Genomic DNA, 142,302 nt, shown 5'->3' on the forward strand with positions numbered 1-142,302 from the left:
CACTGGCGGAGGAAGAGGAGTGCGGAGGGAGCGCACCACCCCCGGCAGCACGATCCCAGTGGGGTGCCATCATAGCTGCCCCCACCTGCATTGGATGCCATCCCCCTATGGGTGCCACGCCACGGCACACCCCCAGGATGCACACCACTGGGACACACGCCAGCCCTGCCCCCACCTGCTCTCCGCCCCTCCGCCACTGAGTCTGGGAGCATGCTGGGAGGAGGGGGAGGGCAGGGAAGGCTTGGCTCTGAAGGACCCAACCCTTTTCCAGTTTCAAACAGGCACTAAAGTGGGGGGAGGTGGATAACACCAACCCAAACAGGGAGCAGGCAGAGTAAATTGGGAGGGGTTCTTTTGTTTTGTTTTGTTTTGTTTTGTTTGGAACGTGATGGAGGAGTTTAAGAGCACTGCTCATCTCTGGATGGGTGATTCAACAACACTGGTTCTCCCTCACAACCTAACTTCAGGATTCTTGTTTAAGCCTCAAGAAAGCAGAAGCGATGTATTCTTAGGACCTGAGCGTTGAGCTGAATAACCACCCATTTTAGTTGCCTCTGCATTTATTTATTTTTTAAGGGGGTGGGCTTTTTCCATCGTCATTGGTTGTTGTTTTTTTACAGAGATCTTAGAATCCAGTTTCATGTAAGCCACTTCGTTTGAGGAAGCATCTTACAAATGCATTTTTTTTTAGAAGAGCAGAGGGCATCATGCCAACATTTCAGCTGGCTAGCACAATTTTTAATTAGTCCAACGCAGTTCTCAGTTCCTGGACGTGCAAAGCCCCTGTTATCTGGCTGCCCACGCATCCAGTAACTGAAAAGAAGAGGAAGCATGAATCAATTTAGATGTCCGCTGGCTTCTATGGCATGGAGATGGTGTGGGCTGCAGAAAAAGGTTTTTCTTTGAGCTGGAGGAGTTGAGCAAAGCCACATCCTCTGGCCGGCATGGTCTGGCAACTGTGGCAATGGCTTGCCAGGCACCGCCTTTTCTTCTCCTGAAATGGCCTTTAAGCTGGATTGCACATTGTGCCCTGAGAACATATACATGTTCCAAGACAACACAGTCCTAGCCTTTTACAAACTTCCCTTTCAAATTTGAAATGAATATCTAGGTTTTCTGGAAACCAAACCCAGTGGTGGAACTTGGCATATATCCACCACTGGGTTTGGTTTCCCAAAAAATCATACACACACATATATATATTTTACACACACACACACACACACACACACACACAATGTTGTATAACCCAGACCTTAGAAGAAATTTGTTTAGACTTACGCTTCACGAAACCGATGGTTTGCATCAATCCATGACCAGGCATGACCCCTTTTATACATTCCAATCCAGAAATCATAAGTTGAGCCTTTGAGTTGTGATTCCAAATATAACTGCAGAAGAAAATAATAAAATATTTACTGAAAACAGACAAACAAAAAAGCTATATATATTTTTCTTAAATGTTTTTTGGACAACATCCCTTGCCCAATAAGAAAATAGTTCCTTACAGATATTTAGTGGGGATATAATGTGTGTGTGGGGGGGGGGACACCACAATAGCAGGATTTGCCCTTGCCTTGTGCATATTTCCTTGAAATGTCTGAAAAGAGGCCCCAATGCATACAAAATTCATGGAAGGCTTAGAGGACAGATCAGTCACACCAGAGGACCCCATTTTGCCACCTCCCTCAAGGTCTCAGTAGGTCACATTGCTCTCCTCTGGTTCTGAAGACTCCATCCAGGAGGTTCCAGTGGAAGCATGATCTTTCTCCTGCTGGAGGAGAAAGTACACTAATCAATTACTGATAGATGGGGCCATCTAGGCCAGGATCCTGTTCTCACAATGGCCAGCCATATGCCTGTGAGAAGCCTACAAGAGGACTGAGAGTGCAACAACATTCTCCTCACCTGGGATTCCCAGGAACTGGTACTGGGTGGAATAATACCTCCAACAGTGGAAGCATAATATATTCTTTGTGTCTATTAGCCATTGATATACCTTTCTCCCACAAATTTGTCTAAACTTCTTTTTAGACCATCCAAGTTAGTAGCCATCACGACTTCCAGTGGGAGCAAATTCATTATGTGTTGTGTGAAGTTCTTTTGTCTGGCCTGAATCTTCCAAAGTTTGGCTTTATTGGATGTCCCTAAGTTCTGGCATTATGAGACAAGGAGAAAGACTTTTCTCTACGCTCTTTCTCTACCAGTGTGTGGTGTAGTGGTTAAGAGCGGTGGACTCGTAATCTGGGGAACCGGGTTCGCATCTCCGCTCCTCCACATGCAGCTGCTGGGTGACCTTGGGCCAGTCACACTTCTCTGAAGTCTCTCAGCCCCACTCACCTCACAGAGTGCTTGTTGTGGGGGAGGAAGGGAAAGGAGAATGTTAGCCGCTTTGAGACTCCTTTGTTGTTGTTTAGTTGTTTAGTCGTGTCTGACTCTTCGTGACCCCCTGGACCAGAGAATGCCAGGCACTCCTGTCTTCCACTGCCTCCCGCAGTTTGGTCAGACTCATGCTGGTAGCTTCGCGAACACTATTCAACCACCTCATCCTCTGTCGTCCCCGTCTCCTTGTGCCCTCCATCTTTCCCAACATCAGGGTCTTCTCCAGGGAGTCTTCTCTTCTCATGAGGTGGCCAAAGCATTGGAGCCTCAGCTTCACGATCTGTCTGTCCAGTGAGCACACAGGGCTGATTTCCTTCAGAATGGAGAGGTTTGATCTTCTTGCAGTCCATGGGAGTCTCCTGCAGCACCATAATTCAAAAGCATCAATTCTTCGGCAATCAGCCTTCTTTATGGTCCAGCTCTCACTTCCATACATCACTACTGGGAAAACCATGACTATCTATACGGTCCTTTAGGGTAGTGATAAAGTGGGATATCAAATCCAAACTCTTATTCCTCTTCTACATGAAGCAAAATTGCATACACCTCTTTCATGTGATCCTTCCTCACAGAGTCATTGCTCCACCTGCTTGATTGTTTTGCATGCCCAGCAATATGCTTTTTGAGGTGAGGCAACCAGAACTGTGTGCCAGTATTCCAGCTGCTGTCGCACCATTTCGCCAGTTTCAAGGCGCTCATTTGCAGACATCTGGAGCACCGCTTAGCCATTGCTTTGCTTTTAAGTAAGAAAAATAATTAGATCCTCCTCAGGCCACCACATTGAAAATCAGCCCCACCACACCTCTTCACCTCAACTTTGGGGAGCTGCTTCCCCCCAAAAAAGGTACCTGTGGCGTTTGCCCTCCTAGGTGGGTCATAAGGAAAGGGTTAAATGAGTGTGATGTGATTGGCCAGTGGGAACCCAAGGGGAGGAGTTAGAGTTGGAGTTGTTGGAAAGTCAGTTGGGAGTTGGAGAGGGAAGAGGGAGGATAAGTCTGTGGGTTGGTCGGGTTGTGTGGTGAGGGAGTGAGAGGAACTGTTAGGTGGAGTCAGATAGATAGTTGGGATAATAAGTTTGAAGTTGTTAGGAATGTATAGGTCAGTAAAGAAACCACAATTAAGAAATTGACAAGAAAAATTAACTGAAACCTTAAACTTGTTCATGCTTATAAAAAAAACTTGATTATTTGTTAATGTTAACAACTGCCTGGACTCCGTGTGTACCCGAGAGAAACGGGTTGGTGGCAGCGAAAAGGCAATCACAGTGGTGGCACAGGGATCAATAGACCGTCAAACGACCGGGGACCCTGTGTGATCGCCACAGTACCCCCATCTAGTTTGAACTTTAATTTGTGACTGTCCAAATAAAGTGATATAATCTTCTGTTTTAATGCTGTCAGTCAATGTGTAGCCAGTGGGTGGAGGGTAGAGTTAGCACACTATTGCTTACTGGGGAATGAGTAACTGCTTTGTGACTAGCTCTAGCTCTCCTCCTCCTTAATGGATATTACAGAAAACAACACAAACCCATGGAGTTTCCTCTGGTCAATGTGACTTCTTACTGCTCATGGAGGAGAGGAGCAAGAAGCAGCTGTTATAGGACTTGAAGGCTATGTAGTCATCATACTGTGATGGGTTGTCCCTGCTTTGTGTGTATTCCAGCATCCAACCAACCTCCTCATCTCTACTTTCAACATTAATCATTCCGGAGAAAGGTTTTCCCGCACAATAATCTGCACAGTCTTGCCAAGTTCTGGGTGGTTTAAAGATATCAAACAAGTATAACCTCTTGTTATACACCGTCCAATGTTGCTCAAGCCTTCCCAAAATGTCATCTTTCCATCAAGCCACAAATATGTGAGGAATAAAGAGAGAGAGAGAGAGAGAGAGAGAGAGGATATTCATCAGAAGATAGCTTGAATGTCTCTGCAGAGCTTAAAGCATTATTTATAATGTGAAACAGGTGATATACCAAGACCTTGTTATACAGTGGTACCTCGGGTTACATATGCTTCAGGTTACATACACGTCCGGTTACAGACTCCGCTAACCAAAAATATTACCTCGGGTTAAAAACTTTGCTTCAGGATGAGAACAGAAATCGTGCAGCAGCGGTGCGGCAGCAGCGGGAGGCCCCATTAGCTAAAGTGGTGCTTCAGGTTAAGAACAGTTTCAGGTTAAGAACGGACCTCCGGAATGAATTATGTACTTAACCCGAGGCACCACTGTACTACAAAGTCTCAGTATATTTTATTATATATTATATTAATGAGTTACATTAATGTTTGCAGCAGGAAAGTTTGCAACAGGATTCGATTGTTTATTCTAACCACATTAGCCTATTTTCACCGAGATATATAATTCATTTTCTTCTAAGTTACAGATAGGTAGCCGTGTTGGTCTGCCATAGTCAAAACAAAAAAAAATTCCTTCCAGGTCTTTAAGGTGCTACTGGAAGGAATTTTTTTTTCATTTTCTTCTGTTTCTCTTTTTACATGCGTTGAAAATTTGTTAGCCAGTTTTCTAACAAATCTACACAGACAGGCAAAAGTACCAGACACAGGTTGAGAGGTATGTGTGAGCTCTGCCAGGTCTGCTGTAAAATTAGACCTGTATGTGGCTCATTCATTTTAAAAGCTTTCAGAACGGTTTTTGAGTGTGATATATAAAGAACAGCATTTGAACAGCAGTGGTTGCAGAAGAGATTTCCACTGCTTGGCATCTTGCAGACAGGTTTTTGGAACCAGTTTAAGTTGAGTGGCAGATACAGAGGTTGGCAGCGCCCCTCTAAAGTCAATAACAGGTTTTTGTTTTGTAATGGGCTCTCCCTGCATTATTCAGCATCACAGTCTCAGAGTAACTTACCAATTGCAACTTGCAGTTCCTGATTTTTTTTGTTCTCTTCAGTCAGCCGCAATGATAAATTCGTAGCTACCTTAATTCTGTCAACATCTTAAAAGATTGACAAAATTCAAGTCAGGGAAATCTCAAGCAACTAGCTACAGTCTTATCCTTATTTTGTGTGTGTGTGTTCCAATCCCCACTCAGCTTTGAGGTAGTGGAAGTCAATTACCACCACCCCCTATCACATAAACTCAAACAGCTATGCACATAAAGCTCAAACAGCTCTGTTGATAACAGCATTGGAACAAAATGTATCCAGGCAAAGGCCACAAAGGCACAATAGACGTTAGTAGTAAACAAAGTTAGATAGGGCTGTGTCAGCAAGACTACAGGCGAGTACAGTGGAACCTCATGTTACGTACCACCATCCTCCTTGCGAACGTTGCACCTTCCGCAATATCAACCATCATGGACCCTATGATCATCAAGCAAGGCCTTTGTGGTGGTGCAACCGCCAAGGGCTGCCAGGTTGATGTTATCTTATGCTAGGACCTTTCCACTGGTGGCCCCCTGTTTGTGAGACTGTCTCTGTAATTGTTTTTTGGGAGGAATTTGGAAACATTCCTGTTTACCCAAACATTTAATGGCTGAAGGACATTGTTCCGGGCACCCCTAAGGTCACTGGTAGAGAGAATTTTTTTATTGCTTTAAATGTACTTTTTAAAAGATGTCCTAACTGTAACTGCTTTTAGAGCACTCACCCCACCCAAACATTAAAAAAAGAGTTTCTATGGGTGAATTTGCTGCCCTGGGCTCCATTTGGGATGAGGGACGAGACAGACAGACAGTGTCAGGGACTGGACTGAGGAGGAATGGTGGAGACCTCATCCTCAAACTTTCAGAGAAGAGGAAGACAGTATAGATTTACAATAGTGGTTTGCAGAAGGTCACAGCTCAGAGATAGAGGAGGGGCAAAGCTGGGAAAGAATGGGAGAAGGGGATAGGAAGCAGTGCTGGGGCAGCTGGCTGACATGTTATCACTAGAAAGCATTCCAGACTCCCCTTCTCCCAGAACCCGGAAAGCAGTGAAAGTAGGAGAGCAGAGAGCTAAGAGACAAATGGCCTTAAGCAGCCACTGTAAGGGGGGTGGGGCTGTTGACAAGCGAGAAGGGAAGAGGGGAGGAGATTGAGCAACGCCATTACTCCTAGAGGCTGCCTTTCTAAGCCTCTCTCTGTGAATATTGAATAAAAGACATTGGTAAGAGCTTTTGCTGTGGTTAAACCACAGCAAAAGCTCTTGCCGATCAGAAAGTCGGTGGTTCGAATCGCCGCGATGGGGTGAGCGCCCGTTGCTCGGTCCCTGCTCCTGCCAACCTAGCAGTTTGAAAGAACATCAAAGTGCAAGTAGATAAACAGGTACCGCTCCTGCGGAAAGGTAAACGGCATTTTCGTGCGCTGCTCTGGTTCGCCAGAAGCGGCTTAGTCATGCTGGCCACATGACCTGGAAACTGTACGCCAGCTCCCTCGGCCATTAAAGCGAGATGAGCGCCGCAACCCCAGAGTCGGTCACAACTGGACCTAATGGTCTGGGGTCCCTTTACCTTTACCTTTAAGAGCTTTTGCTGTCTATTTTTCCCTGGATGCCTGTTGTGTGTGTGTGTGTGTCGGGGGGGGGGGTTCGGATTCCCAGATACCTGGCAGAAGACAGTTAAAATAAAAACTTATTCTACCCACCAATATACCACTGCAACCCACCCATCATCCTGTGGTTTCTGTCCCAACAGAGACATACCAGTGGGAATATGCTCTGCTGGGAGAAAATATGATTGGAGGGGCTGAGTGGGGAGGCTCAGCATCCCAGCTGCAACTCGTTGCTTACCTTCCAAACTCTGGAGATCTGGATACTTCCTGCCCATGTAATCTGAAATCTCATTCACTCCTTTGAGAAAGATGGTTCTTTTTCTCATTTCACGGTTAACTAATGGAAAGGTGAGAGGGGGAAATTTATACAAATGTTCTGATACTAGTCATGCCAAGTGGAAGTACAGCTTTGCTTTCACACGCAGAGCATGGGCTATTGTAGATTTCTCCAGCCACACAAGCTGAGACAGGAAGAAGCCTTCACAGCTCGCTTAAGACAGAGCCGTAACTACAAGGGGGGAGGGGGCTAGCCAGGTTTTTCGCATGGGATGAGGCCTCCAGAGGAACGCCATTGAGGCTCCGAGCCTGACTGTGTGCACACAAATGTGCATTGGGTGTGTTTGCCAAATGGAGGTGTTCACCTGGGTGAAATAAATCCTAGTATCGCCCCTGCTTAAACAACAAGCTAAAGATAACAACAAGTTTAAAAAAGGCAATGGGTTTTGCTATGTACTGAGTTGAATAGGATCCAAAATGTGGCAGCCTGATTGGTCCTAGAACAATAGGATTCAGAATGCAGCAGTCTGGTTGGTCCTAGAACAATAGGATCCATGATTAATTTAAAAACACACACACACACACACACAATAGGATCCAGAATGCAGCAGTCCGATTGGTCCGCAGGAGCCACCCAATCCAACTCTAGGTGGAAGTGAATCCGCAACCTGATTGGCCTACAGGAGAATCCTAGAATTAGCCAATCACGTGGAGCCCCTTGTGTAAATAATATATATAAAGCAGACATTTCGGGGGAACTTCAATTCCTCACTACTATGAGCTGAATAAAGAGCATGAAATCAACACTCGAGTATATTTCAGTTTTGTTCACATCGGAGTAACTGTATTGTCCACACCAAGTATTTACGCGGTTATTGAGGGGCAGCAGTGGAGAAAAATTGATTTCAATGGGAAAGTTTTAGCCAGGCCTTTACCTCACCTACTGAAACCAATGAGAGGAAGTGGGCCTCGGCAGAGTTTGGACTGCACCTTCTCTTTTCGAAAGGTTGACAGTGAAGCAGAGAATCAGAGTAAACCTGAAGATTTCCACCGTGCTCCCTGCAAGTGTTACTTACACAAGACGATCATAATAGTTGAGACAACGATGCAGCCCACAAGAACCATCATGGCAGCATATAGAGCGTACGGAGAATAGAGGATTGCTTTTGCCCCAATGAGCCTTTCTTGAAGGACAAGAGAAAAGAAAATGATGCTTCAATCATCCATAGCCAATATCCCACTGCAATCCCAACAAACAAGATTTTCACAGTAACCTGTTCAGCTCGATAAGCAAATCTCCATTTTGAAGGAAGTTGCCTTTGAGTCCAAACTCCATGGAGTGAATATGCAAATAAAGCTCTCCTGAAGGGAGAGTAAGCCGCCTAAGGCCGATGGAGGCTGGCATGAAGGCTGTGGGAGAGACAGACCTCTGCTTCTAGGTCTGTTTGGATCATTTCATATTTTCTAAGGTGCTGAGCCTGTGCTGAACAGCACAAGACATTGTATGAATATCTTTGGATGTATCATTTGGATCTGTTTTATTTTGAAGAGTTCTGCTAGTAAAATTTGAACAATATTTTCATGGGCCTGTGCAATGCTTCATTTCCAAAAGGGGTCATTTTTTCAGACACCCAGTCGCTTCAGACTGCACAATATTAATATCTGCAACATGGATTTCACACAGTGTGTGTCATAGCCAGCAAGAGAGTGGACTCAAACACCAGATTTTTGCTCCTAAGAACATCAGAAGAGCCTGACTGCTGGATGAGACCCAAGGCCCATCTAGTCAAGCATCCTGTTCTCACAGAAGCCAGTCAGATGCACCACAAGCAGGTTGTGAGTACAGTACAGGAGCACTCTCCCCATCTGCCAGGAATGCATTGTGGCTAGTAGGCACCAATAGCCTAATCTGGCATGAATTTGCCTAAGCCCCTCTTAAAGTGTTCTGTGATGGCCTGGGAATCAGATTCAGAGGCTGAACCTGAGGAATCCCAGCCTGCACAGGAGTCCCCGCCTTCAGGACCAGCTGAGCCAGGGCTGGGGCTTGAACCTGAAGGGCCCTCACCTGTGCCGGATCCTCAGGAGCAGACACCAGCTGAATCTGCTCTGGCTCCGAAGGTGATCGAGGACCCATTGCCTGCAGGTGCTCCACTCTCAGCCCCATCAGGGGAAGGTGAGGTTGCCTCTGGGGCAAGTAACCCTCCAGCCTCTCCTGAGCTGCAGAGGCTCAGAGCAGAGAGGCGGAGGGAACTAAGTTCCTGTAGGAGGAGTGCTCGCCTCCAGACCAGGAGTGGCAAGTCACCTGTGGACCAGGGCTGCCCTATGCCTCAGAGGAGATAAAGGCCAGTCAGCCCAGTCCCAGGTTGCGAGAGCAACATTGTTGGTAACCAGTTACTGCCGGCACCCTGTCCTGCTCTTCTGCCAGAGTTCCTGACCTCACCCGGCTCCTTGCCTTGGACCCCACTTCAGCCTTGACAGACAGCCCCCATACCACACCCTCGACCTTGGACTGGACTCTAATCCCCCGGGACCGGCACATTTTCCAAGTTGGTGGCCATCACTCCATCAAAGAATCATAGAATTGTAGAGTTGGGGTTGTCAAGTCCAACCCCTTATAATGCAGGAATGTGCAGTTGTCCCACACGGGGATCAAAACCTGCGACTTTGGCATTATCAGCACCATGCTCTAATCAACTGAGCTATGTGGCAGCAAATTCCACATGTGCTGGGTCCTTCAACCTCTGGGCCCAAACAGCTGGTCAGGCTTTGCTACTCATGCCACCCGTCGCCATCATGAATGGTTCCAGATCCTTCCCATCCACCAACCTCCCTTTCTTCTGCTTTCCTGTCATCCTGTGAACAACAAGCTACTACAGACCCTTAAATGTTGGCTTTTTCCCTGGGGGTGCCTTTGGTCCACTTTTATTCCGTTGGAATAACTTCTTGACTCCACTGAATCTTCTTGGCTGCTTTGCTGTTGCTGCTGGTTTCACATTTCCTGTTGTTTTCGCAGTTGCTGTGTGGGGTGGGGTGGGAAGCAGCAGCAGAAGAATCACACGCACATTTCCATCAATGTACAGCAATGTTCAGTAGATGAATTTTTATTTTTAATTAATTTTAGAGATTTCTCTCGCCCTTTCTGCTAAAGGAGCCCAGAGCAGCACTGTGCTTACTTTGCACTCAAGTGAGTGGGGTGGAATAATTTTAAGTTATGTCAATTATGTAAGTTCCACATTTTCACCGCAACAGACAGGAAGGTGAGTACCGGTAATTTACTTTTTAGCAGATGAGGAATAATAGCATTGGAATGGAAGCAGTGCTGCACGCAACAAGCACTGGCAGAAGAAGAGGAGTGCAGGGGGAGCGCACCGCCCCCGGCAAAGTGACCCTGGTAGGGTGACATCACCTCTGAGCCCCCCACCCACGCTGGGCGCCACGCCTCTGCAGGTGTCATGCCCCACCCCGGGACACATGCCAGCCCCTTCCCCACCTCCTCTCCACCCCCCCGGTGCCGAAGCATGAAGCTCCGCCACTGGCAACAAGTACAGGGAGGAATGGGAAATGGTGCCCTGCTTACTTACTTGGAAGAGCCGTATGGAGGCCCACCACCACCACCACCACCACCACCATGAATGAACTGTGGCCAGAGACAATGAATTCTCCTGAAGAGAAAACAAAAGTCTGAGGCTACCTACCTGCCTCCGCCATTTCATGTGTGTTGATTGTGCTGGTGCCTCATGTCATCTGATCTGCTGAGGGTCTGGTGTTTAAAGAGGAGTCACAGAGCAGTGGCTTCTTCAGCCGCAGCGCTAACATCCCAGACCTGCCTTATTTAAATACATGGCAGGTTGATTGTAGTATTGAGAAGAACATCATCCCCTCCCACCCCACCCACACTTTGCAGGGCCACTTGTGGGGGCAGCTGGTAGGGCAGCTCCCACAAATGGGCAGGTAAATTTATTTATTTTTGTATTAGTGGGACACGGGGTATTAACTATGTATGTATGAATGGACTAGTTATAGTCTCACATTTCTTCTTGTAGATATATCCCTGCTTTAAGCCGTTTACATACTGTGTTCTCTTGTATATCATTTACTACAAAGGTATGCTTTAATGATGCATTCTCAGTTTTTTTTTTAATTTTATTTTTTCTTATTCTACGTGTTAATTCAGTGCAGTTCTGTTACAATAGATCTTGACAGCTTGATGATTAAGAGATTTAGCGACGGCACTTCGGATTGCCTGAGCACTGACCCACTGGTATATCACAAGTGGAGACAATATTTACTGTGTTTGCTAGTTCAAGATGAAACAGATTTGGGAAAGAAACTACTTTTGCCATTTTTATTGACATTTATTGTTTCTTTACAGGTAGTTGCCTTGGTGATATTATCTTGTGTCGATTGCAGTAGCCATTGTATCACCACCCTGTTCGTTTTTTTATTATTTAAAAACATGGCAGCTTGATTGTAGCATTGAAAAGAGCATCATCCATTCCCACCCACACTTTGCAGGGCCACTTGTGGGGGCATCTGGCAGCTCCCCCAAATGGTGGAGCCTTAAAAGTAGGAGAGCAAAGAGCTCAAAGACAGAGGGCACATAGCAGCACTTGTAGAGGTGGTGGTGATGATGATGTTGACGAAGATGAATGAAGAATGAGGAAGTGGGAGAGATGGGGGAGGTTGAGATTCACTCGGGACAATTTCATTATCCAAGAGGCTGGGTTCTATAGCCTCTCTCTGTAAATTTTAAATTAAAAAAGGACAGTAAGAAACCTTCCCTTCCTGGGCAACCAGTCGGGAGCTGCTGACAGCATCCTGACACCCACCCACTCAAGCCTTAGACGTGAGTGTGGAGGCGTGCAGAAGGGAGGACCAAAGGTGGTTGTAGCACCTTGTCCAATGCCCTGCCCCATAGGCTCACATCCAGACCCTTTATTATTTTATTTTACTTTATTTTACAATTTTAATTTTATATTTTAGCCCTTTTCCTTCCTGTTAGAAACAATGGTAGGGAAATAAATGGGATTGATTTATACCAACACTTGGGCAGGCATGCATGAGTTCCTGCTTTGGGAATATGTTGTGTGAATAATAATAATAATTTATTATTTATACCCTACCCATCTGGCTGGGTTTCCCCAGCCACTCTGGATGGCTCCCAACATAAAATTAAAAGCACAATAAAACGCCAAACAAAACTTCCCTAAACAAGAAGGCATTGGATCCTTTGGATCCAAGTCATCTCATGGCCCTCCTCTGACATTAGACCAAACTTTCACCAAACAATGTTCCATTTTTTAGCATTTAGTCATTGGCTCCCAGCCTCTAACATTGCTGGGCTAGGGCTGCAGAGGTTTCCATGGCAGTAGGGGGTGCGGATCTGACATCAGATATCCCTCTCTGTGGTTGGGGCTGTGTCCTTGATTCTGGAGAGAGAGATCTGATGAAGATTATGGCCCCTGTGACGTTCACCATAAGGACCAGGGGACGATAGCCCTAGTTGCCTTTTTCTGAAATTAAAATACCACAATATCATAGCCTTTCCTTGTAGAGACAGTATTGCTTCCAAGTTTCTCTCTGCCTCGGTTTCTTCATGAGTTTCTTTCATCCCCCCAATACCTAGAACCGCTTTCCTTGTGATGTAGAGCCTTCTACATTCTAGGAACACCTCCCACTCAACTTATGCTCTTTCCTGATTGGCTATCTGCCATGCCTAATAGGAATTGCACAGAAAGGATAAACCCAGGGAAAATGTTCATTTCATATCTACTATATTGCTTCCCCCCCAAAAAGAATTGTTACTACAGTTTGCAAAGATGCTGCAAGGAAAGAGCTTTGGCACAAGACAGGAAGAGGAGTGTAAGGGGATCTGTCCTCCACCCCGATGTCAGAGTTCTTCCAATCGGCAGTCTGGAAACTGAGCAGATCTGGCTATCAAAGTTGGGAGTCTCTGAAGCAATTGATCTATGTCTACTATTCAAATAAACATGTTCATGTATTTGCCTCCTCAGAGGTTGGGCTCATTGCAGGATTGCAGCTTTGATATGATGTACTGGGGTGTACTGTAATTCAGCGAGCAATACATTTTGACCTGATAGGCTCTTGCTTTTTAATCTGCATGAACGCATAAGTTGGCTTCTACTGAATATCCTCCTTTCTTTTCTCTTTCTGCTATTCCTGCATCGCTGCCTTGGCCCCAAGACTAGATTGCTGAATTGCTGAAGGACCCACAATGGAAGATGCATAATAGGGCCTTGTACTACTTTTCCAACGAGAAACAATCGTGGGAAGAGTCCAGAAAGCATTGTATTAAGAAAAAAACTTCATTAATTTCTGTCAGCAATGGTGAAGAACAGGTTAGCAGAACACTGGGATGCATAAAAGGCAAAGAAAAAGTCTCACAGGTGGGTTTTTTTTGGGGGGGGGTTGCGCATGAACATTTTATTGCTTCCAACTCTCCTGTGATCAGAAGGTGGAGGAGCACCTTCACAAGGTCTGTGCTCCAATGAAGGGAGCATACTAGAGGTGTACAGAAATAAAAGCAACAACAGACAATTTAGACAAAATATTACACAGATACACATTAAAATGTTACATAAATACAACATTACTAATGAGCTCTTCGTACAGGATGGCAAATATGGTCTAATAGGCATTACTGAAACCTGGTGGGATGAGACTCATGACTGGAATGTAGAAATTGAGGTGAGGGTTATAACATGTTCAGAAGGAACAGAGCAAACAGGGAGAGAGGAGGAGCAACATTATATGTAAAGGATATGTACACTTGTGGCGAGATCCATGACCTGGAGCATAGAAAGCAGGATGAGCGTATATGGGTAAAAAATGTAGGTGAGGGAAAGAACAGTGGCCCTACTATGAGGGGAGAGACTTCATCAGACAAGGCCTCTTTCCACCTGCCTTGCCCCACCCTCCAGTCTCTGCTTCTCATTTTGTATTGTATTATGTTGTGCACTGTGGTTTGCTGTTGTTTTATTGATTGGAGTTTAGAAATTATTTATTGTAACTGTTGTGTGGATTTCTGTTTAATTTTGAAATGCTGATATTTAATATTATTCTATATTGTTTTAATGAATGCTGAATGTTATTTTATTTGCATATTGTATTATGCATATTGTCTTATTAATATAATGTTAGCCACTCTGAGCCTGGCTTTGGCTGGGGAGAGTGGGATACAAATAAAATTTATTTACTTATTTATTTACTGGGGGTGTCTGCTATAGCCCTCCAAGCCAGACAGAGGACTTTGATAATGCCTTCCTAGAGCAGATTACCAAACATTCAAAAAGGAGAGAGATAGTAGTCATGGGAGACTTCAACTACCCTGATATCTGTTGGAATTCAAACTCTTTCAAGAATGGAAGGTCCAACAAATTCCTCCGTTGCCTCACTGACAATTTCATTTCTCAGAAGGTGGAATATGCAACAAGGGAATCATCTCTCTCAGACCTGGTCATCTCCAAAAGGGAGGAACTGATGGACAAAGTGGAAGTACTGAAGTGTGGGTCAAAGAGTGGAAAGTAGACCCACTTGCACCTTGTTGGAGAGGACCATGCACAGTTCTGCTGACATCACAAAGAACTGTTAAGGTTGCGGGAGTGCTGCTATGAATTCACCATACACGTGTTAAGAGGTCTGAAGGCCTTTTCAAGTCCATCAACGTATATAATGTCTTGTTTGGTTATTTACTCCATAGGCAACTGAAGTGTCATGGGGCCTTGGAAGACAAGTCCACCTTGTTCATTCAGAGATCTATAGTGTGTTATGGAAAGAGTTCTGAAAGAAAGTGTGGCTATGATTTTCATAGAATAATGCTCTTTCTTTCTTTCTTTCTTTCTTTCTTTCTTTCTTTCTTTCTTTCTTTCTCCCTCCCTCCCTCCCTCCCTCCCTCCCTCCCTCCCTCCCTCCCTCCCTCTCTCTGGAAATGAATGTTAAAAGAGAAAGGAACAGGGGAATGCGAGATAGTAGTAATTTGCTTTGATTCAGCGATAAAACAGTTTTAATTTATTAGCAAACAAATGATCCCAGAATCAATCCTAGACGTACTTTAGGCTGGAAATTACTTTTGTCACAAAGCCTGTAATGGTCTTACTCAGCATTTTAAAAATAAAATCTCAATCTATATATATATATTGCAGACTTTTCTGGGGGGGGGATGTGTTGTATATTAATGCTTATATAACAGATGGCTCCCTGTGGAGCTCAGAAATCACTGCTTAAGACCTCAGGGTCTACCAGAGTCACCTGCAACTCAATGATCAAAGCAGCACCAGATGTCTGCATCTATGTGCCATATTAATTCCCTACAGTTCCTGAGAGTGATGGTATATTGTGAGCATTGTGTGACACTAAGCAGGCATCTAGACTGGTGCTAATGCTTCCCACAACCAAATAACCCTGACCGAGTAAGAGGCTCATCAGAGGCTACTTTGCTCCAGGTCCCTCTAAGCTGCACCTGGCTGTGTTCACCATACCTGCGCCTCCCCTGGGCTTTGCATGCTTCTTCTGACATGCACACATGGGCATTTGGTCCTTGAATCCTCAAAATAGGAGATGACCAAGGCTGGGTTGAAAACTGTGCCAGGGGCCCCGTCAAAGTAGTACCCCTTCACCTTACACTGGTGAGGAGCACAAGGTCATATCCACACCAATAGCGGTTTAGTCTTGCTGGCCACATGACCCAGAAAGCTGGCTGTGGACAAACGCTAGTTCCCTCAGCCTGAAAAGCAAGATGAGTGCCACACCCCATAGTCACCTTTGACTGGCCTTAACTGTCCAGAGGTCCTTTACCTTTACCTTCTACCTAAACTACAGTTCCTCAGATCCTTTGGGGAAAAGGAATGTGCTTTGAATGCATGGTATGGATGTGACCAAAATGTCGTCTCCTAGTAACTTGAGAGGCACCCTAAATATGCCTAAGGGAGTTTCTCCAAATTCCTGCTTCACTTAATCAGAAACCGAGAGAGATTTCTTCTCACCAGTGGTTCCAGACCCACCAGCTGCCTGCTTTCTAATAATTAAAAGGTATTGCTGTTCTGAAGTGGTCAGCAAAGAACAGCCATCAATCTCTCATTGGGAAGCCCTGTTCTGTGACATCACTATTGCCCTTTTTGTGTAACTTGTACTGTACAGTGGTACCTCAGGTTAAGCACTTAATTCGTTCTGGAGGTCCGTTCTTAACCTGAAACTATTCTTAACCTGAAGCACCACTTTAGCTAATGGGGCCTCCTGCTGCTGCCGCGCCCCCGGAGCACGATTTCTGTTCTCACCCTGAAGCAAAGTTCTTAACCCGAGGTACTATTTCTGGGTTAGCGGAGTCTGTAACCTGAAGCGTATGTAACCTGAGGTGTGTGTAACCCGAGGTACCACTGTATAGATAGTGAATGTCAAAATAATAGATACAAAGTAAGGACACAAGTGGTGTTTCATATGTAATACTTTACTTGATTGATTTAAAGGAACTGGGTGCTTTTGAAGCACCCAGATGGGTTTAAGCTCATTTTGAACAGACATCACAGAGCACATTTTTATTCCTTTAAAGGCTTCTACCTCTCCCATTTCTGATCTGGAGCCTTCTTGCAGATAAATGACATTTTGTGCCAACAGGCAGCATCGTGCCAACAATATCTATGTCTGCATTTCTGTGTGATATAAACACAGTTGTCATCTGGCGAGGCGCTGGGCTGCTTCCTCTCAGTATCCCAGAATCTGAAAAAAAGATGGCAGCACAAATCAATTCAAACTAAATGTTTGCTTTATTTTCTTCATTGGAGCAATAAATATACGTATGCAGGAACATTGCGGAGATAGGTTTCTCACCAAGGGCTCCTGAGAAAACGAAGCAATCAATGATAACAGTTTCAAATGGCTACTAAATGTCTTGCAGCTATTAAATACCCCCCCCCTTGCACCTCCTTTGCAATTTTTTAAACTAAAAACCCAATGTTTTAGAATGCTCCTCTTGTTAGCAGAGGAAACAAGCCAGAAAGAAACCCGTGTCTGGCTTTTTATAACGTGTGAACCCAAACGCATGTTTTGTTTCTCTCCAAACAAACCACTATCCGTTAACTTCCCTCACCCCTAAAGAAAACCCATTGGCTTCCACTTGCCATCTACTTGAATAGAAACAAGTCATGGGTGGTATTCACTGCTAATTCTAATCAGACCTATTGAAGTTAATGGATTAAGCTAGGTCCATGCATAATGAAGAGCAGATCCCTGTGCCTGAACTAACACAGGAAAGTTTCAAAATCTGAGTGCAAACAAAAGTGACAAGAGCTAAGTTTCTAGACCCTATTGACAAATTAAAAGTTGACAAACGAAAATGGATTTCTGGGAGTCTGTCTGCAATAAAGGCATTAAGAATGTTTATTTACAAACTCACACTTCAAGAACTGCTGAACCATCAAGCCATTCCAATCCATTCAGTTTTTGGTTATTCTTCCTTAGTCCTATCCAGAAGTGTTTCTTAAACTTAGCTCCTTCGTTGTTTATAAAGTCCTGCAAAAAAGCACAACCAGAAAGAAGAAATGAGTCTCTAGATTCCCCTTTCAAAGGTTTCCGGAGAGTGGCTCATCCCCAGGGAGACACTAAAACATTACAGACCTGTAAAATAATACTAATCTTGTGATAACTTAAAGACGATCCCTTTTTATTATGGCTTAAGCTTTAGGGAACTAAAGTCCACTTTGTCAGATGCATCTGATGAAGCAGGCTCGAGTTCTTTAAAGCTTATCCTATAAAAAGAGAAGCTAGAGTGTGTATTCCTGGCATTGGGCAGTTGAGACAGATGTGGGATTTTGCTGATTTCCCACCTGCTTCTTTGGCAGAGGTCAAGGTGTGAGGGCTAAGTCTCACCCAGCTGTGCCCACCTGGGAACTCAGTGCAGCATCAGGGCAGACTGGAGGGTCAGGGAGGAGGAGTTGCTGTGGTCTACAGAAATTCTCTCTCTCCAGGCTCTCTGTCCAATTAATGAGGGGAGCTAGATTGCGTGTTCCTGGCATTGGGCAGCTGGGACAGAAATGGGATTCTGCTGATTTACCACCTGCCTCTCTGCCCAGCAGCCTCCCTGCCTGAGCTGATAGAGGACACTCAGACTGCTGGTTTTTAGGAACTTAAACATCCATGCTGAGGTGACCGGCTCTGGGATGTCTCAGAATTTACTTCTACTCAACATTATTCCAGAGTAGATTCCAAGGTATAGTTCGCAGAGTAAAAATTTAAACAAATTGCAGGATTCCCCCCAAAATAGACCAGAGGCAATTGTATTTCATCCAGCAGAGCTTTACTGAAGGCAAATTAGCATAATGGTGGTCACAAATCCAATATATTCAGGATTGGCACTGTCCATAAGAAGTCCAGTTGCAGCAGACCTAACTTAAACTTACAATCATTTATAATCAGTCTAAACCTTAACACTAAGCATACTATGTGCAGAACAGCACACCAGACGGAAAAGAGACAGAAAGAGAGAGTGAAAGCCAGGCTCCTTCTGGCTCTACTTTTATAGCCAGCATGATCTTGACTGAAAGAGATAAGTGAACCAGTTTAAGCCGGCTGTAGTCAGCTTCTCTGAAGGCATAACCCAAACATCATGAACTTTCTGCTTCTTTCTTTCACACAGAGAAGGTTCCAGAACCTTCTTGAATTAGAATAGGAAAGATCTCTACACATCTGATCAATACTTTTTGTACTAAGAAATGCAAACAGAGAGTTACTGGCCCAAGGCGTGTGGCAGGCCACATTCTGGACCTATTTCTCAAGTAGGCAGGAACAAGGTGATCTGAAAGTGGGGGATATTCATATCAGTCCCTTGTCATGGTCAGAATGCTTCCTGTTGAGATCTTCTCTCCTCTGCAGAGGCAGAAGACCTATTTGGATTGTCTACCTTTGGAGGCTAATGGATACACTGACTTTTCAGACAGCTCTGCTGGTTTTTCTGGATGATATGACTGGTGCTCCTGTTGAAGCCCTGGATTACCTCTGGAATATCTGACTGGCTCAGACTATTGATATCATCCAGCCCACATTTTACCAGCTTCCTTGCAAGAATATCATGGGGGACTTTGTCAAAAGCCTTACTGAAATCAAGGTACACTATTCCCTCGATACTCCAAGCCTGTAATTCCATTGAAAAAAGAAATGAGATTCATCACACCAACTGTTTTTGAGAAAGCCACGCTGGATCTTAATAATGACAGCATCCTTTCCTAAGAGCTGGTAGATCAACTATAAGATCCTTATGCAGCCACACGGTTTCTTTAGGTGCCTCCCACTTTTCCTCCTTGTTGCAATTGTCTTCATTTGTGCCTTCTAGACTTCACCTTTAAGAAAATCCAAGCCATCTTGGACCTGCCCCCCTTCTCTTTGAATATTTCTGACCATGGGATTCACACAGCAATTCCTTAAGCTTTTTGAAATCAGCCTTCTTAAAGTCCAGAGTGCATGTCCAACTACACTCAGTTTTTCTTTGCCTCTCTCTTAGGAAACCCAGGAGAACATTATCACTTCCTCCCAAGATGGCCAGTACTTCCACTTTGTCCATCAGTTCCTCCCTTTTGGAGATGACCAGGTCTGAGAGAGATGATCCCCTTGTTGCATATTCCACCTTCTGAGAAATGAAATTGTCAGTGAGGCAATGGAGGAATTTGTTGGACCTTCCATTCTTGGAAGAGTTTGAATTCTAACAAATATCAGGGTAGCTGAAGTCTCCCATGACTACTATCTCTCTCCCTTTTGAATGTTTGGTCATCTGCTCTAGGAAGTCCTTATCAAACTCCTCTGTCTGAAGGGCTATAGCAGACACTCTCAGTAAGACCACTGTTCTTTCCCTCACCTACAATTTTTACCCATATACACTCATCCTGCTTTCTATGCTCCAGGTCATGGATCTCGCCACAAGTGTACATATCCTTTACATATAATGTTGCTCCTCCTCTCTCCCTGTTTGCTCTGTTCCTTCTGAACATGTTATAACCCTCAATTTCTACATTCCAGTCATGGGTCTCATCCCACCAGGTTTCAGTAATGCCTATTAGACCATATTTGCCATCCTGTATTAAGAGCTCATTAGTAACGTTGCATTAATGTAACATTTCAATGTGTATCTGTGTAATATTTTGTCTAAATTGTCTGTTGTTGCTTCTATTTCTGCACACCTCTAGTATGCTCCCTTCATTGGAGCACAGACCTTGTAAATGTGCTCCTCCACCTTTCTTCTGATCACAGGAGAGTTGGAAGCAATAAAATGTTCATGTGCAACCCCCCCCCCAAAAAAAAAACCACCTGTGAGACTTTTTCTTTGCCTTTTATGCATCCCAGTGTTCTGCTAACCTGTTCTTCACCATTGCTGACAGAAATTAATGAAGTTTTTTTCTTAATACAATGCTTTCTGGACTCTTCCCACGATTGTTTCTCGTTGGAAAAGTAGTACAAGGCCCTATTATGCATCTTCCATTGTGGGTCCTTCAGCAATTCAGCAATCTTGTCTTGGGGCCAAGGCAGCGATGCAGGAATAGCAGAAAGAGAAAAGAAAGGAGGATATTCAGTAGAAGCCAGCTTATGCGTTCATGCAGATTAAAAAGCAAGAGCCTATCAGGTCAAAATGTATTGCTCGCTGAATTACAGTACACCCCAGTACATCATATCAAAGCTGCAATCCTGCAATGAGCCTAACCTCTGAGGAGGCAAATACATGAACATGTTTTTTTGACCAGTAGACATAGATCCATCTTTACTGTGATATCATTACTTTCCTTCCCCTTTTGGGGTGTGTGTCCATCAATGTATTTCTATACCAGTAGGGCTGAGCAAGACCCTCCCCTCTTGCTCCAGTGCCCAATTCAGAACCTTGGATCCCGGGAAGGTTGCTCACCTTGGATCCAAAATCCGAAGCAATATTTGGAAAATGTAAGTTTCAACCCTCCCTTTGACTTGCATTGGGAAAGCACGATAACCATAACTTTGTGTTTTCTGTTTCACAAGGTGCCTGAAAACTGCAAACTTAGTAGCCCCCAACACAGAGATTCAGTCCTTCCCAGTTTCAGGCAGATTCAGAGCCCCTAAATGGGTATCTTTATACATCTTTATACATCTTCAAGGTCAGGAGCTCCTAGTTATGAGCTCTCAGAAGCTGCAATCAGCTACATAGAACTGCTGCAGGCTGCTAACCCAACTCACTTCCTCATCCAGCCTGGCTTCTCCTAGGTGCTCTTCTGCTGCATAAAACCCAGGTTGCACTTTGGGTTCTACTCTTCATTTGCCTTATGACCAATGTGCCCATAAGCCAAATACAGAAATGTGATTTCAGCTGATATATTTCCATTGGCAATTTTACTCTTCCAACGGAAACAGCTTCCTTTCCCACTCCCAAAGCTGGTAAGTTCAATTAACTTTCTGGAGCGGAGATTGAGGAAAAAATGCACTAAATATTGTGTTTTCAACCAAACATACATCTCAGAACCAGCTTCAACTACAACTAAGGTGCTGTGTGCATTGGATGGTAGGACATCTGCATCTTCAGGAACTCTGTAAAAGAGGATTTCTTTTTAATCAGGTGCTGAGCCTCAGGGCGAGTTCCCCCCGTGCTCCAGTTTTTCAGCACCAGAGTCGAAAAGTAACTCACCGATATCAGATTTAATTTCATCATTTAGGAGAGTCGAGTTGAGCAGTTCGTCTGCTAAGCCTTGAGCTACAGCGAGTATTTCCAGGTCTAAAAGGTTTGAAACAATTCAAATCAGGGGAATTATACTATTAAGAAACCATTTCCCAAGAGTTTGCCACACCCTGGCATGAAACAAGAAGCAGAACTTTGGACAGCAGCACCAGTCCAGTAACAAAAGCCCTCTGGGAACACATAGTTGAAGAGATTAATGTCAGTACAAGGCATAGATCTGCTTTGCACCATTAGTTATGTCTGTCATCTATGATGGATGGAGAAAATGCTGGCACTATTTGTAAACTTTTATTTATTTATCCAACAATAGCAGCAACAGGCATTATTTAACACAATTTCATTGTGAAAGAAACCTGCTCCAGAGTTTCAGTGTTTTTAGCCAATGAGCAAAGTCAAAGTTGTGGTAAACAGGAAAACCCTGTTAATGTCCCTACATATAAAAGGTAAAGAGAAATGTAAATGATCCCTGGACAGTTAAGTCCAGTCAAAGGCAACTATGGGGTGCAGCGCTCATACAGTCATACCTCGGGTTACAGACGCTCCTGGTTTTTTTCAGGTTATGGACGCGCCAAAACCTGGAAGTACCGGAATGGGTTACTTCTGGGTTTCGGCGGTCACACATGCTCAGAATCGCAACCCGTGTGTGTGCAGATGTGGTGCTGCAGGTTGTGAACATGCCTCCCGCATGGATCACGTTCGCAACCCAAGCGTCCACTGTATTGCTTTTTAGGCTGAAGGAGCTGGCGTTTGCCCACAGACAGCTTTCCAGATCCTGTGACCAGCATGACTTAATCACTTCTGGTGCAACAGAACACTGTGATGGAAGCCAGAGCACATGGAAACGCTGTTTACCTTCCTGCCGTAGCAATAGCTATTTATCTACTTGATCTGGTATGCTTTCAAACTGCCAGGTTGGCAGGAGCTGGGACAGAACAACGGAGCTCATTCCATCACGTGGAACCGCTGACCTTAATATCTGCAAGCCCAAGAGGCTTGGTGATTTAGACCACAGCGCCACCCCTGCAAATAGCCTTTGTATGCATACTTGAATAAGCAAGGTCTGTAATCTTGCTGGGCAAGAGTTGGCCCAGCAACTGCAACAGCAATCCCTCTCTCTGTTCAATGTCATCTGTGGAAATGGTAGCAGTGCACATTATGTACACGCATGCTTCTGATTTTGTGCAAATATGAGAGATCCAGCAGAGCATATTGTAAATAACTGTGCGAACTGCAGGAGATGAGATGAAACTTCGGAGGGCACAGTGGGCATAGAAAGTGGAGCAGCAGAAAGTGACTATTGCTCCCCCAAACCAGAAATACAGTAACAGAACAAAGCATTCGCAACTCCAAGTAGAGCAGTTTGGAGCTTGATTCCCCCTACCTCAACCTTTTGAGTCCATGGCTCCCTTGACCAACTACATTATTTCTGTGGTACTCCTGTGGGGCTTAGGAGCCCAGTTATGTCACCCCTTGCCTGCAGAGCTGGCAGCCTCTCACCCTTTTTTGATCACCCTCCCTTGTGGAGTGTTCCCTCAGCCTCCTCTCCTCTCCTTGAGAGTCTTCCAGGCAGTCATTGCTGCCACCCCTGGTCTCTGAACTGCCCCCCACCCCCACCCCAAAGAGAGATGCTTCCTCACACTGCCTCACAGGGGCCTGGGACCTGTCTGTCCATTCCCAACAGCAAGGGCAGGTGAACTGACTGTCTGGGCTCCCTCACCCACTTGCTTGCTTACTCCAAGCCCGCTTCAGCTCCTGGCAACCAGCACCCCCTGGCCAGCCCCAGAGGCACCATTTGCTTGGGGAGCTTGTAGCCAGGGCTGCTGCAACAAACAGCTGTGCAAGCCTTTGGGAGGCAGAGATGTGAGAGGGCATCAGAAGAGGGAGGGAAAGAGGGATAGAGGGCAGTGTTGCCCATGGCACCCCTAACCATCATTCAAGGCACCCCAGGGTGCCACGGCACAGTGGTTGAAAACCACTGCCCTAACACTGGATTATTCCTATATTGGATAAACCCAACTTTACAGGGGGGAAAGCATCACAATTGCTGTTGCTTGAGGGTAACTTCATGTGGACCATGCAACTTAAATGCAAACACACAGAAAACTCCAGTGTGGACAAGTGCTAGAACTGTCCATGTAATGCATCTGATTTTGAATCCCTTTTATGTTCCTTTCCTGCTGGGATGCCTTGGGCCAACACAGGGTCTCTCCAGGAGACATGGGTTCTTGGGTTGGTGTTTTTTGGATATTGTGAATGTAGGTGTTTGTGTAGGGAAAGGGGAGCCAGGCAAACTTCCCACTCCCATTGAGTTTCGATTTTAGGTTGGCAGATTTTTCTTCTTCTGCCAGGTCTTTCGGCGATTGCCTTCTAACAAGTTTTTGTTACCAAGTAATACATGTGGGGTGTCATGTAGATTGTTCTGTGCTGTGATCTGCCCGGCAAATTATGGGTGAAGGATGAGATCTAAATGCTGAAAATAAATCAATATCGCACCTCAAAAGACCCATCGTTTGCTCATCACTTTACACTGCATTAAACTTTTGCCAAAGCAGTTTTTCTTCCAGCTGAGATGCATCCCTGAAATCACTTCTGCTGGGAGAAAACACCCCAGGGTTGGGCAGAAGGAAAAAGAAGGAGATTTCCTTCACATTCCTACTGCTTTACATTGCTTACCATCCACGCCTACAGAAGATGGATCATATTCTTCAACAAAATTCCGAATCTGTTTTACTCCGGAAAAGAATGACCGCCGTTCTGCCCATAATGTACAATCTAAAAAAGAGAAGAAGTTGGGAGAAAATAAACGGTGCTCCAACAACCAACAGTCATTTGCCAGAGAATGGCATGGCTCTTGTGGGATAACCAGCCTCCTATAACCAACGTAAGTCTAATAATAAATGAAGGTATTATATCACTCACACTCACCCTGGGGAGGAAAAAAAAGTCAAGCCTATTGTTCCCTCATCTATCTTGTGAACTCCTGCATTTAAATATGTCTGAGCTAGTTGCTCCAAGTTCAGAATGCATGATTTTCTACAAGCCATCCTTGTGTTCCTATAACAATAGCTTAGGAGCTTTCATCACTTTGGAACTAATCTACGGTAAGTTTTGCTGCCTGTGTTTTCTTACTGCTGTATGGGAAAGAACATGAATTTGACCTTTGAAGAGTTTGTGAGTAAACCAATTTTAACTTACCAAATGTGTGGTCTTTTTCTATGCTGGATGAAGTGGGAAACTTTGGGAGGAACTGAAGAAGGGCATATTTTAAAGGTCCAACAGCCTATATTTCCACGCTTTACCAGGCTGCATATTTTGTGATATTAAATCTCTGCTGGGGTTCTGGAAGCAAAAAGTAGTTGCCCCAAACCTGGATCTTGGCCTCCAGGGAATTCTCTTTTTATACCTATTTTTTCCTTGCCAACCAACAGCTCCATCCTCACTCCTAAGCCACAAATGCTAGCCCTGATTCTTAGTCAAGGCTTCACATGTCCTAGAAATAATTTCCCCATAGGCTGATTCCATGTCATGGCTCAGCCCAAGGGGAGATGGAACATCATTGTTGATGACACTTGACATCCAGATCTTCAACCCCAAAAGATAGCCAGAGCACCAGCTCACAGAATATACAGAGTAATACTAAACAATGAACATGACAACAAAACATTGAGAACATAAATCCAGGCCTGACCTTGGCAAATGATGCCTTCACAAGACTTTCATATAATAGTAATCACACTTCTTGAATAAATCAACTACTGGAGGAATGATCTTCCCACTTTGTAAAGCTCTATGTTTATATCTATAGTACTGTATTCAGCTACTGAACAGTACAATGACACCCTCCATGGAGAGCCACTCTGAATTTCACAAAATTGAAAAAGCACCTCAGAGCAGGGCTCAGAAGAACAAAAAGTTGGCTGTTACGAAACTGAACAGCTGGTTTTAAGGTGGGTGAAATGCTTGAGAAATAGTCCTTTTCAACTCAGCCCAGCCCTAATTCACTCCATGAAGTTCTATTAGCCTGCAAAGCACAGAAAGTGTGTTGACAAATTATTTGAGAACAGAAAAATGTGCCATTGATATCAGCAGTAGAGATTTTGATCATATGCTTAGCTCACACACTGAAATCAATGGATAAACAACCTTAGCAGAGACTGGATTATTCCTTCTCTTTCCACTGAAGTAAAGGCCACCACAGTCATTCCGAAGTGCTTTATGTATTTGAAAAAGTTGAACTTACACAGACCGGCCATCATAACAGAGGCGAGAAACAGGAGGAGGAGAAAAAATACGACCACAGCTTCACCACGAGGTGTTTTAAAGAAACTCTTGTCTTCAGCTGGTGTTGCTTAAGAGGCAAGAGGGCAGAAAATTCTGATTTAACAACCAGTGATTCATCCCACTCTCATCACAGCAAACAAGCTTTTCATACTCTGTGGCATCACATCTAGATCAACAAGCGACAGCCAGCTTCCTAAGTCCATGGGGCAGCCAACTGCTCAGGGGCTGTATCCTTGCAAGGTCCAGCTCTGAGGGCCTTCTGGCAGTTCCCTCGCTGCGAGAAGCCAAGTTACAGGGAACCAGGCAGAGGGCCTTCTCAGTAGTGGCACCTGCCCTGTGGAACGCCCTCCCATCAGATGTCAAAGAGAAAAATAACTACCAAACTTTTAGAAGACATCTGAAGGCAGCCCTGTTTAGGGAAGCTTTTAATGTTTAATAGGTTATTGTATTTTAGTGTTTTGTTGGAAGCTGCCCAGAGTGGCTGGGGAAACCCAGCCAGATGGGTGGGGTATAAATAATAAATTATTATTATTATTATTATTATTATTATTATTATTATTATTATTTATTGCAAGGCTAAGTGGATGGAGGAAGCTAATGTGAAAACATGGTTTCTTCTGGACATGTATCTCTCTGTCTTCCCTGGATGGCCTCAATAGACCAGAGAGATGCTATCTTACAGAGCAGCAGGGGAGCAATATCAGGTCCCCAAGGGGAGCACTGGGTTGTTTCATTGGCAGGCCTTCACAGCACCCTTTCACAACTGTGACCATCTGAGCTTCATTGAAGCCTGTGGCTTAGATCATTTGCGTTCCTATGAAGGGGAAATAGTAATGGAAGGAACTTACCTGGTGGATTTTTAGGAGCCATTTGAATTGGTGTCTCATTTTCTTCTCTATATGTGGGACCATAAAGTAGATTGCTAAGTCAATATTTAAATTAAAAGGGGAGTCACAATGGGTTATTGCATAGGCAGTGATGGCATTGGTGACACCCCCCCCCCCAAAAAAAATTAATATTGTTGTAACCTGTAAATCACACTGTTAAGAAATTTGTGGGCACTTTTCATTTTCCTCTGACCCTACTTTTTAAAACTCCTCGCCCAAATCATTTCTATAAACAACTCATGCTAACACAGCATTTGTCTGTTAAAGTGGCATGTAGCCCACAACAGCACAATGCTACATTTGTTCATAATTAAGGTGCCAAATTAATATTTCTTGTTTTTGTCACACAAGACTAACATGGCTACTCTGAAAACATTATCATAATGCCAATTCCTTCGCATTTAACTGATTATTTAGAGCAGTTCCGTTTCTTTGGGGGTTCACTGTTCTTTCTGTTATCAAAAAAAGAAATGCACACATGATAAAAATTATATTGAAGACCTAGTGTTCAAATTCCATCTCCTGACGCAAAACATAAATGTGACATTTATTTGTTTAAAACATGTATGTAACACTAATGTACAGTATAAAACACTTTTGAAAGGCTTGAGGATACAATTTAGAATCTATGTAGTAATATTTCCCTACCTTACATTGCTCCTTTTTGGATGTTGTAGCACCCTGTTGCACTTGTCTTCTCTCCACCTGGGGTCCTTCTGTCAACAGCCTCATCCATCTTCATCTGTGACGCAGAACGTTCCAGAACTTCCCTGATTCACTTTCTTCCAGTCCCTGATTGGCCAAGTGCTCTGCCAGTTCAACAATGGAGCCATTCCACTTGGCCCCTCATGCACCCTTGGAAAAGAGGAAGAAAGACTAAGCAGGTGTGCATCAGGGAAGTGAAGAGGTGCCCCAGGAGACAGCCAGGTGGGTGAGCAGCACCTGGTGGAAAGAGGAAAGAGAGCTAGGATTGAGATATGCTTAGATAAGATCTGGGACACCGATTTTTTAAGAACTGACACCCATGTTAAGTTTTATGGTAACATCTTTGTGCTGCATCTTTGAATGAAGAATTCTATTGATTTGCCTTCATTAAATTTCCCTAAAGGGTTCTTAATGCAACCAGGCATTAGATTCTATTGTATTTCTTACCTTCTTCTTCTTTGTACTTCTTCATCGTCTACATCAGGGTCTCTCAAACTTGGGCCTCCAGCTGTTGTTTGACTACAACTCCCAACATCCCTAGCTAGCAGGACCAGTGGTCAGGAGACATTTCAGAGTGCTGCCCACTGTCCAGCTCTCCTTCATCTCATTTTATTACGAGTTTGCTCATTTCCTCCTCCTTCCCATCTTCGCTCCATTCTTGAGGATTCAGTTGAATGCAGCCCATAGAATTGAAGGAGGAGGATCCTGAAAGTTCTTTAGGCCAACTCCCTAGCTAATTTACAGCAGTTAAAAGATTGCAAGGTGCAGGTTTTCCCTTCAAATATATCTTTCAGACTCTACCAGCTGCTTGAAGTATGCACAAAGGGTAGGGGAAACATAATAGCACATCTTGGAGGCTGCATTTTAAATCGCATTTTAACCTGTATTTTAAATTGCCACCCCCATTATGTTTTTACTGTAATTTTACTGTAATTTTATTGTTGTTAGCTGCCCTGAGCCCGGATCTGGCTGGGGAGGGTGGGGCATAAATTATTATTATTATTATTATTATTATTATTATTATTATTATTAATGCCAACTTTGCGACATATGGAGAACTCATGTGACGGGTTTTCAAATGCTGCATTTGTCCTAAGATATTCTTTCTCCACTCCATACCCTGCCCACATTATGTGACTGTAGGGAAAGAATAGAGAACAACAATCCACACTCAGAGACAGCAATCAAAATGACAACCTAAAATGGCAAAGGCGGGTAAGTTGTTTCTGCTCTTTTCCATCTTCCTTCTCACAGGCATGCAGGTCATTTTGTCTCTGGCTGCAGGTCCTCCCTGAGGAGGAGGTGGTGGTGGCTCCCTTCTGCCCCATTGCCTCTCAAGGGAGGGATGTGCTAGTAGAATGCTAAGCTGGAGCTTCTCTGCTCCCATTTGGGCCCCCCAGGAAGCTGATTCTTTAAGGCAAACGGGCCACTTCCCCACCAACCAGCCTTCAACCAGCCCCACCTACCTGCCTCCCTTCCTGTTACTCTTGCTAGAAAAATGCAACCTGTGCCATTAATAAAGATAGTGCAACTCGTACAGCACGTTGGCGACAAATATTCACAGTTGTTCAAAAATAATTTTACACTCATTTTTTCGTTTTTTTCTAAGTCCAAAGAGATTCAAGAAAAGGGTCAGTTCACCATTGTTCCCGGTATCTGTGAGGTGCTGATGAAGCAGCGTATGAAGTAATAAAGATGACAGGGTGTCAGTGTTCTATCCCCGTTTCGCCCTAGCAGTCCATGCAGTTGAGGGGCTGCTGTTTTGCCCCCGGTGGGGCCGATTTGTTAGGGTTGGCGGATAGCACACTTCCTGAGCACAGTTTTATGGGCTTCTTCAGTTGTCTCGTGCCATTGATGCGTCTACTAGTGCTAATATCTTTGAAGAGACAATTTCTTGGCTTAAACATTGTTGTTGTTTAGTCGTGTCCAACTCTTCGTGACCCCATGGACCAGAGCACGCCAGGCCCTCCTGTCTTCCACTGCCTCCCACAGTTTGGTCAAACTCATGCTGGTAGCTTCGAGAACACTGTCCAACCATCTCGTCCACTGTCGTCCCCTTCTCCTTGTGCCCTCCATCTTTCCCAACATCAGGGTCTTTTCCAAGGAGTCTTCTCTTCTCATGAGGTGGCCAAAGTCTTGGAGCCTCAGCTTCATGATCTGTCCTTCCAGTGAGCACTCAGGGCTGATTTCCTTCAGAATGGAGAGGTTTGATCTTCTTGTAGTCTATGGGACTCTCAAAAGTCTCCTCCAGCTCCAGAATTCAAAAGCATCAATTCTTCAGCGATCAGCCTTCTTTATGATCCAGCTCTCACTTCAATATTTCACTACTGGGAAAACCATAGCTTTAATTATACAGACCTTTGTCGGCAAGGTGATGTCTCTGCTTTTTAATATGCTGTCTAGGATTGTCATTGCTTTTCTTCCAAGAAGCAGGCGTCTTTTAATTTCGTGACTGCTGTCACCATCTGCAGTGATCATGGAGCCCAAGAAAGTAAAATCTCTCACTGCCTCCATTTCTTCCCCTTCTATTTTACAGGAGATGATGGGCCCAGTGGCCATGATCTTAGTTTTTTTGATGTTGAGCTTCAGGCCATCTTGATGCGTCTACTAGTGCTAAATATCTTTGAAGAGACAATTTCTTGGCTTAAGCATACAAGACTGAATATCTGAGTCAAGAATTTGTAAGAACCTAGTAAAATCTGATATTGGTTTTTTTTATAAATATTTATTAAAGTTTTTAGAATAAAGAATACAATAGCAATAAACATTCATACTTTGTTTTGACAAAATTTCATAATATCCTTGAACTTCCTCACATCTCCTGCTCCCATTTACATCTTTAATAAATTTTTGTCAAGCAAATTATCATCTTATTTCCAAATTTATAATCACTTGCTAAAATACCGTAAATTAATTCTCCTACTAATTGTTTCTCTTAATCTCTCTTATCATCAAATCTTAATCTATTTTAATGATGGCCAATTATTTATAACCAAGCATCCTTCTTAACATTCCACTAAGTCACAATATTTCTGCAGGTAAATCTTAAATTTCTTCCAATCTTCTTCAATCCTTTCTTCTCCCAGGTCTCGGATTCTGCCAGTCATCTAGTAAAATCTGATATTGAAAGTTCACTTTATTTTAGGTAGTTTGTAAGTTTTGTGGCACTTTGTAAGCAATTGTCTCTTTCTCACATATTTGATAAATGGTGTAAAATTATTTTTGAACAACTGTGTGAATATTTGTTGCCAACATGCTGTACAAGTTGCACACCCTTCCTTTTGCAGCCAGTCCACTGGAGTCCCAGTGTCGCCCTGGTAGAAGTCCCCAGGGAGGGGGAATGTCATGGATGCAGAGGGGTGGCGGGAGGTACCAACTAATGAACTGCCAAGGGAACAAGACTCAGAGCCAGGAGGTTGGTGGTGGGATGACGATGAGTGGTCAGAGGGAGAAGAGGGAGCAGACAGGGAGAAGGAGGTCTTGAAAGCTGAAGAGGCAACAAGGTTTAGTGAGCAGGAAGAGGCTGTGGCAGAGAGCAGTCCAGAATCAGGGGCAGAATCAGAGGCAACTGGAGGTGGCCTGGGGAAACCCTATAGTGCTGAAGGTGGTTGGGAAGGGAAAGGGGGGCTGGAGAAGATCAGGCAGTGGTAACCCTGCTCTTCCTGGGCAGCAGTGAGCAACATGTTCCTCAGGGGCCCAGGTCTGCCACCATTTTCAGGTGTTCATAGGCTGCCACCTGAGCTGATGTCCTCCTCAGGGCCAATGAGCAGGCTGACCCTGGTTTAAAGGGTATTTTGTTATCTATGTAACTTTCATGGTATTGTTTAGGTATTGCTGGTTGCGGCTCCATATTGATAAGCATGTATACATTAAGCTTCCATTGCTCTTTTTCAGATACAAAGGGGAAAGGGAAAAAGAACCTCCCGCAACGTAAAAAGCCTGAAACTGCTGCCAAGAAAGCACCAGGACAACCAGCACAACCAGCAGCCAAGGGTCTGTATGCTCCACAGCACATGGAAGGAAATTCCAGTGGGGGCACCATAAGAAAAACAATTGTGGGGTAGGGAGGCATAGATGGGAGAAAGTGTATTTCTAGGCAGGTGTGTCCCACACGTTACAATCTCCGAAAGGGAAGTCATGGTATGTTTCCTGCTAAAACTGCCATCCTATATTATCCCCCCCCCCCGAAATATATCATAGAACTGCAATTGGAAGGGACCACGAGGATCATCTAGTCCAACGTCCTGCAATGCGGAAATATTTTGCCCAATGTGGGGCTTGAACCCACAATCCTGAGATTATGTTCTACCAACCGAGCTATTAATAATAATAATAATAATAATAATAATAATAATAATAATAATAATTTGTATTTATACCCCGCCCTCCCCACCCAAGACCGGGCTCAGGGCGGCTAACACCCGATATAAAAACAAATTGATTGAAATACAACTTTAAAACAAGATTAAAATACAACATTAAAACATTAAAATACAGCCTCATTTCAATGGAAACGCAAATCAAAAACTTTTTTGGGGGTGAAAACATCAAGTCTTCACCAAGACTGGTCCTACATGGGCCATAAAAAAGCCAGTGAAGTCCCCAAATAGGAGTTCCAACACAGGAGGAGAAAGGAAAAAAGAAGAGGAGGAGGGAATCAAATTGATACCAAGCCAAAGGCCAGGAGGAACAACTCTGTCTTACAGGCCCTGCGGAAAGAAATCAGATCCCGCAGGGCCCTGGTCTCATGAGACAGAGCGTTCCCCCAGGCCGGAGCCAGTGTTGAAAAGGCCCTGGCTCTGGTCATGTCAGTCTGTTGGTTGTGAACTGGCTTTGCGCAGATAACTGGTGGTATTTATATCGACCGTAGAATAGTTCTGAAAGGCACAGAACTCTAACCTAACAACATATTGATGAGAAGAAGTTTACAATCAAGTAGACAAAATTACAAATGCAAAGTAATAATAATAATATCTTTATTGTCATTGCCCCCTCTCGGGGACAACGAAATTACTTGGCTGCTCCATCCACCCAGGTAGGGCACTCCACACAAAATCAAAACAACTATAAAAACACTAATTAAAACAATACAGTATAATACAGCAAGGAAGATTGGATGACTTTCAAAGTCCAGGCTTCCCATTCAGGGCCGAGATCGCTCTGGAGAAGAAGCTGTTCTTAAGACGGCTCGTTCTTGTCTTCATCGTCCTGTATCTCCGTCCCAACGGCAGGAGCTCGAAGAGACAGTGACCAGGCAGGGCCTAAAATTTGGACCATTGCAGTTGTCCTATTGGAATTGAGTAACTTATTTGGGCAGATAAACATACCTGACTTTCTCCCACTAGTGAAAACTGCAATCAGGGTATCGAAATGTTTCCGGGTTGTGTGGTTGACATGTGGATACCTACCTTAGAAACTAATTGCTTGTTAATTCCTCCAGGGGGAATGCTTTTGCAGTTATCATCTCAGGAAGCTAATTAAAATAGGACAGCCTGCCTGCTGTCAGCTACTTACGAGTATTCTTCCATATAAGAATAAAAAAAATTTTGTGCTCTATGGTTCTTTGTAAGCCTCACTGAAACTTTATTTAAAAACTTCTCATCACCAATATATTGCTGTTACAGTCCCGTGCCTTGTAGCACTGTTTGTGGTTATAGTATAAAACGCTGCCCTTGTATGTGATGTATTGTTTAAGAGAGAGAGGGAGAAAATTAACCAAATTCATATTACAGTATGGGAATATGAGGTAGGGTATCTACACAATCATTTCTTTGACATTTAACATTTTTCATAAAATCATAGAGTTGGAAGGAACCCCAAGGGTCATCTAGTCCAGCCCCCTGCAATGCTGGAATCTCAGCTAAAGCATCCATGGGAGACGGCCATTGAGCTTCTGCTTAAAAAGCTGCCTGTGCCTACAGCTTGTTGTAATCCTTAACAGGAAGAAGAGGAATGAGGTTCACTGTCTTGAGGTCCTTGGGAAAAGGTCACACAGTATCACAGATTCATAGAGTCGGAAGTGACCCCAAGGATCTTCTAGTCCAAACCCCACCCCACCCCTGGCACTCTGCAATGCAGGAATTTGCAGGTGGCCCATATAGGAATCAAACCCGCAATCGTGTGTGCATGTGCATGCGCATAATGGATTTGGCGCTGTAGGTCACAGACCTCCAAGCCATTCACCTCCTTTCCATCTGGTCCTTCCTCCCAGGACTTCAAGGCAATGCGCCCAACTCTTCCTTTTCCTTTCTCACCATAGCAACTCTGTGAGGAAGGTTTGTCAGAGATGATGATAACTGTGGGAGCGTTGCTTTTGCTAAGAGGAGGCAGGTATCGAGACTCCAAGTAAGTGCATGTTGTGCAGTGCAAAGGATTTGGTGCAGGCTTCCTGGCTTGCTGTGGAGTTGCCGGCAGCTGAGGACTGTGATCCTGCTTAGCTATTGGGCGCCTAGTCAGCTCTCCAAGGAGAAAGCTGTTGAGAGCCCAGGTGTCCCCCTAAACTAGCGGTGTAGAACCTCTGGCCTGCAGGCCAATCCTGGCCCACCAAGGAGTCCAGTTTTGCTCAAGATGGCTTCCCCCCCCAAAGCCACATCCACCTGTCATCACTATGACGGGCAGGGTGTGCAGTTCTGCTTTGCACTGACTGTGCCCATCGCTTCCCTGCGGGGTGGTAAAAGTGAGGTTTTCTGTCCTCTTGTCCTCTAAGGTAAGACCGACGATCTTTGGAAACGGGGAGTAGCATGGGTCAACTCCCCTGTGGGTAAAGCTGCCGCCGCATGCGCTGCCACGATCCTCTTCCTCGGAACAGTTGCATTGGTCACAGTGTGTAAGTTTAACTCTTCTAGCAAAGGAACCTCCCCCCCCCATTGCCTTAGCTGGTTTAACTTCAGTGTAAAGAATCCTTTAAAAAAGAGAGAGAAAAGAATGGCATCAAGAAGAAGCCCCTTATCTTCCCTTTGATTTCAGTGAACGAGAGGAGAGTCCAATTTTACACACACGCAGACACAGTGATTTCAATGGCATTTCAGTGTTGCCCTTGAATAGCTCAAAGACTTTTAGTGACTAACTAGGCCAGGGGTCAGCAAGGTTTACCTTGCCTGGGCCAGTTCACTCCAGCGGAGATCCCTCTGTGGGCTGATGATTTCGGGCATCTCTGTCTGTGCAGACGTGATTTCTGCCACCGCGGAAGCGAGTCCCCACACCACACTGCGCCAGTTTAGCGTAGCGCGCGGGGACAGGCCGACTGGGCGGCTCGGTTCGGAGGTGGCTTGTGGGCTGGTTAAACGACCTCTGTGGGCCTCTTGTGGCCCATGGGCCGTAGGTTGCGAACCCCAGAACTAGGCAGGTGTAGATTCGTGTTGCAATCAGCAGTGATACCACCTGTCCCTAGAAAAATGGCATTGCCCCTGTTTTAGACAAAAGAGTCCCCTGTCCTGTTCGGACTTCAAACGGGACATGTTTTTCCCCATATTTGAGCTCAGCCAACCCCAAATGGTGGTTGCATTGCTGTTGGTGTGACTGACAAGGAGCCTGGCCCTGCGTGAACAGCAACAGGCAGAAGGGAGAAGGAACAACCTCTCCCTTACCCCCTCCAGTGTTGTGGTGTAGTGGTTAAGAGCGGTAGAATAGTAATCTGGTGAACTGGCTTTGCTTCCCCGCTCCTCCACATACAGCTGCTGGGTGACCTTGGGCTAGTTCACTTCTCTGAAGTCGCTCAGCCCCACTCACCTCACAGAGTGTTTGTTGTGGGAGAGGAAGGGAAAGGAGAATGTTAGCCGCCTTGAGACTCCTTAGGGTGGTGATAAAGCAGGATATCAAATCCAAACTCTTCTTCTTCCTCCTCCTCCTCCTTCCCTCTGGCTGGTACACCTCCTCAGCCACTGCCCATCAGTCTAGCATGATGCAATTCCACCACAACTTGCCCCCTTTGCTGCCCCGACCTGACCTCTCCTCCTCCTTCCACCTGCTCCACATGCAAGCCCCTTCAGGTATACTTACATAGGGTAGAGCCACACTTCCAGCTGGCATAAAACTAGTGTGTTGGTATGCCCACTCTTTCATTCCTCCTTTCTTTCTAGATATTCTCAATTATAAAAAGCATGCGCAAGTGTTAGCAGCACAGCAGAAGGTTCGGGATTTTGCTAATACCTACTACCCAAAGGGGAACAGTCTGAATGGTAAGCAATGTGTTTTGGTCAGAGTTTTCAGAAAGCTTCTTTCTCTGCAAGTGTCTCCCCAACACTGCTTAGGGTCGTTTCCCCCAGTATTTTTCCATTTCTGAAAATGTTTATAACCCACCGTGTCATAAAAATATAGCAGTGGTTCACAATAAAAGCCTATTCCAATTGCTCAGCTGGAATAAAGCCTGCCGGGGAAAGGGGTGGATTGCCAGTGAAATGTGACGGTGTTATAGATTTTTTTTTTTTTTTAAGTTTCCTAGGCTGGATATGTCCCTCGCAGAAACCCGAAAGAAAGGGTTGGAGGCTCCAAGTGAAAAGATAGGACTTTACTGAATAAAGGAGTCCATCGGGTCAGCCTCCTAAAAATTCTGAGGGAGGTTGAAATGATCTTCACAAGCATCTACTCCTACACACTTCTAACCTAGACACGGGATTACAAATAACCAACCAATTAATTATATCAGACTTCCCATAGCAATTGCAACCCACAGTTGTCATTCTAAACCAATCAGACATCCTTAGCCTCTTCTGATCAGTAGTGGCGGCGCTTCATGCTCTGGCACCGGGGGGCGGACAGCAGGTGGGGGCAGGGCTGGCACGCTTCCTGGGGACGTAGCGCGACCCGCGGAAGCATAGCGTGCATCCTGGGGGTCAGCATGGCGTGCATCTTGAGCAGGGGTCAGCAAACTTTTTCAGCAGGGGGCCTGTCCACTGTCCCTCAGACCTTGGGGTGGGGGGCTGGACTATATTTTGAAAAAGAAAAAAAGAATGAATTCCTATGCCCCACAACCAACCCAGAGATGCATTTTAAATAAAAGCGCACATTCTACTCATGTAAAAACACACTGATTCCCGGATGGTCCACGGGTCTTGAGCATTGGGGTAGCCACGCCTCAGCTTTCCCCTTTTGCTCTGTAATCTTATCCTGCTGCTTCTCTGCCTCAAACTGACAGGAGTGCAGACTGTGATGCGTTAGCTAACAGCGCTGGTCTGGAAGTGAATCCCAGGCATAACTTAGGCTGGAAATGACTTTTGTCACAAAGCCTGTAATGGACTGACTCAACATTAAAAAAACAAAATCTATCTCTCTCTCTCTCTCTCTCTCTCTCTCTCTCTCTCTCTATCTCTCTCTATCTATCTATCTATCTATCTATCTATCTATCTATCTATCTATCTATCTATCTATCTATCTATCTCTCTATCTCTCTATCTCTCTATCTCTCTATCTCTCTATCTATCTAATCTATCTATATCTATCTATCTATCATCTATCTATCTATCTATCTATCTATCTATCTATCTATCATCTATCTATTTATCTCTCTATCTCTCTATCATCTCTATCTCTCTATCTCTCTATCTCTCATCTATATCTCTATCTATCTATCTATCTATCTATCTATCTATCTATCTATCTATCATCTATCTATCTATCTATCTATCTATCTATCTATCTATCTATCATCTATCTATCTATCTATCTCTATCTATATTGCAGCCTTTTTTTGGGGGGGTGTTGTCTATTTATGCTTATATAACAGATGGCTCCCTGTGGAGCTCAGAAATCACTGCTTAAGACCTCAGGGTCTACCAGAGTCACCTGCAACTCAATGATCAAAGCAGCACCAGATGTCTGCATCTATGTGCCATATTAATTCCCTACAGTTCCTGAGAGTGATGCTATATTGTGAGCATTGTGTGACACTAAGCAGGCATCTAGACTGGTGCTAATGCTTCCCACAACCAAATAACCCTGACCGAGTAAGAGGCTCATCAGAGGCTACTTTGCTCCAGGTCCCTCTAAGCTGCACCTGGCCGTGTTCACCATACCTGCGCTTCCCCTGGGCTTTGCATGCTTCTTCTGACATGCACACACGGGCATTTGGTCCTTAAATTCTCAAAATAGGAGATGGCCAAGGCTGGGTTGAAAACTGTGCCAGGGGCCCCGTCAAAGTAGTACTCCTTCAACTTAGGCTGGTGAGGAGCACAAGGTCATATCCACACCAACAGCGGTTTAGTCTTGCTGGCCACATGACCCAGAAAGCTGTCTGTGGAGAAATGCTGGTTCCCTCAGCCTGAAAAGCAAGATGAGCGCCGCACCCCATAGTCACCTTTGACTGGTCTTAACCGTCCAGGGTGCTTTACCTTTACCTTTTACCTTACATACATTTAAAGCTCATTCAGCACACATTTAAAGTGCTTGACTTCCCCCAAAGAAACATGGGAACCATTGCAAGCACTTAAAGAAGAAGGCGCAATGCTCTGGCAGGGTGCAAGAGCTCTCCCGCCTCCTTCCCAAAACATGAGCAGCTTTTGCCCAGCTTTGGTAAGGAGGTGGGTTAGCTCTTGCACCCTGTCAGAGCACCACGTCTTCTTCCCCAGGCATGCACCTCCAGATGGTGGAGACGTCAGGTGCCGTCCTGGCATCCGGGCATCTTCACTTGGTTGCAAATGGTGTAAAATGCGCCCAGCGCCTGGCTGATTTCTACCGCTGCTGTGTCTCCACACTTGGAGGCAGCAATGATTCTGAATCTCAGTTGCTGGAAGCCACAGGAGGGGGTGGTTCTCTTCTGCTCAGATCCTGCTTGCAAGTTTCCCACTGTTGGCCACTGTGAGAACAGGATGCTGGACTAGGTGGGCAGAAGCTTCCCAGACTTTGAGAAGGAGGCGCATGGCCCGTGTCCTGATTTTTCTCAGGATATGCAAATGTACCCATGGGCCTAATAATAATAGTAGTAGTAATTATTATTATTATTATTATTATTATTATTATTATTATTATTATTATTATTATTTATACCCCGCCCTCCCCAGCCAAGACTAGGCTCAGGGCGGCTAACACCAGGTATAAAAACAATTGATTGGAATACAACTTAAAAAACAAGATTAAAATGCAACATTAAGCCTGATGCTCCCCTGCATGGCAGAATGTAGGGAGATGATTTGAAATAGATATAGATTGCGATTTAAGATCTTGACCTGGATTCTTGTAAACCTTTTAGATCATGGGAAATTTGCAATGGTTGTGAACTTATCGGACTACTTTGTCAATCTGACCATGCTCAACGAAGAACTGCAACATGAAATTGGTAAGTAATGCTGAGACCATCGTGATGAAGAACCGGAGTGGAAAAGGAGCCTCCCCTTAGGCTCCACCTCCTGAAGGTCACTTTTCTACATGGCTCTCGAATGTATGGGGGTGGGCTGCTTGGGGTAGGTCAAGCACAGCTGGTAAAAGGCACTTCTAGTGACAAAGCTCAATCCAGGAGCACCTCTAGTTGCATACCGGCTCCTTTAGAAGGATTGCAACTCTACCCAGGACAGGCAGTTGTACCAATTTTGTGGCCAAGTGAACTACTCCCACACAGTGCTGTTGTATTCCCAGGATTCATGCTTGGCTTATTTCCTCTCATCCATCTCATCTCTGTGTCCAGGCACCAGTCAAAGGCCTGTGTAGCTTCTGCTGATTCACATGTTATTGAGAAATAGAGTGGAGTGTCATCAGTGTTCTGATGGCACCTTCCCCCCAAACTCCAAATGGCCACTCCCAGCAGCTTCATATAAACATTGAATATTATTGGAATTAAAATAGTGCCCTGTGGCACTCAATAGTGTAACCACATGTCTTTTGAGGTCCAAGTGGACTCAGTGGCATGGAGTGCCTTCTTTCAGCCCAGCTGAAATCCCTATCTGGACAGGGATAGCCTGACTTCTGCATTCTAAGCCCTGGTAGCCCCTAGGTTGGAATACTGCAATGTGTTATACTTGGGACTGCCTCCGAAGACTGTTTGGAAACTTCAGCTGGTGCAAAATGCAATGGCCAGATTGTTCACCAGAACAAGACAGTTTGAGCATATAACACCAATCCTGGCACAACTGCATTGGCTGCTGAGCAGTTTCCGGGCCCATTTCAAAGTGTTGGTGTTAAACTATACAGTGGTGCCCCGCAAGACGAATGCCTCGCAAGACGGAAAACCCGCTAGACGAAAGGGTTTTCCGTTTTGGAGGTGCTTCGCAAAACGAATTTCCTATGGGTTTGCTTTGCAAGCCGAAAATGTCTTGCGAGTTCCTGCAGGTTTTTTTCCTCCCCCCCCCCTTTTGCTCAAGCCGCTAAGGCGCTTAAAAGCTGATCCGCTAAGCCGCTAAGCCGCTTAACAGCTGATCCGCTAAGCCACTTATCAGCTGATCCGCTAAGCCGCTTAACAACTGATCCGCTAAGCCACTTATCAGCTGATCCGCTAAGCCCACTAAGCCGCTAATAGCGCTAATCCGCTAAGCCGCTAATGGGCTTGCTTTGCAAGATGAAAAAACCGCAAGACGAAGAGACTCGCGGAACGGATTCTTTTCGTCTTGCGAGGCACCACTGTAAAGCCTTGCATGGCTCAGGACTTCAATAGGGTTGCCTCTCCCCATGCAAACTGACCCGGACCCTGGGCTTGTCTTCTGAGGCCCTTCTCTATGTCCCCCCATCCCAGAGGTGTGCGAAGGGTGACATGAAAACATGCCTTTTCTGTGGTGGCTCCCCAGAATGGCTCACCTGGTGCCATCATTGCATGTCTTTAGGCGCCAGGCAAAAACATTCCTCTTTATCCAGGCCTATGGCTGTTAAATAATCTGTGGCTCGTGAATGTGTGGGTTAGAGGACAGTTGTTATTATGATTGTTTTATTATTAGGCTTTATTATTAGAGCCAGTGTGGTGTAGTGGTTAAGAGCGGTAGACTCGTAATCTGGTGACCTGGGTTCGCTTCCCCGCTCCTCCACATGCAGCTGCTGGGTGACCTTGGGCCAGTCACACTTCTCTGAAGTCTCTCAGCCCCACTCACCTCAGAGACTGTTTGTTGTGGGGGAGGAAGGGAAAGGAGAATGTTAGCCACTTTGAGACTCCTGAAGGGGAGTGAAAGGCGGGATATCAAATCCAAACTCTTCTTCTCTTCTTCTTCTAGACTGTCTCTCAGTATGCTTTAAATTATGTTTTTATTACTGTTGTTCTGTAATGTGTTTTTAATGTTGTACACTGCCCTGGGATCTTTTGATAATGGGCGGTATATAAATTGAATAAATAATATAAATAAATAAAAAATAACCACCATGAGGGCAAAAAAGCACTAGATCAATGCTACTCTCTGGAGCACTGCAGCACAGTGCGCCCCCCATTCCCATTCCATGGAGCTGGCCCAGAAGGATCCCATGGGCAGTAGTATCAAAAGCCACAGAAAGATCAAGAAGCGGGAACTAGGTTGTGCTCCCTTTGTCCTGTTCTCTTGCAGAGGTCATCCCTCAATGTAATCAAGGGTAACTCTGTCCCATGACCAGGCCTGAATCCAGATTCGAATGGATCTAAATCTGTGTCATCCAAGAATCCCTGTAGCTGCCTCACCACCATTTTTTCCATCACCTCCCCCTAACTCCCCACCCCCGAAGGTATTTGTGATGGGTCAGAATAGATTTAAGTCCAAGGCAGGGTTTCCCAAACTTGGGTCTCCAGCTGTTTTGGGACTACCACCCCCACCATCCCTGACCACTGGTCCTGCTAGCTAGAGATGATGGGAGCTGTAGTCCAAAAACAGCTGGAGACCCAAGTTTGGTAAACCCGGGTCTAAGGGGTCTATGACTAGTTTCTTCAGGAGTAGTCACCAGTGGCGTAGTGTGGGTTGTCAGCACCCGGGGCAAGGCAAGTAATTTGCGCCCCCTAACCCGTGGATCTGCGTCCCCTAACCCTAACCCCCAGATGTTGCGGCCGGTGCGGCCAAGCCCCCCTGCACCCCCCACGCTACGTCACTGGTAGTCACACCACCACCTCTTTCAAGGCAGCAGGGACCATGCCCTCATGCAATGAAGCACCAACCACTTTCTGTTAGATATAAGAAGCAAAGAGGGACAGAAGTCGAGGCAAGTGGCCAGGCATATAGTCACTAGCATATGGGTAGGCAAACTAAGGCTCAGGGACCGGATCCGGCCCAATCACCTTCTAAATCTGGCCCACAGACGGTCTGGGAATCAGCATGTTTTTTCATGAGTAGAATGTGTGCTTTTATTTAAAATGCATTTCTGGGTTATTTCTTCCTTCTTTTCCCCCTTCAAAATATAGTCTCCCCCCCCCCACAAGGTCTGAGGGACAGTGGACTGGCCCCCTGCTGAAAAAGTTTGCCAACCCCTGCACTAGAGAAAATGCAGTGTAAGCTGCCCAATGATCCTTGCTGCTTGCACTGGTCCATTGTTGGCATGGTTATGTCCTCCAAGCAGTGTTTGGATGACTTCAGTGCAAGTCTAAACGGCCCTAAATGGCCTCGGTCCTTTATACCTGAAGGAGTGTCTCCACCCCCATTGTTCTGCCTGGACACTGAGGTCCAGCATCAAGGGCCTTCTGGCGGCTCCCTCACTGTGAAAAGTGAAGCTACAGGAAACTAGGTAGAGAGCCTTCTCAGCAGTGGCGCCCACACTGTGGAACACCCTCCCATCAGTTGTTAAGGAGATGAGTAATTACAGTGGTACCTTGGGTTACAGATGCTTCAGGTCACAGACGCTTCAGGTTACAGACTCCACTAACCCAGAAATAGTACTTCGGGTTAAGAACTTTGCTTCAGGATGAGAACAGAAATTGTGTGGTGGTGACATGGCGGCAGCGGGAGGCCCCATTAGCTAAAGTGGTGCTTCAGGTTAAGAACAGTTTCAGGTTAAGAACGGACCTCCGGAACGAATTAAGTTCTTAACCCAAGGTACTACTGTATATAACATTTAGGAAACATCTGAAGGCACCCCGGTATAGGGAAGCTTTTAAGGTTTAATGTTTTACTATGTTTTTATATATGCTGGAAGCCGCCCAGAGTGGCTGGGGCCCGGTTGCTAAGAATCACAACTGAGGAGAGTCCTGTTGTGCTTAGATCCTGCACGTGGGCTTCCCATGGAGGTATCTGGCTGGCTGCTGTGAAAGCGGGTTGCTGGACTAAAAAAGGTAAAGGACCCCTGACAGTTAGGTCCAGTCGTGAACGACTCTGGGGTTGCAGCGCTCATCTTGCTTTATAGGCCGAGGGAGCTGGTGTTTGTCCACAGACAGTTTTTCTGGGTCATGTGGCCAGCATGACTAAGCCGCTTCTGGTGAAACAAGAGCAGAGCACGGAAATGCTGTTTACCTTCCCGCCAGAGTGGTACCTATTTATCTACTTGCACCTTTTGGCATGCTTTCGAACTGCTAGGTTTGGCAGGAGCTGGGACCGAGTAATGGGAGCTCACCCTGTTGTGGAGATTTGAACCGCCGACCTTCTAATTGGCAAGCCCAAGAGGCTTAGTGGTTTAGACCACAGTGCCTACATGGGCTCTTTTTGACCTGATCCCGCAGAGCTCTTCTCATGTATTTATAAGCTGCTACTTTAAATACATTATGAGAGATTGTAATGAAATAGATGCATGTAATTCATTTTGAGTTTGTAATTTATTAATTTTTAGAAGAAAAGCACAAGAAAAATCCGCACAGACCTACTACACACTAAATCTCCTGTTTTGCTCTTTTTCTGGCTTGGATCAAAGATGATATTCGGCAGAAACTTAATTCAGGATGGAGGGTCTTTAGATGGAACATCTACTTGTTTTCCAATGACAAAGTATCATGGCCAGTTGCTGTGAATAGATGTCAGGAGGTTAATACCCAACTGGCTTCCATTACAAACCAGGAAGAACAGGTGAGCTGGACACATACAAATTAGGAATAATCTTGCACAGGCGAATGGTTTCATTTTTTTATTTTACCTTTAAACCATTTCTATACTGCTTAATATATAGAAATATCTCTAAACAGGGCAGAGCAGATTACAAACACAAATATTACAAAAGTATAAAATCAAACCATTGATCATACAACACTAATAAAAATATACTGATATCAGAACTGGAATTTTGCTAACCCTTTATCTCCAGTGAACACCTCTTAGTCTAATGACTCTCTCAGGAGTAAACCCACCATCCCAGGACTCAAGCAAACTCACAGGTGACTCCAACATCTCTCCCAACAAAGAAGGTCCCCTGAGCCTGCTGGCCTCACCCTGGCCTCTCACTCTAGGGTTTATAGGCAGGAATCAAGGTCTGATGGAGCTTCCTCAGGCTGCCCACTACTGTACGGTGTCCCATTGATCAGCTGCACCATACATGAGTTTTATTCCTTTTCGGTGCCTACAAAGGTCACCTGCAGCCAGAGAGGCAAGACAATTTCAGTTCTCTCCACTTTTGGTGGTGCCTGTTTCACGCTCTAGGACTCACAAATGGAACATAGATATGCAGAATGGCATATCTACAACCCATAAGAACATAAGAGGAGCCTGCTGGATCAGGCCAATGGCCCATCTAGTCCAGTATCCTGCTGTCATAGTGGCCAAAGAGATGCCTGTGGGAAACCCATGAGTGGGATCCAAGCACTAAAGCACTCTTCCCCTCCCACATTCTCCAGCAGCTGGCATTCAGAAGCATTGCTACCAATCCACGCAAAGTCTGACAACAAAACATTGCACCACTTATTGATGGGCTTGAGTAATTTAAACTATTATATAATTACGCAAAATATGTCCTCATTACATTATTCCACTCCATTTATTTCAGTCCAGATGAAATGTAATTCAATTGGGGGAAATGTAATCAAATATATTTTGTTTCCAGATTGAAATCAGCAGTAGCAGCAGCAATTACCTATCATATTTGGATTGAATCACAGATATTTTTCAGATCTTTTACAGTCATACCTCGGGTTGAATGTGCTTCAGGTTGAGCGCTTTCGGGTTGCGCTCCGCGGCGACCCGGAAGAAACGGAGCGTGTTACATCCGGGTTTCGCTGCTCGCGCATGTGCAGATGCTCAAAATGATGTTGCGCACATGCGCGGAAGCAGCAAAATGCGACTCGTGCAGTCACGGCTTACATTCTATTCAGGATGCGAATGGGGCTCCAGAATGGATCCCGTTCGCATCCTGAGGTACCACTGTATAAGGTTTTTTGGTTACATTTTTGAGATTTTACATTCCTGAGAGTTATGCTTAATTTTTTAATTTTGTATGTTTTTATTGTTGTAAGCTGCTTTGAGACTTAGATGGTGAACAATGGATTTTTTTATTTTAGAAAATAACTACCTAATAAATTTCCAAGCTATACACGGGACAAATAAGTAAACAGTAGCAATTTCTGCCTCTGTTTCCAGCAGAATTCTCTAAAATTCCTAAACATGACAATTTCGTTTATAGCCCTACATGCCCAGTAAAAACTTTGAGTCTGATTTGTTCTGTTCTGTTGAAGATCTATATAGATACAGAAGCTAGGAATAAGAAACAGAATTTCTGGATTGGCATCAAGAAGAACCCAAAGAAACCTCATGGTATCGAATGGGTTAGTGGTGTGGATGCTACAGTAACGTGAGTTTGTGAACTAAATTTCCTTATCTCCTGCACTGCATTCCTTTTCCTTTTTTTAAAAAAAAAAAAACAAGAGCTCCTGGTATTCTTTGAATCTAGAATCCAGCACTGGTTTTGTTTTTCACAAGATACAGGCTTCCATTGAGAGCCAGTGTAGTGTAGTGGTTAAGAGTGGTAGTCTCGTAATCTGCTGAACCTGGTTCGCTTCCCCGCTCTTCCACATGCAGCTGCTGGGTGACCTTGGGCTAGTCACATTTCTCTGAAGTCTCTCAGCCCTGATCACTCACCTCACAGAGTGTTTGTTGTGGGGGTGGAAGGGAAAGGAGAATGTTAGCCGCTTTGAGACTCCTTAGGGTAGTGATAAAGCGGGATATCAAATCCAAACTCTTCTTCTTCCATTGCAAACATTTTTAACTGTTCTGTCAATGAGAAGTGGGCTGGTAGTGTTCTTACTGCCCAGTCACATCAGAAACACTCCAAAAGGACACACACTAATACTTGGTATTTGGCAATGTTTGATCGGGGGCACAGACATTGTTAGACCTGGATACATGGGACCCAGAAGCTGAATTCTCAAGTCTCAGTGTCTCAAGTATCAATGAATCTCTGCAGGTCACTTTGAGAACACCATATGATCATAGAATCTTAGACTTGGAAGGATCCCTGGGGGTCTTCTGGTCCAACCCCCTGCAATGCAGGAATCTCAGCTAAAGCATCCCTGACAGATGATGGCCACCTAACCTCTGCTTAAAAACCTCCAAGGAAGGAGAGTCCACCACCTCTTGAGTGAGGCCTTTCCACTGTCCAACAGCTCTTACTGTAAGAAAGTTCTTCTTGATGTTTAGTTGGAAACTCCTTTTTCTGTGACTGCTCTTAAGCAGACGATAGCAGAGTAAACAAAGTCTCTCAATAGTAAAATAGAAACTTTGAAGGGGGGAAAATAGATTAAAAATGGAAAAGATTAGAAGGAACAGTCAATGAAATGAGGAATGAAAGTAAACCAGAGATTATTGAAATGGAAAAGTGGAATAAGAAATGACATAGAGGATCTAGATGAAACTATGTCAAGACTAGAAGGAACATCTGATGAAATAGAAGAACCCACTATACAAATGTACGGAGAAATGAAGCAACTAAATGATAAAGCTGAGATTCTGAGAAACAAAAATGAAGTTATAAATGGAAAGTGACAATTAAATGCAGACCTTTCTATCTTCCCCGGGAATTTACAACAGTGGTGTTAACAGCGGTGTACATAGCACCAACTGCAAATGCATGCAGGGCCATGAGTAGTATGCATGAAACCATCAATGCTAAATTGAGCAGATACCCAGAGGCTGTGCACATTATTGCGGGGGACTTCAATCATACAGATGTGAGGGCAGTACTCCCAAAATTCCATCAGCACATTGAGTGTGCAACAAAAGGAGAAAATACTCTTGACAAGGTTTATACGAACATTAGACGGGCATACGGGGTCAAGACCTTGGCACACCTCGGTGGTTCAGATCATGTGTCCCTGCTTCTGACACCAGTATACACACCCCTCAGGAAAAAAGGCCAGATACAAACACGGATGGTTTACGGTGTGGCCTGAGGGAGCCTCTCAGCAACTGCAGGACTGTTTCCAAATAGCATGTTTGGCTTCACTTCCTACATGATTGAAACTGGCAGCCTCTTTTTGTGTTTGTCTATTTAACTCACCAGGGTTCTTTTCGGGGGGAACTTACAAGAAATCATTTCTGGCACCTCTCAGGTGGTCGCCATTGCCATTCTAAAAGAACATGGTAAGAGCCAGCAAACTCTTTTTCTAGAAAAATAGCTCTAGTTAGGGTTTATATCACAGATTTTCACAATAACCTTTAAATCAAATACATTGTTTCTTAAGCTGACTTCCCACCCTCACCACAACAGCATTTTTGTTCAGACCTTTTCTACTGCATTATATTTTCATCTATTATGAAAAATTCTCTTTTACAACTTTTTGGTCATTTTTCTTCCGCTGCTTTTATCTTGAAACCTATCTGCACTTTGATTTGATTATAATATATATATTATAAGCTTCTGGTCTTTGGGGAATAGCCCATTTAAACATTTTCTTCATTTCATTAATATCATTTTCCAAAAATGTTTAGATTTTTTACATGTCCACCGCAAATGAAAGAAAGACTCATCTACCTGCTTAAATCTCCAGCATTTACTTGACACATTTTTATATATCTTGGCAAGTTTATTTAGCATTAAATGCCACCTGTACATGATTTTAAGATAGTTTTCTCTTAATGTATAACAAGCCGTAAATTCCATAACTTATCCCAAGTAGCCATATCAATATTATGACCTAGGTCTTTGGCCCACTGTGTCATTGTTGCCTTAACCAATTCATCTTTAGTGTCCCATTCTAATAATATTTTAGAAATCAGTTTTTCATTACTGTCAAGCAACCCCATTCAGTACCAGATCCTTGTTCCATAAAACACATCCTTCTTAAATAGTTCATTTACTTGATACTGATACCAACCCACTACCAGGTCTTGCTTTTCTTTTCTTTTTTTAAGCTTATACCTGTTTTCAGCATAACATTATATCTTTGTAAGCCCCCCAATTCTCCTTCATATTTCTTTTTGAGCACAACCCTCTATGGGGGATAACCACAGTGGTGTTTTCCTTTCAAGTAGATAATTATACCTGGTCCATAATCCAAATAAATTCATCACAGAGTGATTTAAGAAGTCTTTATGCATAGTGGTATTTTTCTAGAAAAAGAGGTGCTGGAACTCATCCTGATCACCTCCCTTGTTCTCTTAGAATGGAAATGGCGCTGTTGGAGAAGTGCTGTGAATGCTAGCTGAGATAAGCAATCCGGGAATCCAGCCATTTTTACAGTGATTTATTGGTAGCTTCAAAGTATTTACAAGAGTTCAAAGAACGACACCATCATGATCAGTCAGTTGCCTTGAATGGCAACTTCCGCTTCTTCCCCCAGCAAATCCGTTTCCTAATCCCAGCCCCCCTTCTACCTCTGCTCCGAGAGGGGCTGGGCCCTGGAAATGGCCCTCCCCTCTCAGATTCATTCTCTCCCGACAGCCCTTTGTTTTCTTCCTCCTCCGAAGAAGAGCAACTGCTAATTAAAGGCACAGGATCTCTGTAAGTGCCCATTCTCCCAAAACTAAGTTTGCTTAAGTTTTGGCTGGGGGGGGAAGCCGTTTACGGACCTTCACTTTTTCATATCACAGATATGTGTGGCAAAAATATCCTTCCAGATCCAACTATCTAGTGTGGGTTTTTTTAATACTATCCATTCCTTAATCCATGTCAAACATGCTGAGTTAGGGCTCTTCTAAGCAGTTGCTATTGTGGGGTGGGATTCCGTCACATATTGGCAAATTCAGGTTGTGTAATTAAAGACAGGAAGAACTATTGACCAGTCACAAATACCCCTTTTGAGGGAAGGTGCTGGAGAGGGTTGTGGTGGGACAGCTGCACACATTCTTGGGAGAACACAAATCATCATATAGGTTGGAAGCTGCTCAGAGTGGCTGGGGCAACCTAGTCAGATGGGTGGGGTAGAAATATAAAAACAACAACAATAGAAATAGAAATTGTTGTTCCAATCTGGGTTCAGGCCTGGCAACAGGACTGAGTCAGCTGAGCAAGACAGGAGTGTGACCTTGTGGACAATGTATTACAGTGGTTCTGATCCTACTCTTCGGAATGATTTGAGAAAAGAACAAACCATCACAAATATAAAAGAGGGTGTGTGTGTTTTTAACATTTATATAATGCTGGAAGGTAGAGATGAAATAAGCATCCTTCCTGCACTAATTAGTGCTGCCTCTTCTTTTCAGATATTGGGATAGATCCTCTGGCCAGCCAGATGCCGAAACGGGTGAAGACTGTATTTTAGTTAGCAGAGTGTGTCCCCTGCTACGTTGCTGGCATGACTATCCTTGCTTTTTGCAAACAAAATATGTTTGTAAGAAGTCACCTGATCCGAAGTTTATGGGTGCCATGCCTTAAGATGTAGGAATCAACCATCCCTACAGAAAAGCAGTCAGATAACACTGGATACAATAAAATGAAGAACAGTTCCATCTGTTGAAATAAATTGAAAATGTGCACCAACAGTTATTTCCTGTATTTTGTACAGGGCATGAAACAATTACTGCAATATCACAGGTTAACATCCCCCAGATTCAAGCAAAATAGTCTTTCTCTAACTTCCAATGGGTTCAAGGTAGGAAAATATTTTGCACAGGCTGGACCTACCAGGCACATGAAAAATCTCTGTCATAAGAACATTAGAAGATTCCTGCAAGGCCAAACAAACTTGTCCAAAATTCAGTCTTCACAGTGGCCGTTCAGACGCCTCAATGAGAAGCCCACCAGCAGGACTTGTCTGATCCTCAAGAGAGATGCATCACCCTGGGAGGGAGTTAGATCCTGGGGAGAGTACCAGTGCTCCTCTCTATCATATGTCAGCTAGACACGTTGCACCCCCTCCACCCACACCTCCTGTGCCAGTTTCGCCTCCAATCCTGACCCCCCTCTGGTGCTGCTAGAGCTTGCCCTTAGCCCATCCGCTCAGCAGGAGTTGGGCATTCAGTCTGGTTCAAAGCTGCCACTCTCACCAAGGTCATGGAGATGCCAGACAGATCAGGTCCAGCCCTCCAGAACGAGTTCCTGTTTGCTTGCCTGTTTGCAGTGCTAAATTTGTGCCTACTCTGCTTTCATACAGTGGTGCCCTGCAAGACGAACGCCTCGCAAGACGGAAAACCCGCTAGACGAAAGGGTTTTCCGTTTTGGAGGCGCTTCGCAAAACAAATTTCCCTATGGGCTTGCTTCGCAAGATGAAAAAATCTTGCGAGTCCCCGCAGGTTTTTTTCGCTCCCCCCCTTTCCTAAGCCGCTTAACAGCTGATCGCTAGAAGACGCTAGACCGCTGTAGCGCTAATCCGCTAAGCTGTCAATGGGCTTGCTTCACAAGACGAAAAAACCGCTAGACAAAGAGAATTGTGGAACAGATTCTTTTCGTCTTGCGAGGCACCACTGTATAAGGCAGGGGGGGGTTGCTTGTTGGATCAAGGTCTTAGCTTGTTAGCCATGTGTCACATCTGCTGAGTCTTGGAACTTTCTTTCACCTTTGTACTGCACTGATCTCGACTTGAATGATTTTGGCAGTAGCCATACCTCAAGTTCCAATTCTTCATCCAGTGAGGGCCAGAACATCATTTTCAAAACCATCTAAGCTTGACAGTCACCCCTTCTTCTTGTGGGAGGGGGATCAAGTTTAACTGCACTGTGTGAAAAAGCACTCCCCACCCCTGAACTTGCTTACACTGAAATGCATTTGCTATTTTACTGCCCAGTCACCCTGTTCAGAGAGATCACAGCTGTCCATCAAGGTCAATTCTGTGTTCAGGGCAGCTGTCTAGCAGCTCCACTGGTACGCAGGCTGAGACCCTACCTGCCCGCAGACTGTCTCGCCAGAGTGGTGCATGCTCTGGTTATTTCCTGCGTGGACTACTGCAATGCGCTCTATGTGGGGCTACCCTTGAAGGTGACCCGGAAACTTCAACTAATCCAGAATGCGGTAGCTAGACTGGTGACTGGGGAGCGGCTGACAAGACCACATAACAACGGTCTTGAAAGATCTCCATTGGCTCCCAGTACGTTTCCAAGCACAATTCAAAGTGTTGGTGCTGACCTTTAAAGCCTGAAACTGCCTCGGTCCAGTATACCTGAAGGAGCGTCTCCACCTCCATCGTTCTGCCGGACACTGAGGTCCAGCGCCGAGGGCCTTCTAGCGGTTCACTTGCTGTGAGAAGCCAAGCTACAGGGAACCAGGCAGAGGGCCTTCTCGTAGTGGCACCTGCCCTGTGGAATACCCTCCCACCAGATGTCAAAGAGAAAAACAACTACCAGATTTTTAGAAGACATCTGAAGGCAACCCTGTTTAGGGAAGCTTTTAATATTTAACTGACCATTGTATTTTAATATTTTGTTGGAAGCCACCCAGAGTGGCTGGGGAAACCCAGCCAGATGGGTGGGGTATAAATAAATTATTATTATTATTATTATTATTATTATTATTATTATTATTATTATTATTCCGGGGGTTGAACAGACTCCCGGAAGGGATTAAGTTTGACAACCAAGATATGACTGTACTCACTCTGTCTCCCTCTCTCTCTCTCTCTCTCTCTCTCTCTCTCTCTCTCTCTCACACACACACACACACACACACACACGCACACAACAGTGATTGCTTAACTGCTTAAAAAAATTCGTGGTCGAGTATGAAGGAATTAGCAGTATAAAAACATCTTCAGAGTTTCCTTATTAGTCTTTGTGCACTAAAAACAATACATTTTATTTTGGCAGCTTAAAGACTAAAGAATGTATTGTGTTAATGAGAACCACACTACAGTCACACCTCGGGTTACAGCCGCTTCAGGTTGCGTTTTTTTGGGTTACAGACCACCGAATCCCGGAAGTACTGGAATGGGTTACTTCCGGGTTTCGGCGGTTGCGCATGCACAAAAGCACTAAATTGCGCTTTGTGCCTGCACAGAAATGCCAAATTGCAACCTGCGCGTGTGTAGAAGCGGGTTGCAAACGCTGCGGGTTGCAAAGGTGCATCCCGCACAGATCACTTTTGCAACCCAAGCGTCCACTGTACACTTTAACAGATACCTGCAGCATTCTATAGACATGATAGACTCTCCTGCTGAGCGCCTGAGGGCCCCAGTCCTGTCACTCACCACCTGGCCTAGGGCGGGGCCTGACAGGCTCCATAAAGGACTGCTGCTGCTGGTGGTGGTCAGAGAGGGCTCCATTTTTGGGTTTTTTGTTGGTTTTTTAAAAATGCTGTTATTTTTTACCTATGTCATTTTAAACTCTGACATTAATGCTGTATTCTTAGTTTTAGATTTTGATTTATGTGGAAATTGTTTTGGTTGTGTATTTTTTTGATGTGGTTTATGTATAGTTTAGGACTTTTGTAATTATGCAAATCTTGTCATGTTGTAAGCTGCCTTGAGCATTGCTTTTAACTGTGGAAAGGTGGCATACAAGTAAAATTATGTTGATGATGATATTCAGGAGTGGGGTTGTAGAGAGGTAGATCAGAGGGATAAGAAATGCAGGTAAGTGCATTGTTACAGTAATTCACTCTATCAATTACATTAACTGGGAGAGGGTCCCCATGGCAACACTGCCTATGAATTGCCCATTGTGACTCTGCTTTTAAGTAAGGCATTGACTTCATACTCTCACAGGTTGCGATTAAAATAAGAAACCAGTTCAATGGCTCTTAAAAAGCTACCAGGTAAATCCCTTCAGTTACTATTTTCTCTTCACAGGAACACAGAGATCTGCTGACTTGATATGTTCCCTCCAGTACATTGTACTGTAGACACTTGACAGAGCTGAGATATTTCAGGCTGTTGCTCTATGTTTATTTCTATCTTGATCATATCATATACCACATCATATTACTATGCTCATGCTGTCTTTATATAGGTATGAAGCTAGTGAAAGCTAAAAAAAGAACAGCAAATCGAGCAAGAAAAGCATCAGGTCTGTATGCTCATTAGCACATAGAGGAGGAAGGAACAGTAAAGGAAAGTTATGATGGGGTGGACCAGAGTGAGGACAAGCATCTTCTATAGGTCCAGGGCATCCACCAAGTCCAACTGAGGAGCAATGAACTTGAGCTTGTGTCCACCACCTGCTGCTGGCAGTGAACAGTCTCAGCTTGAACTGAAAGCTGTTTGAGCCCCACATTGGGGAAAGATTCATGCATTGCAGGGGGTTGGACTAGTCCCTTCCGCCTTAGTCTATTATTCTATGAGAACATAGCAAGAGCTTGCTGAGTCAGACCAAGGTCCTTCTAGTCCCGGGTGATGTCTCTTCATGCTCCTGAGGCCTCCAGACAGGGAACACGGGCAGAAAAGTATCTTCAAGAAGCAATACTTCCATGCCAGATTCCTTCATCCACTTTACCTTCCAAGGGTCTGCCCCCCTGGATTTTCACAGTGGAGCAACCCCCCACCATGGGTTTAGGAAGCTGACTGCCATGTCTCGATCTAGATGGGTTGCCAGAGTATATGGGAAAATTTCCTGACTGGGGTGGCACTGGGATGTTGTCTGTTCATGGCTAAAGCAGAATTTTCTCTCTCCCTGTCCATCAAGGAAAACGAGCACCTTTCAAGCAACGTATGGAAAAATTCTTCGAATCTTCATATTCTCTGTATGTTGGCACAGTGCTTCTGATGGGCTCCGTTATAGCGGCAGCAATGCTGACCTATCTGTGTAAGTTCCAGTCTTCTGGGGAAATATAAAAGGGTAATGGGCAGAATTACAATTCACTCTTGCTTGCTTCATTTCAGTGGAGACCTTTAAAAGGAAAGGATAGGTTCTGGTCTCCACTAAGCCCTTTCACCCCCTGATTTCAGTTGGTGAGATAAACATGTAAGACTTTTAAGTGGTTTGTACGGCAACATAAATTCCTGGGCCCACATTCGTAGCCTTCCATCCTATTTCCCATTCCCCTGTTCCTTTCTCCTTCGTTGGAAGAGAGGAAGCATTCTCATCTGAAATTCATAGCCACACTTTCTTTCAGGTCTCTGTCTATAGCACAGTAGAGAAACGGGAGATTTGCTAGCTTTATCTGTGCTGGGTTTGTCTCCTGAAAGTTCTGTCCCTCCCCCTGGGAGTTCTTCTGGAATGTGCCTTGCTCCTTTGTACTCAGGCGATTAACCCCTTCCTTGGATGAGCACACTGCAATCTCTACCATCTGTTGTGGCCTGGGGTCCTCAAATCTGAGAAGAACCCAGAGCAGCTACACTACCTCACTGATGGAGCAGGTTGGGGGCCAGACTGTTGCTTTTGGGAGCCTGTAGAAAACCTTCCTAATGTTCATGGCCCAGCGTAAATATGTGCCTTCAGCTGTTCCTTTCTTGACAAAATGGACTGTGAGAGTGGGGTGGACCCAACCCTGGACAGCCAAGCCAAGCCCACCTGCCCTATAGCTGATCTCATATGACTTCACCTGTGGGGCAGGTAAAGTCGGGGCTGGAAGTGGCTTTGCAGGTACAGTATGATCCACCTTGGGCAGATGGTTGAAATCCCACACATAATTGGTTTCCTTTTCTGGTCTGCGAGATGGCGGCAGCTCTCCTGCTAGTGAGTGAGACTCAGGAAAGGGGAAGGAGAGCTTCCCAAGGCTGGAATGCTTTCTTCAACTCCCATGGGTATCAGGAGGCTGGAGTACCCACAGACTCTCTTCCAAGTGTCAGGTGGATGGGGGAGGGGACTCTGGGTCTGGATCTCCTTGTCAAGATGAGGCAGCCTTCGTGTCCATCCCCTGTAAGGATTAGGCACCTTTGCAATTCGGAATATTGGATTGAAAACTGAAGGAGTGCTCTGTACAAGATGAAATGGAAGGAACAAGTCTCAGTTGAAAATTCCTGCCATAGTAGAAAATGGATAAAAGAGGTATTATTTTGTTTTTACTAGTATATATGTCTCCAAGGTTTAAAATCTACCCTCTCTTCAAGACACTTCAAGTAAGGTTTGTTAAAGGAGATTTATGAGGCTGGAAGTCTGTGAGCTAAAACTGGGTGTGTGAAGATTTGAACTGCTTTGTGAACTGCATTGAGACTGCGAAGGAGGGGAGTTTGCTGGGAGAAGAACTCGCCTCTAATTGACTTGATGCAGTTTACAACTTGCACTGTGGAGTGAGGAGGCTATATAAGATTTACAACTTGCAGTGCTGAAGGAGGATTGGTTGTGGAGAGGAGGAGCTCTCAGGAAAAACTGTAAATGGTTTAGTAGGGGAATCTCTCCTGGTTGGCAACATTGACTGTGGTTTGGAATGAATGGAGGGGAGGAAGAGACAGGACTTTGGAAATATGATCTCCTCTTTTGCGAAACGGACTCCGATGGGCAACCTTGAGATTCTTGGCAGCAGAACGTCTGAGACAAATTGCATAAGGACTGCTTATGGCAAGAATTAAAACATGGATTGCCACTGAATGGAAGGAGTTTAACAAAGACAGCCTCATTCTACAACTGTGTTACGCTTCGGATTCCCCTTTCATAAAGATGTTATCCCTGAGAAGACGAGCCCGTTCAAGAAGGAAGGGGCAGACAATGTTTCGAGTCGTTTTAATTGCAAGGGTTTTCTATAGCTGCTCCCCCACCCCTGAGCATTGGAATTCTAAGGATTCCAGAAGAAAGGGTTTAAAACTCCAATTAACTATGTTGGATGCATTCGCCAAGTTGCTCAATTAAAGGGAATGAGTGGAGTTGTGTTATTGCAAAGGATTACGAGGGACTTCTCCAGACCTACCCAGACCTGTGGAAAAGAATGTGCAAAGGAGCAGATGGATTATAACTGGGTATACAGTCAAGTGTGATAAACCATCTGTGCGGAATAAGGATGCTATCTTTGTTAATTAAAGGACCCAGACAGAGAGGGAGAAGCAGTCGTGAACATTAAGCTGTGGGTATGCAAAGAAAAAGGAGACTGAGTCTGGCGACACAAAGGACAGAAGGTGGTGGTAATGTTTTTGGTGGCATAATGGGGTGGGGGTGGACTGGGCTGGTGGGGGAGTGCATTATAACATGGTAAAGATTCACAAGTTCCATTCTTGCCTCTGTATTCCGTAGGCAGTGCCATTGGGGTCAAACAGAAGCCAGCAGATTAAAGAGAAGAGACCCTGTCAAAGACTGTTTTTGCTTAAAGAGAGTTGCATAACAGAACTGGTGACTCTTGTGTGGTTGGTGTGGGAGAATAATGTTTTTCAACACCTAATTGGAGAGAGAGGAGGAAGCAGTTCTGAGTTTTATGTAGTTGATATATTAAAATTTGGAGGTAGTTTGTAAACAAGAATGAATCAGGCAATATGAAGGGGAGAAGCGATTTGGATGTTTCACAGGTATAAAGTTCATTCTCCCTCCAGCATTTGGCATGGACAGGGGTAATGGGGACTAGAGAATAGGTAAAATAGGGTTGCCATACATCCAGAATTTCCCCAACATACCTGGGATTTGGCCATCGGAAACAGTGTCCAGGTGGAAATTGCTAAATTGTCCAGGAAAATCTGGACGTACAAAAGACTTGTCTGAAGTGTGGGTGTTGGTGTATTTCCTTAAAAATAGCTCAAAATCACATTTGTGTGTGTATGTGTATGTAGCCCAACAGCTTTGACCAATTTTTTTTAAAAAAATCCACTTTTTGAAATATGGCAACCCTAGGATACGATCAAGGTTTGTTGGGGTTAGTAAGCTGCATACCAAGGAGTGAATTATGGGAGCAGAATGCATTAAGCCAGGGAAAGTAGAGAGTGTAGGTCTGTTTTGTGAAAAAGAAACTAAATAACAAGGTCGACCAGGAGATTTCCCCCAATGTTTGTGAGGATTGTAAAACTTGAATAGAATGCTAGGGCTAAAGCAGATCACATCATTATTATTATCAATTAAAATGTCATGAAGGCATAAAGGCATGATGAACAAGCTGTATTGATTGATAAAGGAGGAGCAATTCTATTTGATCAATTGGGAAAATAGTTCAATAAAAGTCTAAGCAGAATTTGAACATGCACAGCCAGTTGAAATAGAGAATGGATGGGAAAGTATTAGAATTATTATTTTTTTAAAGCACTTTACTGTGAGCAGCGAAGGAGCAAAGAAGCATCTCTAAAGCGGGGCAGAAAGTCGTGTGTGTGTGTTTAATTTGAATTAATTTGTTGTTAACCTATTAAAAAATTGGAAAATGAATAAAAATTAATTGGCAAAAAAAATGAAACCACCTGGTTTTCCTGGCACAAAAAGAGCTTTTAAATTCTCAGAATTGCTTAAGGGGTTCCAGGATGCTCTCACAAGATCTCATGGGAATTCAGAGCTGGGCTGAAAGTGGCTTTGCTGGCACAGTACAATCAGATCTTGGGCACAATTAACTAGTGCAGTTTCACTAGTGTGGTCAAGCACTTCCTGTTTGTCTGCCATGGCAATCGGCTGTGCCAATTACACCAGAGCCCTTCTGTGATGGTAATAGAGGATAATATGGGAGTAATTATCCTCTCGACCCCCCCAACCCCAGAAGGAAGAGGGGGCAAGGGGTGCTGGGTGTACACGGCATGGTTGTGGCGACTCTCCAAAGACAGCACCAGGGGCAGAGGACACCTTTTTTAATATAAAAATTCAGACTTAACTGACAGACATGTCCTGAACCAGTGGAGATAAAATAATTTGCAAATTTAATCAGCTACTGAGAAGGATTTGATCTGGGGAAAGACTTTTCGTCGTCACCAAAACACCATGGCTTCAAATATGTAAGTGGACACTATCTTAATTACGAAACGGACTGTATGATATTTTGACTATGATTCTGGCAATGATCATTAAGGGAAAGATGAAAGGAATTTCTGATGGAGCGATCGTTTTAGTGTGGAGGCATTACCTCATCAACAGCTGGAAGGAGACCAAGAGGAGAGTTCTGGATATCTGCCCGGGATTAATGTGGGACAATGATGCAGCTAAAATATCGCCGTGAGCAGAAATGAAACTAAAGATCGCTGAGAAGCAGGAACAACAGTACAAAGGACTGACTCACTTGTTGAATTAATTGATGGATTAATTGTATAGCCCCAGGGGGAGGGGAGCCTTTTTTATTCTCTTTTGATATATATGTATTTGCAGTTTTACCTGGTAAACCTCCCCCAAAAGGCAACAGTTTGAAATACTGTTGGGTTCGAAAAAACACTACTGCTGTTCCCTCAGTGGAAGGAAGGAAAAAATTCTGGATTGGAGCTACTTTGTTTTTGCAGAGGTACCAGAATGTTGGGAGATAGTGCAAGACTACAGAGGGGATTTCCAGATGGCTGCCAGGAGCTAATGGTATCTTTTTGTCTGGGATGTGGTGTATTATGGCTCCTGCTGGCAGAAATCCAAAATGGAATTGTTGGAATGTGGATAACAACAAGGGAAAATATTTCACACAGAACTATGAAGACGAAAGTTTGAACAGACCAGTGGTTGTAAACATAAATGGAAATTAAGTGAAGGATTAATATCGGAATAGTTTATTGACTAATTAAGAAATGCAATGTGATATTAGATTAGCACTCCACAAAATTCAGAGCATGGGAAGTCACCCAAAGATATATAATTTGGCAATATATTTAGCCTTTTTTGATTGTATTGTAATTTGAAATATTTTACTGTTGTTCTTATTGGATTATTAAAATGGAAAACTTAATAAATATTATTACCAACGTTATGTGGTCAAACACCACTTGATTGAAACCCCACAAATAATTGTTCTCAAGGCAGAGAGCTTTCAAGTACCAGGTTTTCTTGGCACAGAAAGACCTTTATGTTCTCAGACTTGCTTACTGGGCTCTGGGATGAACTTGCGAGATCTCATGGCAACAAGGATATACAAGATACCATGAGAGCACACATTTGTCCCCAGTATTCAGCTCATTAACAACTTTGACAGGTGTCAACACTCATGTCATTATAGCATTAGATGATTTACAAGTGAGTTGTCCCAACCAACCACCTTTCAAAGTTAGCCTGTGGGGTTGGAAAGAGAGATGGATCTGGAGAGATGCATCTGGTTGGAAACAGAGATGGATCTGGCCTGCTGGGTCAAAAAGTCTCACCCTTCCTTTCCTACATCACTTTCTTCTACATGAACCTGATGGGGGAAATGTCCTCACAAATTATTTTCCCTCAAAAGCCCCTACCATGAGCGGCCATAGCAGTAAAGGCTTCTCTACTCGGAAATTCTTTCCCCAGGAAACTCACATAGTATTGTATCCCTACGACTTCCTGCTGCTTCTGTTTTCCAAGCAATTCCCTAAAGACCTGCATGGGAAATGAGATATATAATGAAGATATTGGGCTAAGGACTCTAAACAAAATCTTGAGGCTGAAAAATGGGTCTTCCTGGTGGAGAAATTTTACCTTTACAAATTTTGGGAAGTACATTGTAAACTGGAACTTATACCACAGAAGTCACATTCCAAATGCAACTTAATCCCTTCCAAAGGGGTGCTGGGGGGAGAAAAGCTATTCTCCCACATGCAATGAACAACTTTCCCCATCATCACCTTTAGATATTAAGGAAGTGCGAAGGAGAGCCATATTTGAAGAAGGAACGACAAAGATTCTAAAAATGGTAGAAGCCAACTATCCGGATCTTTTTCAGGCAGATGGTAAGTCATATGTTACTTTTTGTCTGCTCAGGAGCTCCTTCCATGGCCCACCAAATGTGATTTCTACTCATTGCTCAGTTGAGAGAAGTCAAAGAGGAATGGGTGGATTGCCTCAAGTTCATTCTATTCTTAACTTCTCCATAAGCATGGTGTGTGTGTGGTGTGTTAGTGGAAAAAATATATATTGATATAAGAAAGAAAATTCCTGAATTCCAAGATCCAAGTTTGGGGCAAATACCCATTGGTGAGAGAACCCAGCAGAGATTTACACTCACAAAATATGCAGCAAATGTCAGACTGAAAGTATAGGCTGCTAGACCTTTAAAAGAGGCTCTTCCAAGTGAGTTCCAAAGTTTCCCTCTTCCCCCAGCAAACGAGAACACACACTTGGTAAGTTAAAGAATGATTTGCTTACAAACTCTTCAAAGTTCAGATCCATGTGCTTCAGAAAAGGTGCACGGCAGGAAAACGTAGCTTAGCAACAATGTAGAGGAATATCCTAGAGGATTGGTACAGGAACTCAAGAGTGGCTCATGAGGAGCATGTGGCTGAGCTTGAGCAATCAGATCAAACCAGGAAAACGTAGCTTAGCAACAATGTGGAGTAATTTCCAAGAATATTGGTACAGGAACTCAAGAGCTTGAGCTTGAGCAACCAGATCAAACCTCATCACATACTAAGCTTCTCAAGTAGCCTTGGGAAAAACACTAGGCTTGATTACCTATTTCTTCCCAATGTAGCTGAGTCTAGCAGGACAGCATACTCTAAGGTGCATTGAACACCTTAATGCATTATTTAGAATTAAACATGTTGGTTATACGAGGCTGATTAACCGACGTTTTGGAGTTGCAGAGTTGGAAGGGATCACAAGGGTCTTCTAGCTCAACCCCATGCAGTGCAAGAATCTTTCACCCAATGGGGGGTTCAAATCCACAACCCTGAGATTAAGAGTCTCATGCTCTACTGACTGAGCTATCCAGAAACTCCAGGAAAGGACTGCAGCTGAGTGGACGTGCAAATGCCATTGTTGTTGTTGTGTTAAAAAAGGCCCCAGGTTCAATTTTCCGCATTACCAGGCAGAGGTGGGAATGACCTCTTTCAGAAGCCCTGGAAAGCCATTGCTAGTCAGCACTGACAATTCTCATCTAGATTAATGAATGGTCTGATTCTGTATAAGACAACTTCCTAGGTTCCTATATATGAAAGTTTAATATTATATTTTGAGAAACATGGCGGTTCAGTATCTGTGCATGGCTGTTTGAGATTCTTCCTAAATTCAATTGTTGCAACTCTCTTAGATATCACAAAATTCAAGAAAGCTGAGAATATATCTATGGCAATAGCCGAAGAGAGAAAGAAAATCAGTGAACTACAGCAGGCTATTAGTAAGTTACTCAGAAACCACTTTTATTGGTCAAGGTCAAGGTGCCAGAACCTTTGAGGCAATAGGCGATTTCAGAACCATTGGGACGGACTTCTCTATTCCATTACACGCTAGAATGGCACATTCTGGTGCCAATCCCGTTCTGAAATATCAGTCAGATTAGCGCACCTGGAAACAGAGAATGACTAGCTCTCTTCAGGTGTTTTAAGTGAGCACATGCGCAGAGGGCTGTAGGGATGAGCATACTAGCTCTGGCCCACTAGGGCTCTTCCCTGTGAAATTGCAGGGTGACGGTCTCAAGAAGAATGTCCTCATGGAGGCTCCCAACATTTTTTAGAACCAGCAACATAGGGAAAGTCACAAGTTCTCTGTGTACAATGTACAAGTTCTCTATTATGTGCAGGATTATTAATAATCTGGACACAGTCAAAGAGGCCATGTTGTTGAGCCTTTCTGGGCAAAGCTCCATTTCGGTGGAAACCTAGCCAGATGGGCGGGGTATAAATAAATTATTATTAGTAGTAGTAGTATTACGGATGTCTGGTTAATCCCATAGTCCTTTGAGGAACAAGTGGGTGTATTAGCATGATGAAATCAGGAGGCTGATTTGTCTGTTGAGGCACTTGTCCTGCAGGCCAAATACTGTGCCTGACTCATGAATCAATGACCAGTCCCCACATGTCCTCCTTTCTATGCTAAGGGAATTCATCCTGCGGAAGGACAGAGGAGCCTGTGAAATAAGAAAAAAGTATTTTCTTTCCCATCATGCCAGTAGTACATCTTTTGTTTCCTATCTTTTCTTTCCTACTGTTCAAATAGTGGGTCATTCTAGGTTTTTTTTTATTTTGGTATATTACTCTGTACTCAAAAACGGTTCTGAAACTGTCTGGAAGGAATTGGCTACAGCAAGGTCAAATTTCACATGAGACCTGGTGGAGCTCCCTTGCCCCTCTCAGTCTGTGTCTGGTACTTTTTCTAAAAAAATATTTATTACTTTTAATAGTTACAAAAAGGGAAAAGAAAGAAAAAGAAAGACAAGAAAGGAAAAAAACAAAAGAGAAGAAAAACAAAAACAATACAGTACAATATATAAACAATATAAAACCCAACCTAAGCCCATCAAACTAAACACATAAATAAAGCAAAACAAAAACAATTTAAAAAACATCTCTCCTTTTCCATATTCTATCCTTCATTCCCTTATTTCCTCGACCTCCTCACACCTCCCATTTTGTATCCCACTTCTACTAATTGTTTCAGCAAATCCTTTCCGTCTTTCTCTATTTTCTATCATATTATAAATAACATATTTTTTAACCTTATTTCCCATTAAGACTAAATTACTTATATATACTTAACTTCTTATAACATTTCTGCTAAATCCATAAAATGTCATTCCACCATTTTTCTAGCAGTCATTACTTTTACAATATTTCTAAATATAAACTTTAAATTTCCCAGTCTTCTTCCACCATCTCCTATCCCCGGTTTCGGATTCTGCCAGTACTTTCCGTTAGTTCCATATAGTCCATCAACCTGGAGATCTTATGTCTGAGGCTCTTAATTCTTTTCCAAGTCCCTTCTGCGGGTCTTCTTCATATTCTTTAATGCTCAGGAGCAAATCTTGGGAAAACTCCAACTTAACAGTACTTTTATTCCTTCTGGACAGTTCAGCCAAATTCCCATAGTTAAAGCTAAGGTCCATAAAGTGTTTCAGGATGTATTTCAGAATTCCTCCAAGTCTAAAGGCCCCCAAAACTTCAAACTCCTCCAAACCCAAGCCCATGTCCCAAAAGTCAGTTAATCCCTGGATAGAGGGATCTTTCCAACTTTCCTTCTTCTGTCCAAGACGGGATCCAATCCTCAAAATCTGACTCTTGCTAGATTCAATCATGCAAGGCCTCAATTTATAGTCCTCAATTTGCTTCTGTAAAATTGAGGATCCCGCTTGAACTACTTTAGGTTTCACAACAGCAGCTTTCTCCTTTTCCTCCACCATTTGTCCTGCCAAGGTATATTCCTGTGCCGAGTCCTGAATTATTTCTGTGTTGGTGCTTGCTTTTTGACTCAAATTAGTCACTTTCTGTTCCAAGTTATCAATTTTAAAAATCGTGTCATCTGTCTTTTTATGAAGCCGTTCCAGCGAATAGTTTAGCTTATATAATACAGTCACAATGGGCTTCTCCTATCAACATTTTGAATGGTCCAAGGTCAATCTCTGGTTCTCAGAATCCTTATCTTGCAGCTGGAGATCTCCCTGTTACACTCCTGTAACAGTTTCACATGCTCCCTCTAGAGGGAAACAGTCTCCACTTGTATCAATTCTTTCAAGCAGAAAAATAGTTTCGATTTTCAGTTACTTTTTCCTCCTTTTTTTGAACGCAGAAGAGTACAATGGAAACAGTATCTTTCTTATTTTAGCTAACTGTCAAATCCGTTCTGTCAATGAACATTCCCCAAATGTCATCTGGCAGTCCATTCCCAGGTTCAGAGCAGTGGTAATTTGATTTTCACTCTCTCCTGCAGGCTCACTAGTCCAAAACTTTCCCCCTCTTCCTGCTTCCAAGGGGGGTTTTGTATTTTTAGCCGATGGAAATTTAATTCTTTGTCAAAAGCTTTCAGAGACATTAGCTTGTAACGTCTTTGCTTCAGTCTATTTACAAAAGCGGAAGGCGGACTTCCTGTTTAGAACCTTCCCGCTTCGGTGCCAAATTAAAGTATTTAAAGATCCAATTTTCCGTTCTACTCATGGGTAGTTGTTTAAAATCCAATTGTCCACAGGAAAAAGTCAGCGCTCTCCGGCAGCAGCAATGCGGCTTCACTCCGTGAAAGAAGCAGCCGATTCAAAGCACCACGCCACTCACCCCACGTCGCTCCGGATCCCCAAAACAGGGTTTCCCCGAGAGTAGGGAAGGCGCAAAAGGTGCCAGCCGAATCCCAAGTTCACAGGCTTCTCCCGCCTGTGATTTCTATGGGTCTCCGCCTTCGCCGTGGCAGTCAGACCCTGCTTTTCACGGAGCAAGTTCCTCCCGATCGGAGAAGCTCCGCCATTGCCGGAGGCTCCAACCCGGAAGTCCCCTGTGTCTGGTACAGTACTTTGGGCTGCTGACCCAAATCTGTTAGAAGAAGCTGGCTAGTGACTCTCTCCTGTACCTTCCCCCAAAAGGGAACATTGGCAATGGCCCATAGCTGTTCCAATCCAGAGGGGCCAGAGCTGCTTTCTTTAGGAGTGGTCACACCACTGCTTCTTTCAATGCTGCAGGGACCACCCCCTCATGTAGCAAAGCATTAACCACAATCTGGACCCAACCAGTCAGCCCCCTCTGATAGATATGATAAGCCAGGAGGGATTGGAGTTGAGGGGCGATGGGGTTGGATGCATTGCTGCCAGTTCCTTCTCCACATCAGCTAATTGCATAAGGTGAAACTGACCCCACTAAACATCCTCTATAGAGGCACGGGGTTCTTCAACTGGAGATGCAACATTTGGAGAAACAAATGCACTCTGAAGTTGAGCAACTTTATCCTTTAAGTGTGTAGCCAGTGGGTCTTTGAGGACAAGGCTAGATTTTCTTCAGTGGGGGTGGTTCCCACACCCAAGGTGCTCCCAAGGTGCTCCCAAGCACTGATATTCCCCCTAATATCAGTGTTTTAAACTCTGCAGAGTCCTACAAGCTGGCTTCTCCGAAAACCTCACTTGTCCTTTCTCTCTTTTTATTCCTCACACATTCTGGGCATTGCTCAAAGATGACATTCACCGCAAGTTAGCTGAGGAATGGATTGTTTGGCATGGAGCCCTATATTTATTTGACTTCATTGCCACCCCAAGGACTTGGAAACAGTGCATACAACTCTGCAACAGCATGAAATACGATACAAAATTGTTATGTGTTGAAAATGATGAGGAGGAGGTGAGCAGATCATGGAATAAATTATTAAGAGACAATGGAGGAGTGTGACTTTGGGGGTAGATTTCAGCGTCTGCTGTGGTTGTAGAGACTGGTAAGGGACAGACATTTTTTGCTGCACCTCTGGCATTATATATACATTTCATATATAAGAGGTAGGATTGACCCATCACAGCAGGATGCTGCTCCATCCTGATCCTCTGGGTAACTTGCCATCATGTGTAAGTGGGAACATTATGGCTTCCTGCTCCTCTGCTCCATGAGCAAGAGTCAGAAACCTCTTTTCAAGTACTCAAGTTCACAATACAATTGTATGGAGAGACCAGGAATAATGAGACCTGGGAAACCGGGATTTGAATCCCCACTCTGCCATGAAGCTTTCTGATCAGGACTGCCTTTCATCCCACCTTACCCCACGGGACTGTCGTAAGGACAAATGGGGAGACGAGAAGGTCATGCAGCACCTTGAGCTCTTTTGGAGGAAAAGGTGGCATATTAGTATTAGTATTTATTTATTTATTCCATTTATCGAAATACTCCTTTATCAAAAGAGTCCAGGGTGGTGTGCAACATTAAAAACACATTATAGAATATCAGAGGTAGAAACACAATGAAATAATAAAAAAGTATACTAACAGACAGCCTGATAATAAAATAATGATCATAATAACAGTCCTCTCCCCCACACTTCTACAGGCCATAGATTAATTAAGAGGAATGGCTTTGCCCTTTGCCTAAAGGCATGTAATGATGGCACAAAGGAAGCCTCTCTGGGAAGAACATGCCATAATTGGGGAGCCACCACAGCAAAGGCCCCTTCTCTTTTTGCAATCCTCCTAACTTCTCAGGGGTGGGGGACATTGAGAAAGGCCTCAGATGCTTTCTGGCAGCTATTGAATGAGCCATGCAATATAAAGTATTTGTTAGATAAAGTTAAATTAAGTTAACGAAAAACAACTTCGCACAACTGTGTAAATAATAGTTTAATTGTAAATTAGTACACTGGCTATGGTCGGAAGTTTCTTTTCTTTGCTGACTCAAACAGTGGATATCATTATGTCTTTGCCTTTATTCACACTTTCATTCTTCTTCTTTCGCTTTGTTTTTTCTTTCTTCTGTTCTTCCCCATTCTTTTCTTTTTACATTTATATTCTTTATCATCTTTATAACATAGTGAATGTTATTTTGTTGGTATTGCACGTATTTTTAGAATCTGTTTGTCTAATAAAATCTTCAATAATAATAAAAGAGAGAGAGGCCCAGGGTATGGTGGGTTCCTAAGGGGAACTTGTTCTGGTCATCAATCTGGCCATTGCATTTTTCACCAGCTGAAGTTTTCTGCTGCTCACTGAGACCAAGACCTAGGCATTTTTGCTCCTTCGTTTCCGCCTTATCATTCTTATTGGCCTTCCCCATTCTTTTCAGACCTCCTGAAAAGGACTGAAAAGATATAAACATACTCACCCCTCTATTTTTTCTTGCTTATCCAAAGGGATATATGTTTTCCCCAAAGGAATCTCGTAAACATTTGTATCCACAAAAGCACTCTCTACCCCTCTTAACCTGTATTCACCTGAACACCAACTGGCACGTTTTAAGGTTTTATGAGCACAGGGTCTGCCAGTGTAGCAGCCATTGTGTCAGTTTCAGCTACAAAAAAAATGTAAAAAACAATGGCGATTTTTTTCAATTGACTTCCCTAAGATCCAGGGCATAGCGCAACATTTCAGAAATTCCCCATGGGATCTCTATTCTACCTTTGAAATCCTGGTGATGTCTGGGAAAATTCAAACTTATGGCAGCCCTATCATACAAGAGTGAGCATCACAGCAAAACAGAGAAGAAAAAGACACATCATTGTGCTTGCAGTCTCTGCCCTTGGTGGAGGGTTTTCTCCATAAATATACAATGACTTTGCAGAGTTTCCAGTGATGTAGTGAGCTCCCCATGTTTGAGTCAAGATGGCTGCATTCAGGTATTTGAACGGCTGTGTATACTGTAGTTTATGATAAATCCTGCCACTGTGAGCTACTGCTACACACAGAACAATATATAGTCTACTTTGTCTTCCTGGGGAAGGGGCATTATGTGGAAAGTTTTAAGAGGAAAACTAGAATTTCTTTTTTTCTGTGTTGTAGGCCTTTGCTGTATCCAGAGTGAAGAACAAACCGACCGATTATTTTATTGGCGTTTCGATGGTAGGCTCAGAATGGCAGTGCTATGATAGATCGTTTAGAATCAAGAAACTGTAAGTCTAGATTCTTCATCACCTGGGAGCTTTCATAACCAATAAGTATTTGAAGAGAGCCAAGATATATATGTGCTTATATTTTTATTTATTATGATGATATAATTTATATTCCAATTAGTTTCCAGAGGGCTTCAAAGTGCTTTACAAAATACAAAATTAAAATAGAAAAGAACAAAATGCACGGGCAGGAAAGGTGTGATTAAATGAGCCTCTCACACCACCTTTGTTGCCCAGCTGCAACACAACAACCCTGCAGCGCAACCAGTGGGATTTATTCTCTGGCCGTTGCTGCCACCACCCTTCCACTTCCTCCTGCAATCCAGAGGGAAGGGACCTGGGGTGCACCAAAGCAATTGCTTTTCAAGCTTCTCTGGTGCTTTAATCAGAGTGCAAAGGCAGCCCACACTGTGTGTTGGGAATCCTGGAAACCAAGACCCAAGTGTGGGGTGAGTACTCTTTGATGAGAGCACCCCAGCAGAGATTTAAGATAGCAAAAGAGCAACAAAGAAAAGTGTGGAAATGTCAGCTATAAACTCTGAAAAATGCCCCTTCCCAGTGAACTCCAAAGTATCCCACTTTCAAAGGTTCTTCCCAACTTCCCTAGCATAAACATAGAGCACACATTTAGTAAGTCATAAAATGACTTTCTGCTTTCAAATCAGATGCTCTGCTACTGAGCTGTGGCACTTGCCAATGGTAGACACACCTCCCACAACCCCTGTTTCCTCTCTGTCGTCTCCTGCTTTGTTCTCTGAATGGACAAAAGACAAAGACTGGAAAATGCTACCTTCAAAATGCTTGGTGGACCTGATTAAGATTAGGATTGCCCTCTCTGTAAGCTGTGTGTGCTGGCCCCAGGGGTAACCCGAGCAACGCGGTCCAGGTCCGGTCCTGAATCCAAGGGTTCCAGGAGGAGTCAGTCCGACAGGGCCAAGGCAGGACACGAGGCAGGAAACCAGGCAAGGTCAGGTCTCAGGCAGGTTCTAGCAAACAGCAATGTTGCTCCCACAACCTGGGGTGGGGTCCGACAGCCTTTTATCTTTGTCAGGGTAACAGCTGGTCCTGATCCCCCGGTGACTCACCTCCCTGTCTCGCCTGAAGGCCTCTCCTTCTCTCAGACTTCAGTCTCTGCATCTCGGTAGACACTGGTGGGTTACTAGACCCAGAGGCCACCTCAGCCTCCCCTGACCCAACTGGTGGTGGAGCAGCTGTAAGTGATGGCCCAGCTGAAGGCAACGAGGTCATCCCCGCATCTGGAGCCAGGGCAGGCTCAGGCCCTGACTCGGCCCAGCTGGTGTTTGTTGCAGGGGAACCTGTGCAGACTGGGACTCTTCAGGATCAGGCCATAGACTTGGTTCAGATGATGCCTGAGGCAAAGGATCCGGTTTAGACTGAGACTCCTCTGGTTCCGAGTCTGAGCCCGAGTCCCAGGCCATCACACCGTGCAACTTTGTCACAGGTGAGGTACTGCCTTGGAAAGGAGGCTTAGCCTGTATTTTTCCACTGGCCTGCAATCTTCCCTTCAACACTCCAAATAATCAAAATCCTACCATTTATTAATTTATAGGGTTTGCCTGCAAGAATATTTCCCCCCCTTATTTTCCTGAGGAAAGCACAATAAGGGCTGGCTGGATGTACGTGTTTCTGCAGGCTAGCACATGATTTGCCTTCCAATCAGACACTAATATTAATAATACCCCACCCATCTGCTAGTTTCCCCCAACCATTCTGGGCAGTTCACAACATATATGAAAACATTTAAAAATTCAATCATTAAAAACTTGCAATACAGGGAACAAAATGAGACTCATCTGGTGTTGGTGGTAGTGCAGAAAGTGTGTAAGCTCTGACTACAGGGTAGAGCAGAGAGGCATGGGAGTGCACTAGACCATAAGAGAATTCTTCTCTGAATGTTACTCCTCTGGGTTACTGTAAAAATAATGAATAAGTGTGTGGAGGATAGGCAAGCATTTCATTCTAGTAGGTACAGAATAAAGTAAGTATACAGACTGAGTAGTTTCTCCTCTCCTTTTCAGTTACTGGGATTATAATCTTCCAGCAAATAAAGGTCCTGCAAAACCGGATACAACCAACTGTGTCATCATCAAAAGGGGCTGTGAGCATATTTATAGATGTTGGCGTGATGTTTATTGCCACGACCTAAAACGGTGCATCTGCAAAAGGAATCCTATTCAAAAGTGGATGAAATAACTGATCATCTGCAATCTATGCCACTTTGTCAATCCTGCTATTCTAAGGCTGGAAAAGAGCCATTGTTTTACACCTGCAAAGGCTTAGTTGGGCAGTGAAATAAAGTGTGGAAGAATTCAGTCTGTGTACGTTTCAATAGATTAATTGTGTTTATCTACCTAGCAATGTTAGAACAGATAGATCTGGTTTCTAGTTTGTCCTTTTGATTACTAATATGTTACAAGGTCTGGAAAGGACTCCTGTGGTATTAGATCAAGGTTTATCTAACAGGATCAGAGCCCTCTCTTTCCTGAAGCATTTAGGGTAGAAATGCTTTTCTATCACCCAGGGGACAGAAATTGAATTGTCATGTATTTATTTATTTAAAAATTGGTGCACATTTTGTTCGTTCATACCTTTATGAATTTGATGAAGTCATTAGCCTGAATAACTAACAACAACTAAACCTTCCAAATAGTCATCTAAATTTCAGCCACCACAGCAGTCAGAACAAAACTAACACTCAGTGACCAACTGCCAGGAAATGCCAAGAAAGAGCTCTGCTGATCTTTGTGGGTGCCACGATCAAGCAGGCGCTTCTTTGTGTAGAGCATCAGGTGTTCGCTGTAAGCAGCAGCTGCTGTGTCTGGGTGCCTCTTCCTGTCTTTGACACCTGTTGTAATATCACTGCAGTAGTGTCAGCAGGAAAAAGATCTATGCATGAAATTGGCTAGAACACACTGGAGGAGGTGAATACGATACAATACCTGATTATACTACACTCAAATGCTGAAATGTTTCTTTGATTGTCCTTGAATCTTCCTGCCACACTTCCCACCCTCTCCTGCCACACTATTGCAGCATGCAACCTCCTGTGCCTCTGTCTTCACACGAAAGGAAAACAGTGCCTAGTCTGGAGAGAATTGAATGAACAATGGAAGGAAGGAATTGGGGCCCAAGAAAGAGAAAGAAGTGGCAAGAGAACACCTACAGTAGCTACTTTGAATGAATTCAAATCTCCAGGGCCTGATGAGCTGCACACAATGGCAAAGCAAATATTTTCCCAATAAGTGAAGTTTTTGTTTTGTTTTGTTTTTGTTTTTTGTTTTGCTCACAGTCCAGTTGTCCCAAATCTAATTAGCGGAGACAGGAGAGGGGAGTCCATAGTGAACTTCCTTGGGGATGCTGCGATCTTCCGTTCTTCCGTAATAGTAATATACAAGGCCTTCAAGTAGATTCCCATTCTTATAAACTGAAGGCATTTGCAGATGATGTGCTATTGTTCTTGGAAAACCTGGTGGACCCTGTTGTTAAGCTATTGGAAGTAATGAAGCAGCATTGCGATACAAGAATAAAACTAAGATGATACCAAAAAAAGTTAGACTGGCAAGGGAAAGAGAAACTGCAAGAAAGTATTAAGATGAAGAAGAAGGTCAAATATCTGGCTACTGTTTTGGGATAACAAATAACAATGCTAATCTGATCCAAAACAATTATATCATTATGTGGAGTAAGATTAAAGAAGAAATGGAGAGATGGAGTAGAATGAAATTTCCTCTAATGGGAATGATTTTGGTGGTAAAAATGAATATCTTTCCTAAGATGTCATTTCTGTTTCAGACAATCATAGTGAAATGTAATATGAGTTGCTTCAAACAATGGCAAAAAGAGTTATCAAAATTTATCTGGCAGGGGAAAGAGGATTAAATTTAAATTATTAATGGATGTTAAAGAAAGAGGTGGGTTCTCAGTCTGATTTGCTTAAGGGAATTGGATTAGATTTGGAAGGATATGGAAATCAATACGGAAGCCATACCTGCTTGTGGTATGATAAGGTGACAAAGGTGGCAGAGGGATCCAGCGCCGGCGGCAAACGAGTGGACAAGGGATGCCACCACCACCACCCGGCGCTGGGTCCGTCCTCCACCACCACCTCTGCAGCATCAACCACCCCCTCCTCAGATTCTGGGTATCACCAGCAGCCACCCCAGCCCCAGCGCTGAGTGAAGAAAGGCTGGGCCAGGCGGCAAGTGAGCAGGCAAGGGATGTCAAACACACACACACACCAGTGCTAGGTCCCTCTGCAGCAACATCTACCCCCTCCTCTGGTTCTGGGTGTTGCCTGCGGCCCCAGCACTGAGTGAGGGAAGGCTGGGCTGGGAAGTAAGCAAGTGGGCAATGGAAGTGTGGCACTCAAAACGGAAGTGCAACACTCAGAACAGAGCCCATTCGGATTACAAAAAAAGTTCGCAAACTAGAACACCTACTTCCAAGTTTGCGGCGTTCGAATTCCAAGTTCTTCATGAACTAAGCTGTTCAAAAACTGAGGTACAACTGTAATTGCAACTTACCGGATGAGAAAACCCAGCTGAGAGACTGTTGGGGAGACTGCTGGGATAGGGGTGGTGAGGGCTGAGAAAAACACTGAGAGAGAGTCAGTGTTTTACTGATAAGGTGAGGAAGAAAAGGAACAAACAATTAACCCCTCTCCACTTTGAGGGATGTAACTTCTTGTGGGACTCGGTGTAAGCTTCAGATTTCAGCTTTTGCTCCATTCTCTCCCCAAGTGGCTGACCAATATGGTGTATAAAAGGAGGGCTTGTAAAGCTCTGGGAATTATGCCAAACTTTACAAGTAGCTCTCCTGAACCTTGGAGAAGACAAAGTAAAATCACACAATTTTTCCTTCAGGACAGAAAAAAGAGTCGAGCAACGGGACATGCAAGAATTTGGGAATACAAGTCATTTGATAAATTTGGCCCTAGAATTGGCCTAGGCAGAGAACATAAACAAGGCAAAACTGAGAAATAAAATGAGGCAAAACGACAAGCTTATACAGAGGCATTCTTTTGAGCTTAGTAGAAGCCCACCCAGACAACAAGCCATTTCTAAATGTACACAAACACAGGAAAGTCACTGAATTCCAGGATCAGCTTCATATGGTCTGCCTAGAATTAACTCTCATTGAAAACTTCCTTACAATAAGCAATGGGCCGCATACAACATTTGTCTCTCTCAAGAGAGAGCTTCAGACTCAAAAGATATTGAAAGGATAGCCAGGCAAACCCAGCCAGCAATTACTGAAATGACAAAGGACTGTATAAGAAATACTGTATTTTTCACCCTATAGGACGCACCGGCCCATAGGACGCACCTAGATTTGGGGGGGGGGGAATAAAGGGGGGAAATTATCCCCCCCCCCCGGCCAGGCAGCTCTGTGCAACCTTCGGGAGCCAGGCGTGGCTTTGCGCCATGCTCCGGAGGGTTGCACGGAGCTGCGCAGAGCCCGGGAACACAGGCAGCTCTGTGCAACCTTCGGCAGCCCGGCACGGCTTCTCACTGGGCTATGGAGAGTTGCACGGAGCTTCCTGAAGCCTGGAGAGTGAGAGGGGTCGGCGCGCACCGACCCCTCTCACTCTCTAGGCTTCAGTGAAAGCCTGAATTCGCCACATAGGACGCACACACATTTCCCCTTCATTTTTGGAGGGGGAAAAGTGCGTCCTATAGGGCGAAAAATATGGTAATCTAAAGCACTGAAGAAAACTAAAAATATTAAAAATTAAAGAAGCAGAAGAAAACTCACTGTGCACGTAAAAATCAATTACAACTTGATAGCAACGGATTCCACCCGGGATACAAATAAACCTATATTAAAAGCTCATAGGGAAAAAGGGGGAACAAAGAAGATAGCACCAATGTCGCCAAACCACAGCAAATGCCAGAGAAAGAAAATCTGACAGAGGAAAATAAAAGATACTCCTCAGTTGTTGTTGCTCTGACTCCAGGAGGGAAAGGACATGGGAACAAGGGAAACAGAGAGGACACTATCCGCAAAATTGAATCTGACCTAATAACTAATTACTCAGAGACACAGCGTAATTTTCATCAGGAAAAAGGGTGACGATTCCACAAAAACTAGTTATTGCAAATTATCCAAAACCAAAAGGCCTCCTCACTCAGGCAGAACGTATAACACATCTCCTGCTTATTTGAAATAAGACCTTACCAGGAGCAATGAGGTCCAAGGATATTGTCTAAAGAATATATATAATATGACAGCTTTAGTGCACAGACAGTGGTTACCTTTAGGGGCTCAGGTCTAGCCAATTTTATTTGTAAAATCAGGGAGTTTTTCATAAAAGACAGGCTAGAAATTATAAGATTTTTTTGAAAACCAGGTGCCAGTGGCCTCTCTTCTTGGTGATATGGCAGTCGAGTGCAAAAACAAACATTCTCCGAAAAACCAAACAGTGATGAAAACCTCATAGATCTGACTGGGACCCAAGAATCCTTGCCACTCTCCTATAAACAACAGACATCAAAACCAGAAAGGAAGACACCACCTACACACGACTCACAATGTTCTGCTATCAAGGTGGGAGATGACGGAGGGAAACAGCCCAGTCTACACCAAGAAGTACACCATTCAATAAATGAGTTTGATGATTCCTTTGCCTTCGATGAAAAGAGACCTTCAAACGCTTTTTTTTTAGCCCTCCCTTACCAGTCACAGGAAGACATCATTAGCAGAATGACTTCCTTACGAGACACCCTTATTCAACTTTGGCCTCCAGAGAAAGCCAATACAGTGGTACCTCGGGTTAAGTACTTAATTCGTTCCGGAGGTCCATTCTCAACCTGAAACTGTTCTTAACCTGAAGCACCACTTTAGCTAATGGGGCCTCCTGCTGCTGCTGCGCCATGTGAGCATGATCTCTGTTCTCATCCTGAAGCAAAGTTCTTAACCCAAGGTACTATTTCTGGGTTAGCAGAGTCTGTAACCTGAAGCGTTTGTAACCTGAAGTGTATGTAATCTGAGGTACTTCTGTACAATCACGGATCAATTTATGGAAATAACGTCTAATCATCACAGCTAAACAAAGGGATGAAGTGGAGAAACTCCCCTCTATAAATAAAGATAACCAAATCGGTAAGGAACACCCTCCTATCAGAGAATATAACTGTACTGTCCCTTCAGGTTGTGTGGCAAGTTCCCGCCTCCCCCCAGTATAAATAAAGAGGCATGACACCATTGTTTTAGGTTAATGGGCTAAAATTGGCCACGACTTTATTGGTTACATGTAAAGAGCGGTATTGGCTTAGGCATTGGTCCTAACCAACTATCCAGCTTCAGCCTGTTTGCTTGAAGACTGGGAAGAGTTAACCACCAGTAGGGGGAGTCTTGCTGATGCACATCAACCAGTGACTCCCCCGGGGTCACCGCTCGGGGGGGCACTTTAGGCCCTGACCTTCATAGGCTTCGGACGAGGCCACGCCCCCCCCCGGAATCCTTTACCGGACTACCCTTCAATATTTGGGGGAGGTGATGGCGCTCCCTCCCCCAACATATCTACGTAAGTGTTCCAGTAAGTAAGTGTTCCAGTTTGCAAACATTTTTTGGATGCCAAACGTCCGACAGGGCTTCCGTGGCTTCCAATGGCGGGTAGGACACTCCTGCAGCCAATTGAAAGCCATACCTTGGTTTTCAAATGGTTCCTGGAGTCGAACGGACTCCCAGAATGAATTAAGTTCAACAAGCAAAGTACATATGTACTCTCTCTCTCTCTCTCTCTCTCTCTCACACACACACACACACACAGAGAGAGAGAGAGAGAGAGACACACACACAAAATTCTTTTCTAATAGCACAAGCAGTGAACCCGTGATTCCTTAACTGCTTTAAGCAATCACGGTCAAGGATGAAGGAATTAGCATTATAAGAACATCTTCAGAGTTACCTTATTAGTCTTTCTGCAGCGAAAACAATACATAATATTCTGGCAGCTTTAAGACTATCAAAAGTATTGTGTTATTGTGAACCACACAACATTTTAAAAGATGCCTGCAGCCATCTATAGTGGGACTGTAGAGAGGTAGATCAGAGGAATAAGAAATGCAGGTAAGTGCATTGTTACAGTAACAACCTCTAACAATTATATTAACTGGGAGAGGGTCCCCATGGCAACACTGCCTATGAATTGCCCATTGTGACTCTGCTTTTAAGTAAGGCATTGACTTCACTGTCTACTTTATACTCCCACAGGTTGCGAATAAAATAAGAAACCAGTTCAATGGCTCCTAAAAAGCCACCAGGTAAGTCCCTTCGGTTACTATTTTCTCTTCACAAGAACACAGAGATCTGCTGACTTGATATGTTCCCTCCAGTACATTGTACTGTAGACACTTGACTTAGCTGAGATATTTCGGGCTGTTGCTTGATGTTTATTTTTATGTTGATCATCTCATCTCATCATATAACATTACTATACTCATGCTGTCTTTATATAGACAAGCCAGAGAAAGCTGAACCACCCGCAGGAGACAAGGCCGCAAAAGCACCAGGTCTGTATGCTCACTAGCACATGGAGGAGGAAGGAACACTAAAGGAAAGTTGTGATGGGGCGGACCAGAGTGAGGACAAGCATCTTCTATAGGTCCAGGGCATCCACCAAGTCCAACTGAGGAGCAATGAACTTGAGCTTGTGTCCACCACCTGCTGCTGGCAGTGAACAGTCTCAGCTTGAAATGAAAGCTCTCCTTGATGGGCCCTTGTCCTCACTACAACTCATCCACTGCTGCAGCCCCTTCCACTTACTTGATGGAGAGCAGCCAGACGGAACTCCACAACCCCAGTCTTCCCATGAGTATGCTGTGTCCTTTTTCCAGGCCGGGGTAACAGACACATTGAGGGTGTCCAATCCACTCTGCTAGTTGAGGATCAACTTCTCGACGTGAAGTCTCTCCTCAGCTCTACCTTTCACTATAAGAACATTATGCTTAGTGGGTAGAGTGGGACACTTAATCTCAGGGTGATGGGTTTGAGCCCCACATTGGGGAAAGATTCATGCATTGCAGGGGGTTGGACTAGATGACCCTCGTAGTCCCTTCCGCCTTCGTCTATTATTCTATGAGAACATAGCAAGAGCTTGCTGGGTCAGACCAAGGTACTTCTGGTCCCGGGTGATGTCTCTTCATGCTCCTGAGGCCTCCAGACATGGAACACGGGCAGAAAAGTATCTTCAAGAAGCAATACTTCCATGCCAGATATCTTCATCCACTTTACCTTCCAAGGGTCTGGCCCCCTGTCATTTCACAGTGGAGCAACCCCCCACCATGGGTTTAGGAAGCTGACTGCCATATGTTGATCTAGATGGGTTGCCAGAGATTATAGGGAATTTCTTGACTGGGGTGGCACTGGGATGTTGTCTGTTGATGGCTAAAGCAGAATTTTCTCTCCTCCTGTCCATCAAGGGGAACTAACACCTTTGCAGGAAAAAGTGAAAAAGTTCTTCGAATCTTCATATTCCCTGTATGTTGGCGCAGTGCTTGTGATGGGCTCCGTTATAGGGGCAATAATGCTGACCTATATGTGTAAGTTCCAGTCTTCTAGGAAAATATAAAAGGGTAATGGGCAGAATTACAATTCACTCTTGCTTGCTTCATTTCAGTGGAGACCTTTAAAAGGAAAGGATAGGTTCTGGTCTCCACTAAGCCCTTTCACCTCCTGATTTCAGTTGGTGAGATAAACTTTTAATGTACTCTCTCCCATTGAAACCAGTGGCACCGTAGGATTGTCCCTGAAGAAATGCTCAGAGACTTTTAACTGGTTGTTAAAAAAAGGCAAAGGACTCCAGACAGTTAAGTCCAATCACATACGACTCTGGGGTTGCGGCGCTCATCCCACTTTACTGGCCGAGGCAGCCGACAGTTGTCCACAGACAGTTTTTCTGGGTCAAGTGGTCAAGCATGATTAAGTCACTTCTGGCGAAAGCAGAGCAGCGCACGGAAACGCCATTTACCTTCCTGCTGCAGTGCTACCTATTTATTGACTTGCACTGCATGCTTTCAAACTGCTAGGTTGGCAGGAGCTTGGAGTGAGCAATCGGAGCTCACCCCGTCACGGGGATTCGAACCAGCGACCTTCCAATCAGCAGGCCCTAGGCTCAGTGGCTTAGACCACAGAACCACCCGTTTCCCAACTAGTTCTTCTGGGAGTTCTTCTGGAATGTGCCTTGCTCCTTTGTACTCAGGCGATTAACCCCTTCCTTGGACGAGCACACTGCAATCTCTACCATCTGTTGCGGCCCAGGGTCCTCAAATCGTAGAAGTACCCAAAGCAGCTACACTACCTCTAGGATGAAGCAGGTTGGGGGCCAGACTGTTGTTTTTCGGAACCTGTAGAAAACCTTCCTAATGTTCATGGCCCAGCGTAAATATGTGCATTCAGCTGTTCCTTTCTTGACAAATCTGGACTGTGAGAGTGGGGTGGACCCAACCCTGGTCAGCCAAGCCAAGCCCACCTGGTGGCAGCTATCCTGCTACTGAAAGAGACTCTGTCAGGGGGAGGCAGGGGCATTCCGTGGTGGGAGTGGGGGTGGCTGCACTGGGTGTCATTCCAAAGGGGGGGGGCAAAATGCCGACCCCCAATCAGCAGTGTCTCCCAGGGCACACCCTACTCACTGTGTACCGACCCCAGCAGTATGCATCCCCCCCCCCCGGAATCACACCAACTCTACAGGTGGCACATCATGCCCCCGGGACGCGTGACATGACCTCCGGGACACACACAACGTCCCCCGTGGGTGGCACACCCCACCCCCTGGGACGAGTGCCGCTCCAAGTACCAGAGCAGGTTGCTTCACCTCTGGGGGAAGGAGAGCTTCCCAAGGCTGAAATGCTTTCTTCAACTCCCAAGGGTATCAAGAGGCTGGAGTACCCACAGACGTCATGGAGAACACCTCTGTCAAGTGTCAGGTGGAGAGAGGAGGGGACTCTAGGTCTCAATCTCCTTGTCAAGATGAGGTAGCCATCATGTCCATCTCCTGTAAGGGCCCGGCACCTTTGCAATTCAGAATACACACACACACAGACACACACAAACCTCTATCTATCTATCTATCTATCTATCTATCTATCTATCTATCTATCATCTATCATCTATCTATGAAGATATTGGGTAAGATCTTGAGGCTTGAAAATGGACCTTCCTAGAGGAGAAATTCTTCCTTTACGAATTTTGGGAAGTACATTGCATATTGGAACTTATACGACAGAAGTCTCATTCCAAGTAATTTTGTTGTCCCTGAGAGGGGGCAATGACAATAAAGATAAAAAAACAAAACAAATGCAACTTAATCCCTTCCAAAGGGGTGCTGGGGGAAGCAAAGCTATTCTCCCACATGTGTTGAACAACTTTCCCCATCATCACCTTTAGATGTTAAGGAAGTGCAAAGGAGAGCCATATTTGAAGAAGGAACGACAAAGATTCTGCAAATGGTAGAAGACACCTTTCCGGATCTTTTTGAGGCAGATGGTAAGTCATATGTTACTTTTTGTCTGCACAGGAGCTCCTTCCACAGCCCACCATTTCTTCTCATTACTCAGTTCAGGGAAGTCGAAGAGGAATGGGAGGGTTGCCTCAAGCTCATTCTATTCTCAACTTCTCCATAAGCATGGTGTGTGTGTGTGTGTGTGTGTGTGTGTGTGTGTGTGTGCCGTGTTGGTGGAAAAATATATTGATATAAGAAAGAAAATTCCTGAATTCCAAGATCCAAGTTTTGGGCAAATACCCATTGGTGAGAGAACCCAGCAGAGATTCACAGTCACAAAATATGCAGCAAATGTCAGACTGAAAGTATAGGCTGCTAGACCTTTAAAATAGGCTCTTCCAAGTGAGTTCCAAAGTTTCCTTCTTCCCCCAGCAAACGAGAACACACACTTGGTAAGTTAAAGAATGATTTGCTTACTAGCTCTTCAAAGCTCAGAGCAATGTGCTTCAGAAAAGGTGCCCGGCAGGGAAACTTAGCGTAGCAACAATGTGGAGGAATATCCTAGAGTATTGGTACAGGAAGTCAAGAGTGGCTCATGAGGAGCATGTGGCTGAGCTTGAGCAATCAGATCAAACCAGGAAAACGTAGCTTAGCAACAATGTTCCTAGAGTATTGGTACAGGAACTCAAGAGGTTGAGCTTGAGCAACCAGATCAAACCTCATCACATACTAAGATTCTCAAGTAGCCTGGGGAAAAACACTAGGCTTGATTACCTATTTCTTCCCAATGTAGCTGAGTCTAGCAGGACAGCATACTCTAAGGTGCACTGAACACCTTAATGCATTATTTAGAGTTAAACATGTTGGTTATACGAGGCTGATTAACCTACGTTTTGGAGTTGCAGAGTTGGAAGGGATCACAAGGGTCTTCTAGCTCAACCCCATGCAGTGCAAGAATCTTTCACCCAATGGGGGGTTCAAATCCACAACCCTGAGATTAAGAGTCTCATGCTCTACTGACTGAGCTATCCAGAAACTCCAGGAAAGGACTGCAGCTGAGTGGACGTGCAAATGCCATTGTTGTTGTTGTGTTAAAAAACGCCAAAGTTCAATTTTCAGCCTCTCCAGGCAGAAGTGGGAATGACCTCTTTCAGAAGTCCTGGAGAGCCATTGCTAGTCAGCACAGACAATTCTCATCTAGATTAATGAATGGTCTGATTCTGTATAAGACAACTTCCTAGGTTCCTATATAAGAAAAATAAATATTAGATCTTGAGAAACATGGCGGTTCAGTATCTGTACATGGCTGTTTGAGATTCCTCCCAACTTCAATTGTTGCCACTCTCTTAGATATCACAAAATTCAAGAAAGCTGAGAATATATCTGCGGCAATATCCGAAGAGAAAAAGAAAATCAGTGAACTACAGCAGGCTATTAGTAAGTTACTCTGAAACCACTTTTATCGGTCAAGGTCAAGGTGCCAGAACCTTTGAGGCAATAGGCGATTTCAGAACCATTGGGATGGACTTCCCTTTTCCATTACAGGCTAGAATGGCATATTCTGGTGCCAATCCCGTTTTGAAATATCAGTCAGATTAGCACAGCTGGAAACAGAGAATGGGTAGCTCTCTTCAGGTGTTTTAAGTGAGCACATGCGCAGAGGGCTGTAGGGATGAGCATACTAGCTCTGGCCCACTGGGGCTCTTCCCTGTGAAATTGCAGGGTGACGGTCTCAAGCTGCGAACCAGCAACATAGGGAAGGTCACAAGTTCTCTGTGTACAATGTACAAGTTCTCTATTAAGTTCTCTATTAGGTACAGGATTTTAAATAATATGGACACAGTCAAAAGGCCATGTTGTTGAGCCTATGAGGGCAACAGCTCCATTACAGTGGAAACCTAGCCAGATGGGCGGGGTATAAATATTTATTATTATTATTATTATTATTATTATTATTATTATTATTATTATTATTACGAATGTCTGGTTAATCCCACAGTCCTTTGAGGAACAAGCAAGTGCATTAGCATATCTGATGAGACACTTGTCCTGAGGGCCAAATACTGAACCTGACTCATGAATCAATGACCAGTCCCCACATGTCCTCCTTTCCATGCTAAGGGAATTCATCCTGAGCCTGTGAAATAAGAAAAAAGTATTTTCTTTCCCATCATGTACAGCTTTTGTTTCCTATATTTTTTCTTTCCTACTGTTCAAATGGTGGGTCGTTCTAGGTTTTTTGGTATATACTCTGTACTCAAAAACAGTTCTGAAACTGTCTGGAAGGAATTGGCTACAGCAAGGTCAAATTTCACAGGAGACCTGGCAGAGCTCCCTTGCACCTCTCAGTCTGTGTCTGGTACTTGGGCCTGTTGACCCAAATCTGTTAGAAAGCTGGCTAGTGATTTTTTAATGGGTGCAAAAAGAGAAAGAGGGAAGGAAATGAATGGCACTTCTCAGACCAAATAAGCTATGCGCAGATCCCTGAGCAAAGAAGTGATATGCTGACAAGGCCTCACTCCTGTCAGCAATCATGCTGCAGCATTCAGCACCAACTGCAGGTCAAGCACGAGGGAAGCCTCATATAGAGCATTTTGCAGTACTCCAGTCTTGAACTGAGCAAAGTATGAACTGTTGTGGCAAGGAATCTTGGTTCAGGAATGACCAGACCTGTTGAACCAGCTGCAGCTGGTAAAAGCCACTTCTGGCCATTGGGGCATCTACCATGGCCCTGTCCTCTACCTTCCCCCAAAAGGGAACATTGGCAACGGCCCATAGCTGTTCTAATCCAAAGGGGCCAGAGCTGCTTTCTTTAGGAGTGGTCACACAACTGCTTCTTTCAATGCTGCAGGGACCACCCCCTCATGCAGCAAAGCATTAACCACAATCTGGACCCAACCAGTCAGCCCCCTCTGATAGATATGATAAGCCAGGAGGGATTGGAGTTGAGGGGCGATGGGGTTGGATGCATTGCTGCCAGTACCTTCTCCACATCAGCTAATTGCATAAGGTGAAACTGATCCCACTAAACATCCTCTATAGAGGCACTGGGTTCTTCAACTGGAGATGCAACATTTGGAGAAACAAATGCACTCTGAAGTTGAAAACTTTATCCTTTAAGTGCGTAGCCAGTGGGTCCTAGTGGGTCTTTGAGGACAATGCTAGATTTTCTTCAGTGGGGGTGGTTCCCACACCCAGGGTGCTCCCAAGGTGCTCCCAAGCACTGATATTCCCCCTAATATTAGTGTTTTAAACCCTGCAGAGTTCTACAAGCTGGCTTCTACTACAACCTCACTTGTCCTGTCTCTCATTTTATTCCTCTCACATTCTGGGCATTGCTCAAAGGTGACATTCGCCACAGGTTACGTGAGGAATGGATTGTTTGGCATGGAGCCCTATATTTATTTGACTTCATTGCCACCCCAAGGACTTGGAAACAGTGCATACAATACTGCGAAAGGATGAAATACAATACAAAATTGTTATGTGTTGAAAATGATGAGGAGGAGGTGAGCAGATCATGCAATAAATTCTTAAGGGACAATGGAGGGGTGTGACTTTGGGGGTAGATTTCAGCGTCTGCCGTGGTTGTAGAGACTGATAAGGGACAAACATGAGACCTGGGAAACCGGGATTTGAATCCCCACTCTGCCATGAATCTTACTGGTCAGGACTGCCTTTCATCCTAACTTACCCCACGGGACTGTCGTGAGGACAAATGGGGAGAGGAGTAGGGCATGCAGCACCTTGAGCTCCTTTGGAGGAAAAGGTGGCATATTAGTTTTAGTATTTATTTATTTATTCCATTTATTCCTTTATCTTAAAAACCCAGGGTAGTGTACAACATTTTAAAAAATTACATATTTTTCAGTGATAGAAACACAATAGTTCAGGATACAATTGTATGCGGAGACCAGGAATAATAAGACCTGGGAAACCGGGATTTGAATCCCCACTCCGCCATGAAGTAATAAAAAAGCATGCTAACAGACAGGTTATTAAGAATAAAACAATCATCATAATAACAGTCCTCTCCCCCACACTTTTACAGGCTATAGATTACTTTACAGCCTGGGGAAAGAGGAATGGTTTTGCCCGATGCCTAAAGGCATGTAATGATGGCGCCAGAGAAGCCTCTGGGATGAACATTCCATAATTGGGAGCCACCACAGAAAAGGCGACTTCTCTTTTTGCAATCCTTCTAACCTCTCTGGGACATTGAGGAGGGCCTGAGATGACAAGCACGGGGTATAGTGGGTTCCTAAGGGGAGAGGCAATCCTTAAGGTATTGGATCCTCAGCCATGTAAAGCTTTATAGCACTTCAATTTGGACTACTAATCAGCAGCCAGTGCAGTTGTGCCCTGATTGGTGTTACATGCACAAACCAGCTTGTTCTGGTGATCAATCTGCCCATTGCATTTCTGCCAGCTAAAGTTTCCTGCTCCTCAATGAGACCAAGACCTAGGCATTTTTGCTCCTTCGTTTCCCCCTTATCTAGACTTTCTTCTGTTCTGTGATGTAGGCCTTTGCTGTATCCGTAGTGAAGCCCAGACCGACCGATTATTTTATTGGAATTTCCATGGTAGGCTCAGATTGGCGCTGCTATGAAAAGGGCTTTCGCCTGGATAAACTGTAAGTCCAAACTCCTCCTCATCTGGGAACTTTCATAACCAATAAGTATTTGAAGAGAGCCAAGATGTTTCTGTGTTTATATTGTTCTTTATGATGGTTTAATTTATAGACCAATTCGTTTCCAGAGAGCTTCAAAGTGGTTTACAAAATACAAAAACAATTGCACATGGTTAAAATAGAAAAGAACAAAATTCACGGGCAGGAAAGGTGTGATTAAATGAGCCTCTCACACCACCTTTGTTGCCCAGCTGCAACACAACAACCCTGCAGCGCAACCAGTGGGATTTATTCTCTGGCCGTTGCTGCCACCACCCTTCCACTACCTCCTGCAATCCAGAGGGAAGGGACCTGGGGTGCACCAAAGCAATTGCTTTTCAAGCTTCTCTGATGCTTTACTAGGCATGTCCAAAGTCAGGCCTAGGTGCCTAATCCGGCTGGCCGGTTAGTTTAATATGGCCCATGCAGCAGTTTATATACTGGGGTAAAATCCTTAAAAAAGCTAAACAACTTCAATCCAAAAAAAAAAAAAAAAAGACAAGAACTTTGGTCGGTCCTCATGCACATTCACTTCATCAAATCTGGCCCTCTTAGAAAAATGTTTGGAAACCCCTGCTTCAATCAGAGTGCAAAGGCAGCCCACCCTCTGAGTGTTGGGAATCCTGGAAGCCAAGACCCAAGTGTGGGGTGAGTACTCTTTGATGAGAGCACCCCAGCAGAGATTTAAGATAGCAAAAGAGCAACAAAGAAAAGTGTGGAAATGTCAGCTATAAACTCTGAAAAATGTCCCCTTCCCAGTGAACTCCAAAGTATCCCACTTTCAAAGGTTCTTCCCAACTTCCCTAGCATAAACATAGAGCACACATTTAGTAAGTCATAAAATGACTTTCTGCTTTCAAATCAGATGCTCTGCTACTGAGCTGTGGCACTTGCCAATGGTAGACACACCTCCCACAACCCCTGTTTCCTCTCTGTCTTCTCCTGCTTTGTTCTCTGAATGGACAAAAGACAAAGACTGGAAAATGCTACCTTCAAAATGCTTGGTGGACCTGATTAGGACCAAAAGGAGTGTATTAGGATTGCCCTCTCTGTAAGCTGTGTGTGCTGGGCCTGGGAGTAACCCGAGCAACGCGGTCCAGGTCCAGTCCCGAATCAGTCTAACAGGCCAAGGCAGGACACGAGGCAGGAAACCAGGCAAGGTCAGGCTCAGGGTCTCAGGCAGGTTCTAGCAAACAGCAATGTTGCTCCCACAACCTGGGGTGGGGTCTGACAGCCTTTTTTCTTTGTCAGGGTAACAGCCGGTCCTGATCCCCCAGTGACTCACCTCCTTGTCTCGCCCAAAGGCAAGCACTCCTCCTGCAAGTACTCAGGTCTCTCATTCTCTCAGACCTCAGTCTCTGCATCTCGGGAGGTGTCCTTGGGTTAATGGACCCAGAGGCCGCCTCAGCCTCCCCTGACCCAACTGGTAGTGGAGCAGCTGTAAGTGATGGCCCAGCTTGAAGGCAATGAGGTCTTCCTTGCATCTGGAGCCAGGGCAGGCTCAGGCCCTGACTCGGCCCAGCTGGTGCTTGTTGCAGGAGTACCTGTGCAGACTGGGGCTCTTCAGAATCAGGCCCCAGACTAGGTTCAGATGCCGCCTGAGGCAAAGGGTCTGGTGCGGATTGAGACTCCTCTGGTTCCGAGTCCGAGCCCGAGTCCCAGGCCATCACACCGTGCAACTTTGTCACAGGTGAGGCACTGCCTTGGAAAGGAGGCTTAGCCTGTATTTTTCCACTGGCCTGCAATCTTCCCTTCAACACTCCAAATAATCAAAATCCTACCATTTATTAATTTATAGGGTTTGCCTGCAAGAATATTTCCCCCCTTATTTTCCTGAGGAAAGCACAATAAGGGCTGGCTGGATGTACGTGTTTCTGCAGGCTAGCACATGATTTGCCTTCCAATCAGACACTAATATTAATAATACCCCACCCATCTGCTAGTTTCCCCCAGCCATTCTGGGCAGCTCACAGCATATATCAAACCATAAAAAAGCAATCATTAAAAACTTCTTGATACGGGGAATAAAATGAGACTCATCTGGTGTTGGAGGTAGTGCAGAAAGTGTGTAAGCTCTGACTACAGGGTAGGGCAGAGAGGCATGGGAGTGCTCTAGACCAAAAGAGAATTCTCCTCTGAATGTTACTCCTCTGGGTTACTGGAAAAATAATGAATACATGTGTGGAGGATAGGCAAGTATTTCATTCTAAGAGGTACACAATAAAATAAGTATTCAGACTGAGTAGTTTCTCCTCTCCTTTTTAGCTACTGGGATAGTCAACGTCCAAGAAATAAAGGTCCTGCAAAACCAGATTCGAACAACTGTGTCATCATCTCAAGGGGCTGTGAGAACATTTATGAGTGTTGGCATGATGTTTTGTGCCACGGCCTAAAACGGTGCATCTGCAAAAGGAAACCTATTAAAAAGTGGATGAAATAATTGATAATCTGCACTCTGTACCACCTCGTCATTCCTGCTATTCCGAGGCTGGAAAAGAGCCATTGTTTTACACCTGCAAAGGCTTAGTTAGGCAGTGAAATAAAGTGTAGAAGAATTCAGTAATAGCCCGTGTATGTTTCTTTTCTTTTTAAAATTGTATTTGCTTAACTGAAAGAAACAAAAGAAACAGTCTTCATCATCCATTCATACAAAAGTACACAACAAATCAACTAATAGAAAGGGGGGGGGAATCTAATAAACAGAATAAAGAATATCTTATTTCTTTACATACAACTTCCCATCTACTCCATATTTCACATATTCATTATTAACTTCTTGCAAAACTTGTCAAAAATAAAAAATATAAATAAATATTTAATTATCTGTGGTCTTGATTCTTACCACCAACTACTACAGATTTTATTCGAATGCTACAACATAGTTTAAAAAGGTAAAGGGACCCCTGACCATTAGGTCCAGTCCTGGACGACTCTGGAGTTGCGGTGCTCATCTCGCTTTATTGGCCAGGTCATGTGGCCAGCTTCCGGGTCTGACTAAGCCGCTTCTGGCGAACCAGAGCAGTGCACGGAAACACCTTTTACCTTCCCGCCAGAGCGGTACCTATTTCTCTACTTGCACTTTGACATGCTTTCGAACTACTAGGTTGGCAAAAGCTGGGACTGAGCAACAGGAGCTCACCCCGTCACGGGAATTCGAACCGCCAACCTTCTGATCGGCAAGCCCTAGGCTCTGTGGTTTAACCCACAGCGCCACCCGCGTCCCCTACAACAGAGTTTAGACTGCGGCAATTATTTTTCAAATATATTTTAACTACTTCCCACTTAGAAATGAATACATGTTTTGGTTTATTTTTTATTTTTTCCAATTATTCAACTCCGAGTATTCAAGCTGTTTTTGAATCCATTCTGTCCTAGAAGGAACATTGTCACTTTTCCAATCTGATGCAATAAGCATCCTGGCGGCAACTGCGGCATAAAGGAAGATCTCGCTAACATTTTTGGGAATATCCAGATCTATGATCCCCAGTAGGAAGACTTCTAGGTTGTTGTTGTTCTTTTTTAAAAAAAGCTATATTTAGGATTCTTTTAAGCTCTGAATAAATGTCCTTCCAGAACACCTCTATTTTCCTGCACCGCTACCACAGATGAAACATTGTGCCTATTTCCTCTTTACATCTCCAGCAGGCTCTAGATACATTTTTGTACATTTTAGAGAGCTTCCAGGGTGTTTTTAGCTTGGTCCAGTGTTCCTCGATGTTATCAGGGAATTCTGAAAGCAGATCGTCCTTCAGAGTCATTTGGAAGCAATCCCACTTAATGGGATCTTGAAGGGCTTGAGTGTTCATTTTGTGCCTTGGTTTCCTTCCTTGAAGCCTGAGTTGAGGTATAATCTTGATAGCCACCATGGAGCTTATTAGTTGGTGATCTGTCCACCAGTTGGCAGCACTCGTCATAGCTCTGGTACAGAGCACATCACGGCGATCCTTAGCACGGACAATAACATAGTCTAAGACAGGGGTCAGCAACCTGCGGCTCCGGAGCCGCATGCGGCTCTTTAACGCCTTTGCCGCGGCTCCGGGGCGGAGGCGAGGGGAGGAGGCGCATTTTCTGCAAAGCCATTTCCAAGCTAGAGAGGAGAGGGGGTTGCGAGCTAACCCCTCCCACACTCCACTCGCGGGGGCTGGCCCTTTGCCCCCGCGAGAACAGGGGAATCCCCGGGCGTGCCTGCAACCCTGCCCGCCAATCGGCGGGGCCGGGGAGGCGTGGCCTAGCCCATTTAAGGCCAGGCACGACTGGGGACCGCCCTCTTTGCCCCGTTCCAGCTCGCACCCTCTCCCTTCCTTCCCCTCGCGGTGTGTGGGATTCCACTCCCGGCAGTCCTTCTCTGCCGTCCTCGCTGCTTTCCTCCCCCCCCCCCCCGCTTTTCTCCCTCTCTAGCCTCCTCTAGGCGTGGGTTGAAGCTGCGGCGTCCATTTCTTTAAAGGGCACTGATAAGGGAAAATCGTCGGCGCCATCTTTGTGGGCGCACGTGGGAGTCGCGGGAGCGGCCATTTTGGTTGAGGGCTGTAAGCAGGCTGCATTGAAAGGGGGCATGTAAGCTGGTCACTGTTTTGAAGGGGAGTGAAGAACACACACTCAAAAAAAGGTAACTTGTTAATTTAACGTTTATTTCTATGAGGAGGAGTAATTCTGAGGGGTCAAACAAAAAAATAATAAAAAAGTGTCAAAAAAGTTATTTTAAAATGACGAGGATGACATTGGGCCCTCATTATTAATTATTATTTACATCAGGCACTGATTATGATTTATGGTACACTGGGGCCCTGATTAATTTTCTATGGCATTTTGGGGCATTGATTATTGGGCATAGCAAATTTTGCTATGGGGCCCTCTGATTTCTAATTACGTCCCTCTTTTGGACCCCCGGTAGGCCAGCCATGGATAAAGGCAAGAAAAGAAAAATTTCTGAAGAAAACAGAATGTTTAATGATACATGGACAGAATCATTTGCCTTCTCTACTGACAAGACTGGTTTACCAGTATGCTTAATATGTGGTGAGAAATTTGCAAACAACAAAAAGTCAAATATTGCAAGACATTTCCAGAATAAACACGCAGCCTTTGCTGAAAAATACCCAAATGGAGATGAGAGACGAAAAGCCATTGCAGGACTTATGAGGAAGGTTGATAGGAGCAAAAATAATTTCAAGAATTGGGTGAAGTCTGCAAATTCCACAACATATGCTAGTTTTGTAGCCGCTCAGGAAATAGTCAAGCACGGGAAGCCGTTCACAGTGTTATATTTGTTTTAAATGTCGCAATGGTTTTGCGGCTCCCAGTTGTTGTTTTTTCTTCGGAAACGGGTCCAAGTGGCTCTTTTTGTCTTAAAGGTTGCAGACCCCTGGTCTAAGAGGTGTCAATGGTTTGACCGAGGATGCCTCCATGATGTTTTAAATTTATTTTTCTGTCAAAAGAGTGTGTTGATAATAAAAAGGTTATGCGCTGCACATATCGTCAAACGTTAAGACTCTGTTCTGGTTGCTGTTGCCAATTCCTTCTTTCCCAATAGTCCCAGGCCACAGATCGAAATCTCACCCAACTCTTGCATTAAAATCACGCAGGAGGAGAATTTTATCTTCCTTAGGTGTCTCTGATAGGACGGTATCCAGCTGTAAAAATGTTCTTTAATGTCTTCATTGGCATCTAGTGTTGGTGCATAAGCGCTTATAATAGTAGCCTGTTGGTTTTGTGGTGAGCTTTATTTGAAGGATTGAGAGTCGTTCATTAATAGGGACTTTTGACAGGAGCTTCAAAAGATCGTTTTTGATAGTGAATCCTACCCCATGTATCAATGTTCTTGTTCAGATAGACTTTTCCAGAAGAATGTGTAGCCTCCTTTTTCTTCTTTCAGTTGTCCTTTGCCTGCTCGAGTCTCTTGAAGCGCTGAAATATCAATGTTAATACGTCGCAGCTCTCTTGCAGTGATGGCAGTTCTGCGTTCAGGACGCTTGTTATCTGTCTTATCCGATGAAGTCTGTCTATTCCATGTTCCAAAGTTCAATTGTCTTTTACAACTGCTGGGTGGTGACCCCACTAGGTGCAGGAATCCAGTCAGGAGAAAAAGGAGGCATACTATGTTCAGGGCACCTTTTCTAGCCCCTCCACCTTTTTGAGGTGAACAGAGTGGATCCTAAAAAGGGCTGCTCAGGCGTGGATACAGCTGCCGATCTGCTCAACTGCCTTGTTCCTTGAGTCAGAACGACTGAATCTGTATCCACCGCCCATGTGCCGGTTCGTGACTAGGGGCTTCCAGATTTAACAATCCTGTCCCCGTTACCATTTGCCGATCGCCATGGGACTTTGGGGTTTGGTTTTTCAAATGGGTTTTGGGAAGATGCCTGTGAGTGAATTTGTTTTATGTTTGTAGATCAGTGCACACTGACCAACACACAGTCTTCGCAGTAAGGCCCTGTTCCAATGGCATGAGTAGTCACAACGCTAGTAGATTCTTATCTGCTGCAGCCTTCATTCTCCTTCACAGCCGTTGTAACATACTGCTTGTTATCACCTCCTGTTCTGCTGTTGAGGACTTCTTGGATCATTCTTTGTCTAGCTCCTCCCCTTTGACATTACCATCTTGGGTGACCCTGCTGGGAGTACGGTTTCCCTCACAAGGTTCATGGGAACGTGCAAGCCCTCTCACCATGGCAAGGTGAGGATCCAGTGAATGAGGAGGACTTTAGGAACCTGTCAAGAGTCTTCATACCTCCTTTCCATAGCAGGGCAAGCACTTACTGGGGTTTGAGAAGGTGGCCTCCTGGGCTCCGTGTCAGCCCTTGCACTGCCCTAAATCCAACTCTGTTGAAGGGTGGCAGTGCACTGCAAGCACCAAAGAGGCCTTATACAGTAAAATGTTTCCCCCCCTAGTTGTGACAGTGCAATAATCCTGTGAGCCATTAGATGGCAGTATTTCCAAATTTATACATAGGAGAAAATACACTTTACTGTCTGATCCTAAGATTTTGGGGCTGCATTCCAAAGCACACTTACTGCAGTGAAATGAGCTTAGAATCCTAGAATTGTAGAGTGGGAAGGGACCACAAGGATCATCAACTTAAGAATGTAAAGTGAAATGCCAGTGGACAACAAAAGAGGTTTGAAGAATCTCTCAAGGCAAATCTAAAAAAAATGCAGTATAAGGACAGGGAAACACTGGCCTGCGAGTGCTCCAACCGGAGAACAGCCTTTACCAAAGGTGTCATGGACTTTTAAGACACACAAACTCAGGACGAAAGGGAGAAATGTGCTAAGAGGAAGGCACGCTTGGCAAATCCTCACTGTGATCAACTCCTTCCTGGAAACCTACCGGTATGTCCCCACTGTGGAAGGACATGTGGATCCAGAATTGGCTTCCACAGTCACCTACAGACACACTATTAAGACAGTATTCATGTAAGACCATCTTACTTGGCTACGAGTGATCGCCAAAGAGAGGAGGTTATGTAAGATCTTGGATGGCCCCTTTTGTCTATTGCCCTGTGAAATATACTCAGAGTCGCAAGGTGATTTCATGCTCTTTATTCAGCTCATAGTGGTGAGGAATGAATGAAAATCCCCTCAAAGTATCTGCTTTATATACATTATTTACACAATGGGCTGCACATGATTGGCTAATTCCAGAATTCTACTGTAAGCCAATCAGGTTGTGGATTCACTTCAATCTGGAGCATGATTGGGTGGTTCCTGCCAACCAATCAGACTGCTGCATTGTTCTAGGACCAATCAGACTGCTGCATTCTGAATCCTATTGTTCTAGGACCAATCAGACTGCTGCCTTTTGGATCCTATTGTTCTAGGACCAATCAGACTGCTGCAGTTTGGATCCTATTCAATTCAGTAGATAACACCCTGTGTCTCCCTTTATTTATTCATTTACCATATTTTTCCATGTATAAGACAATGCTTTTAGCAAAAATTGGTTGTAGTCTTATACACGGATAGTGAATGCAGAGGGGGGATGTGCGATTAATGGCAGCAGCAAGCAGGAGATTGGCAGTGGCGATTGGGCAGGTGATTGGTGGCTGCGGCAAGGCCTGCTGGCGATTGGCTGTGGCTGCAGCAATTGAGCAGGCGATTGGCAGCTGTGGCGAGGCAGGCAATTGGCGGCTGCAACAAGTGGGCTGTTGGTGGTGGTGAGCAGGCAAACAATTGGTGGCTGCAGCGAGGTGTGAGATTGGCAATGGCTATGACAAGCGATCAGCAGTAGCAGGCAGGCAGGTGACCAGTTGATGGAAGTCACTTCCCCTGAGCCCCCAAAAAGCTAAACAACTTAATTTCAGGTTAAAAAAAAAATAAGGGTCATCTCATACATGGGGACATCTTATACACAGAAAAATACAGTATTTTCTCACCACCCATGCAAAGCTGCAATCGCATTAGTTGCAAGCCTACTGTACCCACTTACATCAGGGCATTTGTATAATAATCGAGCTTTCATACTAAAGATCTGCTCTGTTCGGAATGTGGTCGGAAAACCAGGAAACTGGCAACCAAAGGTAAGGAAAAGCAAGGCAGCTGTAAGCTATGATCCCTTATTACAGTTGCAACAGGGTTCCGAAACAGCAAAGCAAGAAAACCTCGTCTCCAGGTGAGTGCAGTATTTATACCTTTCGGTTTGGTAGGTAAAATACATCATAGATTCTGGTTACATAGGTAAGGGGTGCAAAACAAGTGAGGTTCAGGTGCAAATACATCTACATTTGATAGGTGAAGTAAGTGTACAATTATTGATAGTATACAAGAGGAGATGTTTATGTCCAGATTCCAGGGAAATAATGGAATTTGGGGTTAGTGTGATGCAATAGTTAATTTTCTCTCTATTACAGGCTTGATTTTGAAGGTGAGCCTTACGAGGAAGTCCCCGGAATGATAAAGAAATCATTACCAGAGGATCCCCCACCGGGGGATTAATTAACTCCATCTTCACTGTTACAATAAAGAGAATGCAGTAAAAAGACATGTTCCTTTTGATACATAGCTTATTTGTTACAACTCAGCATGGGTACAGCTACTCTGGTGTCATAAGAGTGTCATAAAGGTAAAGGTAAAGGGACCCCTGACCATTAGGTCCAGTCGTGGACAACTCTGGGGTTGCAGCGCTCATCTCACTTTATTGGCCCGAGGGAGCCTGCGTACAGCTTCCGGGTCATGTGGCCAGCATGAATAAGCAGCTTCTGGTGAACCAGAGCAGCACACGGAAACGCCGTTTACCTTCCCGCCGGAGCGGTACCTATTTATCTACTTGCACTTTGATGTGCTTTTGAACTGCTAGGTTGGCAGGAGCTGGGACCAAGCAACAGGAGCTCACCCCGCCGGGGGATTCAAACCGCCAACTTTCTGATTGGCAAGCTCTAGGCTCTGTGGTTTAACCCACAGCGCCCCCATGCCCCAAGAGTGTCATAAAAAGGTAAAGGTAAAGGGACCCCTGACCATTAGGTCCAGTCGTGACCGACTCTGGGGTTGCAGCGCTCATCTCGCTTTACTGGCCAATGGAGCCGGCGTTTGGCCGCAGACAGTTTTTCCAGGTCATGTGGCCAGCATGACTAAGCTGCTTCTGGCGAACCAGAGCAGTGCATGGAAACACCGTTTACCTTCCCGCCAGAGCGGTACCTATTCATCTACTTACACTTTGATGTACTTTCGAACTGCTAGGTTGGCAGGAGCAGGGACCGAGCAACGGGAGCTCACCCCGTTGTGGGAATTCAAACTGCAGACCTTCTGATCAGCAAGTCCTAGGCTCTGCGCCTTTGTGTCATAGTCTCCCTATATAAAAATGTCAACGTTACACCCATAGTTCATTTAATGACAATGTTAAGCTTGCCTTTTATTTCCTACATTTTCTTTATTAACTAAATCTCAGGCGATCTCTGATCATTCTGAGGACAATGAGTGAGGTGAATATCTCAGAACATTTTATTACCAGGAAAGGGTTTGTGGTTGGGGAAAGCAATGTTTTTGGAATGTATACAGCATTGATCCCTTTACCTCTTTTGTAAAACAAGGCAATCTGTATCGGAACACATTAATCAACATGTGTGTAAACAACGTGTGATTTCTGCATCAGTCCCAGTTCATACTTCTGTTGGAAGGCACAAAGATGGTACCAGAGCCTGTAAACAGATTTGTTCCCTCTCAGATGGTAGCCTGTTGACTTTGTCTCCTGATGGGAGGTGCTCAGGAAACACAACCACTCCCATCATCAAAGCCCTGCCCTGCCCTGACATGTAGGTTGTGCTGTAGTGTGACAGATTGCTGTCAATTGGGTTTTATAGAAAAGGAGTGACGGAAGCCAAGGTCATCCACTTCGGGATGTGAATAGATGCTAGGAGAGGATATATTTGTTAGATATTATCCTTCCTTCCTCACATTTTGAGTTCAGCAGTGTCGTCCCTTAAAAGGGAAGCTTAAATAGGTTAGTTTTAGTCTTTTAGTTTAAGTAATCCAGGATTACTTAAGGCAGACTGGATTCTCCTGGTGTTTTCCCCCTTTTCTCCCTCTTAAAATAACAAACACACAAACAGTCTTGTAGAAATGTAAAACAAACAAACAAACACACACACATTTACTCACTTTGAATACTTGTTGAAGAGCAACAGATACAGCAGCTTTGTTCAGGCAAGCTGAAAATGGCAATCCATTAAGGAATGCTTAATTCTAGCATAAGATGTAGTCTGAGCATGTAGTTCAGACTTAGCAGATGTTCTCACATTTCTGGCTTGGTGATGAAGAGATGAAGAACAGAGGAAAAAAAGATGCACCCAGGCAGGGAAGATAATATATATAGCTATGCCCTCTGCCTGTCAGGGCCTAGTGGGAATGCCTTTCACAGAGTTCTCTCTAGCAAACTTACAAGAAAATTCTGCAAGCTTCAGCTCCTATCATGTGCCTATCTCCAAAAGACGAATTGTTGGTTTGACAGCATTTTAAATATCCCACAGTCAAGGTGGCAGATGCTTTGTGCGCACAACCGTTCCAAACTCCAAGCTTGCGTGGCAGAGCCTCAGAATCCACACATGACCTCACACATAGGAGCGGGCTAACAGGCCAGCATCAAGCAGGGCAGCTCCCCCAGCAGTTTCCCCATGTCTTCTATGGGCTTTCCCAAGTCCCTTCTCCTGAGGGTCACAGCAGTTTTCATCTCCTGCAAATGTTCAGCCAGGAAAAAGGGGCCGTGAGCTCCCCTATTTAATATGACTGATGGATTTTTCATCCTAGATCAAGAGCCAGTTAAGCTCTCAGGTTCTTTTGGAGAAAGCGGCTATGTCATTCTGATTTGCAATTATTTGATGGAAGAGAGAGAGAGAGAGAGAGAGAGAGAGAGAGAGAGAGAGAGAGAGAGAGAGAGAGAGAGAGTTGCCTTTACCAGCTCTAGAGTGGCAGCAGAATCCAGTGTTTTGCCTATCCATCATTGGGGGATGGAAGCAAAAAATCTGTGAGAAAGGAAAGGAAAAGAGCCACATTGGGAAATGTGGCTCATGTTGGATAATTCCAGCAAAAACTGGGGGGAAAGCAGAAATTGCTGCAGTTCGTATGCTCGTCTGTGGTCAGGATTTGGGAATGGAAATTGGTCAAATGAACATGATATGCATTCTTTCATATAATTATTGTTTTACCCCTCAAATGACACATAACAAATTACCCTTTTCCACTGTTTTGATACTGAAATGAACACAAGTTATGTAAATAGTTTTCCAAGTTGAATAAGTTAAGAAATTTAAACTAAATTGCAGACAGTGAGTTTTACCTCTATGGATGTTGGTGATCTGACACTAACTAAAAGCGAAACAAAAGAAGTGCCATGGTCAGATCACTTCCTGGTGCAACTGGACTTCTCCATGACCCTTCCCCTCTGCAGGGAGGTGGGACCGATTCAGATGGTCCGCCCCCGCCACTTAATGGATCCAAATGGTTTCCAAAGAGTGGTAGGGGATGTTTTATCCCATGTTGATGGCCTTTCAGTGGAATTGCATTTGTATCCCACTTTTGCTCTAAGGAGCTCAGAGTGACTAGCATAGTGCTCTTCCACATTTCCTCTTCCCTGTGAGGTAGGTTAGAGTAAGTGACTGGCCCCCAGTTCACCCAATGACCTCCATGGCTGAGCAGGTATTTTGAAATCTGGTTTCCCAGGTCCTAGCCGGATACATTAACCACTATGCTACAGTGGCTCAGATCCAATCCTCAATTACTTTTCCTCTGGCAAAGACCCAGAGCCAGTAAACCCTGAAGAGTAGACCCAGATGTCACACCCCTGCAATTCCAAGGAGTTATACCTAATGAGACCATTGAACCAGCCATCATCCATGCCTTCATCCATGCCAGGAGTGCGAAGTCTCTGGCTAGGAGCCCCAGTTTGAGCCGTGAGGTCATTTCCCCCCAATCCCACCCACTTGCCAGTGACAAGTGCTGAAGAACGTCAGTGACATCGGCTGAAGAACGGTTACAGGGTTAGTGTGGGATGATTTTGATAGGTAGGAGAGGATATATTAATTGAGTGATTTATCCCTCCATGTGTTGGTTTAACAGAGCTTCAAACTCCCTTCTTTGGAAGCTAAATTAAAAGTATAGGAATTAGGCTACAAAACTTTCTTTTGAGCAAGTCCAGCTAACAAAGTAAGCTGACTTCCCCTTTCTCATCCCACTTACCAAAGAATCAGATTTACTTACTTCATGCATTGGTTCACAGCAACAGTAGCAGTAAAAGCTATGCAGGCAAAATACTTGAATTTCTAGTATTACCAGCTTCAGGCATATGCCTGAAGTTGTTAAGGGCCTTATATACTAATAGTAACACCTTGAACTTAACCCAGTAGAAAATTCACAACACATAAGCTTTGTGTAAGCAAATCAGGATCAGCAAATCCAGAAAAGTAGGGGAACCCTAAGGCAGAGGCTCTCCAGGCAGAGAGAGCTCTTCCCAGTGATTTCCTGCTATCTGATTATTTCTTTAAAAAAGATGGGAAGCAATTGTGCTCCACTGGTGAGCCACAACCCTTTCCTTGAAGGATGATAAGACACAGGGAAACCATCCAAGAGGCTCAAAGCTCAACCAAGACTAGGTATAACTTATTCTAATTGCTTATAACACACTTTGAAAGCTTTACTAGCGCCCTGGAAATGTTTCTTTAAAAATTTACATATATTTACTTATAGCATAGCTAGGTGTAAATAACAGATGCCAAATAAAACAAAAGTAGAAAGGGATAACGGGAACTAAACATATAGGAACTAATTTTCATGCCAAAATCAAATGTCTCAGAAAAGATCTACCCAATGCAACATTGGGAGTGCAATCTGTAATTAATACAAATACCATAGACTTGAGGCAGAGACTGAATGGGTCAAGTTACATTGGAAGGAGACCTGAAGAATGCAAATGTCTTCTCTGAGGGCATGTAATTATGGAGAAGGCAGGTGGGTGCTGATAGATAATGAGGACGGCTGTTGCCAGCTTTGGGAAACTGAGGGCGGTCTCCGCTTCCCCCTTCCTGCCACTCATCTGCCACAAAGTTCCATGCCTCCTCCTTCATCAAAGAACAGAGTTGTGAAACCATCAGGCAGAATTCGAAAGAAACACGCAAGCAGAGGTTCATTGGCAACAGCAGTCAAACACCTCACTATTTTTTGATTCAGTGTATGAAATTTAGCTCCCTTGGCACCCACTTCCTTGCCTGGGCTCAGTCCCCATGGCTCCCAAACTCACTGTCATCTAACTTTCCCACCAACAGCACACATTGCCACAGTGCCACATGAGGTTTTCCCTTCAGTGTTTGCTTCCCAGCTCTGTAGCGTGGGTGCAACAAGTAAGGGGGCTTCCCCTGTAGAGTTGTGCTTTGTCCCCCTGCCTCCATGGATTTTCTCTTTGGGTCTCCTGGAATCAGCCATTTTATCAGACTGTCTCTCTTGGAGAAATTAGGAAGCAAAGCTCATTCCGTCAGGCACCTTCTTACTCTGTACTGTGTGCCAGCTGGTCATTACAAGAACAATTGTTTAAGAATTAGTGCCTGAGCTTGATTTCCCCCTCTTCCTTCCCAGTGCCTTTCCCTTTGTGTGTTGTGGATTTGCTGATTTGCATTTAGATAGCAAGCTCCTGAGCAGGAACAGTCCTGTTTGGGCTGATTCTATGTAACCCACTGGGGTGTATAGGATGTTAGGGAAGGGTAGTACCTCTAGTGGGGGGACACATTGTGCTCCTTATGGGATTGTTTGTCCCCCTTTGGTCCCCACCCTGCACTCAGCTTTCACCTGTGGCTTCTAGAAACTGTTGGCGTGCAACAACAGCCAGACTCCAGGAATGGGTTTGACTGACTGGCTAAACTGGGTGAAACTTATTCTGGCTAAACTGGCTAAACTTATTCTGCATGCAAAGGCAGGCTCTGGTGGACTGAGCAGACCAGACCAGCAGTCGGTCCTATGGTTAAGATGGTGGTTTCTGCATGTGCTGTAGAGGGAAGTGAGGTGCAGATGGGGCTCATCCACCCGGGAAGGGAGCCCATCTGGGAGAAGGACAACTCTGATCCTAAACCTCCACTGTCTTGAGTGATATATTTGTTTTTTAAAAAAAATATTTTTATTCATTTTCAACAACATAAACAATAACATAAACAATAACAGAAACATACATAACAAAAACAACAACAACAAAAGAACACAAACTAACACTAATGTGACTTCCCCAAACCTCCCCTTCACTGCATCCTTAGTTTTAAAGTGTTAATTCTTAGCAAACCTTTGATCAATTTCAAAACTCTTTTTCCTTAAGTTTTTCTCATATTTCAAATTTAACCGCTATAATTCTATATCTCATACCTTTTGACATTTTAACATTCCGAAATTTTACAACAATTCTTAAGATAGATTTTAAACTTCCTCCAGTCCTCTTCCACCGTCTCTCTCCTCTGGTCACGGATCCTGCCGGTCATCTCAGCCAGTCCCATAAATTCTGTCACCTTGATTTGCCATTCTTCCAGAGTAGGTAGTTCTTGAGTCTTCCAATACTTTGCCAGTAGAATTCTTGCCGCTGTGGTTGCATACATGAAGAATGTTCTGTCTTCCCTTGGTACCGTTTGGCCGACCATGCCCAAGAGAAAAGCCTCCGGTTTCTTCACAAATGTCCACTTAAGGATTTTCTTAATTTCATTATAGATCATCTCCCAGTAGGCCTTAATCTTTGGGCAGGTCCACCAAAGGTGGTAAAAGGTTCCTTCACATTCATTACATTTCCAGCAATTATTATTGGGCAAATGATATATCTTTGCTAGCCTGGTTGGGGTCATGTACCACCTATAGATCATTTTCATTATGTTCTCTTTTAAGGCACTACATGCCGTAAACTTAATGTCTGTGTTCCATAACCTTTCCCAGTCTGCAAACATAATCTCATGACCAATGTCTTGTGCCCATTTAATCATCGCTGATTTTACTGTTTCATCCTGTGTGTTCCATTTCAGCAACAAATTGTACATTCTAGACAGAATCTTAGTATTGGGCTCCAATAATTCTGTTTCTAACTTTGACTTCTCCTTCTGAAATCCTACTTTCCTGTCTTGCTTAAACGTCTCATTAATCTGCTGGTAATGTAACCAGTCTCGGACTTTAGGTTTCAGTTTCTCCATACTCTGTAATTTAATCTTTTCACCATCATATTCTATGATTTCACCATATTTTGGCCAGTCTGGATCCATATTGAGTTTTTTTACCGCCTTGGCTTCCAGGGGTGACAACCACCTGGGGGTTTTATTCTCCAACAGATCTTTATATCGGTTCCATACATTAAACAATGCTTTTCTGACAATGTGGTTTTTGAAACCTCTATGCACCTTTACCTTGTCATACCATAAATATGCATGCCAGCCGAAATTATTATCATATCCTTCTAAATCTAAGATGTCTGTATTCTCAAGAAGTAGCCATTGTTTCAGCCAGCAAAAAGCTGCTGCTTCATAATAAAGTCTTAAGTCCGGCAGGGCAAAGCCCCCTCTATCCTTTGCATCTGTTAAGATTTTGAATTTTATTCTGGGCTTTTTGCCCTGCCAGACAAAATTAGATACATCTTTCTGCCACCTCTTGAAACAGTCCATCTTATCCAAAATTTGCAGTGTCTGAAATAAAAACAACAATCTCGGCAATACGTTCATCTTAATAACAGCAATTCGGCCTAACAAGGAAAGTTTCAACCTAGACCATGTGTCAAAATCTTTCTTAACTTCCAACCAACATTTCTCATAGTTATCTTTGAATAGATTCGCATTTTTACATGTTAAATTCACCCCCAGATATTTAACTTTTTTGTTATTTCCAAACCAGTTTCCCTTTGAAAATTCTCTTTTTCCCCCAGCGTCAGATTTTTCCCCAACACCTTTGTCTTTTGCTTATTTAATTTAAAACCTGCCACTTGACCAAATTCTTCAATAAGTTCTAAAATTCTTTTTGTACTGGCTTCAGGTTGTTGCAAAGTCAGAACTAGATCATCTGCAAATGCCCTCAACTTATAATGCTTTGTTCCCAATCTTATTCCTTCTACCTGCTGATCCCTTCTGATCATATTCAACAGTACCTCCAGGGCTGATATAAACAGTAGAGGGGACAATGGGCATCCCTGTCGTGTCCCTTTTTCTATTGGGATTTCATCCATAACCATACCATTCACAATTAGTTTAGCTCTTTGTTCAGAATATATAGCACCTATACCATTTTCAAAATTTTGGCCTACCCCCATCCCTTGGAGATTCCTCTTCATAAAACTCCAACAAATGTTGTCGAAGGCTTTCTCCGCATCCACAAAAATCAGAACTGCTTTTCTATTAATGTCAGACTCCAACAATTCCAGAATGTCTATAATATTCCTCACATTGTCTGACATATGTCTCCCAGGGAGAAAGCCTGTTTGGTCTTTATGAATCTCCTCTTGTAGCACTTTTTTGAATCTTTTTGCTAAAATGTCTGCAAAGATTTTGTAATCCACATTTAAGAGTGATATAGGGCGGTAGTTCTTAACTTGATGTTTCTCAGTTTCTGTCTTCGGTATAAGTGAGATGAATGCTTCTTTCCACGATTCGGGAGCCTTTTTCCCCTCCAAAATTTGGTTACAAACTTCTTTCAGTGGTTGTATCAGCCATTCCTTCAGTGCCTTATAATATCTCGCAGTCAGCCCATCTGGTCCTGGTGATTTCCCCAATTGCATACTTTGGATGGCACCCTCTATTTCTTGATCTGTGATTTTTTCATTTAAAATCCTCTTATTCTTTTCAGGAATCTTTGATAGTCCATACTTTTTAATGAAGTCTTCAATCTCTTGCTCTTTCTTTGGCCCTTGAGCATATAGCTTCTTAAAAAAACTTTGAAAACAATTACTGATTTCATTTGGCTTATTAAGATGTTTACCTTCCACTTCGAGCGATGTCACCGTATTCAACTTTTGTCTTTTTTTCAATTGCCATGACAGGAGTTTCCCACATTTGTCTGCTGATTCAAAAGTTTTTTGCCTCATTTGTTTTATTTTCCATTCTATCTCCTCGTTCACCAATTCCATATATTGGGTCTGATAATACTTTATTTCCCTTAAAATCTCTTTGGAATTAGGTTTAGACCTCAGTTTCTTTTCTCCTTCCTCCGTTTGTTTCCAAATTTTTTCTTTCCTCGCATTCTGTTGTTTCCTCTTTATTGAATTCTGCTGGATCAGGAAACCTCGCATCACGGCCTTACTTGCGTCCCATATTATTCTTCTTTCGACATCTGATCTTAAATTTATCTCGAAGTAGTCTTTCAATGTCTTTTGGGCCTTTTTGTAGATTGTTTCATCTTTAAACAGGGTGTCATTCATTCTCCATCTGAAGGTCCCAGCTGTTGTCAGTTTCATTTCCATCTTTACTGCATTGTGATCTGAACAGGTTTTTGGGCAAATTTCTATTTTCTTAACCCTCGGTGCCAGATTGCTAGAGATCCAAATTTGGTCAATCCTGGTCCAGGTCATGTTTACTTCAGAGAAGAAGGTCCCCTCTCTTTCCAGAGGGTTCCTTGTTCTCCAAATATCAATCAAGTCCATGGTATCAGTCAGCTCAAAAAAAGTCTTTGGCAGTCTTCCATTCTTTGAAATTACTTGCCTTTGTGCTTTATCCATGTTCGTGGAGACTACTCCATTCAAATCGCCCATCAATATTATTTTTAAGTCCAAAAAGTCCATTAAGGTCTCATGCAACTTCTTGAAGAACTCAGCCTTACCCTCGTTGGGTGCATAAACTCCTACAATCAAAATTCTTTCTCCATGAATTTGAGTTTCCACTGCCAGGAATCTTCCTTGTTCGTCTTTAAAGATCAATTTAGGTTCCAATTTTTCTTTAACATAAATCACCACACCTCTTTTCTTAACTTTGTCCGAAGAAATAAATTCCAGTCCTAATCTTTTATTTATCAGAAGTTTCCTGTTTATCCTGGCAATGTGGGTTTCTTGCAGACATATTATATCCAGATTTTCTTTTTTCAATATGTGGAACACCTGTCTCCTTTTTCGGGGGTGGTTCAAACCATTGCAGTTCCAGCTCACAAGTTGCAGAGACATTTTTGTTATTGGGCTGCTTTCCCACCGACTGCTCCCAGTTCTTGTTCCTCTTCTGTAGGTGTAGGGGTTAATCCAAATGAAAGGTTTGCTATGTCCGGTATTTCTCTCTCGCTTACAGTTCCTTTCTCAAAATCCTCTAAATTTCTCTCCAAAAATTGCTCTTTGTCTTGAATTGTTTTGATCTTGATTTTCTTCCCTTTGAAGTCGAAAGACAATCCTTGTGGGTACTCCCACCTAAATGGGATATTGTGTTTTTTCAGCAGATCCGCTAAGGTCTTAAATTGGGACCTCACCTCTAAAAAGTACTTAGGGATATCCTTGAAGATCTGTATTCGGGAATTCTTGACGATCAAGGCCTTCTGGTAGTGTAAATTCAATATTTTATCTCTTTCTTCCTTAGATCTTAGGCTGATTAAACAATCCCTTGGTTTTTTACCTTGTTTTCTGCCAATCCGGAAGGCTGAAGTGATTACAAATTCATCTTCTTCCCCTTCTAATTCATTAGTCCAAAATTCTTGAAACTTGTTTGTGAGAAATTCTCCCAGGTTGCCTTCTTCCTCCTCCGGTACTGATCTCAATTTCAGATTTTTATTTTTCCTCTCTAGTTCCATAAAGGCCAAAGCTGTGTCATGTTCGTGAACTTTCTTTGCAATAGGTACAAATTTTCCCCTAGTGTCCTCGGCCGTGCACCTTGCGTTCTCAGCTATTTTTCTTGTTTCTGTGCTTTCTTGCACAAGACGATTTATAGAGTCTGTGTTACTTGCTATTGCTGTCGTGTTCAAGTCTAATCTTGTTGTTAGCTCTGTCAACTTTTTAGAATTATCTGTCAGTTTCTTAGAGTTCTCTGTAGACTGCTTGGTTAATGCTTCTAGGGATGTATTTATTCTAAGCAATGCTTGTGTCATAGATTCCATTGATGCTGTTGTTCCCCTTTCCTGTGCAGCTGCGGCTCCTGACATGGAGCCTCTTCTTTGAGTCTGTTTTTGAGCCTGTTTTGTTTTGCTTCTTGTTGCTATCTCCTCCAGTGGGCCGCTCATAACTCAAGGTCGTTCACACAGGAAGGTTTCCAGTGGAAAATCCCACTTCTTTGTCTCTGGCACAATGCAACTGTTTCTCTCTTTTAGTCCTCTAGAGGGAGAAACTGTATCCAGACAGTGGCAACAGCAATAGCAACCAAATAACAAAGAGAAAGTAACCCATGCAAAGTTCCATAGACCAAAGTCCGGCCAAAAGCCCTGTTCGTTACAATTTAAATGCTGTACGTTTCATCCACTTAAGTCCCTATATTTTATATCCATTAGATTTAATCTTTATATCCAGCAACATTTTGACAGTTCCCTTCAGGCACTAGTCTCTCCGGCAGCCTGATCAGAGGTTTCGGCGGTGGAGAGCCTCACTTCTAATCCCTTTTTCCTCTGGCAGTAAAAGTTATTTTCTTCTCCTTCCCCCCCTTCTCCTGCCTGTCGGGGGGGGAAAAGTCTCTTACAAATGTCAAAAGTTCGGAAAAGTTTTAAAGAGAGATGTTTCCTTTAAAGATAGCTTGATTTTTCCCTTTGCTCAATCGGTCATGCAATTCCGGAGGGCTGACTTCCTTAATTTCTGCCTCTCCCGTTTTCAGCCTAATTTCTTGAAAAACTTTAAAAGTCCCGTTCTCTTAGTTTTGCAGATCTTACTCACGGGTATTATTGCCAATTGGTTGTTTCAGGAAGGAATCGGCGCTCTCCATCAATGGCGACGCGGCTTCACTCCGTAAGCTGGGTTGCGATCCTCAGCACCGCGCTCACACCCGATGCCGCTCCGTAGCCTTTAAAAAGGCTCCTTCACGGTACCGGGGGGCGCAAAGGTGCCCACCGAATCTCCTTGTTCACAGGCTTCCGCGCCTGTGATTTTAGGGGTCCCCCGCTCGCCGTAGCGGGTCAGACCCGAACTTACGGAGCAGTCCTGCCTCGGAGCTCAAGGCAAGGACCGCCATTAGACGCTGGCGCCGACCGGAAGTCTTGAGTGATATATTTGGGAAAAGAAAAGGCTAAGGTGTAAACCCTACACAAATCTGGAGTGGAATCCCTAAGACAGTTGGATAGCGCCTTGCACACCTCCATCTGGCAACTACTGCAGCCAAGTTGGAGCCAAATGTATTGCTTTCCGTTCCTTTCAACCACATCAGCGAGGTCGAGGGGGAGTCTTGTTGCTTGGGAAGCAACCTCCAGACACACTCCCCACATCCCAGGGATGTCACTTTGGTGCTTCTAATGCAGCCATTTGGCGGTGCACTCCATTGTCTCAAGACAGACAGATGCCAACAATAAAAGCCGCTCTGGTGAGTAACAAATTCTCAAAATTAAATTTAAAAAAAAATCTCTTTCAAATTTGTGATATGACAAACACTGACAGCCTCAATTTAAAGAACTCCTGTTTTACGGAGTAATTAAATAAAAGGACCCTCTGGAAAATTCAGAGTCCATGTTCATCAGAATAGATGGAAAATTTGTGAAGGTTAGCAAATGTTCAGAGTAATATTTGTGTAATTGTATTGTTCTTAGTTCCACTCAATATTTTAAACATGAGAAAGCCAGCAGCCCTGCAGGAAAAGAAGTGGCTTCAGCCAACACAACTTCGTCATCATATAGAAAATCATTTGGAGTCATGAGGATGTGGACATTTTATCTTGGCATTTTTCAACCTTGTCCAGCTGAGGTTTCAACCTGTGAATTAGCCTTTTGGAGAAAGTGGGAGGGACGTAACCATGGGAGAAATTGCTACCTTTGAAACAGCACCTGCATAATTATATGGCTTGTCTGCTCTCTTTTCTTCCTGGTGATGAACAGTGAAGTTCAGAACTGAGTGCCTCCATTGTTGGCTTTCCACCTGGCCTAGGGGGCTGGGCCCACATTCACCAGCCCCACTGAAGAGGCTCCTCATGAGGCCGGAGGAATACACAGTGGTACCTCAGGTTAAGTACTTAATTGGTTCTGGAAGTCTGTTCTTAACCTGAAGCATTCTTAACCTGAAGCAGACTTTCCCATTGAAAGTAATGGAAAGTGGATTGATCCATTCCAGACGATGAAAAACACTCCTTAAAACAGCAATTTAACACGAATTTTACTCTTTAACAAAACCATTGATCCATAAAATGAAGGCAATAATCAATGTACTGCACTATAAAATAAATAAGACAGTATTTTAGATTTTAAAAATAACATTTATTTCTTTTCTTACGTGCACTGATGATTGTCAGTTTGGATGGGGGGCTTTTATCCATTTCTGAAGTCACACAATCAACCAGTAGCTGAACTGGGTTCTACACAGTCACAAAAGCAAGTCACAAACATGAAGACACAAGCCACAGTCACAAAAGCAAAGTCACCAGTCAGTCCCATAAAATGAAGAACAAGTCACAGTCAAAAAACCGACAAAGCCACACAAAAAAGGAACCAGGCGATGAAAAGCAACCCCTAAAACAGCAGTTTTACATGAATTTAACTTTCTAAGAAGGCCATTGATCCATAAAAGGAAATCAATAAAACAGTACAAAATGGAAATGTGATTTTTTTTTTCTTACCTGCGCCGATGATAGTCATTGTTTGGATGGGGGCTCAGGGTCCTCTTCCACAATCACAATCGGCTTGCTTCTGGGAAATTCGCGGAGGCCTCAGAGAGCTCTGTAGGCCCTGTGGGTGTCCGGCTTTGGCTCCAGGCAGCGGCGAGGCCTCTCAGAGCTCGGACAACTTACTTCAGGGTTACAATTGTTCGTAACCCGAAAAAACGTTTGTAACCCAAGGTACCACTGTAGTCCGGCTGTGAGGTGTGAAGGCCGCTCCCTGCAAGGCCCTTTCCTCCTGGCCTAGGGGGTGAGGCCCACACTCACTTATTTATGTTTTATTGATTCAAAGTGGTTTACAGCATATTAAGATATTTCTTTGAAATATAAAGCGGTATGGAATTTTGTATAAATAAATCAAGACCATAGGTTTGTTTAATGGCACTATATTATTGTCACTTTTATTTTCAGTTCCTTTCCCAAGGATTCCTAGCATGGAATTCACCTCCCCCCCCCCCAGCTTCTGCACATCTTCATTGAGCTATCCACCACATCCCAAGGGCCCAATCCTGGTCCCTTGCCACCTCTTCAGACCCCACGTGCAGTTATGCAGTTAAGATTTTTCACCCCAACATGTTCGCACTGATTTGCATTTGGTGTTTTCCTGCCCCTTGATTTATTTGTTTATTTACTGGACTTATATACTGCCCTATAGCCGGAGGTCTCAGGGCGGTTCACAGAAAAGATCATAATATATAAAATAAAAACAATAATCCAATAAAACCGCCCCCCCCAAAAAAAGAGCCACATTTTAAAAGGCTATAGGATGTCGATCAGGTCAACCAAAGGCCTGATTAAAAAGGAACATTTTTGCCTAGCAGATAAAAGTGTATAATGAAGGTGCCAGGCGAACTTCACTGGGGAGAGCATTCCATAGATGGGGAGTCACTGCAGAGAAGGCCCTGTTCTCGTGTTGCCACCCTCCAGACCTCTTGAGGAGGAGGCACACAAAGAAGGGCCTCAGAAGATAATCTCATTTATTTATTTATTTATTTATTTATTTATTTATTTAAAAGATATTTATTAAAGTTTAACAATTACAAAAAAAGAAGAACAGACAATGATAATAAAAAAGATTACAATACTTCAAAAATAAAGGAAAATACAATACTGAAAAGAAAAAGAAAAAAAAGAGAAAACCCAAAAACAATACAGCTAAACAATAACATTTAAAAACACTAACATCCAGTATTTTCATATCTTTATCTTTCATTTACTTGTTTCCATGACTTCCTCGCGCCTCCCTTTTTGTATTCTTAATTCATAACTGTTTCAGCAAGTCCTTTCCCTCTTTCTCAGATTTTGTTCCATAATTTATCTTAACGCAATTTAACCTTAAATTTTACACTTTAACCCATTAACAATCCATTTTAACTTAATTCTTTATAACCTTTCTGCTAAGACCATGTAAATTCATTCCAGCATCTTTCTAACATTCATTAATTTTACAATGTTTTTTTAAATATGCTTTACATTTTTTCCAATCTTCTTCCATCGACTCTTCTCCCTGGTCTCGGAGTCTGCCAGTCATTTCTGCCATTTCCATGTAGTCCATCAGTTTCATCTGTCATTCTTCCCTGGTGCTCAGAAGATAATCTCAGGGTCCGGTTAGGTTCAGATGGAAAGAGGCAGTCCTTGAGGTATTGCCATCCTGAGCCGTTTAAGGCTTTATAAGTCAAAACCAGCACTTTTAATTAGGCCTGGAAATTAATTGGTAGCCAGTGCAGTCGAACCAGGATCAGTGTAATATACTCAAACTGTCTTGCTCTGGTGAGCAACCTGGCCACTGAATTCTGCACTAGCTGAAGTTTCTGAACCATCTTCAGAGGCAGCCCTATGTATAGCGCATTGCAGTAATCTCACCTTGAGGTTACCAGAGCATAGACAACAGTAGTTAGGCTATCCCTGTCCTGATAGGGGCTTAACTGGGCCACCCGTCGAAGCTGATGGAAGGCACTCCGGGCCACAGGCCACCTGAGTCTCGAGCGACAGCAATGGATCCAGGAGGACCCCCAAGCTACGAACCTGCTCCTTCAAAGGAAGTGTAACCCCACCAAGAGCAGGTGATCTGCCACCCATTTTGTATTTATCTTAGGCTGCATACATACCATGCATGTAAACACATGACTTCCCCCAAGGCTCCTGGGAACTGTAGTTTGTTGAGGGTACTATGGATTGTAGCCCTGTGTGGAGTAAAATACAGCTCCCATTATTCTTGGGCAGGGAAGCAATATTCTATAAATGTTCAGGGGGCTATACAGTACATATTCCATAGGTTGTCAGGGAACAAAAGAATCTGTATCCTGTTCTGGCATTTGCTGTGGTTTGTTTTGTTTCTCTAAATAAAATAGAAAAGCATTTCAAAAGTTTGGAGAAAGGTTTAGAAAAAGGACAGCCCAAATGATCAAAGGGGATAGAGCTATTCTCTTATGATATAAGAACTAGAGACCCCAGGTGTATGTATTTTATATTTTAAAAATGTTTCAGTCTTTCGCTTTAATTGCATTGAAACTTAAGCTTGATTCTTGTGTGCTCTGCATTTGCCAGTCTCTCGCTCCTACGCTGGGACGTGGGTGGTGCTGTGGGTTAAACCACAGAGCCTAGGACTTGCCAATCAGAAGGTCGGCGGTTTGAATCCCCACGACGGGGTGAGTTCCCGTTGCTCAGTCCCTGCTTCTGCCAACCTAGCAGTTTGAAAGTGCAAGTAGATAAATAGGTAAAAGTGCAAGTAGATAAAGTAAACGGTGTTTTCATGTGCTGCTCTGGTTCGCCAGAAGCGGCGTAGTCATGCTGGCAACATGACCCGGAAGCTGTCTGTGGACAAACGCCGGCTCCCTCGGCCTATACAGCGAGATGAGCGCGCAACCCCAGAGTCGGTCACGACTGGACCTAATGGTCAGGGGTCCCTTTACCTTTACCCTCCTACGCTGCATTCCATTTCTCCTTGTCTACCCCTGAAAGTGGTACAAATCACCAGATGTTTTAGCACCAGAGTGTAAACTAGATATCCTTGAAGCTATCTGAGACCCAGGAAGAAGGTTTTTATGATGATGTTCTTCCTTCTCACTGAAAATTAGGTTGCCAAGGTAACATCGGACATCTGAGACCTAAAATGGTCAAATGTCCTAGGCAAATTGGGGCCACTCCAACGTGATGCTGTGACAAAGATACCAGTATGGAGCCATGCGTGTTTTACTTCTCATGACCTGTAACCTTTCCTGACGTATGTGAAGGTGTTTGATGACTCTTTTCCACAGAGAGGTTAGGCTGGCCTCAACCAGAGCCAGGGCTTTTTCGGCTGTGGCCCCGACTTGGTGGAACGCTCTGTCACAAGAGACTAGGGCCCTGCGGGACTTGACATCTTTCCGCAGGGCCTGCAAACCAGAGCTGTTCCACCAGGCCTTTGGCCAAGGCACAGTCTGACCCCCTCCTTTGGCAGTCCTCACAGAACTCTAGCCCAGTGGTTGCCATTAATCTAATTTGAACTGATTTTATAATGAAATGATTTTAGAATGTATCATTTTAATGTTACTAGCCGCTCTGAGCCCAGCTTTGGCTGGGGAGGGCGGGATATAAACAAAATTTTATTATTATTATTATTATTATTATTATTTGTTTGCAGTGTTTGAACTACTATATAAGCTTTTATTCTGTAGTGCCTTGGGGTAGACCTTCTCAACTGGCACATTGAGTTGAGTGAGCTCTGTCCTATCGCAATAATAAATGCTGGGTCCTTAAATCTGGATGCTGGACTTGGAAATAGTTTCCTTGGTTCTGTGGTTTATTCAAAAGGTGGTTGTTTCTCACCTGGGTTTGTTACCTTGGTAACAAACAAGGTGGTGTAGCGGTGAATTCTTACCATACTTATTAAGGAAGTCTAGCATTTGGGACTTTTAAGAGAAAAGGCAGGTAGGAGGATTAGACAAAATCATGGAGGGCAAGGCTATCAGTGACTACTAGTCATGTTGCTCTGTCAGGTGGGCAAGGTGCTATTGCGTTCATGTCCAGCTTGCAGGCTTCCCACAGGCATCTGGTTGTCCACTGTGAGAACATGAGGCTGGACTAGATGGGCCATTGGCCTGTTCCAGCGGGTTGTCATGTTCTCAAGTTCTAAGAATAAAATAAATTGTGCACTCCAGCAGCTTTCTTCCCTGTGGGGGAAAATACACCTGTGTGCATGTTCTTTCCTGTGCAGGTAGAAAAGCAGTTTTGGGAAGTCTATCCGTAAGTGCAAAGGCATCTGGGAGATAACTGTATTTCCTCCCTGCAGGCGAAAGAAGGATGTTGACAAGCTGGAACGTGTGCAGATGAGGACAACCAAGATGATCTTTTTTTTTTTTTTAAGAATTTTTATTAATTTTTCAAACACATAATAAAAAACAGACACATTACAAAACAACAACATACACAACATTAAACATATACCGACTTCCCCATACCTCCCTTTCGCTGCATCCTTATTCCAAAGTTCTTTAGCAACCCTTTAATCAGATTATCTATTGATTCCCTTTCATTGGATTTCCTTAAACTTAATAGTTACCGCTGTATTTCTCTGCTTCTTACCCCTTGGCATCTCAACACTCCTCAATTTTACAACAGTTTTTAAGATATAATTTGAACGTCTTCCAGTCCTCTTCCACTGTCTCTTTCCCCTGGTCTCGGATTCTGCCAGTCATCTCTGCTAATCCCATGAAGTCTGTCACCTTTGTCTGCCATTCTTCCAGAGTAGGTAGTTCTTGCATCTTCCAATACTTCGCCAGAAGGATTCTTGCTGCTGTGGTAGCATACATAAAAAAGGTCCTATGAGGACAACCAAGATGATCAAGGGTCTGGAAACCAAGCCTTATGAGGAACGGTTGAAAGAGCTGGGTATGTTTAGCCTGGGAAAGAGGAGACAGAGAGGAGGTATCATAGCCATCTTCAAATATCTTAAGGGCTGTCATATGGAGGAGGGAGCATGCTTGTTTTCTCCTGCTCTGGAGGCTGGGACTCAATCCAATGGCTTCAAGTTACAAGGAAAGAGATTCCTCCTGAACATCAGGAAGGCTTTTCTGGCAGTAAGAACTCTACAACAGTGGGGAAACACCCTCAGGAGGTTGTGGACTCTCCTTCCTTTGAAATCTTCAAGCAGAGGGTGGATGGCCATCTGTCATGGATGCTTTAGTTGACATTTCTGCATGGCAGGGGATTGGGATTGGGGTACCTTCCACCTGTACCATTCTATGACTCTATGGCAGGAGGTCCTCAAACTTTTTAAACAGGGGGCCAGTTCACTGTCCCGCAGACACTGCTGGGGGCTAGACTATAATTTCAAAAAAAGGTCACCTTCATTATACACCTTTAGGCACCAGGCAAAAATGTTCCATTTTAGCCAAGCTTTTGGTTGATTTTTTTTTGGGGGGGGAGATGTTATTGGGTTGTTGTTTTTGGCTATATATATTGTGGTTTTAGATTTTGATTTTGTTCTGTGAGACCTCCGAGTATAGGGTGGTATATAAATTCAATTAATAATAATAATAACTCAGTGGCAGTCCCAAATTCAACCCCTGGCACCCCCAGATGGCATTGGGAGAACCCCCTGCATGAAACACTGGAGTGCTGCTGCCAGCCAGGGTAGGCAATACTGAGCAATGGTCTGGCTTGGTATAAGGCAGGTCCCACGTGGTATAGTGGTTAAGAGCAGTGGACTCGTAATCTGGTGAACCGGGTTCGCGTCTCCGCTCCTCCACATGCAGCTGCTGGGTGACCTTGGGTCAGTCACACTTCTCTGAAGTCTCTCAGCCCCACTCAGCCCCACAGAGTGTTTGTTGTGGGGGAGGAAGGGAAAGGAGAATATTAGCCGCTTTGAGACTCCCTAAGGTAGTGATAAAGCGGGATATCAAATCCAAACTCTTCTTCGTCTTCTCTTTCTCCTCCGCCTCCTCCTCCTCTTGTTGCAAGAGCTAGCTACTTGTCGGGAGAGGCTGCCCATTCTCTCCAGCTTCGCCCCGGGGCCTCTGCCTCTGCCTCCAGCCCATGGGATCCCACTCTGTGTGGAAGCAAGCACTCTCAAACTGCCTCCTGCAGCCCCGCTGCTTAGTCCTCAGAGCCTCCTTGGCCCATGGGCGACCCAGGCACTACACGGTCCCCGCCTCTCCACAGGAGGTGCCCATTGGCCGAGGAGACTCTTGAGGACTAAGCAGCGGGGCTGCACCTATGACAAGGCGGGTGGAACAACGAGTCTGGAGCCAAAGGGTACCATAGCCGACTGGTGTCTCTGCCTTAGTATGGAGCGGGCAACTATGGGAAGGCGAAAGGGTCAAGAGCAAAGTTCTGTGGAATGCTTGGAACGCAGGAGGAGGGAGGGAGAGATGCCAAGACACCCCTCTGCCTTAGCAGGAAACTACGAATTCCAGCATGCAGTGTGGCTGCAGAGAGTATGATTAGGCCAGGCATGGAGTTGTTGACGAATGCTTTTGTTGCGTTCAGTCAGATCGCTTTGCCACCGCTTTGCCGTTCCCCCCTGCTGGGAGTGTTGGGTTCAGGACCCTGGCAGGCTGGATCTGGCCCATGGACCATAGTTTCGGGCCCCTGCTCTATGAAAAATCAGGTGAGGCGATACAGAGGCAGATAGTGACTGTGAGAAAAGGGGTTAAGCAGAGGGAGGAAGGGAGGGAGGGATTCTTCACTTAAACTTGCAGCTTCTTGAAGAGACATTTGGGTTTTTTAAAAAATATATACCAAGGGGAAGATGCAAGCGGTTGTCTCTCCCACCCCAAACCTCCCCCTTCTTTCTCTACATGAAACACAGGCTGGAAAAAATGTCCCTTCCTCTGTGAAGGTGTAAACATCATTCTCTTTAAGACAGCCAGAGTCAGGAATCCAGTGAAGCATCCAAGACTTTGGCTTTGCCAGGAAAGGAGCTCTCCTGTCAAAACAAACATGCTGCAGAGGTTTTAAAAACAACAACAACAACACCCAGCTGAGGCAGGGAGAAGGGAGAGGTGTAAGAAGAGCCCTGCTGGATTGGAGCAAAGCCCCAACTGGCCCACCAGCCTCTGAGCTGGCAATTCCAGGACAGAGCAGTTCTGAATGCTGGGGAGGTGATTGGAAGACTATTGGGTGGGAGGCTATAAACTGCCCTCTTGAGATGCTGCACCCAGGAAGGGCAGGCAAAAGGAAGAGATGAGTTTTGTGGTGGGTTTTGAAGTCCACCCAGACCATCATAGGTTCTCCACTCCTGCCATAAAGTAATGGTCCAGGAGCGGTGAGGGTCTGCATGGTGCAGTGGATAGATTTGGAACTGGGTTCAAATGCCCACTCAGCCATAAAGCTCCCTGCATGAGTTTGGGCCAAATCATTGCTCAACATACATTACCCCACAAGACCAGGGTGGAGAAGAAGAAGAAGAAGAAGAAAGGATCAGTGCTGGAATTATTTCCTTGGAGGAATTATGGGGTGCTTCCACTGTGTCAAGGAGATGTCAACAAGCCAGGTCACCCACAGGGCAGGCACACACACAGCAGGCATGGAATGCAATTAGCTCTTTATTAACACAAAATGAGAACACAGTAGAGTCCTCTCGGTCGCCTTAATCCAGTTAAGATGTTGCTGAATCTGACCACTAGCTCCATCCTTCCCCTCTAGCCTCTCACTCTGGATCCCTCCCAAGCAGGCAAAGGCTGCGTGGAAAGGGTGGACTCCTCCTCTGGGCTGTCTGGCCCCTTGCTCAGCAACATGCAGGACTCTCGTTGTGACTGCTACCTGCCCGGGGCCACACACTTTCACCCATGGCATGCTGCAGTTAAAACTGAAACTTGGTACAGAGAAGCAGGGCAAAGCGGTCCTCTTTGAGGAAGCATGTGGTAATAACACACGGCAATAGTAATATTGAAGAGAGCTCAGCTTCTAGCACTGGGTTGGCAGCTAGCTCCCAGATGAGAATTCTCTGCAGAACAGAAGAAATTAATGAGCATGGTTATAAAGCAGGCTGTGCATATTGGTTGGGAATTGGGGACATTTCAGTACATTCTGGTTTTTAGCAGAGGTACGGGCAGTTGAAGATGGGAAGGAGAAGAAATGGGGAGGTCACATAAGAGGAAAGAAGAGACCTTCAAATTAGGGTACCTCTAGACTAAGGATGGGGCAGAAATTAAATTCAGTTCTAATTTAAAGATAAATTTACCAATTTCACATTTTCTGAAAAATATGAGATCCAAAGCCCAGACATCCTTAGAAACTTGCAGTTACCTGAAATGTTCTATGCACTTTCCAACCAATAGCCACAAAGGTACACATATTAGGAGAAAGGGCATGCAAAAATGTGTACATTAGTCAAACCCGCATGCAAAAACGTGTTTATTGTGAGAGGTTCACACTAAAATGCAAATGAATCATTTTTCCAAGAGAAATTTGCAGATTGCTGCATAAATGTAGAGGGTCAGATTTAAGGGTGGAAAAGTTAGAAATGGGGGGAACCAAAACTATCATATCCTTCCATCTGTAATTTAGACCAGCATCCTGTTTCCAACAGGGGACAGGCAGATACCTGCCAGAAGCCCACAAGGAGCTCACAAAGCCAATGGCAAACCTGCCTCTGCAGTTATTCTCCCAGCTTCTGGTACTTAAAGGCCCTTTCACCTTGAGTAATCCTGAAAAGAAGAGATAGCCTGAAAAGAAGAGATAGCCATCATGGCTAATGTGTGTGACTTTGTGGAGGACAGTCCTCTATTTGATGAGTTCCATCAACAGTGATGACTAAAGCAACAATCTGAGCCACTAGGTCACAATCTTCTGCACTGTAGCAAGATGTACTGTATTTCTATTTATAGGATAATGATCATTTCTAAATGTGTAGCAATGCATATAAATTAGCATTTGCCCCCTGCTAGGTTATCCCACTGCCCCCCAAGGGGTGATACCACACCCTTTGGGACCCACTGGCTGAAGACCAGTGGGCTGGAAGGAATCCAGCAGGAGTCTCCTTGGGTGCTTGTGACATTTGAGCTCAGCCGTGGCATTTACTGAACATGTGTCTGGTTGGCCTCCTTCCTTGGAACTCTTCCTCCTGAGTGCTGCCTCCTTTCAACAGCATGGAAATGGGTGGGCAGGTGGACATGGCATCACTGCTGCCAATCAATGGTTCAGCACTTTACCAAGTGCAGCATGCAATACTGTGCTGGTCCCGGGGGCTAACTGAGAGGCGAGGTCCGAGTCCAGTCCGAGGTCAAGGGTGCGGTATGGAGGCTGTCCGTCAAAGCTGTAGCTGGGTCCAAGGCGGGGAGTCAGGTGGGGTCAGGAACTCTGGCAGAAGAGCAGGACAGGGTGCAGGCAGGAACAGGCTAGCAACAATGTTGCTCCCGCAACCTGGGACTGGGGCTGACGGCTTTTATCTGCCCCGAGGCATAGGGCGGCCCCGGTCCACATGTGACTCGCCTCTCCTGGCCTGGAGGCGAGCACTCCTCCTGCAGGAACTTAGTTCCCTCCACCTCTCTGCCCTGAGCCTCTGTAGCCCAGGAGAGGCTGGAGGGTTACTGGACCCAGAGGTAACCTCCTCTTCCCCTGACGGGGCTGAGAGTGGAGCACCTGCAGGCAATGGGTCCTCCATCACCTCAGGGACCAGAACAGACTCAGCTAGTGCCTGCACCTGAGGATCCAGCACAGGTGAGGACCCCTCAGGCTCAGGCCCCAGCCCTGGCTCAGCTGGTTCTGGAGGCGGGGATTCCTTGCAGGCTGGGATTCCTCAGGTTCAGCCTCTGAGTCCGAATCCCAGGCCATCACAAATAAGCTTTCAAACCAGCCTGCATTTGCATGCTTCTACACATGCTCATATTCAAATTGTGCTGGAGAGAGGAGCAGACAATTATTCAATGGCTCAGAAACCTCTCTCTTTCACTCTTTTTTTTTTTAAAAAAAAAAACACTCCATTGATTGAATGTTGCAAAATGAATGATGATTAGACAGCACAAGCTGTCAAGGCTGGCTCAGCCTCTAAGACAATGTGAGGCAGGGGCCCAGCTTAAAGGAAAGAGACTTCCATACCATGTCCAGCCCAAAAATCCAGGAAGTTGAAAATAGATTGGTGCTGCCTCTGGGCTGGCCAGGAACTGTAATGGCACAGGTTGCAGCTTGCAGTGCAAGAGGGAAAGAAGCAAGCAAGGAAACCCTCATATTCACACAACCATGCCGCAAGCAAGTCATAATGATTAGCCTCCAAGCTAGTTGCAGGGTTGGTGCCAGCAGTTAAGCAAGTCAGGCCAGAATTGGGGGGCGGAGGGGGCGGGTTATCCTGGATGCCACTCTGGGGGTGTGTGACAAGATGGCCCCTGCCTCCCCCAGCTGTAGAGCGGATGAGGGTGTGCGCAGTCAGTATGGGTGCCACTAGCGCGGCAACCACACAGGCTGCCGCTCTCACGCTGCATCTATACAGGCGTCCATACGGGCTGCCTCTTGCACGGCGACCGTACAGGCTGCTGCTCTTGTGCGCTCTCCACACAGGCTGCCACACATGTACACTCCATATGGGATGCCGCGTGTGCACAGTCCATACAGACATTGCGCATGCGCCACCAGGCGGTTCACCCTGCCCTCAGCGTCCCGCTCTGGGTGCCGGAGAGGGTTCCCCTGCCACTGAGTCAGGCACAGGCACAGTGGTACCAGAGCCTTCGAGGAGCCCTTCACTGGCTCAGCCAGGCCACGCCATCATTCACCTGCTCCCCAGCTGGTCCCTTGATGCATCTCAACAGTAGGTGGTGCTGGTGCTGTTGAACAGGTGGCAAGCTTAGCTCCCATTCAAAGGTATCACTGTTGAGTATAATTGTTTAATTGCACACTGAAATGGAGAATACCTGTATGTATATTGCTGAAGGGTTTAACATTGGAAAATTCCATTGGCGTATACTAAGTTGGAAGAGAGCTCTGTAAGCTTCTAACTGAGTTGATAATTGTTGACATTCTCTGTCACACGAGTGTTTAACCTTAGATCACATGATTAAGGTATTCAATTACAAATCTCCATTTTGTAGGGGAGTTGCCTTAGCCATTTGTTCCCAGGCACAGTGAGAGAAGGATGTGATGATGAAGCTTCTCCAGGAGCTACATAGCCTTAGGCTGGATGCAGGCTAATGGGAGAGAGCTTTGATTTCTTTGCTCTGATCATAATTATGTTACATATTTAAAAAGAAGAGCCTATGTTTGGATAAGCGTATGCTTTATGGCACTATTTGAATGTATCATTGTTTTTGCACCTGTTTTGAAGAAATTCTGGTTTGTAAAGCTTTGAATTATAATTATGGGTCTGTACAATATTTATTCCCAGAGGAGTCTGCTTTTATGAGTTCAATGGCTTCCTGCTGCACAATATCGGCAAAATTCATCTCCTGTCCACTGCCTCCAAGGGACAATGGAAAGTGAGACAAAGAGAGGCAACAGCTCCACCCATCTTGTTTGTGGTTGGCATCTCGAGCAACAACGGAGTATGCCTTGGGGGGTGAAGTCAAACCACTGTGTTAGCAGCACCGAAGTGATCCTGGGCTGCCTACACGATAAGACCTCCCTCTCGGACACGCTGGTGTGGTCCAAAAGAAAAGCAGAACTGATCTTCCACCTCCACCTTTCCCCTCTGCTCTCATTTCATTGCACGCCTCTTCATCTTTTTATTTTGTAAGGCTGATGCAAGGCTGGGCCTCTCACTCCCTCCTGTGGATTGATTTGAGCCACTTTAGAAGACAACAAAAGAAACAGAAGGTGACAAATGAGGATAAATTATGTGAACAGGGACCAGCCATCTGACAACCCTTGGAGGAAAAAGAAACCCTAACACAGGTATTTGAATGAAGGGAAAGTGCTGAATCAATATCGGAGACCAGCCCCTGTTAGTCATCCTCTGTCAGATCCCCTGCCAGAAGTGTTTTATTAGAAGCTAAACTTGCAGAGACTGGAGAGACACAGAAGTTCTATTAGCAGGTATCAATATTGTGCAGTGTGGTGAAGTTAAAGTTGGAAAGGTGAAGCAGCTGGAACCGACACAGGCTGTGAGTGAAGCAATTTCTCTCTGAGAGAGAAAAAGGGAGAGAGAGACTTTGCTTTCCCAAGGGCTTTGGATAAAAGCTGGATCTGGTAGAATCCACCTGAGCTTGTTTATAACATTAGTGTCTCACATCAAATATAACGGATTTGTAGGAAAAAATTCTGTGGAAGGAAAACAGAGACGCTGTATATACTTTTGTAATCCAAGAAAATCTTTTATAAAAACATTTTAAAAAACAATAAGAAATAAGAAAAGTAATGAAAAGCTATGAGTCTACTCTCTCCCACACTCTCCCTGGCGATGCTACAAGCTGAGCTGAGCCCAGTGTTTCTAATTTTCAAGTAAGTCACACCCAGCTTTGATTACATCACTTCCTATGGGTTACAGCAAAGGCTGAGCTGAGTGTTTCCTGCAGAACATTTTATTTAATTAAACAAACCAACAAAATCCCTTTCAGGGTTGTTGTGGGGTTCAAATGAGCAGGGGCGGAACCATGTACAACACCTTGAGCTCCTTGGAGAAAAAGGTAAGATACAAAATGCAAGAAATAAATAAATGAAATTTAAGAACATCAGAAAAGTCCAGCATCTCATCTGGTACAGCTTTTTATTCTCACAGTGGCCAGCAAGACGCTTCTGGGAAGCCCAAAAACAGGGCCAGAGTGCAAGAGAGGAGATATGATAACCATTTTCAAGTATCTAAAGGGCTGTTTCATGGAAGATGGAGGAAGCGTGTTTTCTCCTGCTTCAGAGAGGGTAAGACCCAAACCAATGGATTCCAGGAAGAACTTTATGATGGCAAGAGCTGTTGGACAGTGGAATGGACTCCCTTAGGAGGTGGTGGACTCTCCTTCCTTGGAGGTTTTTAGACAGAGATTGGGTGGTCATCTGTCAGGGATGCTTGAGTCGAGATTCCTGCATTGTAGGGAGTTTGATTAGATGGCCGTGTTGGAAGATTCCATTCCACCTTTAGTTGCAGACATGGGATTGTTATGTGTCACATGTCTGTTTACATTCCAGCACAGTTTGCTGGCATAAGCGGAACTTCCGCTCTATTGCTTTTGTTTTGACTCACTCTCTGAGTAGACGGCAAGGAAAGACGACATGTTTCTTTGTCTTGATTTATGTTTAATAAATCTGTAGTTCATAGTATGTATCCACAAACCTCAGGCTCTTCTGTGCGATTTACACTGCTACGTATAGTGTGCCAATGTCTGGGAGGCTTGAGTCACTGATTTATGTCAGAGCCAGAGGTCAATGGATCTTCGCAGCAGCACAGCTGAGAATGAGACGATCCAGCTGGGAGCTAGCCAGCTGGCCTTTCGACCCCCGGATGCCAACAGGCTGTTGGGGGTCCCTTCCAACTCTATGATTCTAAGAAAACTCTTCCCCACTTGCAATTCCCAGAAACTGTTATTCAGAGCCAGTGTGCTGCCAACACTGCTATTGTGAATACAGTGGGACCTTGGTTCCCAAATGGCTAAGTTGCCAAACAAATCAGCTCCCAAACGCTGCAAACTCAGAAGTAAGTGTTCCGGTTTGTGAACGTTTTTCAGAAGCTGGATGTCCAACGAAGCTTCTGCTTGAGTGCAAGAAGCTGCTGCAGCCAATTGGAAGCTGCACCTTGGTTTTTGAACTGTTCTGGGAGTTGAACGGACTCCCAGAATGGATTACGTTTGAGAACCAAGGTACTACTCTAGTAACCGATCTGGAGCAAAGCATCCATTTTGGCACCACCAGCTTTGGGGTGACAACCCGTCCTTGCAAAATGCCTGACCACCTCAGCTTCCTAGTCAGACCCATTCTCCAAAGCAGAGAAGAAGCTGTTTGTCCAAAGTCTCTACAGGTTCAACAAGAGGGTTACATAAGTGGCTTTTCCAATGAGCCAAAGCCCTGATGAGTGACCCCTTCTCTGAGATCTCCCTGGGAAGCAAATCTTCATTTGCACAGCTTACTGTTTGACTTAAGGGTGCATCATTCACATGTTACCTTTAAAGATATCATCCACGTCAAGATGAATTAGGCTTTCACAGGACAAATCAATCGCCATTCCCTCTCTTATTAGCATTCAGGGTGTGAGTGTCATTGCCCACGTAGCCAATATGGTGCCTCGCTCCAGGCACAGGAGGAGGTATGGGCAGTCATGGGTAAACCCCAAGGTTTGCAAAACCACACACAAACAAAAGAAAGAGGGGGATGAATCCAAAGGAGGGGGAAATCACCAAGCTAATGATCATTGAATTCTGACTGGCTATTAAGGGTAACAATGGAAAAACAGGCTGGAGCGAGGCTGGGAATCGAATAACTTGAAGGAGAGTATAGCTGCCTGGCTGGAACAGTAACCATAAGAACTCCACGCTGCAGGATTATGTTGACTGTCCCATTTGTGTTGTTCTAATTTTGAGGCTGAGGTGGAAGGTGGGCCACATGCTTTGTTGAAAATGTACATCAAACATGTGTGTGAGAGAGGGGGGGACTTGAGCATAGAATCATAGCATTGTAGACTTGGAAGGGACCACAAGGGTCATCTAGTCCAACCCCCTGCAATGCAGGAATCTTTTGCAAAACATAGGATTTGAACCCAACCCCTGGAACTAATGCTCTATCGACTGAGCTAGAGTAAAACACTAAGTGTGCACGTATTTACCTAGAAATGAAGACAGGAGTGCCTGGTGTGCTCTGGTCCATGGGGTCACGAAGAGTCAGACACGACTAAACAACAACATGTCCTGTTGTGTTCAGTGGCCTTTATTCATTTCCCTGTTAAGTGTGCTTAGAGCTGCTGCTGGAGAGAATTATCACGAGCAGAAGTTTCTTGTGCTTTGCTTTCCGAAGCTGGCCTTAGGAAGAGGAATCTCAGCATCCACAGAGCCAAATTGAAAGGTTACACAAAAAGAAACCATGGGTCTCTGAAGAGCCTGCAGATATAATTTGCAGGTTGGTTGCCATACAATTGCATTGCAGAGTCTTTCTTTTTCTCCCCGTGACAGGTTATTAAAGGATGGCACAGCTGCTTGCTTAAACCCAGCGCCAGATATATTTATTCTTTTGAATGCCAGAAAGGGCAGCAAATGCCATCGTTCCTCCTCCCATATTTTGCCTCCTCTTTAGTTGTCTGAGTTTTCTTTGTCTTCCAAGAACAGCTGTAGATGTCTCCTCCTTAGCTGCACTTGACCCTTGACCTGATGGTTGCCTTTGGGCCCTCCCATTCCTCTAGCATTCAGTTTCCAGCAGTGGACAGCCAGTTGCCTCTGAAAGCTCACAAGCCTGACATGGAGATAATCAACCATCCCAAGTGCTTCTTCCTAAGATACGATAATGAGGGTATACGGTTTCTGGGCATAGAGGCTCCATTGAGACATCATTTGAAACCAGTGAGGCATTCATTGGCCTTTTCCCCGTGGATCTGAAAACTAGAGGGGGGCTGTAAGTAAGGGGGTGATCCTTTAGATATGTGGGGCCCAAGTCATTTAGGACTTTAAACACCAACGTGAGCACCTTGAACTGGGCTCGGGAGCTAGCTTGTAAAGCCTTATGCAGCGTAGGATCCCAATACCTTAAGAACCACCTCACCCCATATGCACCGACCCAGACCCTGCAATTATTATTTTTTTAATTAATATTTATTAAAAAAATTTAAAGGTTACAGAAAGAAAAAAGAAAAAAAAACACCATTTTAAACAAAAACAATACAACACATCACAATAAAGAAAAAAAATGAGAAAAAGAAAGAAAAAACAAGAAAAAATAAAATCCATTATAAAAGCAAAAAAGAAGAATACAGCGCATCTTCCCATAACTTATCTTTCATTAGCTTATTTCCTTGACCTCCTCACACCTCCCTTTTTTGTATTCTAATTCAATTATCTGTTTCAGCAAATCCTTTCCATCTTTTCAAATTTTTGTCCTGTAATTTATCTTAGTATACTGTATCTTTACTTTCCCTCCTTTCACCAATTAACAGTCAGTTTTTCCCAAATCCTTTACAACATTTCTGCTAAAGCCACATAACATCATTCCAACATCCTTCTAACATTCATTAATTTTGCAATGTTTCTGTAAATAGTCTTTAAATTTCTTCCAATCTTCCTCCACCAACTCTTCTCCCTGGTCTCGGATTCTGCCAGTCATTTCCGCCAATTCCATGTAGTCCATCACCTTCATCTGCCATTCTTCCCGGGTGGGTAGATCTTGTGTCTTCCAGTACTTTGCAGTAACCGAGGCCCTTCTTTGTGTGCCAGATCCAGAGAGTGGCAACATGAGAACGGGCCTTTTCTGTGGTGGATGCTCATCCCAGCAATAGCAGACTTTGGTACTGTGGCACCCTGTGCAAGGCCAAAATTGCCCCCAGCCCTTGCATGCTGCCTTCCTAAAGGTGGGTGAGGAGGGAACTTCCTTTGCGAAGGAGGTGTGAAGGCACTGTCAGGGTCCAGAAGCCATCCACCTCTTTCCCAAAGCTGGGAAAGTGCTAACTAGGCTTTGGGAAGGAGAAGTGGAACTCCAGGACCCTGTCAAAGCCTCATGTCTTCTTCCCAAAACCCAGTGCCTTGCCTGCCAGGCTTTGAGATGGCGCCCCCTTGGCTCAGCACCCAGTGTGTACGCACCACTCGCAGAGTCCCAGATCCGGCCCTCACCACCGGGATGCTTGTCTTCCGCCATCATTGCATATCTTCAGGCACCAGGAGAAAGCATTCTTTTATAACCAGGTCTTTTTACTTTCTATGATTGAGTGGGGTCTTTGTAATACATACATTTCCTCTTGCTTTTAATGTATGTATGTGCTTTTTGTTTTTGTTTTTTTTTGTAAGTCGCTTGAAGAAGAAAGCAACTAATAAATTTAATAAATAGTAATAATAATAACCTGGCAACCAATGCAGCTGTTGCAAAATGATGAGTTCTAAATGGAACCCCAACCAGTCACCTAACTGCTGTGTTTGGGGCCAGCTGAGGACACCATATTCTTGCAGGATCTAGCAAGTTGTTGTTGTTGTTGTTGTTGTTGTTATACTGCCCTATATCTGGGGGTCTCAGGATGGTTCACAGAATGTACCGGTATCTCTCCCATCCCTCACTCCTTTTTCCCCTTTCCCTCTTGTCTCTTCCATTGGCAAGCAGAGCTAAAACTCTTAGCCAGGCCAGAAACAGAGTTTCTTAACAGGCATGCCCAAAACTTTTCCAGCTCTGCCTCGCAGAAGCCTTTGGAGAAATGCAAAACCTCTGCAATGCCTTCCGCTGGGCCTCTCCACTTGTTCAGTCTCCAATGAAGCATGTAGAGTTCAAAGCTTTAAGTAAGGGGGGGAATTATGCTAGCTAAAGACACATAATAGGCTGCCTTAGATGTGCCTTTGCAAAGTGGGGAGGCTCCGATAATTGGCAGGCGTTGGGCAAAAGTGCCACCTGCAAGAGACAAGTCAAGCTGGAAGCTTGTTAAGTCAGGCCCACTCGAGCACTTTCATTTTCAAATGAGGGAGAGCTTTCCAGAGCTGGAAATGGGGGAGGTATTTGTATCACATTTTGCTGTCACCCGTCAATCAGCAGCTGGCTTTCACGGTGCTTTACAGAGGAGAATTGTGACATTGCTATTGTAATAGTCATCCCTTTTTAATCAATTAATTGTAGTGATTGTGATTATGATAATGAACAACAACAACAACAACAGATTTTGGTGATTCTATTAATGAGATCTAGCGTCGTGTCTTATGGAAGACAATCTTACTCGGCTGCGAGTGATCACCAAAGAAGAAGAAGAAGAAGGTGTCACACAGTCTCGCTTTAAGTAGGACATCCCAAAACTGCAGAAGCCACCCCAGCTTCTGATGGGATCCCAGAACGTCCCATTTTTTTGGTCCCAAACATCAGAAAGAACTTGCAGTGATTTTTAGAAAGTCATTAGTTTGCACCAGGCGTCCTATTGGGAAGACCCAGTTTTCCGAGTGCATGTTCTGGAAGTTGGGCAATAGGGGCAGCACAGGATTCCTTTTGGTGTACTGACCTCCCCGCTGCACCAAGGATTCCCTGCCTGAGCTGCTTCGGGTTGTGGCGGATGTTCTCCTGGAGACACCTAGCTTGGTCGTCCTAGGGGATTTTAACATCCATGCCGACACGACCTTACAAGGGGCAGCTCAGGACTTCGTGGAAAGCATGGCCTCCATGGGGCTGTCCCTGAATAGGTCTGGCCCAACCCATAGCCGTGGACATGCCTTGGACCTGGTGTTTACCTCTATGGATGCTGGTGATCTGACACTAAGTAAAAGTGAAACAAAAGAAGTGCCATGGTCAGATCACTTCCTGGTGCAACTGGACTTCTCTGCGACCCATCCCCTCTGCAGGGAGGTGGGACCAATTCGGATGGTCCGCCCCCACCACTTAATGGATCCTAATGGTTTCCAGAGAGTGGCAGGGGATGCTTTATCCCATGTTGATGGCCTTTCAGCTGATTCCCTGGTGGCCCGCTGGAATGTGCAGTTAACCAGGGCTATTGACTGTTTGGCTCTGAAGCGCCCTCTCCGATTGCATGGAGCCCGGAGAGCCCCGTGGTTTTCCACGGATCTGAGGGCAATGAAACAATCGTTGAGACGGCTAGAGCGCCGGTGGCGGATAATTCATTCCGAATCTGACCGGACACAGGTTAGAGCTCAACTTCGAGCCTACCAAGTGGCGATAGCGACGGCGAAGAAGAATTTCTTCACCGCCCCTATTGCATCTGCAAAAAACAGCAGCAGGAGACTTTTTCAGGTGGTTCACAATTTAGCGGAACCACCTGTAACATCGGGGCCCAGTACGGGCCACATATTCTCCTGCAATGATTTTGCAAAGTTTTTTGCAGATAAAATTGCTCAGATTCGGGAAGAAGTAGACTCCACCGTGGGAGCAGGGCCGGGGCGGGAGAGTGCTAGAGTTCTGTCTAGTCAAGTTGAGTGGGATCAATTCCAATCTGTTACCTCTGAGGATGTGGACAGGCTGCTTGGATGGGTGAAACCAACCACCTGTCTCCTGGATCCTTGCCCATCCTGGCTTATAAAAGCTAGCCGGGAAGGACTGGGCGATGGGCTTCGTGGGGTGGTGAATGCTTCCCTCCGTGAGGGAGCCTTCCCAGACCCACTGAAAGAGGCGGTTATTAAACCGCTTCTTAAAAAACCATCTTTAGATGCGGCCACAATGGCCAACTATTGCCCAGTCTCAAATCTTCCATTCTAGGGCAAGGTGATAGAGCAAGCGGTTGCCTAACAACTCCAGGCACGCCTGAAAGAAGTGGACCATTTGGATCCCTTCCAGTCGGGATTCAGGCCTCATCATGGGACTGAAACTGCCTTGGTCGCACTGGTTGATGATCTCCGGCGGGCTAGGGACAAAGGTGAGAGCTGTTTCCTAGTTCTGCTGGATCTCTCAGCGGCGTTTGATACCATCGACCATAACATCCTTCTGGACCGTCTTGAGGGACTGGGAGCTGGGGGCACTGTCCTACAGTGGTTCCGCTCCTTCCTCCTGGGCCGTGTTCAGAAAGTGGGGGGGGGATGAGTGTTCAGACCCCTGGGCTCTCACTTGTGGGGTGCCTCAGGGTTCTGTCCTCTCCCCCATGCTTTTCAACATTTACATGCAGCCGCTGGGAGAGATCATCAGGAGGTTTGGGCTGGGTGTTCATCAGTATGCAGATGATACCCAGCTCTACCTCTCTTTTAAATCAGAACCAGTGAGGGCAGTGAAGGTCCTGTGTGAGTGTCTGGAGGCGGTTGGAGGATGGATGGCGGCTAACAGATTGAGGTTGAATCCTGACAAGACAGAAGTACTGTTTCTGGGGGACAGGAGGCGGGCAGGTGTGGAGGATTCCCTGGTCCTGAATGGGGTAACTGTGCCCCTGAAGGACCAGGTGCGCAGCCTGGGGGTCATTTTGGACTCACAGCTGTCCATGGAGGCACAGGTCAAATCTGAGTCCAGGGCAGCTGTTTACCAGCTCCATCTGGTACGTAGGCTGAGACCCTATCTGCCTGCGGACTGTCTCGCCAGAGTGGTGCATGCTCTGGTTATCTCCCGCTTGGACTACTGCAATGCACTCTACGTGGGGCTACCTTTGAAGGTGACTCGGAAACTACAACTAATCCAGAATGCGGCAGCTAGACTGGTGACTGGGAGCGGCCGCCGAGACCATATAACACCGGTCTTGAAAGACCTACATTGGCTCCCAGTATGTTTCCGAGCAGAATTCAAAGTGTTGGTGCTGACCTTTAAAGCCCTAAACGGCCTCGGTCCAGTATACCTGAAGGAGCGTCTCCACCCCCATCATTCTGCCCGGACGCTGAGGTCCAGCGCCGAGGGCCTTCTGGCGGTTCCCTCATTGCGAGAAGCAAAGCTACAGGGAACCAGGCAGAGGGCCTTCTCGGTAGTGGCGCCCACCCTGTGGAACGCCCTTCCAGCAGATGTCAAAGCGATAAACAACTACCTGACATTCAGAAGACATCTTAAGGCAGTCCTGTTCAGGGAAGTTTTTAACGTGTGATATTTTACTGTATTTTTGGTTTTTATGGAAGCCGCCCAGAGTGGCTGGGGAGGCCCAGCCAGATGGGCGGGGTATAAATAATAAATTATTATTATTATTATTATTATTATTATTATTATTATTATTATTATTATTATTATTATTTCTGACAGTAAGAGCTGTTTGACAGTGAAACAGACTTCCTGGGGAGGTTGTGGACTCTCCTTCCTTGGAGGTTTTTAAGCAGAGGTTGGATGGCCATCTGTCATGGATGCTTTAGCTGAGATTCCTGCATTGCAGGGGGTTGGACTAGATGACCCTTGGGGTCCCTTCCAACTTTACAGTTCTATGGTGGGCTACTGTAGGAATGGGATAATGGACTAAATGGGTCATTGGCCTGATCCAGCTGACTCTTCTTGTTGTTTTTTTAGAGGGCAAACAGTTGCACCTTCTCCTTTCCTTTTGGGGTATCCACTTGGATTTTTGAAATCTGTCTGCTGCCCTATCCACCCCCAGCCCACAGTCTCCTCCTCCTAGACTACCATGTTTCCTTGAGGCATTCCTCGGTCGGCTTTCTCATCCAGAGAGGAGGATCACTGCTGGCTCTCTGCCTTCTCCATATTCATGCGCCTGGGCCACAGGTCAGTTTCCCCATCAGACTGGTGTGCTTAACATCGCTTACCTCTATAAATAGCTTGGAGGTATTTGCAGAGATGGCCCCCATATAATTCCCTGGCATGATTATGAATTCTGACAGCATTTTAGCTGGCAAAACAAGAAAGGCCCAACCAAGCTGGCTGGCATTCTTCTCTGCTCTCATGTGACTGAGGACAAATTATCAAAAGAGCTTAAAAGATTGCAAAGCTTTATTCTGTATTAGTTTATTGTTGAATGGATTCCCCCCCCTTTTCTTTTCAGTTACCCAGACCAAAATCCAGCCTTAGTTTGAAGGGAGGTGGGAGCCTGATGAAGAACAAAGGCCAAGAGAGAGGGAGGAGGGGAAATTATGTATTGTCATGGACTCACGTAGCTTGCCATGGTGCTGTCCATGGTCCCTTTCTGGAACAAGGATGCAAGAACTGCCTTTGTGGATCAGAGGAAAATTAAGGGGTGGGGAACCGGTGGCCCTCCAGATATTGTTGGACTACAACCAAGGCCAGATTTAGGTTTGATGAGGCCCTAAGCTACTGAAGGTAATGGGGCCCAGCTGTCCTTTGTCAACAACAAACTGTCACTGGTTTTTGCATATGCTACGCGGTAATTTATGGACCTCATAGGTATCTAAGGCCATTTCCACATAACAAATAGGAGCCTCCACAACACAAAACACTGTTGCCGTATGTAGGTTCTGTTTTATTTGTTTTTCATCTTACATTTTGGAAATGTACATCCAGTTGTTGCTTTTCCTTTAATTTGGGGGGGGGGGCAAGAGAGTGGGACCCTAGGCTATAGCTTGTTTAGCTTATACGTAAATCCGGCACTGACTACAACTCCCATCAGTAAGAAGAACATGAGAAGAGCCTGCTGGATGAGGCCAATGACTCATATAGTTCAGCATCCTGTTCTCACAGTGGCCAACCAGATGCAAGCACAAAAAGAATTATCCTCTGTGGAGGTGATGCTCCGCTTGTGCTGAGGCAAACCTTGCACCAGGCATGCAACAGTGTGCCAAGGAGCACTGCGCCCACGCTCCCTGACCTTTTGCCTTCTTGGCTAGAAATCAGGGGTTTTCCCCTGACCGTTTGTCCTCTCACAGATTTGGTTACCAGACATAACGCTTGGCTGGAGCATGACCGGGGACACAGATGTAATCAAGTATCAGGGGAACATCTGAGGGAAACACCTGCTGACATGTGTATTTGCTAATGCTGGAAATGTGCTTAGATGGAAATACGTCATGTTCAGAACGGTTTCACTACTGTTTCCAATTGCTGACTTTGCTAATAAAAGGAGCCTCTGCAGAACTAGCTGGCAGCCTGCTTGGAGCATGCTTGCCAGCGTGCTTCTGCGCAGCTCACCTGCATCCAACCTCCTGTCGTCCTTGTTATTCCTACAATCCTCTCCTGCTGTTTCCAGTGAACGGCATTCAGAAGCATCTCTTCCTCCATCTGTGATGTGCAGAGCAAAGCCATCCTGGCTAGTAGCTGACATAGCCTTCTTCTCCATGAATTAGTCCATTCCTCTTTCAAAGCCATCCAAGTTGGTGGCCATCCCTGACTCCAGTGGGAGTGAATTCCACAGATTAGCTATGCACTGCGGGAAGAGGGACTCCATTTTATGTGTCCTGAATCCTTTGACATTCAGCTTCATCAAATATCCACGGGCTCTAGTGTTATCAGAGAGGAGGAACAACTTTCCTCTGGCCACTTTCTCCATGCCCTGCATGATATTCTAAACCTCCATCACGTCACGTCTTACTTGCCTTTTCTCTAAACCAAAACCTGCCCCCAAAGCTGCAACCTTGCTTTATGGCGGAGTCAATCTGTCCCATTGGCCACTTTGGTGGCCTGGGGTTTCAGACAAGGGACACCCCAAGTCATACCTGTAGATGTCAGGCTTGAACCTGGCTCCTTTGGCCTGCATAGCAGGTCCTGAGTCACAGCCTTCCAGTGTATGACCATCTCTGTACGTGTGTCTGGATCGGTCTTTGCTAACATGGTGACCTCAAAATGTTTTAAACTGCAACCCCCACCTGCTCCAGACAACTGGGAGTTGTAGTCTGAACATTTGGAGGGCTCCAGGTTTGCAAAGCCTGGTATAGATATATGGTATCTCATAGATTTTCTTTCAAACTATATAGTTTACTGTGTTGTTGCTGTTTTTTTTAAAAAAAATCTCAGCTCCAACACCTCTTGTTCATTCTCTATGTTTTTATTTAAACCAAAAAAAGAGCACATTTAGAAAACACAATCCATTGCATTCTTCATGTTCTCTTTCTTCCCAAGGAATTGTCCTTCTCCAATTGAAGTATGCCTCTCTTTTTCCAAATAAACATCTACTGTCAAGGGGAGAGGGGCTTTCTTCCTTTCAGAACAATGTGGCATTCCTTTCTTTAAAGCAGCCATTCCAACCCACCCCACCCCCCAGAAGATAGGCGGTGGGGAGTTGGTGGAACTTCTGTACAGTAGTTGTGATGGTTTGAGGGTGCTGCAGAAACAGCTCCTGACCAAAGCCCTTCTCTAACTAAGGCTGCAGTCCCCGGCACACTTAAAATGAGAGCAAATGGGCAACTTACTGCCAAGTAAATTCACATAAGTTTGTACTGCACAGGAAAAAAAGAAAAGCCAGGGAATGGAAACAGCATTACAGTGGTACCTTGGGTTACAGACACTTCAGGTTACAGACGCTTCAGGTTACAGACTCCGCTAACCCAGAAATAGTACCTCAGGTTAAGAACTTTGCCCCAGGATGAGAACAGAGATTGTGTGGCAGTGGCAGTGGGAGGCCCCATTAGCTAAAGTGGTACCTCAGGTTAAGAACTGTTTCAGGTTAAGAACAGACCTCCAGAACGAATTAAGTTCTTAACCCAAGGTACCACTGTATGGGGAACGGTTGAGGGAGTTGGGTGTGTTCACTGTTCAGCCTGAAGAAGAGGACACTGAGAGGAGATACCGATAGAAGCCATCTTCTAATAGCTAAAGTGCTGTCACGTGGAAGATTGAGCAAGCTTGTTTCCTCCTCCTTGCAGGCTCCGAAACAATGACTTGCAAGAAAGAAGATTCTGTCAAGACATCAGGAAGAACTTTCTGGTGGTAAGAGCTGTTTGACAGTGGAACTGACACCCTCAGAAGGTGGTGGACTCTCCTTCCTTGAAGATTTTAAAGCTGAGGTTGGATGGGATTCTTTAGCTGTATTGCAGGAGGTTGGATTAGATAACTCTCGGGGTTATATCCAACTCTACAATTCTATGAAGGTTATGAACTTTGAGAGAAAATGGGGGGGTTTCCTCTCTGGTGGGCTCTCCATTAGTGGACAACCATCTGTCAGCTTACAACTCTAGTGCTTACATGTTCCTCTTATATCTGTGGGAGAGAGCATCTTGCTTCTCTCTGGAGCAGGAGTAGAGAACCTCAGACTCGGGTACCAAATATTGTCCTCTGGCCCTTGGAACTTTCATTGGCCACGCCCCCTCTCCAGGCCACACCTCTCACCAGCCCTGCTTTGCACCTCAAGTGTTTTTTCACCAACTGCAATATGCCCTTGAATTCCACTTGTCTGGGTGGAGGATAAATGCACTTGCTGCTCCACCCTCCAGCCTCATCAACCACGAGGCCCTCGTAAGGTTTCTCAGAAGGCAACGTGGCCCTTGGGATGAAAAAGGCTCCCAAGTCTTGCTCTGGAGTAATATCCTGCACCATCTCTGGATAGCTAATGTGGGCCATCTCCTTGTCCTCCAAGCCAACACACTACAAAGGGGAAAAGAGGGAGGGGTCCTGGAACCAGATATTTCACGTACTAGCTGAGAGCCCTGTTGATATGTCTTGCAGTCTTGGTTTTGGCACAATACTGATGGGTTTTGGTCTCTGTTTTTTAAGCCATGAGGTGGGGAGAGTTACTGTCATACCCCCAAAATTCAACAATGAAGAATATATTAAACATAGTGATTCCTTCTAGCAAAGAAAGATGGTTCTTGTTTATTAAGCTGTAAGTTACCTAAACAGAAAAGCTCATGTATGGTGCAGGATACACCCCCCTTTTCCATAAACTTGGAGCCATTCCTAGAAGGTATAATATACATAAAATGAAATATCTGAGACCATATACGTGGGTGTCTTTCTTATGAGAGGGACAGTCACTCACTGCTTAAAAGCCACCATTACTATTGACAGCAAAACAAGCAATAAAGATAGAAGCCTCTTTTGAAATACTTTTTTTGGGGAGGTGGGGGATTTAGATATAGCATTCCTTTCCCCACCATATCCCCTGTCTACAAGCACCAGATAACCTTTCTGCAAGTTTCTCTTTTTTCAGCATAGACACATACACTTGACATTCACCTGGGAAGAGATAGGGGTGAAAAGCAGAAAAAGTGTGTGTGTGAGAGGGGGGGGGGAGAGGGAGACAAGTTGGGGCTGGTTTTGCTTTGTTGGGGTGGGAAGCTACTAGAGGCAACACATTACGTTGCCATGGGCCTCCCTTTCTCACTGGGGATAATTTGTCAATGGGAAGAGAAACAGGGTCATCTTCCAACATGAGAGCATCAGCAGTTTGGTTTCGGAGGACACGCCACTCAAAGGGAGTAAGGTGGAATTTGGGGGATATAGATAAGATGGAGCACTTATGGGGGGCTTTGCAGTGTTTGAAAGTATTTCTCATTATGTGGCAACCCTTAAGACAGTCCCTGTAAGGTAGGCCAATAGTAGTAATAATAGTCCCATGTTCCATATTGTGGGGATAGAGTGAGTGACACGCGCGCACAAACACACACACACACACAGAGAGAGAGAGAGAGAGAGAGAGAGAGAAGGGGTGCCAACCTGAGTTAATGGGGGCAGGTAAGCCCCACCCTGCACAATCAATCATAAGATGCAGCACACATACTCCATTTGAATGGCAATGCCCATCGACTTTGGGGCAGGGGCAGCCTTCTCAAATATTTTATGGGGGGGGGGGCTAAAGGGACATCGGCCCCTAGGAGTTGGCTCGTGTGTGTGTGTGTGTGAAGGGGGGGAGAGACTATCTCACCAAAGGCCCCCTAGTGAGGGCCAGACACAAGGCGAGGTGAAAAATTCATGACTGGCTCCCCCATATGACTTAGAGTAAGGGGAATATCAGATGTGGATCAGGGTCACAACACTGGGGGGTTAACACACACACTGCACCCGCAAGCCATAATTAGCCATGGGGTGGGAGAGAGAGAGAGAAGAGTGGGTGATTCATGGTTGAAGAGAGATTAAAACTCAGGGCAACTATGCAGCTTCTACTTTTAATGTCACCGCAGAAGTTCTTCTCTCTCTCTCTCTCTCTCTCTCTCTCTCTCTCTCTCTCTCTCTCTCTCCAATATGGTGTCCTAGTTAGCGGGTCAGGAGGTTAGTAGCCTGGGTTCAAATCCCCATTCAGTCATGAAGTTCAGGGGTGGGTGGTCATGGGCCAGTCACGCACCCTCAGCCTGACCTACCTCACAAGACTGTTGTGAGGATAAAATGGGGAGAAAAACTATGCATGGCATCTTGGGCTCCTTGGAGGAAGGTGAGCTATATATCCAATCAATCAATCAATTTGCAGGGGGGCGTCAGAATGTGCCCATTTCAAGAGGAAAAGGGGGGGGGGTAGAAAAGATCGAATTAAAGCGGTGGTTCAGGCATTATTATTATTATTATTATTATTATTATTATTATTATTAATCACTTAATGTGGAAAGCAGAACCAAAGTGTTGGAATGCAATGATTCCGCCTCCTTCAAGGAAGCCACCTGCTCGTTTGCTTTTTGAAAATGGGGTGGGGGCGGGGCTTGGAAACAACGGGAGGTGGCGAGAAACAGCAGCAGCAACAAGTCCTACAAACCGGAGAAAAGCGGCTCTCCCCTCCCTCCCCTTTTTCAAGGGTCCCCCTGGTGCTCCCAGGGGACCGGGTCGCTCTCTTCCCCGGCGACGGTGTTCCTCCGATCCTTCCAAAAGTGCTCCACGTCGGGCAGAACTTTCTCCTGCGCCGCCGCCCCCGCCGCCGCTTCCCCGTCCTCCTCCTCCTTCAGGTCCTGCAAAGACTGGGGGGTCTCCTCGCTCCTGGGCCTCCGGGCTGCATCTCCCCTGCAGCTCAGACCCCTCCGGAGGCTCCTCAGCCCTTCCCGGAATTCCCCCGAGGTGGCCAAAAAGACGCCTGGGTTGAGGGCGCCATCAAGAAAGATGAGGACTTCAGCGGCGAAGATCAAAGCCGGGGGCGGCTGGGGGCCCCCTCCGCTGTGCCTCTCCCACAGCCAGGCCACCCAGGCCGGCAGCCACGTGGCCTGGAAGAGGAGGGTGAGGCCCAGGAGCACCCAGGTCACCTTCTTGCTCTGGGGGCTTCCGGGCTTGGCCAGTCGGTTCCGCCTGCCCCCTCTCTGGGCGCGCAGAGCCCTCCAGTAGCAAGAGAAGGTGAAGCCCGCGGGCGCCAGGTAGGCGATCAGGGGGTAGACCTTACTGAAGACGTCCATGAAGTTGGCGGCGTAAGGGGGGCTCCGGAAGACGCAGTAGAGGAGCCCGCTCGGGGCGCCGCCGGCCTCCAGGTAGGTGAAGAGCAGGTGCGGGAGAGGCAGGAGCAGCGCCGCTAGCCAAGCCGAGGCTAGGAGCCCCGCCAAGCGCCGCCAGCTCAAGCCCAGGCACTTGGAAGAAGAAGATGATGAAGAAGAAGAAGATGAGGAGGAGGAGACCACATGCTTGTACCTGGCTTGCCCCACCGCCGCCCAGGTGAGGCTTTTGGCCACCAGGCAGCCGTGGAGGAGCCAGTCCGTCGCTTTGCAGACGAAGCTGCCGAAGACCCAGGAGCGCCGCGAGTAGGTGGCGATGCGCGTGGGGAGGCAGCAGACGACCAGGATCAGGTCCGCCGAGCACAGGTTGAGCACCAAGGCGTTGGCGGGCGAGATTTTCCCTCTTCGGAGCTCGTGGATGAGGACCGTCAAGAGGAGCAGGTTCCCGGCCAAGCTCGCCAGGCACAGCCCGGCCAGCAGGAGGGGAAAGACCGCGCTTCCAGCCCGCCACCACTGCGGTCCCCCGGCGAAGAAGGGGGCTTGGAAGCTGTTCATGGTGCTGAAAGGTTCCCCCGCGGCGAGATCCGCGCAGTGGCGTCGGATGAATATCGAAGTGAGAAGGCGCGTTGGGTTGTGTGGGTGGATGGAGAAGGGTTGCTGTCAACTCTCTCTCTGTCTCTCTCGGAAGGGGAGTGGGTGGAGGTGAGGAGGTGGGAGGAGAGAGGAGAGAGGACTACGCCAAACCTTCTCGACAGGGAATCCGGAGCTCTTGACCGTGCTAGCTGGAATGGAGCGCTTGCTAATATTCCCTCCCAACCCACCCCCTACTCCGGGGAAAGAAGCCACCCACCAGAGTGGGCGACCCGGAGGAGCTGCAGGCGGGAGAAACGGGTCAGGCGCACCTGGGCAGGTGAGCAAAAGACGGAGATATGGGAGGAAAGCGAGAGGCACGCCTGTAGCGCTTCCGCCTCCGAGGGCGTCCCGCGACTCCAAAGGGCAGGGAAAGGCAGCTCTGCGACCCCTGGTCTTTTTGAGTTCCTGGGTTCCGAATGAGTGAGTGAGTGGGGGTTTGGGGGGGGGGGAAAGAGGCCAAAGAAGCGCAGAGCAACAAGTCTTGCCCTCTCTCACACACATGCACTTTTCCCCTGTCTGGAATCTCAGCGATTAAAGAAGAGCAATCTCTGTCTGGCGCGCTGTGAAGAGCCGCGGAGCTGTCCACGAAGCATGGTTCTGGAATTCCAGCCTCAGCGTTAGTCTTCCCTTGCAGTGATTGGAATGCCTGTCCCGCCCGTTCTGTTGTAAGGGGAGAAAGGCAGGCTGGTTCTTTATGAAACCCACAAAAGGCTGCTCTGTGTGGTGTCCCCAATTATTAATCAAGCCCCCGTCAGCCGTAAGAATAATAATAATTTTTTAATAAAACCAGCAGCTAAGGGATAGCCTGCCTTAGTTCAGTGGTGGAGCATTCTCTTTGCATCCGGGAAGTATAAGGTTCAAAGCCTGTCATCTCCAGGTAGGGCTGGAAAAGTCTTCTGGTCTGAAACACTGGATAGCCTCTGACAGTTAGTGTAGAAAATACTGTGCTAAAAGGACCAATGGTCTGACTCTGCATTGTTGTTGTTGCTGTTTAGTCGTTTAGTTGTGTCCGACACTTCGTGACCCCATGGACCAGAGCACGCCAGGCACTCCTATCTTCCACTGCCTCCCGCAGTTTGGTCAAACTCATGCTGATAGCTTCCAGAACACAGTCCAACCATCTCGTCCTCCGCTGATTCTGCATACAGCAGATTAATAGAATCATAAAATCATAGGATTATACAGTTGGAAGGGAACCGGCGGTAATCTAGTCCAATCAGCTGCAGTGCAGGAATCTTTTGCTCAACATGGGGCTCAAATCCATGAGCAACTGAGTTCGAGTGTAAGCATGGGTAACTTCATGCCCAGGGGTCAAATGCGGCCCCCAGGTCTCCCTTATTGGACCCTGGGTTTGACTTCTCTCCAGGCCCCACCCCACACTGCTCCTGCTCCATGCTTCCTTCTGCCCCTCCCCGCCCCCGGATGTAGTGTGCCCTTAAATTGTGGAACTGCCTCTTGCTTGGATTCCAGGTGAACCTGTGTGCCACTTCCAACTCTACAGTTCTGTGATTCTATGAAGTCCACATAGAAACCTCTGGGCTGTGTCTGCCTGGACTGCAGTCCCACCCCACTGGCATGTGATCCCTGGGTGCTTCCTTAGATAGAAAATGTTTCCCCACTCTTGTTCAAGAGGGAAAGGGGTACTCTTTTGGGGCCAAGTCATTTCACTGCTTATGTGATCGTGCCCTCCCATTCAGATCAGCTGTTGCACCCCCTCCGCTGTGTGTGAGGCAGGTTTGTCAGCATCTCAAGACAGGGTTTTTCCTGTGGTGGCACTGTGTGAGTGACTGTGTGTGTGTGGAACTCCCTGCCCCAAGAAGTAAGGCTCTATTCCACTTTATCTGTTGAAGTCATTTCATTTGAAGCAAGGTGCTTAATAGATTGGTTGTTAGTGCTGCTCTTTGGGATTTTGCTGTTGCTCTTAGTTTTTGTGCTTTGCTTGTAGGCCCTTTCAAACAACTGAGACTTTCAGGGGAAAGTACATACATAGCTCAGGGACAGGTTTGGTCCCCAGCAATCCCAGGTAGAGGTGGAAAGACTCTCCACCTAAAACCATGGAGAACTGCTGCCAAACACTGTAGACACTACTAAGCCAGATGGACCAATATTTGCTAACTCATCTGTAAAGAAGGATTTTTTTTTTAATGAATATAAGATATGTGCAGCATTCATTGTTTTGTAATATTCCCCCATGTCCCTGTGTTTGTCATTGTATTTCCCACCTGTGGTTCTCAAATTTTTTTCTCTGGGCCACACTTTCAGAATAAAAATTTGCTTGTGCCAGACTGAATTTTTCAATGGTAAGAAATACATTGGAAAACAAAAAAATAAAGATCTCCTAGCAATGCTTGATTTATAACATTAAAACACAGCCAATCTATAATATGATCATGGGACATCCAGAAAGGATAAATCAATGCAGCTATTAAAAAACGAATGATTCCCAACATATAATTATAAGTGAACCTTTTGTATATATACCTTAATTATGTATACCAACTCAGTGAAAGGTGTATCTGGCTTTTGCCATGTAATCTCATTGATATTAGGTGTAATTTGAGACAAACAAATTTGATCACCCCATCAACAGAAATAATCATTTCTCTCTTCTGATCTTTCATATTTCTCAGAGTTGAAAATCCCTGTTCATAGCAATACGGTGTGGAAAACTATACGTAGAACAATAGCCAATGCTCTCGCTCTCATTTTGAAAAGAGATCTAGCCATATTCTGCAAATAAAGAAATAAATGACACCATACTATACTACACTGCACTGAAATGTTGAAATGTTTATTTGATCATCCTCAAATGTTCCTGCCACTCTTGCCGCCCTGTCCAGCCACGTCCACGAGAACCACTGCTAAAAACTTCCTTTTTTCTCTTTATTTTTCAGTAGGGATGTGTTTTGAAATGCGAATGTAAAACCTGCATTGTCCCCTGGACACCCCTTCTCACTCATTTGCTTGCTGTCTTTGCTGTTTGGGCAGGGGGGGCTTCCTCTGTAAACTGGGGAAAAAATCATAATAATTTCCATCTCATTTTCTGAGTGCTCAAAGGATTCCACCTGAATATTGCCAGTTATCTTTTAAAGAACCGCATAAGATAATTAGTTTCATTGCATCCATATTGTCAGGCAGGGGTGGGAGTGTGGTGTGTGGCTGGAATAATAAGGGACTTATCCCACTGCTGGGATGTGGGTGGCACTGTGGTCTAAACCACTGAGCCTCTTGGGCTTGCTGATCGGAAGGTCGACGGTTCGAATCCCCTTGACGGGGTGAGCTCCTGTTGCTCGGTCCCAGCTCCTGCCAACCTAGCAGTTCGAAAGCACATCAAAGTGCAAGTAGATAAATAGGTACCGCTCCGGCGGGAAGGTAAACAGCGTTTCCGTGTGCTGCTCTGGTTTCACCAGAAGCGGCTTAGTCATGCTGGCCACATGACCTGGGAAAACTGTCTGCGGACAAACATCGGCTCCCTCGGCCAGTAAAGCAAGATGAGCACTGCAACCCCAGAGTTGTTCGCGACTAGACGTAACTGTCAGAGGTCCTCTACCTTTTATCTCACTGCTACCATGGGGTCATTGTGTAGCACCAAGCAAGTGATTTTCAGCCCCAGCTTCCTATCAGTAACATGAGGCTAAAAATGGCCTACTTTACAAGTCTGTTGTGAACACAACCAGCCAAATCAAAGCTGATGTCTGTGTTTGAGGTACCCAGATGGGCAGGGTATAAATAATGAAATTATTATTATTAATCAGTGAATGAGTGTCTCACTCTTTCAAAAGAGAATCAAAATATTAGAGGTCTTTGCCCAACATGAACCCACAACCCTAATATTAAAAGTCTCATGCTCTGCTCACTGAGCCATCCTTGAAGTCGACATTTTTATGTATCTCATGAGAAGTGTGTGGCATGAAATCTGCCTAATACTTGCAGGCAGATAAACAAAAGAATGCACAGAACTTTGGGACTGTTGTGGGGTGGGAATTCCAACATCAGCTGAAATGCACCTTTCCCAGAAGAATGCAAGTCGCATTAACTGATACCAAATTCCTTTGTTCACACTCCCTTTGGTACCAACCTCTTTTGTGAGCGCTTTGCAATCTTGTCTCCTGCTGTTTATTGAAAAGGAAATCCTGGATTCCGAACTCAAAAACAAACTGGCACAAGCTGTCGACAGAAGGCTTGGAAAGGAAACTGGCTCCCTCCAGCTTTTGAATAAAGAAGATGCGAAGTCAACAAACTGCCTGTTGGTGTTTGCTTTCGAGAATGATTCACACACACACACGCAGTGAGGAATTTTAATAAATAAAATGAGATTGCATCAAAGGCCAGTTTGTTTTTCTAATAAGAACTAAAATGTGGTGTCATGTCGTGTGCATCTGTTGCACAAAAGATCTTGATCATATCCAGCTGCACCCCACAAATAATGTCCACTCGCACATCGGCACCCCACATTCAGGAGAGCCCATGCAGTCTGTGTCACATTGAGGCATGTGCCAAAGAGACCACTCCAGTTTACTCAAGCCAGTGAGCCAAGCTGCACTGTAGATGAAAAGGAGGGAACCATACAAGGTCACTATCTAACAGGAGGATTCCTTTTGTTTTGCCCGGACACTGAGGTCCAGCTCCGAGGGCTTTTTGGCGGTTCCCTCATTGCGAGAAGCAAAGCTACAGGGAACCAGGCAGAGGGCCTTCTCGGTAGTGGCGCCCGCCCTGTGGAACGCCCTCTCAACAGATGTCAAAGAGAAAAACAACTACCTAACATTTAGAAGACATCTGAAGGCAGCCCTGTTCAGGGAAGTTTTTAATGTGTGACATCTTAGTGTATTTTTGGTCTACAATTCTATGATTCCAAGTGTCAAAAGCCAGGATAAAGAGGTGCATTTTCAGCTCCCTGCAAAAGTTTTACAGTGAAGGTGCCAAGTGCACCTTGGGAGGAAGTTCCAAAGCTTAGGGGCCACCCCAGAGAAGGCCCTCTACTTCTGAAGGTGAAGATGTTGGATGGATTTGGAGAGCAGGATACAATATTGTTTATTATTTACCCTTCCTCTCATTCACTTGTGTGAGAATAATGTCTAGTTAGCAGAGTTTAAAATTACAATCCCTTCACGGTATAAAATGTGGAAACTTCTTAGGCAAAGTCACTTAACCTTATTAGTAATTAGCCAGGATGCTTTAGCAGACTGGACCTTCTCCTTTTTATCCCTCTAAACAAAGGAGGAACACAGAAGTCTGTAGTGTAAGAATAAAAATAGTTTTTACTTACATAAAGCTTCGGACTTGATTCAAGAGTAAGCAGCACGGAAAATAACTCAGGCAGAATCTACTTTTAGATTACAGAATACATGGTGGAGATCAAAATGGAGTCTGTGCTCAGGAGAGCACAAAACAAGCATCCTCTCTCTCCAGTTCTGAACGGGGAGGGTGTAGTGAGGATTACCGTATTTTGCTTTTCTTAATTTATCCGCCAGGGCAAACAGGGGGTATGACCTCACAGAGTGCCCTCTTTAGGAATTTAGCAGGGAACTCCATATGTCCTAACTCTTTGCTTGTCTAGCAACACATGAATTTTTATTTTGGCTGCATCATTATTGCCCACAGGAGGAACTATGAAAAGGATCCCCCTGTGCCAATCTCAGGACACTGAAGGGTTTGTAAGGAAGCAAGTGGCCATTCGGATACCTGGCTAGTGTTTTTGAGCATCATTCACTAGTGCCCAATTTTAAGCCCTCAGTAGCTCCTGGAGTTGGGCAACTCTGGTGTCCCATAACTCTTTGTCCATCAAAGTGGTTTTTTAAAAAAATCATTTTGTTGAATTTTACATTTTTATCATAATAGCAACATATCATAGAACCAAAAATACTACTATTCTCGAATTCACCCAGCTTCCTCTTCCAGTTTTAAACATATTAACTTCTCCTGCTTGCTTTATATCTTGATCTTAAGTTCTTTAAATTAAATATTGTTATACTCTCACAATTTTAACATCAACTTTATAATTTCTATGTTTGTTTTCTTAGTTGTAAGTGTTTACTCAAACTCTACTAGTGAGTCCATTTCTTTACATTGTTTCTGTAGATACAGCATTAATGGTTCCCAATCTTTTTAAAAAAATATTTCTGTTAGCTTCGCCATTTCAGCATATTCCACCAATTTTTCTCGACTTTCTTCTTTGGTTTGTATTTCATTGCTTTTGCATCTTTGGGCTAGGAGTATCCTAGCCGCAGTTGTAGCATACAGGAAAAGTTTCTTCTTCTCTTTTGGCAAATCTTGACCTGAAATGTCTAATAAAAAAATGCTTCTGGTCTTTTAACAAAGGTTCTCTTAAACATTTTTAAAATTTCATTATAGATCATATTTTGTCCATCAAAGCGTTGATGAAATGTGTATCTCATCCCTCCATCAAAGAACTCAAAGTAATAAACTGCAAAAAAAACCCCCAAACAAACCATTTTTATCCCCACAACAACCCCATGGGGTAGATTAAGCTACGAGGTGTGATGGCCTGGGACTCAGGCTCGGACTTGGAACCAGAGGAGACTCAGTCTGCACCGGATCCTTTGCCTCAGGTGGCATCTGAACCAAGTCTGGGGCCTGACCCTGAAGAGCCCCAGTCTGCACAGGTTCTCCTGCAACAAGCACCTGTTGGGCCGAGTCAGGGGCCGGAGCCTGCCCTGGCTCCAGATGCAGGGATGACCTCATTGCCTCCAGCTGGGCCATCATTCACAGCTGCTCCACTACCGGTTGGGTCAGGGGAGGCTGAGGTGGTCTCTGGGTCTAGTAGCCCACCGATGTCTCCCGAGCTGCAGAGACTAAGGTCTGGAGAAGGAGAGACCTGAGTACTCGCAGGAGGAGTGCTCGCCTTCAGGCGGGATAGGGAGGTGAGTTGCCTGGGGATCAGGAATGGCCACTACCCTGACAAAGATAAAAGGCTGTTGGACCCTGCCCCAGGTTGCAGGAGCAACACTGCTGCATGCCAGACCCTGCCCTTGCCTGGTTTCCTGCCTTGTGTCCTGCCTTGGCCCTGTTGGACTGACTCCTAGCGGAACCTACAGATTCTGGACCGGGCCTGGACCGCGGTTTTCAGGTTACCCCCGGGCCCAGCACATGAGGTGGTGAGCGTTCCACAATCAACCAGTGAGCTCAGGGGGAAGAGGATTAAACCTCAGGCCTCTCAAGTGCTACTCCAACACTCTAACCACTATACTACATTACCCTGGCTCTCTAAAAACTGGTTAGTGGAGCACAAGCTGGAAGCAGATATTCTGAGGTGCCCTCCTTAATATCTCAAAGTATCATGGGCTATAAATAAAACAAACCAGCACACACAGCCCCAAACTAAGGTTGTTTCTTTATCCAGCACCCCAGGATAAACAGATCATGGAAAGATATACTCCGATTTAAAATTAGGATGGGGGGTTCAAACCACAGGTTTCCCTGAAAACAAAATCACATTAAAAATAGAGCACGTCAAGAGAATCCACAAAGCAGCAGGCAAGGGGGGGGGAGAGCATAATCAAAAAATTAATAGACATGTCTGATTAAAAACAACAGAAACTGTCTGAGTGGAAGCTATCCCTCCTGGTTTGGTGTGTGGGACCGCAAGTTCACTGTTCGCTGAAAAACAAAAATAACAACCAAGTATAACTGACGCAAAATTGACACTTGTCAGACTGAGTTACAACTGCCACACACAAAAATAATCAGGGCGGTTCCACCCACGCTACTTAGATTGCACTGACACCTCTGCAAAATGCAGATTCTTTCCATGAAGGCAAGGTCCCTGTGGCATCCTTTTGGCAGCGCCACACACCTCGTTCCAGGGCATCTGGCTTTGACAGGCAAATTCCAAAGCTCAATCAAGTCCTTTGATTACCCTTATTGAGAAGCTCTGGGAGCAGATGCCTTGAAAACAGTAATTTGCAGGAAAATGGGTGGGGGGCGAGGAGCTTTTCAAACATCAAAATTCATTTTATTAATCTGTAGGAACTTGACACCTTAATATGTGGGTTGATTTACCTTGAAAGGGAGAGGAATACAGAGAGAGAGAGAGAGAGAGAGAGAGAGAGAGAGAGAGAGAGAGAGAGAGAGAGAGAGATGGATCACTCTTAGAGGCATAGAGAGATGTGCTTCCCCGCTCAGCTCACAGCAAAAGCATCTGGTGAAGATTCCCAGGAAATGCAAAGAAGAAAAGATGAAATTCATTAACCTAGCTCTATCTGCACACACACACAAACACATGCATACACAAACTGTTGGGTACTTAATTTCTGCAAGCCTTTGAGCACCACAGAACTCCTTGCTTGGGAGAAGGGTGTTCACAGAAGCATAGATTTTGAAGAACTGTGGAATTGGGACCCTGAGCGTCATCTACTTCTCTGTGGAATTGGGACCCTGAGCATCATCTACTTCTCCCCTTGCAATGAAGGAATCTCAACACACCTGGTCTCCCAGATCCCGCTTCAGTGCTCTTACCACCACCCCAAACTGGCTCTCTCCACTGGCTCTCTCTCAGGTATTTGACAGCTAATAAGTTGCAACACCTTGCCAACAAAGTTCCGTAAAGTTAAAGCTATGGTTTTCCCAGTAGTGATGTATGGAAGTGAGAGCTGGACCATAAAGAAGGCTGATCGCCGAAGAATTGATGCTTTTTAATTATGGTGCTGGAGGAGAC

The 142,302-nt window shown here is 44.9% G+C and overlaps 5 protein-coding genes and 1 long non-coding RNA gene across 10 annotated transcripts; 4 read left to right on the plus strand and 2 right to left on the minus strand.

Moving 5' to 3' along the window:
• Window positions 1–542: 542 nt before the first annotated feature.
• Window positions 543–12,798, minus strand: LOC309378057 (uncharacterized protein). Of its 3 annotated transcripts, none has more exons than XM_081925847.1 (9): window positions 12,690–12,798; window positions 10,839–10,965; window positions 10,022–10,159; window positions 8,220–8,327; window positions 7,106–7,204; window positions 5,248–5,334; window positions 4,057–4,217; window positions 1,282–1,391; window positions 543–813 (listed from the first exon to the last, which is right to left on the minus strand). In XM_081925847.1, the coding sequence occupies exons 2-9, from the start codon at window positions 10,849–10,851 to the stop codon at window positions 639–641; spliced, it is 891 nt and encodes a 296-aa protein (XP_081781973.1). In that variant the 5' UTR covers window positions 10,852–10,965; window positions 12,690–12,798; the 3' UTR covers window positions 543–638. The 3 variants fall into 3 exon arrangements, with proteins under 3 accessions (XP_081781973.1, XP_081781972.1, XP_081781971.1); XM_081925846.1 differs by having other exon boundaries at window positions 10,839–10,966; window positions 12,672–12,792; XM_081925845.1 differs by having other exon boundaries at window positions 10,839–10,970; window positions 12,672–12,784.
• Window positions 12,799–16,585: 3,787 nt separating this feature from the next.
• LOC309377726 (collectin-12-like) lies at window positions 16,586–27,802 on the minus strand. Its single transcript, XM_081925431.1, has 8 exons — window positions 27,658–27,802; window positions 26,971–27,017; window positions 26,082–26,189; window positions 24,515–24,613; window positions 21,791–21,877; window positions 20,500–20,654; window positions 17,552–17,667; window positions 16,586–16,875 (listed from the first exon to the last, which is right to left on the minus strand). Exons 2-8 carry the CDS (start codon window positions 26,990–26,992, stop codon window positions 16,713–16,715), a joined length of 750 nt encoding a protein of 249 aa, XP_081781557.1. The 5' UTR covers window positions 26,993–27,017; window positions 27,658–27,802; the 3' UTR covers window positions 16,586–16,712.
• A 37-nt stretch (window positions 27,803–27,839) lies between these two features.
• On the plus strand, window positions 27,840–49,409 carry LOC309377696 (lithostathine-1-alpha-like). 2 transcript variants are annotated; one of them, XM_081925358.1, is made up of 9 exons: window positions 27,840–27,936; window positions 28,858–28,929; window positions 31,609–31,707; window positions 34,421–34,540; window positions 35,793–35,891; window positions 38,897–38,983; window positions 43,420–43,571; window positions 45,167–45,282; window positions 49,131–49,409. In XM_081925358.1, exons 2-9 carry the CDS (start codon window positions 28,917–28,919, stop codon window positions 49,300–49,302), a joined length of 858 nt encoding a protein of 285 aa, XP_081781484.1. In that variant the 5' UTR covers window positions 27,840–27,936; window positions 28,858–28,916; the 3' UTR covers window positions 49,303–49,409. The 2 variants fall into 2 exon arrangements, with proteins under 2 accessions (XP_081781484.1, XP_081781485.1); XM_081925359.1 differs by having other exon boundaries at window positions 45,167–45,245.
• Window positions 49,410–52,544: 3,135 nt separating this feature from the next.
• Window positions 52,545–69,385, plus strand: LOC309377706 (uncharacterized protein). Its single transcript, XM_081925398.1, has 8 exons — window positions 52,545–52,611; window positions 52,806–52,862; window positions 53,478–53,597; window positions 59,414–59,512; window positions 60,811–60,897; window positions 64,644–64,807; window positions 66,943–67,052; window positions 69,092–69,385. Exons 1-8 carry the CDS (start codon window positions 52,590–52,592, stop codon window positions 69,264–69,266), a joined length of 834 nt encoding a protein of 277 aa, XP_081781524.1. The 5' UTR covers window positions 52,545–52,589; the 3' UTR covers window positions 69,267–69,385.
• A 5,896-nt stretch (window positions 69,386–75,281) lies between these two features.
• Window positions 75,282–85,741, plus strand: LOC309377707 (uncharacterized protein). 2 transcript variants are annotated; one of them, XM_081925399.1, is made up of 8 exons: window positions 75,282–75,337; window positions 75,533–75,586; window positions 76,496–76,615; window positions 78,459–78,557; window positions 79,864–79,950; window positions 81,859–82,022; window positions 83,037–83,146; window positions 85,448–85,741. In XM_081925399.1, exons 1-8 carry the CDS (start codon window positions 75,316–75,318, stop codon window positions 85,620–85,622), a joined length of 831 nt encoding a protein of 276 aa, XP_081781525.1. In that variant the 5' UTR covers window positions 75,282–75,315; the 3' UTR covers window positions 85,623–85,741. The 2 variants fall into 2 exon arrangements, with proteins under 2 accessions (XP_081781525.1, XP_081781526.1); XM_081925400.1 differs by lacking the exon at window positions 76,496–76,615.
• A 1,702-nt stretch (window positions 85,742–87,443) lies between these two features.
• LOC309377825 lies at window positions 87,444–88,198 on the plus strand. Its single transcript, XR_014171696.1, has 2 exons — window positions 87,444–87,788; window positions 88,074–88,198. It is a non-coding gene; the product is annotated as an uncharacterized lncRNA (long non-coding RNA).
• The last annotated feature ends 54,104 nt before the right edge of the window (window positions 88,199–142,302 follow it).

The sequence above is a fragment of the Podarcis melisellensis genome, assembly GCF_964234715.1.
Source record: "Podarcis melisellensis genome assembly, chromosome: 9".
In the NCBI taxonomy this organism is placed as follows: domain Eukaryota; kingdom Metazoa; phylum Chordata; class Lepidosauria; order Squamata; family Lacertidae; genus Podarcis; species Podarcis melisellensis.

Excerpts from the sequence above, each read along its gene's own strand:
- LOC309378057 (XM_081925847.1), bottom strand. Across the intron at positions 7,205-8,219 it reads AACTATTATGATCGTCTTGT|TTAACCGTGAAATGAGAAAA; the intron begins GTAAGTAACACT and ends CCTTTCCATTAG. Across the intron at positions 4,218-5,247 it reads GGAACTGCAAGTTGCAATTG|ATGACATTTTGGGAAGGCTT; the intron begins GTAAGTTACTCT and ends CTTGATGGAAAG.
- LOC309377696 (XM_081925358.1), top strand. Across the intron at positions 34,541-35,792 it reads AGTTGCATTGGTCACAGTGT|ATATTCTCAATTATAAAAAG; the intron begins GTAAGTTTAACT and ends CTTTCTTTCTAG. Across the intron at positions 45,283-49,130 it reads GGTGTGGATGCTACAGTAAC|ATATTGGGATAGATCCTCTG; the intron begins GTGAGTTTGTGA and ends TCTTCTTTTCAG.
- LOC309377707 (XM_081925399.1), top strand. The coding sequence starts at position 75,316 with ATGGCTCCTAAAAAGCCACCAG. Across the intron at positions 75,338-75,532 it reads GGCTCCTAAAAAGCCACCAG|ACAAGCCAGAGAAAGCTGAA; the intron begins GTAAGTCCCTTC and ends GTCTTTATATAG. Across the intron at positions 83,147-85,447 it reads GGCTTTCGCCTGGATAAACT|CTACTGGGATAGTCAACGTC; the intron begins GTAAGTCCAAAC and ends TCTCCTTTTTAG.
- LOC309377726 (XM_081925431.1), bottom strand. The coding sequence starts at position 26,992 with ATGGCTCCTAAAAATCCACCAG. Across the intron at positions 21,878-24,514 it reads ATCTTCTGTAGGCGTGGATG|ACCTGGAAATACTCGCTGTA; the intron begins GTAAGCAATGTA and ends CAAACCTTTTAG. Across the intron at positions 16,876-17,551 it reads GGTTCAGCAGTTCTTGAAGT|ATTCTGGGATACTGAGAGGA; the intron begins GTGAGTTTGTAA and ends TCTTTTTTTCAG.
- LOC309377706 (XM_081925398.1), top strand. The coding sequence starts at position 52,590 with ATGGCTCTTAAAAAGCTACCAG. Across the intron at positions 52,863-53,477 it reads TCGAGCAAGAAAAGCATCAG|GAAAACGAGCACCTTTCAAG; the intron begins GTCTGTATGCTC and ends CTGTCCATCAAG. Across the intron at positions 60,898-64,643 it reads TGAACTACAGCAGGCTATTA|ATGACATTCACCGCAAGTTA; the intron begins GTAAGTTACTCA and ends CATTGCTCAAAG.